The sequence below is a fragment of the Salvelinus namaycush genome, chromosome 16, assembly GCF_016432855.1.
Source record: "Salvelinus namaycush isolate Seneca chromosome 16, SaNama_1.0, whole genome shotgun sequence".
NCBI classification, from domain to species: domain Eukaryota; kingdom Metazoa; phylum Chordata; class Actinopteri; order Salmoniformes; family Salmonidae; genus Salvelinus; species Salvelinus namaycush.
This window is the reverse complement of record NC_052322.1, coordinates 38,185,635-38,329,813: the sequence shown is the minus strand read 5'-3', so window position 1 is coordinate 38,329,813 and position 144,179 is coordinate 38,185,635. Positions and strand designations below refer to the sequence as shown.

The following is a 144,179-nucleotide window of genomic DNA, read 5'->3' as shown; positions in this document are numbered from 1 at the left end:
ATACATTGAATTATAAGATAAATGATCTGTCTGTAAACAATTGTTGGAAAAATGACTTGTGTCATGCACCAAGTAGATGTCCTAACCGACTTGGCAAAATTATAGTTTGTTAACAAGAAATGTTGAAGTGGTTGAAATACAAGTTTTAATGACTCCAACTGTATTGTTGGTGTTGGTATAGACTGAATTTGGATGAATTACTGATATTGTTATTTATGTTGTTAACTAGATTAGTCCTGACATTTGTGATTGTTTTTCGTTTTTGATTATTTGTGTACTGGTCTGACATTTTTACTGCACTGTTAGGAGCTAGTAACACAAGCATTTCGCTGCACCCGCTATAAGATCTGCTAAACTGTGTATGCGACCAATAAACTTTGATTTGATTTATATTCTGTCTACTGCAGCAGCACCATTTCACCAAATCAAGTTCTGGGTACATTATATGTAAATGTATTGCCGAATAAAAGTGATTCTGATACTGATTCTGATCATACCTTACAATACAGTAGCATACAATACTATAACACTATTTTAATTTTGCCACAGGATTGGTAGTTAGTATTGAATAAATGAGTAAAAGTACCACAGCACTAAAGAAACCAGAGTAGATGGTAGTTAGTATTGAATAAATGAGTAAAAGTACCACAGCACTAAAGAAACCAGAGTAGATGGTAGTTAGTATTGAATAAATGAGTAAAAGTACCACAGCACTAAAGAAACCAGAGTAGATGGTGGTTAGATCATCAAGATAAGTTGGTAATACAGTGGCTTCTCCATTACGCCTAATATCTCACTCTGATTGGACCAAATCAAATAAAAAGGACCATAAGCTAAACTGCCTCCAGAGAATGAAAGCATCTTAACCACTGCGTACAGTATGATGTGCTCCTTCCAAATGAAAAAAAGTATTTTAATGGCATACTGTAGTATTCTTTCATCACAAATATTTTTGATTAGCCAAACTGGACAGAATCATTCAATAATGTTTACCCAACAGGTGGCTGAATGATGTGTTACAGCATAATTGATTTGATCTTTAAATAGTAAGCAGCTAATTACAGGTACAATGTAGGCCAGTTGCTCTGGCTGAGATACCCAATGGGAACTGAGGGTTTCTCAGAGAAATGTACCTCTACGTCATAACTATTGCCTGGAAAAGGAGTCAGATTTCGATGATATTGTACAGCTGGGACCTGTTTGAGTCCACATCTGCCATATCTGCATATATGGTTAGTAGGGTGTATCCATACATTTACTTACATGGCCATTAATACAGAACATTATCCAACATTTTGGATATCCTTGGACTTTAGCCAATAAATGCAGAATACAAGACATCTCAGGGAGACGGTTAGGATATCGTAATCATTACTTATCTATGGTTTGCTCAAATAACTGTGGAAGCTCAGAGACATGACGTGAATGAAATGCAATACTGACAAACTGTGGGATATTCTTAGGAGAGGAGTATCCTTGCGGAGAGAGAGAGAGATGAGAGAGAGGGATTTTTTTGAGCATGTCTAATTCCTACCTCCCCAGAGAGGTTTTCCATCAGGAAGGTCACTGTCTCCATTAGTGGCAACAGAACAGTCAGGAGGAACACTCACTCCTTACTGGCCACTTTTATACACTCTGATATCATCTCTACACACACTCGCTCCTTAATTAAAATACTTCCTTAGTTCCAACTCCAAAATTGACACCTTTGCAAATCTAATTATCATACACGTCATTGTAGGGATTACTTTTCCCTCATTGACTAACTGACGATCTGTCTCATACATGGCCTCATTGACCAACTGACTGTCTCTCTCATGCATGGCCTCATTGACTAACTGACTAATGTCTCTCTCATGCATGGCCTCACTGACTAATGTCTCTCTCATGCATGGCCTCATTGACTAACTGACGGTCTGTCTCATACATGGCCTCACTGACTAATGTCTCTCTCATGCATGGCCTTACTGACTAACTGACGGTCTGTCTCATACATGGCCTCACTGACTAACTGACTAATGTCTCTCTCATGCATAGCCTCATTGACTGACTAATTTCTGTCTCATGCATGGCCTCATTGACAACTGACTAATGTCTCTCTCATGCATGGTCTCATTGACTAACTGACTAATGTCTGTGTCATGCACGTCTCATTGACTAACTGTTTAGCGGTTAAGGGTATTAGGCCAGTAACTTAAAGGTTGCTGGTTTGAATCCCTGAGCTGACTAGATGAAAAATCTGTCGATGTGCTCTTGAGCAAGGCACTCAACCCTAGTTGCTCTGGAAAAGAGTAGCACAAAAATGTCAACGTTAGGATGGGTATCAGCAGTGTCATCTGACTAATGAATAATCCCCAGGAGCATGGTTAGACCCAGTATTAATGCTCTCCCTGGGCCAAAGTGTTCAGACAGAGTCTAGATTATGAATTTGTGCACTGACAACGCTATGCTTTAGCCTACAGAACCTGTTAAAATCCAGGTAGCCAAATTTAAAAGAGGCCAAGAAAAATAAATGAGTTAATTTTAAGGGCGGCATTCACCAGGTTGGGTCCCATACAGTTGTAGCAATGAGATAGACAGTAGACTCAGTCTTGTCATAATGACACAGTATGATACCAACATCACTGCAGGGATAACTGGTGCTGATGGGACAGTGAAAGTCCCTCATGTAGCTTAATGAACACTCTGCACTCTGAGGCCTTCAACTGAGTGTAGATTACTGTGTTGTGAATGACTGTCATCTCATAATAATCAGTGTGCTAAAGCTTCTACACAATGTCTCCCTTCCATGCCGACTTGGTAATTATTTCCAGATGTTACCTGAGTGGAAATGCCCAGTGTTCCCCAGCAGATCTCTTTTATACGTGTACAAGTTGGTGTGCGGTGGGAGGACATGTGGCATAGTCAAAATTCTGTGAAACTGAATCATGAAAATGTGTGTGTGTGTGTGTGTGTGGGGCGTGAGTGCCCATCTCCCACCATGTCCACTCTCCTTCTCCGAGGCCACACCCTCCTTCAATTGTCAGCACTTATTGTTGATAATGCTATTGATTGTCAATGTTCATTGTGATGGATATCCTGTTGTATGAGCATTAGTGCTTTAGATGATGTTGGAAAGAATCTTTGAGATGTTCTTATTTTATAACCTTTATTTAACCAGGCAAGTCAGTTAAGAACAAATTCTTATTTACAATGACGGCCTACCGGGAAACAGTGGTTTGTTCTGCGTTGTTCAGGGGCAAGGAGTTCGATTTTTACCTTGTCAGCTCGGGGATTCGATCTCGCAACCTTTCGGCTCTAACCACTAGGCTACCTGCCGCCCCATTTATTGATGATTGTATATGTGATCACATGGCTGCTTCACCACAATGGAAACACTTCACAGACTGTGTTATCCTCAATGATTTTACTCATGTGCATGTATGGATTTTTCAAGTTTTAAGTGTGCTTGTTTTTTTTTTAAATGGCCGAATTAATAAACTAAACTGCAGTACATAAGGAAAGCTTTCCATTCTGTCTTATCATTTCAATGTGTTTTGTTAATATTCAGTTTTTTTTTTAAAAACACAACCTTTATTTAACTAGGCAAGTCAGTTAAGAACAAATTCTTATTCACTATGACGGCCTAACCCGGCCAAACCCGGACGACGCTGGGCCAATTGTGCGCCGCCCTGTGGGACTCCCAATCACAGCCGATTGACAGCCTGGATTCGAACCAGGAACTGTAGTGACACCTCTTGCACCGAGATGTAGCGCCTTAGACCACTGCGCCACTCTGGAGCTCATTATTATTTATCAGAGGACCTCACAAAAGGCACATAGCAGCTGCACCCTCCTCCTGTCACAATAGGAACGTGTGGAGGGCTATGGAAATATCAATCCCTGCTAAAGCAACATGGGAAACATGCAAAAACAAATGTATTAAACTTAACATGCTCTTGAGAGATGTCCAAAATGATTTCAATCTACCTATTAGAAATGACTGTCATTCAATGCATAGTGCCTTCAGAAAGTATTCATACCCCTTGACTTATTTAACATTTTGTTGTTACAGCCTGAATTCAAAATCTACACACAATACCCCGTGATAACATGGTAAAAACATGTTTTAGAGATTTTTATTGACCATTAATTGAAAATGAAATACAGAAATATCTAATTTACATAGGAATTCACACCCCTGAGCCAACATTTCTGGGAGCACCTTTGGGCGCAACTACAGGTATGAGGCTTTCTGGGTACGTTTTTGGTCACCTGAATTGTTTAATATTTGCACATTAATCTTTAAAAAATTATTCAAGCTCTGTCAAGTTGGTTGTTGATCACTGCTAGACAGCCATTTTCAAATGTTGCCATAGATTTTCAAGTAGATTTAAGTCAGAACTCTAACTAGGCCACTCCGGTACATTCAATTTCTTCTTGGTAAGCAACTCCAGTGTAGATTTGTGTTTTAGGTTATTGTCCTGCTGAAAGGTGAATTCATCTTCTAGTGTCTGGTGAAAAGCAGACTGACCAGGTTTTCCTCTAGGATTTTCTTTTTTGCATGTGCTTAGGCTACATTTATTTTTTATCCTGAAAAACTCCCCAGTCCATTACGATTACAAGTATACCCATAACACTATGCTTGAAAATATGGAGAGTGGTACACAGTAATGTGTTGTGTTGGATTTGCCCCAAACATAACACTTTTTATTCAGGACAAAGAGTTAATTGCTTTGCCGCATTTTTTGCAGTATTACTTTAGTGCCTTGTTGCAAACAGGATGCATGTTTTAGAATATTTTTTATTCTGTACAGGCTTCCTTCTTTTCACTCTGTCAATTAGGTTAGTATTGTGGAGTAACTACAATATTGTTTATCCATCCTCAGTTTTCTCCTATCACAGCCAGTAAACTTTGTGACTGTTTTAATAAAGTCACTATTGGTCTCATGGTGAAATCCCTGAGTGGTTTCCTTCCTCTCCGGCAAATGAGTTAGACAGGACGCCTGTATCTTTCTAGTGACTGAGTTGATACACCATCCAAAGTGTAATTAATAACTTCACCATGCTCAAAGGGATATTCAATGTCTGCTTTTTTTGTGCCTTGTTGCAAACAGGATGCATGTTTTAGAATATTTTTTATTCTGTACAGGCTTCCTTCTTTTCACTCTGTCAATTAGGTTAGTATTGTGGAGTAACTACAATATTGTTTATCCATCCTCAGTTTTCTCCTATCACAGCCAGTAAACTTTGTGACTGTTTTAATAAAGTCACTATTGGTCTCATGGTGAAATCCCTGAGTGGTTTCCTTCCTCTCCGGCAAATGAGTTAGACAGGACGCCTGTATCTTTCTAGTGACTGAGTTGATACACCATCCAAAGTGTAATTAATAACTTCACCATGCTCAAAGGGATATTCAATGTCTGCTTTTTTTTTACCCATCTACCAATAGGTGCCCTTCTTTGCGAGACATTGGAAAACGTCCCATCCATTGTGGTTGAATCTGTGTTTTAAATTCACTGCTCGACTGAGGGACCTTACAGATGATTGCATGTGAGGGGTAAAGAGACGGGGTAGTAATTCAAAAAATCATGTTAAACACTATTATTGAACACAGAGTGAGTCCATGCAACTTACTATGCCCTGTTAAGCAAATGTTTACTCCTGAACTTATTTAGTCTTGCCATAACAAAGGGGTTGAATACGTATTGACTCAAGAGATTTTTGCTTTTCATTTTTGATTAACTTGTAAACATTTCTAAATACATAATTCCACTTTGACATTATGGGGTATTGTGTGTAGGCTTGTGACAACAAAATCTATATTTAATCCATTTTAAATTCAGGCTGTAACACAACAATGTAAAAAAAGTCAAGGGGTGTGAATACTTTCTGAAGGCACTGTATTAGGCCTAAACTACAAATCAAACATCTCATAATGTAATTACTGGGAGCTCATATTAATATTACATATGATTTACTAGCCCTGCCACAGTGATGACTTGAGAAACAGATAATATTATCTGAATGATCAGCAGTAATCTTAAAAGACTGGTGTTTTTTACATTTGAGATGGTGAGGATAGTCAAACTGGTCTCATAGACCATACATATAACATAGTATATGAAAATCCGCGACACTGAAATTAGTATGATATGTTATGTTTGGTATGGTGAAATAAGACAGGTTACTTAACTGCAAACACAAGTAGGGTGGTTGGTCGGGGGGGAATGGGTAGGTGTATATTTTCATCACAGACAACTTTAGCATTTTAGCTAATAAGCAACTTTGCAACTACTTAGCATGTTCGCTATCCCTAACCTAACTCCTAACCCTAACCTAACTCCTAACCCTAACCTTAAAGAGCCACTGAACACGCCGATTAGCATGTGTTTTTCTGTTGCTCAAAATAATTGTCTTGGAGGTGTGTTTCTTGACCAGTTTGGTTGTCCCTCATGAGACACTGTAGATGTGGAAACCTATTTCACTCCCCCAAAATTCCCAGAATTAATAAAAAAATGCAAGAAATCTGTAATTAATTTTGCTGTTTTTGCAGAGGATGTTTTAGTTGCGCAATTTTACATCTAACTAAGGTGTTTGGTGCAGTATTTCTCAAGTAAAAAAAAATGTGAGACGTGTTGTCTTATGTAAACAAAGTCAGGCTGCTAGGCAGGCCTGTCTCGCTGTCTATGCTATTGGATAGAGAGCAATAAACGCAGCTGTTCATCTCAAGTTAGTGGGCAAATGTACATCTTCAAATCAAAACCCAACCTTCATTTATCCGTTGTGACACACGGATGTTCCAAACTCCGTTTTAGATGAGACCCAAATGATCCTATTTACACTTTGTAGTCAAGTTTGACACTAGAATAACTGTTTCTGACTCATATCAATGCCACATTGGCCATTTTCAAAGGGATTCGTTGCTTTTTAAAGGCAGTCGCTCTTTAACCCCTAGCCTAGATAACGTTAGCCACCTAGCTAACATTAGCATTAGCCACAACAAATTGGAATTTGTAACATATAAAACATTAAGCAAATTTGGAACGTTGTAAGAATTGCAATTCGTAACATATTGTACTATTTCCAATCCGTAACATATCATACAAAATGGTTTATGGACATCCACAAATTAATACATACCATAAGAAATGTAACATATCATACTAATTGGAGTATCCCGGATTTTCATTTACTATGTTACGTCTAACCCCTAGTCCAGGTTGGGATAGTGCAGTGGGAAATGCCTGTAGAACATAATTTTTTGACATTGAACTACTTAACAAAACATTTAAAGGATAGATGATTCTGTAAGTATTCATTTGCTATTCCATGTCAAAATACTGTATTATTTTTATTTTACCTTTATTTAACTAGGCTTGTCAGTTAAGAACAAATTCTTATTTACAATGACGGCCTACCAAAAGGCAAAAGGCCTACTGCGGGGATGGGGGCTGGGATTAAAAATAAAAATAAATTCAATAAAAATGTAGGACAAAACACACATCACGACAAGAGAGACAACACAACACTACATAAAGAGAGACCTAAGACAACAACATAACATGACAGCAACACATGACAACAACATGGTAGCAACACAACACAAGCATAACATGGTAGCAGCACAAAAAAGGGTACAAACATTATTGGGCACAGACAACAGCACAAAGGGCAAGAAGGTAGAGACAACAATACATCACGCAAAGCGGCCACAACTGTCAGTAAGTGTCCATGATTTAGTCTTTGAATGAAGAGATTGAGATAAAACTGTCCAGTTTGAGTGTTTGTTGCAGCTCGTTCCAGTCACTAGCTGCAGCTAACTGAAAAGAGGACCGACCCAGGTGCTTTGGGGACCTTTAACAGAATGTGACTGGCAGAACGGGTGTTGTATGTGGAGGATGAGGGCTGCAGTAGATATCTCAGATAGGGGGGAGTGAGGCCTAAGAGGGTTTTATAAATAAGTATCAACCAGTGGGTCTTGCGACGGGTATACAGAGATGACCAGCTTACAGAAGAGTATAGAGGGCAGTGATGTGTCCAATAAGGAGCATTGGTGGCAAATATGATGGCCGAATGGTAAAGAACATCTAGCCGCTCGAGAGCACCCTTACCTGCCGTCTCCATAATCTAGCATGGGTAGGATGGTCATCTGAATCAGGGTTAGTTTGGCAGCTGAGGTGAAAGAGGAGCGATTACTTTAGCCTGCAGCTTTGATATGTGCTGAGAGAAGGACAGTGTACCATCTAGCCATACTCCCAAGTACTTGTATGAGGTGACTACCCCAAGCTCTAAACCATCAGAGGAAGTTATCACACCTGTGGGGAGAGGAATTCTTCTTACCAAACCACATGACCTTTGTTTTGGAGGTTTTCAGAACAAGGTTAAGGGAAGAGAAAGCTTGTTGGACACTAAGAAAGCTTTGTTGTAGAGTGTTTAACACAAAATCCGGGGAGGGGCCAGTTGAGTATAAGTATCATCTGCATATAAATGGATGAGAGAGCTTCCTACTTCCTGAGCTATGTTGTTGATGTATTATCCATCATCACTATCTTACTAGCATGACAGCAAATTGCATTCCTCTGCACTGAATGTAAGCTTCTTAATGAAATGGGATGCAAGGATACAAGGAAAGCAAAACTAATAAAGTAATGTGACACAAGTGTGTGTCTGGATTTTGATGTGTCCTTCACACAGTTGTGGTGCTCTGAGTCAGTGTACATCCTCATTTACCCAGCCTCCTCTTTCTCTCACCTCCACCCTGCCTCCACCCAGGATTACGTCTCCACTGCTTGCCTCATTGACTCCATTAGATTTCAATTATGTCTCCTGTAAGGAGAGAAAGGATGCTGTGTGGGGCATGAATAGAGCACGGGTGAGAGAGAGTGAGTCATGTAAAAAGATTGGTGGAGATAGAGGCAGAAATACATTATTAAAAGATTGGTGGCGATAGAGGCATGAATACATTACTAAAATATTGGTGGAGATAGAGGCAGAAATACATTACTAAAAAATTGGTGGAGATAGAGGCAGAAATACATTATTTATTCATAATGATGATTCTGTAATGATTTATAGATAGTGCCCATTAACAGAAGGTAATCTCTTTTTATTTCTGTCTATATTTCTTTGATACAGTTTTATACTCCGGACTGGAACATCAATGCAGGGGAATGGGGGAGCCAAGGCTGTTTGTCCTCTGGAGTGGGATCAGTGTGAGAAAAAGGCTGGGCTGTGAGAGTTATCTGTAGCTGTTCTCTCCCTCACCTCCTGCTTCTAAAGCCAATCTCTTTGTCTCCTGGGTCACATTGTGCGTATTGATGATTGGTGTCCTCTCTTAACCTCTCTCTCGTGGAAAAAAAAAAAGTTTCACTCTTTCCCATTCATTTTTAATGCTCAACGTTGGCAGATAATGTGTCCCAAAAGAGCTACATTCGGTTATGGATTATAAATTTAAGACCATTTTGTGCTATTACTATAAAGAATAGATGTAGTTGAGAAAAACAACAAACAACCTTAAAGCTAGGATCCTATGCTGCTATATCCATTTTTGGACTTGATTATATATATATATATATATATATATATACACACACGTTCAAATGTTTCGGTTCACTTAGAAATGTCCTTGTTTTTGAAAGAAAAGCACATTTTTTGTCCATTAAAATAACATCAAATTGATCAGAAATACAGTGTAGACATTGTTAATGTTGTAAATGACTATTGTAGCTGATTTTTAAAGGGAATATCTACATAGGTGTACAGATGCCCATTATGAGCAACCATCACTCCTGTGTTCCAATGACACGTTGTGTTAGCTAATCCAAGTTTATAATTTTAAAAGGCTAATTGATCATTTTAAAACCCTTTTGCAATGATGTTAGCACAGCTGAAAACTGTTGTTCTGATTAAAGAAGCAATAATACTGGCCTTCTTTAGACTAGTTCAGTATCGGGAACATCAGCATTTGTGGGTTCGATTACAGGCTTAAAATGGCCAGAAACAAAGACCTTTCTTCTGAAACTCGTCAGTCTATTCTTGTTCTGAGAAATTAAGGCTATTCCATGCGAGAAATTGCCAAGAAACTGAAGATCTCGTCCCTCAGCTTTTTACCAAAAAAAGAGGCAGGGGTGACTGCTTTGTTATTGTTTCAACTAAGGATTCTAGCTTACAATTTCTTTGATTAAGACTCAATTCAGAGATCACAAGAATAAAGTACCATCAACTGTATTGAATTGAATAGATTTTCCTTTCTGTTCTGTAATTCATTTGTCAATATAGATTCGTATGTGCATGAGAGTGAGTATAGTATTCTACCTCTTTGAATGCAAGACAGATAAGGTGCATCACTGAGTAAGTTGAAAACCTATTTAGTTCATGAAACATCCGATTTGATCAGTGACCAATAGAAACCAGAACAATTGCCCTGCTCTAATTGGACCATACTGCAATGCATCATGCAGAAGAGACTTGTAGGGCCAATTACATGATTGTTTGTGACAACTGTTTACAAAATGTTCTCTTTAAATGTATAAATAGATTCACGTACGTCTCAAACAGGTCAGTAGTACACTTCAAGTCCCCCCAGTTACCATACTTCCTTTCTGTGTATTTCTACAGTATTGTAGAGTAGGTAAGAACAAGGACTCGTCAGGACATTATTAGAAGGCAATATGATCATGTGCCATTCTGCTTCAATTAAATCAATTAGATCAAATTCCATCTATGCATCAATATCACAGCCATTCAGTGATAAAGGCTGTGCCCTGCTTTGCTGTGATATGTGTATCGGTTTCATACCCATGTCTGCCTGTGGCATGTCAACGTTTCTTAAGCATCAGGTAGCCCATGGATAATGGATTGAGCTGGGCACAACAACCTGGCTGGCACTGAAGCTATGGAACCTAATCTGCTAGAACCATGCTGCTGGCAGCGGCTGATACAGCAGACAGGTCTGGTGTTCATTCAGGCCAAATGGCCCTGTTGTATTGGCACAGAGGTGAACAGTCAGCCCAACCATTATCTCAACAAACAGTGGGTGATACTGGAGGCCCAAGCCCACAAAGACAGCCAGGTAGGAGTCAGGGTGTTAATGGAGGCCCAAGCCCACAAAGACAGCCAGGTGGGAGTCAGGGTGTTAATGGAGGCCCAAGCCCACAAAGACAGCCAGGCAGGAGTCAGGGTGATACTGGAGGCCAAAGCCCACAAAGACAGCCAGGCAGGAGTCAGGGTGATACTGGAGGCCAAAGCCCACAAAGACAGCCAGGCAGGAGTCAGGGTGATACTGGAGGCCCAAGCCCACAAAGACAACCAGGCAGGAGTCAGAGTGATACTGGAGGCCAAAGCCCACAAAGACAACCAGGCAGGAGTCAGGGTGATACTGGAGGCCCAAGCCCACAAAGAGCCATATAGGAGTCACATGTTATCATGATCTGTTGGTTTCAACATTTGAAGACGTAAAATATATTTTTTTTAACCTTTATTTATCTAGGCAAGTCAGTTAGGAACAAATTCTTATTTACAATGATGGCCGACACAGGCCAAACTCGGACAACGCTGGGCCAATTGTGCGCTGCCCTATGGAACTCCCAATTACGTCTGGTTGCGATACAGCCTGTGATATAACCTTCTCAATAACGTTGAGGTTATGGTCGACTGCCAGATAAAGATAACATGACAAGACAGAGTAAAGAGGCAGAGTAAAACACCTCTTATGTGGAGCACTCAACAAATAAGGAAGATTCATTTAATTTGCTCACTTTAATCCATTGTTCAGGATGAGTACAGGTGACTTACGATTCTCAGAGGAAGACGTCAGTTGGACGTCCAAACGTCAGTCACTTGTACTGATCCAGAACAATGGATTAAAGTGAGCAAATTAAATTAATCTGCCTTTTTTGTTGAGTGCTCCAACTCTTTTCTGCCTTGAATTAGTATTTTTGAAGTTTTTCATGGTAAGCCCTTTTGTTAGATTTTCGTCATTGTTGTTGAGCACCCCTCCTACCATTGTTCGTTTGCTGCAGCGCGATATATCTGAACTCACCACCAGAGAAGTGCTACTACTACTGCTCCTACCGGTGCTGGTGCTACTACTACTACTACTATTGGTGCTACTACTGCTGGTGCTACTACTACTACTACTACTACTACTACTACTACTACTACTACTACTACTACTACTACTACTGGTGCTACTACTACTACTACTACTACTACTATTGGTGCTACTACTGCTGGTGCTACTACTACTACTACTACTACTACTACTACTACTACTGGTGCTACTACTACTACTACTACTGGTGCTACTACTACTACTACTATTGGTGCTACTACTGCTGGTGCTACTACTACTACTACTATTGGTGCTACTACTACTACTACTACTGCTGGTGCTACTACTACTACTATTGGTGCTACTACTGCTGGTGCTACTACTACTACTACTACTACTACTACTGGTGCTACTACTACTACTACTACTACTGGTGCTACTACTGCTGGTGCTACTACTACTACTACTACTACTACTACTACTATTGGTGCTACTACTGCTGGTGCTACTACTACTACTACGACTACTACTACTGGTGCTACTACTACTACTACTACTTCTGCTGGTGCTACTACTACTACTACTACTACTACTATTGGTGCTACTACTACTACTGCTGGTGCTACTACTACTACTGCTGGTGCTACTACTACTACTGCTGGTGCTACTACTACTACTACTATTGGTGCTACTACTGCTGGTGCTACTACTACTACTACTATTACTGCTGGTGCTACTACTACTACTACTACTATTGGTGCTACTACTGCTGGTGCTACTACTACTACTACTACTACTACTACTACTACTACTACTACTGCTGGTGATACTACTACTGCTGGTGCTACTACTACTACTACTACTACTGGTGCTACTACTACTACTGCTGCTGGTGATACTACTACTACTACTACTACTGCTGGTGCTACTACTACTACTACTACTACTGCTGGTGCTACTACTACTACTATTGGTGCTACTACTACTGCTGGTGCTACTACTACTACTACTACTACTGCTGGTGCTACTACTACTACTGCTGCTGGTGATACTACTACTACTACTACTACTGGTGCTACTACTACTACTACTATTGGTGCTACTACTGCTGGTGCTACTACTACTACTGCTGGTGCTACTACTACTACTACTACTATTGGTGCTACTACTGCTGGTGCTACTACTACTACTACTACTACTGCTGGTGCTACTACTACTACTACTATTGGTGCTACTATTGCTGGTGCTACTACTAATACTACTACTACTATTGGTGCTACTACTGCTGGTGCTACTACTACTACTGCTGGTGCTACTACTATTGCAGCTGGTGCTACTACTACTACTGCTGGTGCTACTACTACTACTACTACTGCAGCTGGTGCTACTACTACTACTGCAGCTGGTGCTACTACTACTACTGCAGCTGGTGCTACTACTACTACTGCTGGTGCTACTACTACTACTACTGCAGCTGGTGCTACTACTACTACTACAGCTGGTGCTGGTGCTACTACTACTGCATTATAGATAGACTCCTGATGGTAAATTGAATGGACTGTTCCTACCAATATAATCACATCTCTAGTGCATCATAAGGCCCAGTTTACAAGCATGGCAGAGTAATGAAATGGACAGGTTGGAAAAGCCATCAGTGGACAGACAGACAGGGCACGTTTGCCCAGAGAAATGGACTATCCAGATTAATTAACTGTCCCGAGAGAACTATAAAGCAATGGTCATTACCAATGGTTCCTGCTAAAACAGGTCCTCTTTAAAATCCATAAAAATCCATCTTCTCATTTGACAATAAGGGCTATTTATTCCTAAGGGGACAAGAACACATGGGGAAACATCTAAGCCAACTAAAATAAAATTTGATGTAAAAACAAAAATTGAGGTTAGTCTAGTATTTTACTTGACCCTAGGCACAAATTAATCACATCAATTGTTGGGACAGGCATAGGCTGTTCGATCAGACAGTAGCTAAACAAAATGTATGACAAATGCTTTACACTCATTCAAAAATATATATTTTGAGTTTGTACAACATGAATAAGACATGTCCTACAGTATATAGTTCTTAACCCTGACCTTTAAAACAAGAGCTATTCTAACACTTGAGAGAAAAAAAATGTATCCTGATTATTCCATGGGCTCAGATAGTAGGGGGGGAAATCTTTCTCATCTCTTTTGGGATGTGAAAAGGTGATTGAGTGTATAATAAAACTCCAGGGAAGGTGTTTTCATTATCTCCAGACTACTACTGGAATGGGTCAAACAGCACAGAGAGATTTTTCGCAAACGATCATTTGACTCCTTTTTTCCCCCCCGATAAATGGTTTCTTCAAGAAAGACTGGATTTAAACCCTTCATTCTGAATGAGGAGATTCCCCACACACTCTCTGACAGCCTCCCACGCCGGATGGCCATGTGCGTGCACTGCCTCAATGACACACTGCACACCCACTCTGGAGGCCAAAAAAAAAAAAAACGCAGGCAGATTTCATTACACAGCCACTTAGAAGGAGAATCAATACAACCTTAGCAACATGTTACAGTGCTCTTCAAAACATCTCACATTGAAGGGCAGGAGATAGCAGCGTCTGCTGGTAGTAAGAGGGCACTGATGTAGGAAATGGTTGCATCACAGGTTTCCCCTCCCTGGCTGGTGTTGAAGGAAGCTGTGAGAGCTGGGATGATGCAGGGATGATGGCTGAGGAAAATGAAAGAAAATGAAAGAACTGAGAAAGGAGCCAATTTAAGATGGTATAGAAGGGCCTACTGCAAATGTCATCATAGATTGCTAGTGATAGCCTATGTGGTCAAACAAAACACACAAAAAAAGTTATGGATTATATGTAATATCTGAAATCAAAGACAATAGTCCCCTCCTGTACTCCCTGTTCACCCAAGACTGAGTGGCCAAGCAAGACTCCAACACCATCATTAAGTTTGTTGACGACACAACAGTGGTAGGCCTGATCACCGACAACAACGAAACAGCCTATAGGGAGGTGGTCAGAGACCTGGCAGTGTGGTGCTAAGACAACAACCTCTCCCTCAACGTGAGCAAGACAAAGGAGCTGATCATGTACTACAGGAATAGGAGGGACAAACACGCCCCCTTTCACATCGACGGAGCTGTAGTGGAGCGGGTCGAGAATTTCAAGTTCCTTGGTGTCCACATCACCAACAAACTATCATGGTCCAAACACACCAAGACAGTCGTGAAGAGGGGACAACAACACCTTTTCCCCCTCAGGAGACTGAACATACTTGGCATGGGTCACCAGATCTTTAAAAAGTTCTACAGCTGCACCATCGAGTGTATCCTGACCGGTTGCATCACCGCCTGGTATGGCAACTGCTCGGCATCCGACTGTAAGGCGCTACAGACGGCAGTGCGTACGGCCCAGTACATCACTGGGGCCAAGATTCCTGCCATCCAGCGCCTCTATATCAGCCGGTGTCAGAGGAAGGCCCAAAAAATGGTCAAAGACTCCAGTTACCCCAGTCATAGACTGTTCTCTCTGTTACCGCACAGCAAGCGGTAGCGGAGCGCCAAGTCAAGGTCCAAAAGGCTCCTTAACATCTTCTACTCCCTAGCCATAAGACTGCTGAACAATTAATCAAATGGCCACCCGGACTTGTTACATTGACACCCCCCCCCCCTCCCATTTGTTTTAACACCGCTGCTACTCTGTTTATAATCTATGGATAGTCACTTTACCCCTACCTATATGTACAAATTAACTCGACTAACCTGTACCCCTGCATATTGTCATGACTGTCCTGTGAGGATCCGAATAGGTCAGATCAGCTTCCCAATAAATAACTTCAGCCAGACCACCTCTCACCCTATAGAGGGGGGGGGGCTGGTGGGGGGTTGACAGTTGTAAATCAAGGATTAGAACTTTCAGCTATCTCCCTCTCCAAATTCACACAGGAATGTGCCTTTGTTTCACAGACGTTTTCCCGGGAAACTCTAACACGTTCTAAAGTGAATACTGGAACAATAATTCTAACATAGAATGTGGGGAATGGTCAGAGGCCATCTAAAGAATAATAATGTCATTTTGGTTGTTATTTTGTGATGTCATTAAAAATGTTAAAAGTCTCCATGTACAAAGTCTCCATCCTCTACGTTGCGTATGAAATATGAAAAATTATCAAAGTGTTTTTGTTAAGAGAGGGATGTGATCTTAGAAACTATAAGAGGAAATTATTTCTGTAACTTTGTACAAGTGAGTAGTCGCCACAAGTCTGACCTTGAGTAAGGTCAGAGAGCGTGTCAGCCTCACGAACCGCCCTTTTGAATGAACTGTATAAAACGGTGGGTTAAGAATTAACATATCAGATCAGAGAGGCATGTAGCTGCAGCTCACGTCCAAAGTGGTTCGAACTCTGAATATCAACACGAGGTAGAGACGATAACATCACCTCCCGGACAATCACTTGTACGGCTGATTAGCTGTCCTAAGTAAAGTATCTAGAAAAGCGAATTTAAGTGGGACCATCCACCACTCTTCAAACCATCATATTCTACTACTCTCATCCCCCCACTGAGAACCATCAATACGGCTGGCTAGCCTATCTTCGAATAATCATCTTCCAGAGCGAGTGGAAGCAGAGTCAGCTGAACTCTCTGCCATTGACAGTTTTTTCTATTGTCTCTTTTTGGTCCATTTAGATTTTTAATGTAGATTGTATACCATTTTTTTATTTTTTATTTTATTTTTTTAATGTTATGGTTAAAAATGTTAATGTTTTACTGTGTTTTGTTGTAGGCTCCTAAGTGGACCATAAGGTTAAAAACCAAACCAAATTAAGAAAACTAAACTAAAAAACTAAAAACTAAACTAAAAAACTAAGTAACTCCGCCAGAGTGTCTCTTTTGGGTCACTTTTGCCGGTCCCAAGCCCGGATAAAGGAGGAGGGTTGGAATTGTGACATTAAAAAAAAACAAGAATCGACAGAAGAAAGTTCATTTGTAGTTCTAAACATATTTAGGGTGTTTTTTACTCACTTTTTGTCTCTCCCACGACGTTAATCCTCTCTCCTACAGCGTCCATCACAATTACATGCACATGGCCAATTATGCAAATTAGGTGACTTCTAGCGACTTTTAGGACAGCCAATAGCTACTTTCCTTACTGAGGAGTTGGCAACACTGGCAGAGACGAACTACAAGTTGAACTCAGTGAGATATAGTCCTAAATTGACAGAGCAGTTTGTTTTGGCAATTTTACAGCTAGCTAGTTACTTCAGATGCTGATATTGACTTTGGTATTATTGTGTGTAGCTACAGTTGAAGTCGGAAGTTTACATACACCTTAGCCAAATACATTTAAACTCAGTTTTTCACAATTCCTGACATTTAATCCTTGAGAAATCCCCTGTCTTAGGTCAGTTAGGATCACCACTTTATTTTAAGAACGTGAAATGTCAGAATAATAGTAGAGAGAATGATTTATTAGGGCTTTGATTTCTTTCATCACATTCACAGTGGGTCAGAAGTTTACATACACTCAATTAGTATTTGGTAGCATTGCCTTTAAATTGTTTAACTTGGGTCAAACCTTTCAGGTAGCCTTCCACAAGCTTCCCACAATAAGTTGGTTGAACTTTGGCCCATTCCTCCTGACAGAACAGGTGTAACTGAGTCAGGTTTGTAGGCCTCCTTACTCGCACACACTTTTTCAGTTCTGCCCACAAATCTTCTATAGGATTGAGGTCAGGGCTTTGTGATGGCCACTCTAATACCTTGACTTTGTTGTCCTTAAGCCATTTTGCCACAACTTTGGAAGTATGCTTGGGGTCATTATCCATTTGGAAGACCCATTTGCAACCAAGCTTTAACTTCCTGACTGATGTCTTGAGATGTTGCTTCAATATATCCACATAATGTTCCTTCCTCATGATGCCATCTATTTTGTGAAGTGCACCAGTCCCTCCTGCAGCAAAGCACCCCTACAACATGATGCTGCCACCCCCGTGCTTCACAGTTGGGATGGTGTTCTTCGGCTTGCAAGCATCCCCCTTTTTCCTCCAAACATAACGATGGTCATTATGGCCAAACAGTTCTATTTTTCTTACATCAGACCAGAGGACATTTCTCCAAAAAGTACCACCTTTGTCCCCATGTGCAGTTGCAAACCGTAGTCTGTTTTTTCTATGGCGGTTTTGGAGGAGTGGCTTCTTTCTTGCTGAGCGGGCTTTCAGGTTATGTCGATATAGAACTCGTTTTACTGTGGATATAGATACTTTTGTTCCGGTTTCCTCCAGCATCTTCACAAGGTCCTTTGCTGTTGTTCTGGAATTGATTTGAACTTTTCAGACCAAAGTACGTTCATCTATAGGAGACAGAACACGTCTCCTTCCTGAGCGGTATGACGGCTGTGTGGTCCCATGGTGTTCATACTTGCGTACTATTGTTTGTACAGATGGACGTGGTACCTTCAAGTGTTTGGAAATTGCTCCCAAGGATGAACCAGACTTGTGGAGGTCTACAATTTTTTTCTGAGGTCTTGGCTGATTTATTTTCCCATGTCAAGCAAAGAGGCACAAATACATCCACAGGTACACCTCCAATTGACTCAGATTATGTCAATTAGCCTATCAGAGGCTTCTAAAGCCATGACATCATTTTCTGGAATTTTCCAAGCTTTTTAAAGGCACAGTCAACTTAGTGTATGTAAACTTCTGACACGACTGGAATTGTGATACAGTGAATTATAAATGAAATAATCTGTCTGTAAACAATTTTTGGAAAAATTACTTGTGTCATGCACGAAGTAGATGTCCTAACCGACTTGAAAAAACTATAGTTTGTTAACAATACATTTTTGGAGTGGTTGAAAAACGAGTTTTCATGACTCCAACCTAAGTATGTAAAACTCTGACTTCAACTGTATATACAGATGCCTTGGACTAAATAAAGTAATGTTACAGAGGGTATATACAGTATGAAAGTATAGCAATAAAAGGTATCAACTTTCATTAAGGCACATCATTGATACAACCTGCGAGACAAACCAACCTCCCAACAAGCTCAGGTTGTTGTGAGTTTGTTGTGACCTGACCTGAATGACCCGATAGGAAAGAACTAAGAGACCTGATATTTCAGACACCTGGGACAGCAACTCTACATCAATCAAAAGCTGCTGGTAATGGAGAAGTGTGTGTGTGTAACTGGATAAGTATATTAGAGAGCAATGAGCTTCACAAAGAAAGCTGATTATGCGTTACTAAGGAGTAGGTAAGCTATGCCTCCCAGTCTGCCAGGAGTGTCCCCTGGTTTGTTGGTTGGCATGCACCATTAAGGTTACATCTATAAATTACGAGTCGTACGCACTGTGTGGAAACACTGGACATAATGCAATGGGACACATGAGAACATAGCAGTAATTTACTAGTGTGTTTTTGACCTCTAAAATAAACTCAATGGCCAGTTTATTAGGTACCCCGTACACAAAAATGGTTCGCGCCTACAGACAGTGAGTCACGTGGCTTGCTATATAAAACAGGAAGACAGGCATCCAGTTACTGTTTGATTGAATGTTAGAATGGGCAAAACGAGTGATCTAAGCGATTTCGAGTGTGGTATGATCATCGGTGCCAGGTGCGTCGCTTCCAGTATCTCAGAAATGGCCAGCCTCCTGGGCTTTTCACACACGACAGTGCCTAGGGTTAACCGAGAACTGTGCAACAAAAAACCATCCAGTCAGCGGAAGTCCTGTGGGCGAAAACAGCTCGTTGATGAGAGAGGTCGAAGGAGAATGGCAAGAATCGCGCAAGCTAACAGGCGGACAAATAAAGGCACAGTACAACAGTGGTGTGCAAAACGGAATCTTGGAATGCACAACTCATCGGTTCCTGTCACGGATGGGCTACTGCAGCAGACGACCACACAGGGTTCCACTCCTATCAGATAAAAAACAGAAGAAGCGGCTCCAGTGGGCACGCAATCACCAACACTGGAAAATTGAGGTGTAGAAAAACATTGCCTGGTCCACCGAAGCTCGGTTCCTGTTGCATCATGCTGACGGCAGAGTCAGGATTTGGTGTAAGCAGCATGAGTCCATGGCATCATCCTGCCTGGTGTCAACGGTACAGGCTGGTGGCGGTGGTGTACTGATGTGGGGAATGTTTTCCTGGCACATGTTAGGTCCCTTGATACCAATTGAGCAACGTTGGAACACCACACCTTGTAGAATCCATGCCCCCAATAATTCAGGTTGTTCTGGATGTAAAGTGGGGTCTGACCCGGTACTAAGTAAACTGGCCACTGGGTGTATGTAGTTGCCTGGCTTCTACAACCATGAAGGCTATATGGGGGCTGACAGGGGCATTCACAACAACACTGCCAAGGATGCTTAAATAACCAAGTTTAGCCATTTGTTTGTAATGTGAGTAGCAAAGATCAGTTTCTCACAACACTGATACCAAGAGGATCCACCTGTCTGTACATAGCTAGCACATCAGCCATGTAAGTGTAAGAGAGCCATCCTATCACATCTCTAGTCCCCCAGAAAATTATTCCTGAGTGAACTCAGGCATCCCCTCGTAGTTCAGTGAATTATTGAATCTAAGTTAATGTCTTTTTGTAAATTCTTTCTCATGTTCATAATACCCAAGCGATGGACATCCATTTCCTCATAGTTGCTTGATTTGGTCCATTTTAGATTAGGCTACATCAGCTGAATGTACACATTCGCATACAATATGGCACTAATTCAATATGGAAGTAATCAACATACAAATGACTCTGCCTCCCTGATAAAACCTGCTTAAAATAATCTGACAACATTAAATATTAAGCAGTGAGTCGTAGCCACCACCAAAGCAGAGCTCTACTGCAATACAATATACGTGAGACGGGGAACTTCAGTTTATGCAGCAACGTGGATTCCTCATGACATATACTGTATCAAGCACAGTGCCAGTGAGAGAGGGACATCACTTTCCTCCAGTCCTGTCAGAGGATAAACGTTCATCATACTGCAGATGCTGTTATCCTGAACCCCCCCCCCCCCCCCCCCACACACACACACACACACACACACACACACACACACACACACACACACAGAGTCTCTCAGTGGCCTTATCGCCTGTCTCATCTCCAAGTCACAATAGCTTCAAACAGAAAGAAGTGAAGCTTGCTCAAGGTAACACAGTCACTTAGTTCCGTCTTCTGTCACCAGTCCTCGCTGTCACCCGTCCTCGCTGTCACCCGTCCTCGCTGTCACCCGTCCTCGCTGTCACCCGTCTTGTCATATTGAAGAAAAAACAAACACTGTGCTTTCATAAAATCTGATTTGGTTCTACTGTAAGCCTGTGTAAGTCAATGTCTGTCCTTTTACATGTTTGAACCACCCATGTAAGGAGGGGAGATACAAATACACCGGACCCCATATTATCCCCATGCCAGACTGGGGTTTGTTTCCTGGCATAGCATTTCAATAATAACTCTCTTCAGTCATCCCTCTCACCCACCCTCTTGAAATAAACATAAACAAATATCAAAAGGAGAAAGGATTGGGATTTCGTTCTCGTTTAAAAACAAAAACAATTACAAAATGTATGTGTTCGTTGCGTTCTGCATACCTATTGGCTACACGCGTGTCACGCCCCAAAAATACCTTTGTCCACTTTTCTTCAGGGACATTTCATTGGCACTCAGAGAGGGAGCTTAAATTGACACATTCTTACAAAAAGAGATCTGAGAAGACAAACACACACTCAATTAAGTGGTTCTCACAGAATCTATTTTTCTCCGTCGCCTGTTCCTTCTTGCTGTACTCCAGGCTGGACTCCACAGCTGTGTTGCAGAGATATTTTTGCAGTCTGCTGGAGTATGCAGGCACCCAAGCCCCAGCCTACGTGGAGAAACTGGGTTCTGCTCTGGGGGATTTAGCTAGAGAAGGCCTCAGAGGCATGGGACCTGATGGACGACTATCTGAAGAGCATGCAGATGCATCTAGGGATCAAAGTGCTCCTGCTGCAGGACACCAACAGCCTGAGGCTCAGCTCAGCACCCAGCTGACCAGGCTAAAGAACTCCATGCTACGAGACGGTCAGATGACCTCCTGCTTCCTCAAGCACTGAGTCAACTGCGCCGCCTTCCACTCCCAGATTCTAATTCACAAGGCTCGACTGGAGAAGGGTATAGGGGACAAAGCCAGGATGGCAGTGGACGTCCACCTGCGAGACCTTCACCCCCTCCTCGACAAGTATAAGGCCTACAAAACCTCCACCTTCTTCATGAACCCTAAGTCCTATATCTGTGGTGCGGGCGATGGAGGCTGTTTAGAGGACAAGTGGTGTTTACATTTTTCGATAAGCACAAAAAGCTTATTTCTCTCAAATGTTGTGCACAAATGTGTTTACATCCCTGTTAGTGAGCATTTTATCCTTTGCTAAGATAATCCATCCATCTTACAGGTGTGGCATATCAAGAATCTGATTAAACAGCATGGTCATTTCACAGGTACACCTTGTGCTGGGGAAAATAAAAGGACACTAAAATGTTCAGTTGTCACACAACACAATGCCACAGATGTCTCAACAACACAATGCCACAGATGTTTCAAGTTTTGAGGGAGCATGCAATTGGCATGCTGACTGCAGGAATGTCCACCAGAGCTGTTCATTTCTCTACAATAAGGCACCTCTGTCGTCATTTTAGAGAATTTGGAAGTACGTCCAACAGGCCTCACAACGGCAGACCACGTGTATGGGGTCGTGTGGGCGAGCGGTTTGCTGATGTCAGTGTTGTGAACAGAGTGCCCCATCATGGCAGGCATAAGCTTCGGACAATGAACATAATCGCATTTTATCACCTCCACTGATCCTCAAAAAGGGTGCGTGCTCAGCCCCCTCCTGTACGCACTGTTCACCCATGACTGTGTGGCCATGCACGCCTCCAACTCAATCATCAAGTTTGCAGACAACAGTAGTAGGCCTGATTACCAACAATGACGAGACAGCCTACAGGGAGGAGGTGAGAGCCCTGGGAGAGTGGTGACAGGAAAATAACATCTCACTCAACGTCAACAAAATGAGCTGATCATGGACTTCAGGAAACAGCAGAGGGAGCACGCCCCTATCCACATCGACGGAACAGCAGTGGAGAAGGTGGAAAGCTTCAAGTTCCTCGGCGCACACATCACTGACAATCTGAAATGGTCCACCCACACAGTGTGGTGAAGAAGGTGTAACAACAACCTCAGGAGGGTGAAGAAATTTGACTTGGCTCCTAAAACCCTCACAAACTTTTAGAGATGCACAATTGAGAGCATCCTGTCGGGCTGTATCACAGCCTGGTATGGCAACTGCACCACCTGCAACTGCAGGGCTCTCCAGCGGGTGGTGCGGTCTGCCCAACACATCACCCGGGGCAAACTACCTGCCCTCCAGGACACCTACAGCACCCGATGTAACAGGAAGGCCAAAAAGATCAAGGACAACATCCACCTGAGCCACTGCTTGTTCACCCCGCTATCATCCAGAAGGCGAGGTCAGTACAGGTGCATCAAAGCTGGGACCAAGAGACTGAAAAACAGCTTCTATCTCAAGGCCATCAGACTAAAAATGGCCATCACTAGCCGGCTTCCACGCGGTTACGCAATCCTGCACCTTAGAGGCTGCTGCCCCATATAGATAGACTTGGAATCACTGGACACTTTAATAATGTTTAAATAATGTTTACATACTGCTTTACTCATCTCATATGTATATACTGTATTCTATTCACTGTATTTTAGTCAATGTCACTCCGACATTGCTCAATCTAATATTTATATATTTCTTAATTCCATTCTTTTACTTTTAGATGTGTGAATTGTTAGATACTAGCTCCAACAGTGCAGTAGTAACACAAGCATTTCACTACACCCACAATAACATCTTCTAAATATGTGTATGTGACCAATAAAATTTCATTTGATTTGATTTGAATGCACAAAAACAGGTGAGGAGATCCTAAGGCCTATTGTGAGGCCCATTTTTTAAAGGTATCTGTGACCAACAGATGCATATCTGTATTCCCAGTCATGTGAAATCCATAGATTAGGGCCTAATAAATGTATTTCAATTGACTGATTATCATATGAACTGTAACTCATTCAAATCAATGAAATTGTTGCATTTATATTTTTGTTCAGTATATACACTACCAGTCAAATGTTTTAGGACACCTACTCATTCAAGGGTTTTTCTTTATTTTTACTATTATCTACATAATAGTGAAGACATCAAAACGATGAAATAACACATATGGAATCATGTAGTAACCAAAAAAGTGTTAAACAAATCAAAATATATTTTATTTTTGAGATTCTTCAAATAGCCACCCTTTTCCTTGATGACAGCTTTGCACACTCTTGGCATTCTCTCAACCAGCTTCATGAGGAATGCTTTTCCAACAGTCTTGAAGGAGTTCCCACATATGCTGAACAGTTGTTGGCTGCTTTCCCTTCACTCTACAGTCCGACTAATCTCAAACCATCTCAATTTGGTTGAGGTCGGGGGATTGTGGAGGCCAGGTCATCTGATGCAGCACTCCATCCCTCTCCTTCTTGGTCAAATAGCCCTTACACAGCCTGGAGGTTGTCATGGAAAATTACATAATAATCATGCAATCCCGTGTTTTACTGTTTAAAGAATTGTCTCTTGTTATATGCTAGTGTTTTTGCTAACCTGATACAAACGTGTCTTTGTGGGACTTAGCTATATGACTAAGATTCTTATGACTAAGTTCCGCTTGGGTGCGACATCCCGTGGGTTTACTATCTACAGAAAGTCACATGTATGGAAACTTGCAGAAAGGAGCACATTATAGTGTTTTGCTGTTGTGAATGCAGTTAGATGGTTGAGCCCTCGGGTTATCAACCTTGTGCTACCTTAAGTCTGCACAGACAACTAATGACTATCTAATGACTATCAACTAATGACTACACACTATCTGCTGACTGCCACGTATACAGAAAGGGGTTGTATTTCCTCTATAAAAGCAGAGACCCGGCTATGCTTGTTAAGTTTCAACTCTGAACCATTCTTGGTGATGGTTGATTTGCTTCATTTTGGAAAATCTTATAATAAAGTGTTGTTTGAAAGAATCTGCAGTCTCTCTTCCCTTTGATTAGATATTCCACAACAAGGTGTGTTGGGTCATTGTCCTGTTGAAAAACAAAATGATAGTCCCACTAAGCCCAAACCAGATGGGATGGCATATCGCTGCAGAATGCTGTGGTAGCCGTGCTGGTTAAGTGTGCCTTGAATTATAAATAAATCACAGACAGTGTCACCAGCAAAGCACCCCCAAGCCATAACACCTCCTCCTCCATGCTTTACGGTGGGAAATACACATGTGGAGATCATCCGTTCACCCACACCGTCTCACAAAGACACGGCGGTTGGAACCAAAAATCCCCAATTTGGACTCCAGACCAAATTTCCACTGGTCTGATGTCCATTGCCCATGTTCCTTGGCCCAAGCAAGTCTCTTCTTATTATTGGTGTCCATTAGTAGTGGTTTCCTTGCAGCAATTCAACCATGAAGGCCTGATTCACACAGTCTCCTCTGAACAGTTGATGTTGAGATTTGTCTGTTACTTGAACTCTGTGAAGCATTTATTTGGGCTGCAATTTCTGAGGCTGGTAACTCTAATGAACCTATCCAGCAGAGGTAACTCTGGGGCTTCCTTTCCTGTGGCGGTCCTCATGAGAGCCAGTTTCATCATAGCGCTTGAATGTTTTTGCGACTGCACTTGAAGAAACTTTCAAAGTCCTTGATATTTTCTGTATTGACTGAACTTCATGTATTAAAGTAATGATGGAGTGTCGTTTCGCTTTTCTTATTTGATTTGTTCTTGCCATAATATGGACTTGGTATTTTACTAAATAGGGCTATCTTCTGTATACCCCCCCTACCTTGGCTCAAACGCATTAAAAATTTACTTAAGGCACACATGTTAATTGAAATGAATTCGAGGTGACTACCTCATGAAGCTGGTTGAGAGAATGCCAAGAGTGTGCAAAGCTGTCAAGGCAACGGGTGACTATTTGAAGAATCTCAAATATAAAATATATTTTGATTTGTTTAACACTTTTTTGCTTACTACATGATTCCATGTGTTATTTCATAGTTTTGATGTCTTCACTATTACTCTACAATCTAGAAAATAGTACAAAGAAAAACCCTTGAATGAGTAGGTGTTCAAAACTTTGACTTGTACTGTATATATACACAGTATATATATTTATTTAACAGTGGAAAGCTGCATTTTGTACCATGTACTGCATATGATGGTATAGTCAATCTTACCATCACAGAGATGACAGCTATTGATTTAGTTTAAGTATCAACATGTCTTACTGTATAGTCCTTGTGGTTTCTCCCATCTTTTTGATAAGCTGTAATGTTCAGCTTTTATTTTGTATGGGGTGTGGGCTGGAGGGGAGGGTCAGCTGTTTGTGCTGGGAGGCTGTTCAAAACGTAACTGCTCATTTACAGTTGGCAACTACAGCCCTAACTGGCCCGATAAATGTGTTGCTGAGATGACAGAAGGACAATGTTGTTTGATGTTACATCTCTTTTCAAAAGGGAGGCAGTGAGGATAGACGAGAAGCACAAAATACACTGTGACAAAACAGACTGTGTTGTCTGCATGGCCCTACTTTATACATCCTATTCATAGATAAGATTTTAAAAAAGGTAAAAAAGAGGTATTGAATTCAAACACAGTAACATCAGTTGGCGCATTAATCTTGAAGTGGAAGCATAAAGCAGTTTCTCAAACTTTTTTGTGCCAGGGACCGGCAAGCATGGCCTTCTTCCATGGGACCGGCAAGGCATGGCCTTCTTCCGTGGGACCGGCAAGGCATGGCCTTCTTCCGTGGGACCGGCAAGGCATGGCCTTCTTCCGTGGGACCGGCAAGCATGGCCTTCTTCCGTGGGACCGGCAAGGCATGGCCTTCTTCCGTGGGACCGGCAAGCATGGCCTTCTTCCGTGGGACCGGCAAGCATGGCCTTCTTCCGTGGGACCGGCAAGGCATGGCCTTCTTCCGTGGGACCGGCAAGGCATGGCCTTCTTCCGTGGGACCGGCAAGGCATGGCCTTCTTCCGTGGGACCGCTTGGGTAAAAAATTGACAATTGCTTTTTTATTGAAAATTCACATTTTTCTATGCGTTTCTCTATGATATCTACTATCCTAACACAGAATTGCTTAAGATAGTAATAACATGGACCATCAAACAATTTGATTAGCTATTTTAGGATCACCTCGGGGTATCAGAAACAAATGTGTAAACCATTTTTGGGGGTAAAACTAGAGTTTGGCCTCCCTGCCATTATCTAAACAAATTCAAATAACATACAAACATAGGTCAAATCAGGTAGGACACATTTCAATTTGAAGGAATTATGGTTTGTAGTGAATGAAATGCATCAGAAAGTATTGGGAAGTTCAGGACAACAATCATGTAATTATTGTGTGTGTGTGTAGAAAATGCAATTTTCTAACAGTCCCTTCTAGCTTGTCCTGTGCGGCTTGTGAGCGTTAGTCGAGGGAAACAGAAGACACACACGTGTTCATGGGAGTCATAGCTCTCAGGAATTGTTAATAGCTGACAGCTAAAGTTAGAGCGACATTCGTAGGAAGAAAAAAGACACCGCTCTATCAACCGCTAAGCGGACATCGGAGGTTACTAACGTAACTGTGGTTCTATGAACTAAACATTCAGTGGATTTAGACGAACCGGTGCAATCAGTAGGACTTTTACATGAGGGATATGCCGCAGACCAACAGGCATTCCTCCACCGACCAGCGCCGGTCCACACACCTGGGTTTGAGAAAGGCTGATCTAATACACATTACCATTTCATGGAATTACTCACTATTGGGTGAACAGAGAACAACACAGGTTCAGAAGTAGCCCTGAGGTCAACATGAAGATATATTAACTGAAAAATTCAACGCTCAAGAGGAACACTTCATTCTATTGTTGAACCCACCACTGTATATCCACGTCAGTCCAATTACGAGAGTCAAGAGCGAGACGCCTCAGTGAATTGTGTTTAATTAAAAACAGATTAGAAAAGGTTGGTACCATGACACTACAATTAACCCCAACAACCAAATTGTGTCTATCTTTTCTAAATTAACTCAGTAAAACTTGTCTTCACCTTTCGATACTTCATTTTCCAGGGGGACATAAAATACAAGAAAAGCAATTAGTGTAACAAAATATATGCACTTTAGAGAATATGACATCAATAAAACAGTATATTACATATTCTAAAAAACATCTATAACCTCATGGTGGCTACACAACACATCAACTTTACATTGATTTATTCTCGGTCTCAAATCGCATTACTTAAACTGTCACTCAATTTGTAATCCAAACAGTGATTGGCGACAAAGCTAGCTAGTCTGTTTGCAAGTCACCGGGGAACCTTGCAAGGTGGGCAAAGGTTGGGTTGCTTCACAAGCCTGTCTGTCAATCATCACTAAATCCAGTGCACACGCTTAACAAATCAGGCACACTGCTAACAATTTATTCCATCTCACAACACTTATAGACATGTGTGCTACACATGTGTTCACAGGCCAGATGTCTACTTCAGCTTTAAGCGAATCTATGAATTATACATGATTTCGAGATTTGTTTGGAGGTCAGTGAAGAACTCAAAATCGATTGCACTTCCTGGTTCTATTTTGGAGTAGCGTATGTTTGGGTGCATTGCTTTATCCCCCTTTTAAGGCCAAACAGCTCTCTAACAAGTACGGCATCCATTATGTCGCCTGGGTATGCAATGCATCTCTATTTTTATGAGATTAGTACAACTACCCATTCTTTGTGTTTAAAAAATTATAATATTGTACTCGGTTCACCTCTATATTAATCTTCAATGGCCTCGCCTACTTCAGTGCTGCTAACTTTCTTCTGGCTCTCTTCCTGCATCCAATGTGTATACCATAAGATTGGTCTCAACCTCAGGCCCAGAGGAGTGAATTAAATTGCATGCACCTATGAGGGTAATTGCCAAAAGTGAGCCTCTGAAGGATAGAATTATCAGCGCTCAATAAATACACCGAACAAAAATATAACAACTCACCAATTTCAAAGATTTTACTGAATTACAGTCAGGGGTGAAAGTAGATGTAATTTCTTACCGATACTGGGCACGCTTAAAATAAAATAAAATACTACAAAAATGACAGGGTAGCCTACTCTGCTGACACTGGCAAACATATCAATAAAAACAATGTTGTCTGATCCATATAATCAGCCTAAGAAAAAGGGAGACAAATACAATATGACATCCATCTTACCTGGAGGAGGAAATTACTGACCCAATGATAACACACCTTGGCCCAATGGCACTGACCCAATGATAAAGACAGTGAATATGCACACTCACCGGGGATATGGCACATGTTCTCGGCTGGTGCCAATAAGACAGGCTACTGTTCACTTAATTTAGTTAAGAATTGTGCCATGCTAACTAAAAGACAGATTGGAGTCTTTTCATTGTCATCTCTTGACAGCAATAGTTATTTATTTTCCAAACAGTTTTTCCGCGATTGTATTTTTAAATATTGCAATATGCCTAGTGCACTGTGCACCCGCAATTTGATTAACGGAAAGAGACATCGGTTATAAAACACCTACATGTATTGTACTGACATTTTGCGATTGGCCTACACTTGTAGCCTGAATTGATGCATCCACTGTTGTCCAAGCGCACCTTGATCTCGGCCACTAATCTCCACCTTGACAAAATGTAAGTGTTCTCCTTAAACCACAACGCAATTTGGAGTGTATACAAACCGGTTTAATGTCAATTCGAAACATGTTCATGCTGCTTACATGCAATAATATTAAATAATGGCGTAATCGCAAATAGTTGTTGGTGCATGTTGTGTGATAGGCTCACGTTTTACCCGTACGGCAGTACCTGACCATATCGCCTTACTTTCACCCCTGGCTGCAGTTCAAATAAGGAAAGCGGTCAATTGAAATAAATTCATTAGGCCCTAAACTATGGATTTCACATGACTGGGAGAAAAGGTAGGGGCGTGGATCAGAAAACCTGTCAGTATCTGGTGTGACATCTCCTTCACATAGAGTTGATCAGGTTGTTGATTGTGGCCTGTGGAATGTTGTCCTACTCCTCTTCAATGGCTGTGCGAAGTTGCTGGATATTGCCGGGAACTGGAACAGCTGTCGTACACGTCGATCCAGAGCATCTCAAGCATGCTGATTGGGTGACATGTCTGGTGAGTATGCAGGCCATAGAAGAACTGGGACATTTTCAGCTTACAGGAATTGTGTACAGATCCTTGTGACATTGGGCCGTGCATTATCATGCTGACACATCAGGTGATGTCGGTGGATGAATGGAATAACAATGGGCCACAGGATCTCGTCACGGTATCTCTGTGCATTCAAATTGCCATCGATAAAATGCAATTGTGTTCGTTGTCCGTAGCTTATGCCTGCCCATACCATAACCCCACCATGGGACACTCTGTTCACAATGGTTGACATCAGCAAACCGCTTGCCCACACGATGCCATACATGCTGTCTGCCATCTGCCCAGTACAGTTGTGAAGAGCACACTTCTCCAGCGTGCCAGTGGCCATCGAAGTCGAGCATTTGCCCGCTGAAGTTGATTATGACGCCGAACTGCAGTCAGGACCATGGTTAGGATAACAAGCACGCAGATAAGATTCCCTGAGACGGTTCCTGACTGTTTGTGCTGAAATTCTTTGATTGTGCAAACCCACAGTTTCATCAGCTTTCCAAGTGGCTGGTCTCAGACGATCCCGCAGGTGAAGAAGCCGGATGTGGAGGTATGACAGAATTTAAAGTGCCTTAATTATAACAAAACTAATAATACATAATCATAATGTGTACCAGTAAGTAATATGCTGTTCAATTATCTTAATGTTGATTATACAATCTGTGTGCTCTATTGATGTCTGATCTGAGTTTGATAGGTTATACCTAGGACTTCCTATAGGGGCGCACATGGCTTCCCAGCTCACTCATTACAAGTGACTTGAAGCCAGATTTCTGTGTGATTTATTTATATATTTCCCTCTTTTAGGTATGAATGCAATTTTGAATGTATTTGTTAATGTCAGAATGTTACAGATGTTACTGTGTTATTTAGTCAGCAGCAAAGGTGTTTAAAACATTCAAATGTGTTATTTGTATGTCTAGACCACTTCAAAATTAGCCGTTTTGCTAGCTAGCTTGCTGCTCACTTGCACGAGGTGACTTCGTGTGATTTATTTATATATTTCCCCCTTTAAGGGGTATAACAGAGGTCCTGGGCTGGCGTGGTTACACGTGGTCTGTGGTTGTGAGGCCGGTTGGACATACTGCCAAATTCTCATGCCAATTGGATGCTCCCTCAACTAGAAACATTGTACTGCTTAATCAGCTTCTTGATATGTCACACCTGTCAGGTGGATGGATTATCTTGGCAGGGATGTAAACAAATTTGTGCACAAAATTTGCGAGAAATAATATTTTTGTGCGTATGGAAAATGTTCTTATTTCAAGTCATGAAACATGGGACCAGCACTTTACATTTTGCGTTCATATTTTTGTTCAGTATAGATGAATAATAGTAGTTGCTGTTTTCTGACTGAAGGCATAGGAGAGAAAATATGAGATATGCAAAAACATAACAAAAAATCAGCTAGCTTCAAGAAATAAGGGCTAGATTCAACTCGGAGCGCCGAAGATCCCCATTATAGACTGATTGAAAATAAAAGGGAATTTCCGATTGAGCCGACATACTGTATGCAGTGTTTAGCGTGACTGCAGTCTCCACAAACGCGGGAACATTGCGTTTAAATATTAAATCTTCCGCGCTCCGGATTGAATCTAGGCCTTAGTCTCACGTGTCTGATTCAGCATGTTAGTCTGCAATATGAACACTGCAGGTGTTTGAACTGAGATGTTAAGCTATATGGCAGGGAGACATGCTGTACCTCAGATTACTAGATCGTTCTGAAATTATAAAAACACCAAAAGGGATGAAACATGGAATATATTTTAGACATAAAAGGCCACTCTAAAATGTGCAGTTTTGTCACAACACAGTACCACAGATGGCTTGTTGTCAAATACACATTTCAAAATACGTTATTCTGCAAACTTTATCGGCAACTACAACAGCCTGCGGAGGTTGTGAAATATAAAACACGAGACTAACAAGCTTTTGAAAATATAGATTGCCTCCCGAGTGGCGCAGTGGTCTAAGGCACTGCATCGCATCACAGTTGCTAACTGAGCAGGCTGTTGTAGTTGCCGATACTCGATCGAGCAAAATAATGTATTATAATAATTGGTTGACTTTGGGAGTTTCAGTAAGCAACAATTCGATGCCTTCAATGCATTAGCCTACTATATTCCAATATTTTCATCATTCAGTGATATTTATTCCCACAGTAAATGTCCCGTGTGGCTCAGTTGGTAGAGCATGGCACCTGCAACGGCAAGGTCGTGGGTTCGATTCCCACGGGCTACCAGTACGGGAAAACGTTTTTTTAAATGTATCCACTCACTACTGTAAGTCGCTCTGCAAAAAGTTTGCAGAATAACGTATTTTGAAATTGCTAACTGAGCAACTAGAGATCCTGGTTCGAGTCCAGGCGGCGAGACCTATGGGGCGGCGCACAATTGGCCCAGCGTAGTCTGGGTTAGGGGAGGGTTTGGCCTGCAGGGATGTCCTTGTCCCATCGCCCTCTAGTGGCAGGCCGGGCGCATGCACGCTGACACGGTCGCCAGGTGAACAGTGTTTCCTCCGAGACATTGGTGTGGCTGGCTTCCGGGTGAAGTAGGTGTTGTGTCAAGAAGCAGTGTGGCTTGGTTGGGTTGTGTTTCGGAGGACCATGGCTCTCGATCTTCGCCTCTCCCAAGACTGTAACTACCAATTGGATATCATAAAAGCATGGGCTTACCTTACAAAATATCACTTTTTTTTTTTTAACATGACAGCAGTTTGATGTGGTGCAAATTGTTTGGGAAAAATATGAATTGTATTTTATACCGTTATATTTAATGATATTCTTAGCCTATTCTAAAATGCTGTATATGTGTGTTGATTGTGATCAGGGTAGCCTGGTGTGCCTTGCCTGTTTAAGGAACAAAATCACTATTGGTTTCATGTGCATGGCGCAGCCATTTAGAATATAGGCTGCACAGACCAATAACATAATTCCAACTCAAAATATGCCATTCTATTCTTTTGAAAACATATTTTATTAGTCTTATGTTTCTTAGGACCTGCCAAAAACGTATTTGTGATGGTGTACATTCAATTAATTTATTAAAATACTACTCCCACTCCTAATCTTGCCGGCATGTGCACGGGAGGTATAAAAGGCTTATCCCGGCAAGAACGTGGCAAAAAATTGGACTGTACGAATTGGGCTCTAAAAAACATTACCTGATTATTTTTTTTTTAAACAAGCAACATACCGTAAAGTCTGTCTGTAAATGGTGTGAGATGAAGAAGTTATCTTTCGTCTTTGTTGTGAGTGGAGGGGGAGGGGATTGGTGTCTGTGGAGTGAGAAGAGACCAAAAATACATAAAACGCTCATAAAAATGAACATTAAATAAAAACCTAGATTCTTGTGATACGGGCATTTGAAACATCGCGGCAAAAAATATATTTGAATATATCATTCATTTGATATATCACCCAGTCTTACTTGTACATAAGAGAAGACATTCTTGGGGGGGCTTCCAATGACCAATCTGTTTCGTTCTAAAACAAGTGTTCACGGAGTGCATACATTCTCAGATAAGGGAAACATGTCTCAAAGTATAAAAGGCTAACACAGGTAGGTATGCACGCTGTGTTAGACCACACTGTGTTATACCATCTGATCTGCCCAGCTACTGCTGTTCAGTCATGTTGAGAAGTCATTTAAAATAAGACATTTGCTAAGTGAGTCAAAGACAGGTGAAATAGAAGGCACAGCTTCACATGATCCATGTTTCCCTCATCCTGGCCATCCCTACAGAGCATGGGGCCAGTTCTTCTGACACACAGTAATGGCCAGGTATTGATGCCAGATAATAAATATTGGTGATGAGTTTCCTGTCCATGTTGAACTCAGTGAGCACACTGATGAGCTTTGTCAGAGTGAAGGAAGAGTTGAACAACTGACACTGTTGTTAGACCTCAGCCAGGGGGAGATGAGTTATCAAACAAATGTATCTGCTCATCACAGAGAATCCTCTGCTTCCTCATTTATTTGGAATCTAATATTTTCAGAAAATATCAAAGTGGAGTTAAGCCGGAATTTAATCTGCAAATCTAACCACACCTGGAGTCTTAATTGGGGATAGAGAAAGCAGCCAAAGTGACATTTTGAAAGCATGCCACAAAGCAGGCATCTAGCCAGTCTCTGTGGAGTTGGACATCATGTTCATGTTGACACCAGATGCTGAGCTGCCAAGGCCTCCTCCGTGCTTCTGCTGCAGTCACGGGACTTGTGCCTGGTGCAGAATAAAAGGAAACGAGCATAGAGCTCTAACTCAGTGAGTGGACACAGGGTGGTTTTGTCCATTCCCCAAGAAACAGTGGTGGTTTGGTCCAGTCCTCAACACTATGCATGTTATTGATTTAATTGTTTTTTTTACTACTGGCTTTAAGATACTCACACTTTCCCCAGACAAACTCAAACTGGACATTTCAGCATCTGGAATGTATGACGGACGTAAATCTTTTACAATAATTTTGGCTCCTATACAATACTTATTACTCTGAGTACAGTTAAATTACTACAGTTGATTTTTCATATATACAGGATTTATACAAACAAAAACAAGAGTTGTTGAGTTGAAAGTATAAAGAAATGAATACGAGTACAGGCAAAACAAAAGCTTAAGCTTCTGTATGAGTAAGCAGAATGTGTCTTGTTATTCGCAACATTAAACAATCTCTTGTAGTCGTGAACCAGTAAAGCACTGTGTCCTGGCATCCAGATATTGTTGCCTTCTGCCATTCTTCAGATCACACCAGAGTGGGGAGGCAGAGAGTGCAGACAGACAGAAGTCAGGTCACAATACCACAGAAAGAACCAAGACATGTTACAGTAAGTATATTCAGTAGTAAAGCAGTTTCAAGAGCACTAACCCCTTCCTACCCCCCTCTATCCCTCTCCTTTCATCTGTGTTCCCAGCCAGAGGTTCAGTCAGTCAATTAGGTAATGTCCTCTTGTTGGCCACAGAAACAGGTGATGAGAGAGTGCAGAGAGGAGGGAATTGTTCCAGTCTTTTAGCCCGTAGCTGAGCCAGCTCCAGGACTTGAGTCTTTACTTAAATGGACAATCTCCTGAGACAGAACTTCAAGGTCCTAAAAAAGACAAACAAAAATTGCTATTTTAATACCACAAAGCTGAGTAGCAAACCAAAACCTCTGCTCATTTCTGGCATTTTCATATCCAAAACTCTTTCATCATTCATCCTCGTTTATTCTGATGTACTGTAGCTACTGAAATACCAAATATCAGAGAGTTCATGCAAGGTGTTGGGAAACAACTGTAACATTGACAATTGTAGCATGGAGAGTATATAATATCAACCAAATCAACATTTCCTCCTGCCAGGGTGCAGGGGGGCCATTTAGCAGACAGACTCAGGTTCAGCTGCAATCTCCTACCAGAAAAAGCCAATGTCCCTTCCTCTGTGTGCTCACTCTAAAGCAAGAGCCATCAAATATTAACAGGGCTGTTTGTTTCTGGGCTGGTGGCTCCAACAGGCACTGAATATTCATGACTCGCTGCTTGCCGCTGCCCACAAAATCCAGAGAGGAGATGGGGGGGGGGGGGGGGGGGGGGGGGGGCAGCAGCCTGCCTTCCCACCTGCAGGTTTACCAGTATCGAGCGCAATCATCACGTCACCCTTTGTCATTCTGCACTTTGTGGGCTGCGACACGGCTTCATCATGCTCCAGCACACGATTAGGAGCCCATGGCTGAAAGGCTGCTTAGTAGCAGCGGTGAGGGAGGGACTGTGAGGGAGGGATGGGGAAGGAAGGAGGGACGGGGAAGGAGAGACAGGGAGGTGGAAGAGGAGAGGAATGAGGGTGGCCCTACATGGTTGCTCTCCCCTACAGCATTCTCTCATAAGTGTTTAATCAGATCAGGATTTTCTCATTTAATTTGGATAAAAGCAAACAGTTACGTTGCTGTTAACAAGTCTGGCACAACTAGCCACCAGCGATGGGCTGCTTATGTCAGAGCCTGCAGCCGCTTCTTCCACAACTAGCCACCAGCGTTGAGCTGCTTATGTCAGAGCCTGCAGCCGCTTCTTCCACAACTAGCCACCAGCGATGGGCTGCTTATGTCAGAGCCTGCAGCCGCTTCTTCCACAACTAGCCACCAGCGTTGGGCTGCTTATGTCAGAGCCCGCAGCCGCTTCTTCCACAACTAGCCACCAGCGTTGAGCTGCTTATGTCAGAGCCTGCAGCCGCTTCTTCCACAACTAGCCACCAGCGTTGAGCTGCTTATGTCAGAGCCTGCAGCCGCTTCTTCCACAACTAGCCACCAGCGTTGGGCTGCTTATGTCAGAGCCTGCAGCCGCTTCTTCCACAACTAGCCACCAGCGTTGAGCTGCTTATATCAGAGCCTGCAGCCGCTTCTTCCACAACTAGCCACCAGCGTTGAGCTGCTTATGTCAGAGCCTGCAGCCGCTTCTTCCACAACTAGCCACCAGCGTTGGGCTGCTTATGTCAGAGCCTGCAGCCGCTTCTTCCACAACTAGCCACCAGCGTTGAGCTGCTTATGTCAGAGCCTGCAGCCGCTTCTTCCACAACTAGCCACCAGCGTTGAGCTGCTTATGTCAGAGCCTGCAGCCGCTTCTTCCACAACTAGCCACCAGCGTTGAGCTGCTTATGTCAGAGCCTGCAGCCGCTTCTTCCACAACTAGCCACCAGCGTTGAGCTGCTTATGTCAGAGCCTGCAGCCGCTTCTTCCACAACTAGCCACCAGCTTTGGGCTGCTTATGTCAGAGCCTGCAGCCGCTTCTTCCACAAATAGCCACCAGCGTTGGGCTGCTTATGTCAGAGCCTGCAGCCGCTTCTTCCACAACTAGCCACCAGCGTTGAGCTGCTTATGTCAGAGCCTGCAGCCGCTTCTTCCACAACTAGCCACCAGCTTTGGGCTGCTTATGTCAGAGCCTGCAGCCGCTTCTTCCACAACTAGCCACCAGCGTTGAGCTGCTTATGTCAGAGCCTGCAGCCGCTTCTTCCACAACTAGCCACCAGCGTTGAGCTGCTTATGTCAGAGCCTGCAGCCGCTTCTTCCACAACTAGCCACCAGTGTTGAGCTGCTTATGTCAGAGCCTGCAGCCGCTTCTTCCACAACTAGCCACCAGCGTTGAGCTGCTTATGTCAGAGCCTGCAGCCGCTTCTTCCACAACTAGCCACCAGCGTTGAGCTGCTTATGTCAGAGCCTGCAGCCGCTTCTTCCACAACTAGCCACCAGCGTTGAGCTGCTTATATCAGAGCCTGCAGCCGCTTCTTCCACAACTAGCCACCAGCTTTGGGCTGCTTATGTCAGAGCCTGCAGCCGCTTCTTCCACAAATAGCCACCAGCGTTGGGCTGCTTATGTCAGAGCCTGCAGCCGCTTCTTCCACAACTAGCCACCAGCGTTGAGCTGCTTATGTCAGAGCCTGCAGCCGCTTCTTCCACAACTAGCCACCAGCTTTGGGCTGCTTATGTCAGAGCCTGCAGCCGCTTCTTCCACAACTAGCCACCAGCGTTGAGCTGCTTATGTCAGAGCCTGCAGCCGCTTCTTCCACAACTAGCCACCAGCGTTGAGCTGCTTATGTAAGAGCCAGCAGCCGATTGTTCCACAACTAGCCACATTTTTGGGGGAACTGTAATTGAGCTCTCTTCCCATCTGCATAAAACAAATGCGTGACGACGTTCCCAGAATATTTATCATGCATATTAAATGATCATATTTACGATGGAGAACATCAAAGGGGATCATTGGCTGTCTGTAAATCAAAGATCCAGAGGAGGACAACTACAACCGAATATCAGACTTGATTTATTTGTATGGACACACTGACAGCTATTCTAAGTTATCTAGAAAGTTAGCAGAGCCAGAGTGCCGGCAAGCCCTGTCCCAAATTTCTCAGGTGTCTTCCAAGCCAAGGTTAAAGCCGGTTGTTTGTGTAACCTACAACTCCCCGTGGGAGTTACACACCACACAGCCAAGAACCTAGACTGTCTCCAAGACCTACTACAGCACTACATCCCTCACTGTAGCTAACCAGCACACACACACACAGTATAAATATCAACAGAGAACTGTATCATTGATGCAACAATAAACAGGGTCAGTTACCACCCCCATCACCGATTAGTTCAGCACAGTTCCTCAAAAGGCCAGGAGAAATTTGATAGGTTCATGTTCTGAGGTAATAATCTGCATGATGATGGAAACACCACACTGTAATCCAATCAAACAAGAGACTGCACCACCATACCTTGCTTGGAGGAGACCCATTTCTATTCCTGCGTAGAAACCCATTTGAACATTAAGGCGGCGCTCCAACGCCTTGGCCTGTGATGAATAATAACCTCTATGGTGCACTAGTCTCAGGGCTGGATGGCAGCAGGCAGGCATGCCACCTACACATGCACACTGACTGACTACACACATCTCCCAAAGTCACACATTTGGCCCTCGGTATGGATCCCCACACATCAACTCATCTGCAGTGTAGCCCGCCTACCTTCTGCAGTGTAGCCCGCCTACCTTCTGCAGTGTAGCCCGCCTACCTTCTGCAGTGTAGCCCGCCTACCTTCTGCAGTGTAGCCCGCCTACCTTCTGCAGTGTAGCCCGCCTACCTTCTGCAGTGTAGCCCGCCTACCTTCTGCAGTGTAGCCCGCCTACCTTCTGCAGTGTAGCCCGCCTACCTTCTGCAGTGTAGCCCGCCTACCTTCTGCAGTGTAGCCCGCCTACCTTCTGCAGTGTAGCTTACAGTGCCGTGAAAAAGTATTTGCCCCCTTTTCTGATTTTCAAAATGTATGCATATTTTTAATACTGAATGTTTTTCAGATCTTCAACCAAAACCTAATATTAGATAAAGGGAACCTAAATTTTACAAATAACAAAAGTATACTTATTTTATTTATTTATTTAAAGTTATGTAACACTCAATTCCCCTGTGTGAAAAAGTAATTACCCCATTACACTCAATAACTGGTTGTGCCACCTTCAGCTAATGCTTTTTGCAGTTGTTGATCAGTCTGTCACATCACTGTGGAGGAATTTTGGCCCACTCTTGCATGAAGAACTTTAACTTATTGACATTTGTGGGTTTTCAAGCATGAACTGCTTGTTTCAAATGCTGCCACAACATATCAACTGGGATTAGGTCTGGACTTTGACTAGGCTATTCCAAAACTTCACATTTGTTAATATTTAACCATTTTCATGTTTTGGAATATTGTATTGCTGCGTTCAGTTTCAAAATGTTTTTATTTTTGTTGTTATTTGTAAACTCAGGTTCCCTTTATATAATATTAGGTTTTGGTTGAAGATCTGAAAACATTCAGTATCAAAAATGTGCAAAAATAGAGAAAATCAGAAAGGAGGCAAATAGTTTTTCACCGCAGTGTACCTCCTGTAGTGTGGCCCACCTCCTGTAGTGTGGCCCACCTCCTGTAGTGTGGCCTACCTTCTGTAGATGCATGTTCTTGGTCAGCTGTTCCTCCAGCATGTTCTGCAGCTTCTTGTTCATTTCCCGCAGGTTCTCGTCCCCAGGCTTCACCAGGTCCCTGAGCACAGAGCCCAAGCCATGACCATGTCCCCCCACCTGGCCCACGTGATGGGCAACCGCCGTTGCACCATGTGCACCATGTGCTGCAGGGGAGAGAAGGTACACGTTACTCAAAGGGACAATTCACAGCCATGCTTCATTGAACTAGAGCCAGCAGTTGTTCCTCGAGACCAACCCAGGAAATAACCTAGGGCCTTAGTTAAAACTGGCTTATAAATTATATCTAATGTACATTTAATTTGTCAGTGATAATGAACATTTTGTTATATTTAACAAGACATGTAATTCATTCAATGTGAATCAGTTGTAGTACATGTTGAGATCAATGATTCAAATGCAGCAGTATCACCCATCCATTAGCCTACATCTAATCACTTGATAACTTTATGCAGCAGTATCACCCATCCATTAGCCTACATCTAATCACTTGATAACTTTATGCAGCAGTATCACCCATCCATTAGCCTACATCTAATCACTTGATCACCCATCCATTAGCCTACATCTAATCACTTGATCACCCATCCATTAGCCTACATCTAATCACTTGATAACTTTATGCAGCAGTATCACCCATCCATTAGCCTACATCTAATCACTTGATAACTTTATGCAGCAGTATCACCCATCCATTAGCCTACATCTAATCACTTGATAACTTTATGCAGCAGTATCACCCATCCATTAGCCTACATCTAATCACTTGATAACTTTATGTAGCAGTATCACCCATCCATTAGCCTACATCTAATCACTTGATAACTTTATGCAGCAGTATCACCCATCCATTAGCCTACATCTAATCACTTGATCACCCATCCATTAGCCTACATCTAATCACTTGATCACCCATCCATTAGCCTACATCTAATCACTTGATCATTTTATGCAGCAGTATCACCCATCCATTAGCCTACATCTAATCACTTGATAACTTTATGCAGCAGTATCACCCATCCATTAGCCTACATCTAATCACTTGATAACTTTATGCAGCAGTATCACCCATCCATTAGCCTACATCTAATCACTTGATAACTTTATGCAGCAGTATCACCCATCCATTAGCCTACATCTAATCACTTGATCACCCATCCATTAGCCTACATCTAATCACTTGATCACCCATCCATTAGCCTACATCTAATCACTTGATAACTTTATGCAGCAGTATCACCCATCCATTAGCCTACATCTAATCACTTGATAACTTTATGCAGCAGTATCACCCATCCATTAGCCTACATCTAATCACTTGATAACTTTATGCAGCAGTATCACCCATCCATTAGCCTACATCTAATCACTTGATAACTTTATGCAGCAGTATCACCCATCCATTAGCCTACATCTAATCACTTGATCACCCATCCATTAGCCTACATCTAATCACTTGATCACCCATCCATTAGCCTACATCTAATCACTTGATCATTTTATGCAGCAGTATCACCCATCCATTAGCCTACATCTAATCACTTGATAACTTTATGCAGCAGTATCACCCATCCATTAGCCTACATCTAATCACTTGATAACTTTATGCAGCAGTATCACCCATCCATTAGCCTACATCTAATCACTTGATAACTTTATGCAGCAGTATCACCCATCCATTAGCCTACATCTAATCACTTGATCACCCATCCATTAGCCTACATCTAATCACTTGATCACCCATCCATTAGCCTACATCTAATCACTTGATAACTTTATGCAGCAGTATCACCCATCCATTAGCCTACATCTAATCACTTGATAATTTTATGCAGCAGTTCCATTACCATATGGTCTATAAGTTGATTCTAGTCAGTCTATTCTGGGAGGAGTATGCCCTGCTGGAGATCCCTGGTTAGGTACTTTAAACCCCTCAACAGTTAACTAAAGGGACTGAGCAGTTATCTGTCTGACTAATGAGATATTGTTCCTCACGTTCGATACCATTTGAAAAGACAACACTAGAGATGCTCTACAAGGCAGATATAGATCTATTTCCAAACAATGACAGTTGAGAAAAAATAGTGAACCTCCTGTGTGATAATGTGTTTAGGTCTTCTAGCATACTCATGGTAGGCTTAAAACACATATACTGTAAATACAAAAGTATGTGGACACCCCTTCAAAATGCTGGATCTGGCTATTTCAGCCACAGCCGTTTCTGTCAGGTGTATAAAATCGAGCACACAGCCATGCAATCTCCATAGACAAACATTGGCAGTAGAATGGCCTTACTGAAAAGTCCAGTGACTTTCAACGTGGCACTGTCATATCATGCCATCTTTCCAGTAAGTCAGTTGGTCAAATTTCTGCTCTGCTAGAGCTGCCCCGATCAACTAAGTGCTGTTCTTGTGAAGTGGAAAAGTTTAGGAACAACAACGGCTTGGTCGCAGAGTGGTAGACCACACACATCTGTCCTCGGTTGCAAGACTCACTTCCAAGTTCCAAACTGCCTCTGGAAGCAACGTCAGCACAATAACTGTTAGTCGAGAGCTTCATGAAATGTGTTTCGATGGCCGAGCAGCCGCACACACACAAGCCTAAGATCACCAAGCGCAATGCAAAGCATCAGCTGGAGTGGTGTAAAGCTCGCCAACATTGTACTCTGAAGCAGTGGAAACACGTTATCTCGAGTGATGACACGCTTCACGATCTTGCAGTTCGCTGGACGAATCTGGGTTTTGCGGATGCCAGGAGAACGCTACCTCCCTGAATGCATAGTGCCAAATGTAAAGTTTGGTGGAGGAGGAATAATGGTCTGGGGCTGTTCCTCATGGTTCGGCTAGGCACCTTACTTCCAGTGAAGGGAAATCTTAACGCTACAGGACACAATGACATTCTAGATAATAATGTAATTCCAACGTTGTGGCAACAGTTTGGGGAAGGCCATTTCCTGTTTCAGCATGACAATGCACCTGTGCACAAAACGAGGTCGACACAGAAATGCATTGTCGCGATTGGTATGGAAGAACTTGACTGGCCTGCACATAGCACTGACCTCAACCCCATCGAACACCTTTGGGATGAATTGGAACGCCGACTGCGAGCCAAGCCTACTTTTGGTCATGTAGAGTATGATTTTACGGTTCCTTTAAACTAGGACCTACAGTTGAAGTCGGAAGTTTACATACACCTTAGCCAAATACATTTAAACTCAGTTTTTCACAATTCCTGATATTTAATCCTAGTAAAAATTCCCTGTCCTAGGTCAGTTAGGATCACCACTTTAGTTTAATAATGTGAAATGTCAGAATAAATAGTAGAGAGTGATTTATTTCAGTTTTTATTTCTTTCATCACATTCCCAGTGGCTCAGAAGTTTACATACACTCAATTACTATTTGGTAGCATTGCCTTTAAAATTTTTTAACTTGGGTCAAACGTTTTGGGTAGCCTTCCACAAGATTCCCACAATAAGTTGGGTGAATTTTGGCCCATTCCTCCTGACAGAGCTGGTGTAACTGAGTCAGGTTTGTAGGCCTCCTTACTCGCACACGCTTTTTCAGTTATGCCCACAAATTCCCTATAGGATTGAGGTCAGGGCTTTGTGATGGCCACTCCAATACCTAAACTTTGTTGTCCTTAAGGCATTTTGCCACAACTTTGGAAGTATGCTTGGGTTCATTGTCCATTTGGAAGACCCATATGCGACAACCCAGCAGCAGGACCGCTACCTCCGCCTTTGTGCAAGGAGGAGCACTGCCAGAGCCCTGCAAAATGACCTCCAGCAGGCCACAAATGTGCATGTGTCTGCTCAAATGGTCAGAAACAGACTCCATGAGGGTGGTATGAGGGCCCGACTTCCACAGGTGGGGGTTGTGCTTACAGCCCAATACCGTGCAGGACGTTTGGCATTTGCCAGAGAACACCAAGATTGGCAAATTCGCCACTGGCGCCCTGTGCTCTTCACAGATGAAAGCAGGTTCACACTGAGCACATGAGCACATGTGACAGACGTGACAGAGTCTGGAGACGCCGTGGAGAACGTTCTGCTGCCTGCAACATCCTCCAGCATGACCGGTTTGGCGGTGGGTCAGTCATGGTGTGGGGGGGCATTTCTTTGTGGGGCCGCACAGCCCTCCATGTGCTCGCCAGAGGTAGCCTGACTGCCATTAGGTACCGAGATGAGATCCTCAGACCCCTTGTGAGACCATATGCTGACACATGCACATTTGTGGCCTGCTGGAGGTCATTTTGCAGGGCTCTGGCAGTGCTCCTCCTTGCACAAAGGCGGAGGTAGCGGTCCTGCTGCTGGGTTGTTGCCCTCCTACGGCCTCCTCCACGTCTCCTGATGTACTGGCCTGTCTCCTGGTAGCGCCTCCATGCTCTGGACACTACGCTGACAGACACAGCAAACCTTCTTGCCACAGCTCGCATTGATGTGCCATCCTGGATGAGCTGCACTACCTGAGCCACTTGTGTGGGTTGTAGACTCCGTCTCATGCTACCACTAGAGTGAGAGCACCGCCAGCATTCAAAAGTGACCAAAACATCAGCCAGGAAGCATAGGAACTGAGAAGTGGTCTGTGGTCACCACCTGCAGAATCACTCCTTTATTGGGGGTGTCTTGCTAATTGCCTATAATTTCCACCTTTTGTCTATTCCATTTGCACAACAGCATGTGAAATTTATTGTCAATCAGTGTTGCTTCCTAAGTGGACAGTTTGATTTCACAGAAGTGTGATTGACTTGGAGTTACATTGTGTTGTTTAAGTGTTCCCTTTCTTTTTTTGAGCAGTGTATATATTATGGAATTATGTTATAAGTATATATATATTTGTACGGATACAGCTTTAGAACAAAGTTCTACAGTATTAGTAAAAATGTGATCGATACACGTAGATGATCTTGTTGCTGTAGTGTTTGTAACACCCTGGTAGGTTGATTAATAACCTGAACCAGATTACAGGCACTGGTTACAGTGAGAAGCTTCCTCTTGAGCGGACAGCTTGATGAAAACCAGTCAATATTCAGGTCCCCAAGAAAGTAGACCTCTCTGTTGACATCACATACACTATCAAGCATTTCACATATCTTATTTAGATACTGACTGTTAGCACTCGGTGGCCTATAGCAACACCCCAAAAGAAGGCTTAGATGTGCCAAGTGAACCTGCAACCACAACACTTCAACACTTGACATAAGCTCTTCTCTAAGCATTAGCTATCAGAGATAAGACACAATACTGAAAAGAGCAAACAAAGCAAGAGACATTCAGCAGTTCATTAATCAATTGGTGTGCGTGCTGTGGGGTTGAAGCTACGAACCCATAGGCTTGGCCCTCTCAATAAGGTTTGTATCACAACTAAAGTGGCCAAATAACTTCTTAAAATTAAGCACATTAATCCGCTTTACAAGGGGTGTAGAGCCTAACTGGCATATATTAGCAGCGTGTGAGTTTCAAGTTTGGGGAAGACAATTTTCACCATATAAATGCACCTTTATAATAAAAGCATTACATGCATAATTGCATTTGCTGTCAATTTTTATAATGGTGTTTTCCGCTAATGGAACATTCACGCTTATAGTCTACTACCATGTGTGCATTGCTGCGCTTATAATGTGAAGAAATACCCTAATAGTTTAACCTAAATGTTCTGATCTGTTGTGTCAGCCACATTGCATAAAAAAGGTTTTTTGATGCTAGTGGTTGTATTAATTTGGGATCTATAGCTTCCCCAGACAATTTTTGGAATATTTATTGCACAGAATAGGTTGACTTTAGTACTATGGGGGATAGTAGATTGACATAGACTAGTGCTTTTGCTATTGGTTAAGCCTACTCATCTTGTTGGCTGATGAAAAGTAGATGTGGACAGTTCTTCCAATATCTTCAATATGCACCTCTGAATTGGATAAGGACGTGCACAGTTGCCACAGCCCTGGTCACAGCAGCTGTAACCCTAAACGCAGTAGGCTTTACTTAAAGATCATGACAGATCATGACAGATCATGACATTGACGACATTGACGTGATATTGTAACTGAACAAGCTTATGGCATGATTAATTGAGGACATGTTTTCTATTGGGGGAGTTGATGACATTGTCAGCTCCTTGTAGACACAAGGTCCCCTACTTGAAGGGTGCATAGTGCTCCGCTGGCCATGAAGTCAGCTCCCTGCTGAACTGTCACACTGTTATTAAGTGGGGTTCAACACGGGTCAAAAGTAGGGATCGTCTGAACAGCGTCGGGTCGCCAGCGTTGTAAAGGGTACATCCAATCAAGATCACTTTTCACAATCTGACACTTATAACATCAAGCCCACTGAGGAGATGCTAGGTTAACTTTCTCTAGACTAAATATGTGTGTGTGTGTGTGTGTGTGTGTGTGTGTGTGTGTGTGTGTGTGTGTGTGTGTGTGTGTGTGTGTGTGTGTGTGTGTGTGTGTGTGTGTGTGTGTGTGTGTACAGGGGCGCATGCAATTCATGTGTGACACTTTGGAAATGTGTATTTAATATTTTAGAAAAGGTTCATTTTAGTTCACCGTGTTTCCCGTGACAAATCAATATTGTGTTTCAGTACTGTAGCTGATAAAGGAAGAGCTATCTTAACAAGAAAAAGCTGCTCAGCAGAGTAAGTGACAACACATTGATAATGGAGACATTAGTTCCAACACTTAAAGGGATACTTTGGGATTTTGGCAATGAAGCCCTTTATCTACTTCCCCTGAGTCAGATGAACTCATGGATAACATTTTTATGTCTCTGCATCCAGTATGAAGTAAGTTAAGAGGTAGTTTTGCCAGCCGATGCTTAGCGCAACGACTAGAAGTCTATGGTATCTACTAGCATGCTAGCAGTTTTACATACTTCCAGTCATTGAGCTAATGCTAATGCTTTGGGGCGGCAGGTAGCCTAGTGGTTAGAGCATTGGGACAGTAACCGAAAAGGTGCTAGATTGAATCCCCGAGCTGACAAGGTATAAATCTGTCGTTCTGCCCCTGAACAAGGCAGTTAACCCACTGTCCCCCGATACGCCATCATTGTAAATAAGAATTTGCTCTGACTGACTTGCCTGGTTAAAGTTAAAAAATAAAAAAAAATAAAAAAAATGCTAGTTAGCAACATCCTTCAAACTGCATGCAGAGATATAGAAATGGTATCCATGAGTTCATCTGACTGAGGAAGTAGAAAAAGGGCTTCATTGCCAAAATCCTGAAGTACCCCTTTAAGGATTAGCCAACCTTTGGTAGGATTGCCTTGCTTTTATTGTTCCAGGCTATGCTTGACATTTTTGTCACCTGTGAAGACTGACAGTAAACACCACAAGTAGACTGCCTTTCATTGCTATAATACAGTACAAAAATGCTGCGCTCTTGACTTTAACAAGTCACCCTCATCTTCATGTGATTCTAGTAAGAAATGTACTTAATAGGAAAATAAATACAATAGAAATAGACATCAAAAAGCTATACTTGAATATAGCCTATATGTACTTTATCTCCAATCCCATCTTTCCTTCTAGTACTAGTGTGGGGATACTCGGTTGACTCAGATTTGATTTATTTAATTTAACTAGGCAAGTCAGTTAAGAACAAATTCTTATTTACAATGATGGCCTACCCCGGCCAAACCCTAACCCGGACGACGCTGGGCCAATTGTGCGCCGCCCTATGGGACTCCCAATCACAGACGGTTGTGATGTAGTGACGCCTCTAGCACTGAGATGCAGTGCCTTAGCCCGCTGCGCCACTCGGGAGCCAAATGCAGAGCAGACTGACATAACACAAAGTGACACAACATCTGCAACACCGACTCACTGATGCTGTAAGCCCGGCTTGAACCAGAGATGGAAGATAGACATTCTCACCTTCCTTTAACTAATGATACCTCCTGTTCAGAATCATCAAACACTGTTATTCTACTTTGCTCTGGTAAGGTTAGAATTCTACAAAACATTGATAAAACCACAAAGATCTCTAATAGGTAAGAATTGCTCTTTTCTTGAATCATAGAAACCTTCCAGGTCTTTTCCTCCCATAAGAGAGGTTTGCTGCAGAAGTGCACTGAGATGCCAACATGGCCGAACAGTCATGCTACTAGTCTCAGTGGTCCTGGTGCTACTGAACTGCAGAAGCAACACAGTGAGCCATGGCTGCCTGCCACCCCAGAGGCACTACAACTAACTGCAGCCCAGCCTGCTCTCAACTCCCACAGGATGAGAGTGGGCTAAGTGGAAACACTGCCAGGAGGTATACAGGCTAGATCTATAGAAACAATGAAGCCCTGCCTGTTGAAAGTGTACAGTGTTTTCAGAAAGTATCCACACCACTTGAGTTTTATCCTAAATGTGTTGTGTTAAAGCCTGAATTAAACATTTTGTCACTGGCCTTCACACAATACCCCAAGATGTCAAAAGGGAATTATGCTTTTCAAAATTATACAAATTAATTAAAAATGAAAATCTGAACTGTCTTGAGTCAATAAATATTCAACCCCTTTGTTATGGCAAACCGAAATAAGTTCAGGAGGACAATTTAACAAGTCACAGACTCTCTGTGTCCAATAATAGTTTTTAACATGATTTTTGAACGGCTACCTAATCTCTGTACCCCACATATACAATTACCTGTAAGGTCCCTCGGGCGAGCAGTGAATTTAAAACACAGATTCAACCAAAACCACAACGGTTTTCCAATGCCTGGCAAAGAAGGGCACCTCATTGGTAGATGGGTAAAACTGAGGATGGATCAACAACATTGTAGTTACACCACAATACTAACCTAATTGACATAGTGAAAAGGAGGAAGACTGTACAGAACAAAAATTATTCCAAAACATGCATCCTGTTTGCAACAAGGCACAAAAAAAAAAATCTGTCTCCTTTCCATCAGACTTTGGGAAATTAATAAACCTTTCAGCAGGACAATAACCTAAAACACAAGGCCAAATCTACACTGGAGTTGATTACCAAGAAGTCAGTGAATATTCCTGAGTGGCCGAGTTACAGTGTTGACCTAAATCTACTTGAAAATATTTGGTAAGACCTGAAAATGGTTGTCTAGCAATGATCAACAACCAATTTGACAGAGATTGAAGAATTAAACAAATTATAATGAGCAAATGTTGCACAATCCAGGTGTGAAAAGCTGTTAGAGGCTTACCCAGAAAGACTCACATCTGTAATCACTGCCAAAGGTGCTTCTAACATGTACTGACTCAGGGGTGTGAATACTTATGTAAATTAGATACTTCTGTATTTCCTTTTCAATACATTTACAAACATTTCTTAAAACATGTTTTCACTTTGTCATTATGGGGTATAGTGTGTAGATGGGCGAAGAAAACAACAATTTAATGAATTTTGAAATCCGGCTGTAACACTGCAAAATGTGGAATATGTCAAGGGGTATGAATACTTTCTGAAGGCTCTGTACGTGTCATTTCCTGTTACGGACGCACTACATTGCACATGTCATTTCCAGTGATAAATCATTCCTCTACAAGAGAGCAGATCTATACAATGTTCACTTATAACAACTTCATTATTAAAAAATGACTTTCTGTGTGGAGCAATCCCATGACAATGTTTCCATTAACAGGTTCAGAGAATAGAAATGAGGCTTTGTGAAAAAGAAAGGATGCAAAATCAACACGCTTCCCAAATTGATAAAGGACCTACTGTCATGTATCACATCCAATAAAACATCGACCTGTAAGCTGCTTCATTCTAGAAGGTCGGCCGTTTCTGGAGTTGTCCAAGCAGAACAAACAGTGTTGGATGAAAAGGTTAGGCAGTGACCTACGTCACGCAGCTGCAGCAGTGGTGTACAAGACGAGGGGGTTACAGACTGCAGCAGTATAAAACTTCTCTAGCAGGGAAGAGCACTTAACCAGGAGAGGAATCTAGTCTACGAATAAACTCCCTGTCCACACATGACTGCAGCGCAGACCTGACTGACTGCCCCATTAACCAACTCCCATAATCCCTAGTACACTCCATCTCTCTCTCGCTCCATCTCTCTCAATTCAATTCAAAGGGCATTATTGGCATGGGAAACATGTCTACATTGCCAAAGCAAGCGGAATAGATAAAAACAAAAGTGAAATAAACAATCAGAAATGAACAGTAAACATTACACTCACAAAAGTTTCAAAATAATAGAGACATTTCAAATGTTATATTATGGCTATTTGTAACATTTGTGCAAAGGGAAAATAAATAGACCAATAAATATAGGTTGTATTTACAATGGTGTTTGTTCTCTACTGGTTGCCCTTTTCTTGCTGCTGTGAAGGCACACTGTGGTTTTTCAACTAATAGATATGCAAGTTTATCAAAATTGGATTGGTTTAAAAAAAAATATATGGTGTGTCTAATCTGAGAGTGTAACTCTCTCTCTCGCTCTATCCATCGCTAAAGAAAAGGGCTGGAGGGAATAACTGCCGTTTTACGTGCTCCTTACCAAATGTTTTTTTTGCGTTGATTTTTTGCACATAATGTTTTCGCAATCATTTCCTATGACCTAAAAGAGCTTCTGGACATCAGAACACTGATCACTAACCTCGATTTGGATGAAGATTTCTACTTTAATGAGTCGGAGGCGAAGGACATACTACTCAGTTCGCTAGTGCGGCCAGACCAAGTGATGATTTGATACGATGTTGCACTTCACTAGCAAAAAGCTCAAGTCAAGACAGATCAAGACGGAGGCAGACAGGAGGAGTAGATAGATGAATGTGATTGAAAGAACCAACATTTTCATCAGGATATTTTCTACTGTTTTATTTGTTGGCTTAAGGCCTATGTATTTGACTTAGTTAACGATGGAAGTTCTAGGTCTACTGCTGCATCTCTATGTATTTGACTTAGTTAACGATGGAAGTTCTAGGCCTACTGCTGCATCTCTATGTATTTGACTTAGTTAACGATGGAAGTTCTAGGCCTACTGCTGCATCTCTATGTATTTTACTTAGTTAACGATGGAAGTTCTAGGTCTACTGCTGCATCTCTATGTATTTGACTTAGTTAACGATGGAAGTTCTAGGTCTACTGCTGCATCTCTACACTGTCGTTTCTTTACCATCCAGTAGATCACAGTGTATCAATGTGTCCATATGGCAGAGGCTAGTGCTCTTGGCATAGTTGAATTTAAACTTCTAGATTTTTATCATATTACTTTGGATTTCTTTGATGAACCATGTGACAATGACTTTGAGAAATGAAAACGATATTATTGATATTAAACTGTTCCAAGAAATGTTCTATATAAACAATAATCAGAACTGGCACACAGATCGGTAGAAATATTATGATAAACTGTAACCTTGCACAAACTTGAAACTCACGAGCTGCCTACGGTCTTTACTAATAAAACCATTACAACTATTGTGAAGGCGCAAGCACGTGAAGACATAGGAGGTCCGTGAAAAAACTTGCCCCCCTATGAAAATCAAAGGCCCATCTAACTGATTCATTCTGCCGCAGGGTCTTTACGGTCGTTATCAGTAGCCTAGTTGATTAGACTAAGAAATTGTCTTGTTTTCTTCCCATACAGTTTAGCTGTAGGCTGCTGCATAATTTCTGTGAAGAGTTCTTGCTTGTGTAAGTCGGGAGTGATGTGTTATCATGTTTGCTAAATAAATACCGGAGGACAGTGGAGCGGGGCACACTTTGCTAGATGACGCGCTTTGTGCCCAGCGCAACCTGCGATTACCGTGAATCTGATTGGTCAAGACACAGAACAGAATGCACAGAACCTGAAGCACTCCAATATAAAAGGACAGATAGTGTTACATAGTGTGCAAGATGACAAACAAATCTTGAGTCACGTGACTCGAGTCCGCATCTCTGATTAGCTGTATAGGGCCATAAGCAAACAAGAAAATGCTTAACAAGAAGCAGCGCTCCTAGTGGCCGGTGATTCTAATGCTGGAAATCTGAAATCAGTCTTACCTCATTTCTACCAGCATGTCACCTGTGCAAATAGAGCCCAAAAAAACCTCTAGATCACCTGTACGCCACACACAGAGACGCATACAAAGCTCTCCCTCACACAAATCTGACATTAACTCTATCTTCCTGATTCCAGCTTACAAGCAAATATTCATCTGATGGCATTGAGGAGTTTACCACATCAGTCACTGGCTTCATTAATAAGTGCATCGACGACGTCATCCCCACAGTGACCGTTCGTACATATCCCAACCAGAAGCCATGGATTAAAGGTTAGAGCTACCGCTTTCAAGGAGCGGGACACTAATCAAGACGCTTATAAGAAATCAGCGTCAATACAGGACCAAGATTGAATCCTGCTCTTCCGGCTCTGATGCTCGTCGGCTGTGGCAGGGCTTGCAAACTATCACGGATAAAAAAAAAAAAAAGGGAAAACCAGCCGCGACCTGCCCAGTGATGAGAACCTACCAGACAAGCTAAATGTCTTCTACGCTTGCGGTGAGGCAAGCAACACTGAACCATGCATGAGAGCACCAGCTGTTCCGGATGACTGATCACACTCTTCGTAGACGATGTAAGACCTTTAAAACCTGATGAGGATAGAGGGCGCTATTTACACTTTGGGGGAAAAACGTGCCCAGTTTAAACGGCCTCGTACTCTATTCTTGCTCGTACAATATGCATATTATTATTACTATTGGATAGAAAACACTCTCTAGTTTCTAAAACCGTTTGAATTTTGTCTGTGAGTAAAACAGAACTCATTTGGCAGCACACTTTCTGACCAGGAAGTGGAAAGTCTGAAAATTATGCTCTGTTCAAGGGCCTGCCTATAAATGGGCATGACACGTATGAGTATACATGCACGTCATACACCTTCCCCAGGATGTCAAGATGCAGTGAGAGAAGAAATGGAGTGATTATCTTGGTCTGAGATGGAATACGTCCTCTTGGAATGACGTGTCACCCATTTTATGTTTTCAGGAAGGCGCGAAGTTGGTCCTGGATTTGCCATCAGAATAGCTGTCGTTATAGGCGATTACTATCTCCGGCTTTGATTTTATTTGATACATGTGACCATATCATCGTAAAGTATGTTTTTTCAATATAGTTTTATTAGATTTTTGAAATGTATTCGGGACGTTAGGCGTGTTGCGTTGTGTGCCTTTGTTCAGAAAGGAGAGCTTCGCGCCACTTGGCCAGTGTGTTTGCTAAATCAGGAGGGAAAAACGATGTTCTAAATCCAAACAACGACTGTTCTGGACAAAGGACCCCTTGTCCAACATTCTGATGGAAGATCACCAAAAGTAGGACCCATTTTGTGATGCTATTTCATATATCTGTCGAACTGTATACTAGTAGTTTTGCGCCCATATTTTGGGCACTCTCTCGCTATAACGTAAGGTGGATGTCGTAATGAAGATATTTTTAGAATTCTAACACTGCGATTGCATTAAGAACTAGTGTTACTATCATTTCCTATACAACATGTATTTTTTTGTAATGTTTATGAATAGCTATTTGGTCAGAATAGGTGAGAGTCTAATAGAAATATCCGCACATTCTGGGAAAAAGAAGCTACATTAGCATAATGGATAACCACTGATTTCAGCTCTAAATATGCACATTTTCGAACAAAACATAAGTGTATGTATAACCTGATGTTATAGGACTGTCATCTGAGGAAGGTTTATGAAGGTTAGTGAAAATTGATATCTTTTGCTGGTTTATTCGCTATCGCTAACGTGCCTTGATGAATGAATGCGGTTGTGTGTAGGCTATTGTAGTAAGCTAATATAATGCTATATTGTGTTTTCGCTGTAAAACACTTAAAAAATCTGAAATATTGGCTGGATTCACAAGATGCTTGTCTTTCATTTCTGTACACGATGCATTTTTCAGAAATGTTTTATGATGAGTATTTAGGTATTCCACGTTGGTCTCTATAATTACTCTGGCTGCTTCGGTGCTATTTTTGACGGTAGCTGTGATGGTAGCTGCAATGTAAAACTGATTTATACCTCAAATATGCACATTTTTCGAACAAAACATAGATTTATTGTATAACATGTTATAAGACTGTCATCTGATGAAGTTGTTTCTTGGTTAGTTTGATTGGTTCTTGGTTAGTTAGGTTGGCTTTGTGCATGCTACCTGTGCTGTGAAAAATGTCTGTCCTTCTTTGTATTTGGTGGTGAGCTAACATAAATATACGTGCTGTTTTCGCTGTAAAACATTTTAAAAATCGGACATGTTGACTGGATTCACAAGATGTGTATCTTTCATTTGCTGTATTGGACTTGTTAATGTGTGAAAGTTAAATATTTCGAAAAAATATTTTTTGAATTTCGCGCTCTGCCTTTTCAGTGGAATGTGGGAGGAGTTCCGCTAGCGGAATGCTGGGGCTAGACAGGTTAAACAGGTCAACATTCAAAAGGCCGCGGTGCCAGACAGATTACCGGGACGTGTACTCCGAGCATGCGCTGACCAGCTGGCCAGTGAAGTGTCTTCACTCACATATTCAAACTCTCCCTGATATAGTCTGTAATACCTATATGTTTCAAGCAGACCACCATAGTCCCTGTGTCAAGAACGCCAAGTTAAATAACTATTACCCCGTAGCACTCACATCTAAAGCTATGAAGTGCTTTGAAAGGCTGGTCATGGCTCAAATCAACACCATCATCCCAGACCCATTCCAATTCGCACACTGCCACAACAGATCTACAGATGAAGCATTATCTATTGCACTCCACACAGACTTTTCCCCCTTGGACAAAAGGAACACCAACGTGAGAATGCTGTTCATTGACTACAGCTCAGAGTTCAACACCATAGTGCCCTCCAAGATCATCCCTTAGCTAAGGACCGTGAGATTAAACACCACCTTCTGCAACTGGATCCTGGACTTCCTGACAGGCCGCCCCCAGGTGGTAAGGGTATGCAACAGCACAGGTTGACCCTGTTTTGAAGGTTTGAGCACCTGGAGGACCTCCTCTGCCACTTTCACGTCATCATCAGACAAGGTGACGATGTCTTTGTTTTTTTCTGGGTCTTGTCTGTCAGTGCAGAGTATACAGCTGCTTGCTGCTCAAGATAGCTCTCCAACATGTCATAAGGGGAGTTCCATCTTGTTGTGACATGGTGTATGAGCTTGTGGGTCGGTAGCTGTAGCATTTCTTACTTGGTCTTAAGCACATGAGCAGCTGTTGTGCTTCGGTGGAAAAAGTAAACCACCTTCCTGATCCTCCCAAGGAGGCGGTCCATCTGGTTCACTGAGAGTTGGCTCCTGTCACTGACACACCAGGGTGATGACGCTTTAAATGTTTGGCCGTGCTCAATGTATTTCCATGATCATACGGCTTTCTTGTGGCACAATGCCTACACACCGTAATGGTGTTGTCCACCACCCTTCTTCCGTCATCATATTTGACAGGGAAACCAAAATGCTCCCATACATGAGACTTAAATGAAGCGGGAGGCTTTTCCAGTTCTTCAGCTCCTCCCCCAGCCATGGCTGTCACTGCTCTTTTTTCTTCTTTGCTTTTTGCAACGCGAGCATCCAGGATTGATTCGTTGGGATTCAACATGCCCCGTTCACGTGAACAATACACACAACTGCTTTTTTTAAATAATCAAAATCAACCTTCAGGTTTCAGAGTAAAACACAGCACACGTCTTGTCTTTATCTTTTCATTGCAACTCTGCATCGAGATTTAGGGAATTATTACTTTAAAAAGTAACAGCGGCAGTAAAACTGTATTTCACACTATGATGGTTAAACTTTGCGATTGATCCGCGGCTCACATGCGGGCCGAACCGTGGGGTTGATCCGTACGGATCAACTACGGTCCGTTAAACCACTAGTCAAATGCTACAAGTTCCTCAGTGTCCACATCACTGAGGAACTATCACGGTCCAAGCACACCAACAGAGGCACAACAATTACTTTTCCCCATCAGGAAGCTGAAAAGATTTGGCATGGGCCCTCAGATCCTCAAGAAGTTCTACAGCTTCACCATTGAGAGCATCTTGACTTGCTTTCCTAACCCTAACCCCTACCTACATGTACATATTACCTCAATTACGTCAACTGCCTTGTACCCCTGCACATTGACTCGGTACCGGTACTCCTTGTATATAGCCTGGTTACTGTTGTTTTATTGTTACCATTTCATTTTTGCAAATGTTTTTTACTTTTTAACTCTGCATTGTTGGGAGAGTAAGCATTTCACGGTAAAGTCTACACCTGTTGTATTCTACGCATGTGACAAATATGACTCTTTATCGCTTTCTAACAATCACAATTCAATTTATTGGCATGGGAAACATATGCCAAAGCAAGTGAAATATACAAAAAAACTAAATGGAAATGAGTAGAAATTAACAGTAAACATTGAAAAGTAAAAAAATAATAGGCATTTCAAATGTCATATTATTGACGATCTCCATCTGTCTCTCGCCCTCTGCCTCCATCGCTAGACCGCTGTCTAACACGTCAAGACATCTCTATTACACCAACTGATCACTCCTCAAAACTCTATTAAATACAGTGCCTTCAGAAAGTATTCATACCACTTCACTTATTCCACATTTTGTTATGTTACAGCATGAATACAAAATGTATTAAATTGTTTTTTCTCGCGCATCTACACACAATACAATACCCCATAATAAACATGCTATTAGAAATGTTTGCAAATGTATTAATAATCAAATACAGAACTCTTCACACCCCTGAGTATATACTTTGTAGAAGCGCCTTTGGCAGCGATTACAGCTGTGAGTCTTTCTGGGTAAGTCCCTAAGAGCTTTCCACACCTGGATTGTGCAACATTTGCCCATTATTCTGTTCAAAATACTCAAATTGGTTGTTGATCATTGCTAGATAACCATTTTCAGGTCTTGCCATAGATTTTCAAGTAGATTTAAGTCAAAACTAGCTCGGCCACTCAGTAAGATTCAGTCTTCTTTGGTCTTGTGTTTTAGGTTATTGTCCTGTTGAAAGATGAACTCATCTCCCAGTGTCTGGTGGAAAGCAGACTGAACCAGGTTCTCCCATAGCTCCATTCAGTCTCCTTTTTATCCTGAAAAACTCCCCAGTCCTTAATGATTACCAGCATACCCATAACATGATGCAGTCACCACTATGCTTGAAAATCTGGAGAGTGGTACTCAGTAATGTGTTGTATTTGCCCCAAACACAACGCTTTGTATTCAGGACAAAAAGTGAATTGCTTTTCCTAATTTCTTGCAGTATTACTTTAGTGCCTTGTCGCAAACAGGATGTACAGGCTTATCTTCTTTTCACTCTGTCAATTAGGTTAGTATTGTGGAGTAGCTACAATGTTGATCCATCCTCAGTTCTATCACAGCCATTAAACTCTAACTGTTTCAAAGTCCCAATGGCCTCATGCTGAATTCCCTGAGCGGTTTCCTTACTCTCCGGCAACTGAGTAAGGAAGGACGCCTGTATCTTTGTAGTGACTGAGTGTATTGATACACCATCCAAAGTGTAATTAATATACTTCACCATGCTCAAAGGGATATTCAATGTCTGTTGTTTTTTAGTTTTTTATCCATCTATCAACAGGTGCCATTCTTTGCCAGGCATTGGAAAACCTCCCTGGTCTTTGTCGTTGAATCTGTGTTTGAAAATCACTTCTCGACTGAGGGACCTTACAGATAATTGTATGTGTGGGTTACAGAGATGAGGCAGTCATTAAAAAATCATGTTAAACAATATTATTGTACACAGAGCGAGTCAATGCAACCTATGACTTGTTAAGTAAATGTTTTCTCCTGAACTTATTTAGGCTTGCCATAACAAAGGGGTTTATTACTTGAGATATTTCAGCTTTTCATTTTTGTCCGGGGGGAGCTGCTCTAGCGACTCCTTGTGGCGGGCCAGGCGCCTGCAGGATGACCTCGGTTGTCAGTTGAACAGTGTTTCCTACAACACATTGGTGCAGCTGGCTTCCGGGTTAAGAGGGTGGGAGTGAATACTTTACTGTAGAATCATCCACACAGTGTTAATGAGAGTTTGGGGCTCATTACCCAGCAACCACATCCACAAGCTGTGTAAGAATAAAATCACTAAGGAAAGTAGGTTGGAACAATTTCAAATTGATTAATTAAATAACTGTCAACATATACATTACATTACCTACAAGAACATGACGTGGTGCTACTTAGTTGCTGAAAGGACTATGTTACGATGCATGGTGCAGCAGAGCAGACAGACAGGCAGTGTGACCAGGTAGGCAGCCAGGCACTAACATTACTGGGTGCTCCTGTCCCGTTGTTGCCTGGCAGGCACTAACATTACTGGGTGCTCCTGTCCCGTTGTTGCCTAGCAGGCACTAACATTACTGGGTGCTCCTCCTGTCCCGTTGTTGCCTAGCAGGCACTAACATTACTGGGTGCTCCTCCTGTCCCGTTGTTGCCTAGCAGGCACTAACATTACTGGGTGCTCCTCCTGTCCCGTTGTTGCCTGGCAGGCACTAACATTACTGGGTGCTCCTGTCCCGTTGTTGCCTAGCAGGCACTAACATTACTGGGTGCTCCTCCTGTCCCATTGTTGCCTGGCAGGCACTAACATTACTGGGTGCTCCTGTCCCGTTGTTGCCTGGCAGGCACTAACATTACTGGGTGCTCCTGTCCCGTTGTTGCCTAGCAGGCACTAACATTACTGGGTGCTACTCCCGTCTCATCCTGTTGCTGCATGGCAGGCACTAACATTACTGGGTGCTACTCCCGTCCCATCCCGTTGCTACTCCCGGCCCATCCTGTTACTGCCTGGCAGGCACTAACATTACTGGGTGCTCCTGTCCCGTTGTTGCCTAGCAGGCACTAACATTACTGGGTGCTACTCCCGTCTCATCCTGTTGCTGCCTGGCAGGCACTAACATTACTGGGTGCTACTCCCGTCCCATCCCGTTGCTACTCCCGGCCCATCCTGTTACTGCCTGGCAGGCACTAACATTACTGGGTGCTACTCCCGTCCCATCCCGTTGCTACTCCCGGCCCATCCTGTTGCTGCCTGGCAGGCACTAACATTACTGGGTGCTACTCCCGTCCCATCCCGTTGCTACTCCCGGCCCATCCTGTTACTGCCTGGCAGGCACTAACATTACTGGGTGCTACTCCCGTCCCATCCCGTTGCTACTCCCGGCCCATCCTGTTGCTGCCTGGCAGGCACTAACATTACTGGGTGCTACTCCCGTCCCATCCCGTTGCTACTCCCGGCCCATCCTGTTGCTGCCTGGCAGGCACTAACATTACTGGGTGCTACTCCCGTCCCATCCCGTTGCTACTCCCGGCCCATCCTGTTACTGCATGGCAGGCACTAACATTACTGGGTGCTACTCCCGTCCCATCCCGTTGCTACTCCCGGCCCATCCTGTTGCTGCCTGGCAGGCACTAACATTACTGGGTGCTACTCCCGTCTCATCCCGTTGCTACTCCCGTCCCATCCCGTTGCGTCTCACCAGCAGGGCTGACCAGAGGGCTGAGCAGAGGGCTGAGCCTGCTGCTGCATTATTGAAGATGAGTGTTGGGTTCACTGAGGCATGTCTGCATCCTGAATCATTTACATCCTGCTAATGTCAGCTCTCATCTACCACCAACGCCTTACTGCCTGCCTTCTACAGGTTGGGACCCCATTCCTTTTCCCATGGCCTCTACAGCCTTCTCTGCTCTGTGGATCTGGCTGATGGTATGGGAGGGCAGGGTTTTTTACTAAATATATTTTTGTCCTGAATACAAAACGCTATGCCCCACCCGCACGCCTGTTGTTGTACCAAAAAAACATCTGCACTAACATTACAGCACAGCTGGCTGTAAATATGACCATTGTAAGATACGGTAGATCATTATAGGATCCAATTAATATCCGGTGTTGAGTATCAGCTTTTATATCTAGCAATAATACAATGTGTTTTTAAATGCATCTTTTGAATACTCTGTAGTGTCACTGCTCTAGCTACATTAAACAACATGCAAATAAGCCAAATCTCAAGTGAAAACCAAAATTCTCTCTTCAAAGACATCGGCTAAGAATGTTTTTTTCCCTCCACTTCACCCCGTTGTTTACGCAGTCTGACAAGTCCAGCGAACAGGAGACCTTCAACTTTCATAGCACCACAAAATTTACAATTGGAAGATGACGGCCTTAACAGAATCTAGCCTGGCATTACAATGTTAAATCAGTCAGTCATGAAATGAAAAACAGGAGGAGAGCACACAGAGGAGAGGAAGCCACATCTCATATGCGGGGGATGGAAAGTCCAACCCACTTCCTCTAAATGAGGATGACTATGTTAAATAATGACCTCTTATTGTTAAAACCAAGGTTGTTACAGGGCACAAGAGGTACAAAGGAACCTACCTCCACCACTCTGCAAACTGGAATCAGTGTGTGCTCGCGCGCGCACGCCAAGAACTGTTGAAAGATATTAAGTCCCTTGAGAGATGAGCACAGACTTCTTTATTAGGTCATATCAACCTCCACTCATCTCTGAGCTAGAAAAACAGCACTACTGACCATTGGACTTCTAGGCTCAATCCCGATAACCTCCTTTAGCCCTTCCCCTCCACTTTGCGTGATCCAGCATCAAGTCGGAGTGGTGCTGAAAATTCAACATTGAGAGGTAGTGCCTTTTTAGGCCTCTAGTTGGCCCTCCAAACGATGTGAATCGACATAGACTTCCTATCAAGTGGTTATCAAAACTCCCATAAAGCTCTATGACCCAAGGATCTAATGTTGCTTCAGGAAGATGGCTGACAAAAATACTTGAATGAAAGCAAATGTAAGTAATTATAACTTAATAACAAAGTGAAGATGGCGCTGTACTAGATGGCCGCCATTTGCTAGCTCCGACCAAACTTTGCTTTTGTTGTTTATTTTTACTTCATTTTTAAAAATGTATCCACTGTCATTTCTTACAACCGAGAATAACTTCTAACATCAGATTGGCAGTTACCTCAATTCTGGTTTTAACTTCAACTCATCTGTCCTGGGCTCTGTCTGTAATTCCAACTAAATTTTCAGGCTACCCAAGAGGAAATACCGACGTTACAGAGGCAAGAGAGGGGGGATCCTGGTGAGATTAAGGCAAAGGAAGAACCGGCAACCTCTTCCCTCCATTCTATTGGCCAATGTACAATCAGTTGATAATAAGATGGATGACCTCAGATCTGACATGACTCTCGAAACTGCAATATTCTCAGCTTTTCTGAAACATGCCTCAGACAATATATGGGACTTATTTTACTTCTTCCTGTCCTCTGCCGTAGCCTCAGGGTTGTCTGCGGTACCCCTATTCTTTAGCTATCCAACTCTATGGATTCTTCATTCACCATACCGACAGGACAGTGGAGTTGGGGAAATCGAGGGGGGAGGGGTTTGCTTCGTCAACAACTGGTGTGCTGACTCGAGCGAGGTTGAAGTGTTGACTAACTGTTCACCCGTCTTGGAATACCTTATGGTCAAATGCCAACCCTTTTACCTCCCGAGGCAGTTTTCAGCTGTTATTGTGACTGTTGTATACATTCCACCTCAGGACAAGAAACATAACAAGCTGGCATTAATCGAAATGTACGAGGCTATAACCAAGCAGAAAAACGTACATCCAGTGGCTGCTTTTCTGGTTGCCGGCGATTTTAATTCTGCTTCATTGAAAGGTGTGATGCCCAACTTCCATCAACACGTCTCCCTCGCCACTAGGGGCGATAAAGTCCTAGACTACCGTCAATTTACCCTCAAGCAAGCATACAAGGCTCTCCCTGGTCCGCCATTCGGCAAATCAGATCAGGTACTCCTGCTTCCTGTTTACAAGCACACACTCAAACAGGAATTACCCCTGACTCGCTTCGTTGAGAAATGGTCTCCAGAATCAGAGATTATGCTACAGGGCTGCTTTGCTAGCGCTAATTGGAATGTTTCGGGACTCCACCAATAACATCGACGAGCTAACCACCTCCGTCACTGGCTTCATTAGGAAATGCGATGCCTCTACTAGACAAACTCAATGCAATTTATGCACGCTTTGTCATTAACATAGTGTGAGGGCTGCCACCAACCCAGAAGATTTGGGTCCGAGCGAGATCACCCATTGGTTATGGCACACAACTCCATCATCTCAGACCCACTCCAATTTGCATACCAACAGATCCATAGACGACGCAATCTCAATTGCACTCCACACTGCCCTCACCCACCTAGATAAGAGGGTGTGTGCTTAGTCGCCTCTTGTACTCCCTGTTCACCCATGACTGCGTGGCAACGCACGACTCCAACACCATCATCAAGTTTGCTGACGACAAGACGCTGGTAGGCCTGATCACCAGTGACAATGACACAGCCTACAGGGAGGAGGTCAGAGACCTGGCAGTGTGGGGCTGGAACAACCTCTCCCTCAACGCTAGTAAGACCGAGGATCGTGAACTACAGGAAACTGAGGGGCGAGCACACCCCCATCCACATTGACAGGGTGGCAGTGGAGCGGGTCGAGAGCTTCAAGTTCCTCAGTGTCCAAATCACTAAGAACTTAAAATGGTCCACATGCAGTCATGAAGAAGGCGCGACAGCACCTCTTCCCACTCAGGAGGTTGAGAACGTTTGGCATGGGCATATCATTCCAAATAGAGTCCCCCTCTACATCACAATGGGATTTGATGAGTTCTAGCTTCTGTTGCTAGGACTGTTGCTAGAACTTGCAACATTCTGACTGGATTACGTAATGAACCAAAGCGTCAGTTGCAATGCAGGTTGCTTGGCTCTATTTTACCTTGTAGCAGTCACAAAGGGAGGAGGATGCGGGCAGTTCTAGTTCTATTTCACCGCAATAACGCCCGCTCAGTCCGCGCAAATAAATTACCTATGAATTTCTCTCCAAGGATGGTGTTTTTGATGGTACACATTGTTAAATAGGAATAAATAATTTAAGCTGTTTTTAGATTGACGTTGCTAGCTACGGTCCTTACATAGACAGAGCCTGGACTCCAACCAGGATCTCTAGTGGCACAGCTAGCACTGCAATGCAGTGCCTTAGACCACTGCGTCACTTGGGAGTACTATGAAGACACCACTGATTTGGACAAGAGGAGCAACATTCAGAGAAATTCACAATTCAGGGTAACGTTAAGCAATTAGATAACTGGACGGATTTAGCTATGTACAACCATTTTTCACAACCATTTTCCGTCTAACGTTAGCTAGTTGATAGCTATACACATAGTTCAGTGGAGGCTGCTGATAATGTCTGGAATGGAGTAAATGGAATGGTATCAAACACGTGGTGTCCATGTGGTTGATACCATTCAATTGACTCCATTCCAGCCATCATTATGAGCCGTCCTCCCATCAGCAGCCTCCAACGATAGTTATGTGTTTGTCATATTGAGGTGTCTAGCTAGAAGTTAAACCTGATCAGATCGAATCCCCGAGCTGACAAGGTACAAATGTTGTTCTGCCCCTGAACAAGGCAGTTAAACCCACTGTTCTTAGGCCGTCATTGAAAATAAGAATTTGTTCTTAACTGACTTGCCTAGTTAAATAAAGGTAAAATAAAATAAGAAATGGATAGGTGTAAACAATTATGGTAATTCCAAAGGCCCTTAACTAGGTGATGTGGACTGGAGTATTTCAACAACTCTTCTCTTCAACTTGTTAGGCAATCATATCTACATACGCGGAAAGGATGGCCAGCCACACAGGAGGGTGGTTTTTACTAAGGTCATCTTGAGTGACCGAAGTCATGAACGCTGGAATAAGGTATAACATACTTTCGGATCACTGAAACCCCACCTGATGTGGTGGAAGTTGTCGAACCAGATCAGAACACCTTCGAGTACTACCTTCAGGCACAGACTGAGTAGGATGTGAAGGTTTTTGACCAGGCAAAAATGATTATCCGCTGATAATTTATTTTCTGTCCCTGTAAGAAATGTATTTGTAATATGAACCATAATTGCATGTATTCCTGTCATCAATCAAGGTAGGACTGAACATGGACAAGGTGCAGGAGAAACAGAAGGAGAGCTACCAGAGCAGAATCAAGAAGGGGACGAAGTGCTACGACACCAGGGCATATTACTTGGCTTGGAAGAAGGATGAAAGTTAGACGAGACCTGGGAAACCTCACTGCTCTTTCGTTCCTAGCTGGGGTCACCATCTGTTAAAGTGAATATAAAAAATCTCATAACTATTTGCATTTGCACACAAAATAACCTGAAGCTAGTTTTAGTTTCCCTAACAGTGATATTTTTCTGTCTACCTAGGGTTACCTCTGTGGAAGCAGCTGGACGGTCGACCACTGGAAGCACTGGCCCCCGACACTTCAGTGAAGCCCAATATACAAAGTATGTTAAGCTTTGAATGACATTTGAGAAAGCAAGAAAAATGGTAGTTATGCTAAGCTTACAAAAATTTACCTCTCAATTTCTCTCTCCAAATGACTTTAGGACCATCGAATGTCCCGAGCCCCCCTGGAGGTATACCGTCCACCAGAAGCAGTGAGTTCGGATCAGTCTGATTCTCTGTGCTCTGAGTCGGAGGGGGACCAGCGTGAGGTAGACTATACCTTCCAAAAGTGTTGAAAAGTACATATCGCCCATTTATAACACTGCACTAATTCATCAAATTTTCTCCCAGTAAAGTGTAACCTGTGTGTTTGCTTGTTTACGTCTGTCTGCTACCCTGTTCCCTTTGGGTTCTGCCCAACACTCAGACGTGGATCCACCTGAGGTCCTCCATTACCAACCACCCTCCAACTTTTCATTACATCATTTACAACTGCTATTGTTATCATTATCTGCTAAGAAACTTTTATTGCTCCATCATACTGGGCACATAATATGTAAGATACACAGATGAACTAAAAACACTAGCACTGCAAACACTCATTTTCCCTCTTCTGAGACTGGCTGCCTGTTGAGAACAAGTGACAGGCAGAACCTCCCACCCACACAGCAACCACAACCACCTCTATATATTCCACACACCAGAATTCAGTATTTTATTCTATGATTGCCATCTGAGTGCACAAAAAATCTGTGAAAATAAATTAAATGCACAACTCTACCAAAAACGATTGAATTTTATGTATTAAAATCTTAAATATTGGCAGGTTGGTTTTCACAGCTGTTTCACAAGGTGTTCATTATTATACGTTGTAAGGTATCCTTTGGTGGTATTTATGTGTTCCACATTATTCATTGTTGTATCCTTGGACTTACAATAGATACATATATATTCAACTACAACGGTGTACTAATGAACTATGAATAAAAAAATCATAATAGAGGACTACTAAAATTATATTATTTCAGTGTAGATAAGGGAATGGCAGGTTCAAATAAAAACATGACAGCCAGACAAGCCAGTGTATGAATCAAACAGTTTTGCATATGAATGGAGTGGAAATTAGCTGACTTCCTGATCTGTAAGGTAAGTAACTTTAATGTGTCAAGCAGATTGCATGTTTTCTCTGCCATTTTCAAAACATAGCAATATGTAAGACATGGATTTTATGTTGTAATGTTAACAAGGTACCCAAAAGTAGTTTGAAATAATGTTTTATTTCATTAACTAAACTAAACCTGCTGGAACAGTGAAATTGACGCGGAAATCAGCCTCGTTTGCATAGCAATGATAAAAAGAACGTCATTTAGGCTGTAATGATCTCCAAAATTTGAATCCTTAGGTCATCCCACCGCTGATATAGCAACGGACGCTAATAGTTTATCGAATCCCATTGTGACGTAGAGGGGGGCATTATTTGGCATGGCAGGCCCTCAAATGGTTCTACAGCTGTACCATTGAGAGCATCTTGACTGGCTGCGTCACTGCTTGGTATGGCAAGAGCACTGCCGTCGATTGCATGGCGCTGCAGAGAGTGGTGCGGACAACCAAGTACCATCACTGGGGCCGAGCTCCTGGTCATCAAATCTGACACCAACAGGGTCCTGAACAGCTTATATCCCCATGCCATAAGACTGCTAAATAGCTAACTAAATGGCTACATGGACTATCTGAGTTGACCTTTGCATTTTATTTTTGGACTGCACACAGGGCCATACATACTACGCACACATACTCCAACACACATACAAACACTCCATCATTTGCTCTCACACACACATTTACACTGACTCTACACACACCCACTCACATACAATCATCATCAATCAGATGATCAATCATCAATCAGACACAAACACAGGCGTACACATGTAGACGGATTTTGTGTTGTAGATATGTGGTAGTAGAGTCGAGGGCACACAATGTGTTGTGATATCTGTTGTAATTGTATTGTAACGTGTTTAAAATTGTATAACTGCCTTCATTTTGCTGGACCCCAGGAAGAGTAGCTGCTGCCTTGGCAGGAACTAATGGGGATCCATAATAAATACAAATAGACGCAACGGAAAGACAATGTATTCCATTGAGCCCATTTCAGCCATTACCGGGGGTGTGTTTGCCAGGTCATTACAATCATTTCCACGGTCGTAGATTTAGCGGGGAAAAACAGCAGGCACGAGCAAGAAGAGTATGAAAGAGTCGCAAGAAGAGTATGAAAGAGTCGCAGGAGTAAAATGAAAGCAATCCATCCAGCGAGATTTAAATGACAAGAGGATTCTGCACCCCTCCATCAAAGGAAATCGACAGATCTTCAGGTGGGTGGGTCATGCGCGTTGCTAGCAGTACTACTCAATCTCCTTTTCCCTCTCGCTCTCTCTGAGATTCATTTAACTGGGTTATAGAAGAGGAGCACAGAAAGGATGCATCCGTCAAAGTTAAAAGTGAATTTGAATACTTCCAAGATTTGAGCTAAATATTCAAAGTTATAAGCAATAAATGTCAATGTGAAATGAGCTTTAAACACTGTAGCATTTTAGAACATGGTGTAGTGTAAACACATTTCTAAGTTCAGAAATCTTGCCATTGTCCTTGCATCTTTCACCTCATACCTGTACTGTCTCTACGCCATGATTAACTTAAAGACACATTTTCAACAAACAAGCTCTCTTTTCAGTATCATGTAACTAAGACTTGGCCTATATAAAAGTCTTAATAATTCAATCAATCATTGCAGTAGTTACAGTTAAGGGCACAACATCTACAAAGAAAACGATGAAAATATCCTCTTCAACATCGCCAACAGGAGGACCATTATGAAGATCAAGAAAAAACATCCAGGGTGAACGAGAGTTTTATTTGAGAGTGAACTACTTCAAATCTTTTTTGCTAGTGCTTTCCTAAAGGCATGCCCTGGAGTGTGCCCTCTGAGCCCTATCACCATGTTACAGACCTTCATGAAACTAAAGCCTGATGATATCATTGAGCTTGAGTGCCCGCACGCTCACAATAAGGACGGCATTCAGACAGAGACCCAAGTCTGAGCACTGATGACAAGTCCAGGTAGTGAAACTGGGTCAGTCTCTATTGAGCTTATGGTACGTTTTAAAGCCCATCTACATCAGTTTAACGTGAAATGTTGCTATGGTTGATGTTTTGGATCTGCGAAATATGCCATTTCGATTTGAATTTCTGAAACTGTCTTTACTACCTAGCCAATAACAACACCACAGCCAGCATACTTAGCATAACTTTATTATGTTTCACTGTGCTAATCATTCTAAAAAGTGCTTGAATTTCATTCTGAATAGATTTTCTTGTAAACTCTGCCAGTTTTATATGGTAATGGTGTTCCATTTACCACTCCACTCTACATAATGCCTCATGGACGTTAAATTAGCACGGATAATACTTCGAACGGAACTTGTGCTAATCTGGTCGAGGACAACAGCAGAACAGGGTGCAGAGGAATCTCAAATACACAGCCAGCCGAACCACCCAGACCTTATTAAAATACAAAATAAAATGATAAGCAGAGCCCACAGCTTATCATGGAGTTATTAGTTTGAACAAAGAGCTGTTTCAAGTGTATCTGAGCGCTCCAATAGTGGCAAATTTTAAATCGAATTACCGTAAAATGTTAAACGCCAAATCTCAAATAGCCGCCTGTCCCTTTAAATAGCCAAGCAATTGCAAACATTTCACAAAAATAAACGCGGCGTTTCAAATAAATGCCCTGTCTAAATTAATTATTTACGAAGTTAACATGAATTACCATGAATTGTTTGTTACATTAAATAATTCAGTAATGACAAAAAAATTATGCCATTTTAAATCACCAGTAAGAAACTGCTAGCCATTGGCTGCTAACAGCTGAGAACTGCTAGCTAACTGGAAATCATAACAATCAACTTCGGGAGTACAGACCCCTAGAAATCGGCCGATCACCCTCTAAGAACTGCTGAAAACGCACAGTCAAGGAAAATAATTATTCTGTCAAGGACATTGACTCTATTTAGAAAAAATAAAATATACTAAGACAAAATAAACGTGACAGTGTGTAAATGATAACACATATGAGCAGGAAATGAAGAAATTGCTGGAAGGGAATGCTGGAATTAAACAATTAACTATGCAAATGAGCAATAGCTGTGTGCATTAAGGAAATAGAAGCCTGGCTTAAATAGAAGCCTGTCTCTAAAAAGCATCTGTTGTGTTCAGTGATTTAAGCACATAAACTTCCGGGATATTAATTTAAGTTTTACGGAATTATAAATAGGAACGGAAAAACATTTAAGAGTGGATTATAAAAGGAAGACAGTAAGTCAGGTTCAAATGTAATAATATAATTGAATAAATCCCCCACCGTGAAGGAGCAGGATAGTGTCTATTTATGCAAGTAGTTAGAGAATAGTTTATTTAAGGTGAAATACAATTTCTACTTTTGCCCTCGAGACATGAAACAAGATGTACTGGAATAATCAACGGTCATAACCATAAACTCACGATTCAAAAAATAAATTGCACGAACAGCGAAAATACGCTGTTATTTCCTAGTTGGGCTACATTTCAGCAGACAAAATGAAAGTAAATCTTAACTGGCTTTAAAACTTACAAGGCCATTCGACAGACAAAATACTAAGCAAAATATGTAGGCATACAGTTAATTCGGAAAGTATTAAGACCCCTTCGAGTTTTTCGATTAATAGATTAAATAAAATAGATTAAATAAACAGACAAATCAACCAACACACAATACCCCATAATGACAAAGCGAAAACAGGTTTAGACATTTTTTTGCAAATGTATTAAATATAAAAAACAGAAATACCTTATTTATGTCAGTATTCAGTCCATTTGCTATGAGACTCGAAATTGAGCTCAGGTGCATCCCGTTTCCATTGATCATCCTTGAGATGTTTCTACAACTTGACTTGAGTCCACCTGTGGTCATTTCCATTGAATGGACATGGTTTGGAAAGGCACACACCTGTCTATATAAAGGTCCCACAGTTGACAGCACATGTCAGAGCAAGAACCAAGTCATGAGGTTGAAAAAATAGTTTGTATAGCGCCAAGACAGGAATGTGTCGAGGCACAGATCTGGGGAAGGGAACTAAAAAATGTCTGCAGCATTGAAGGTCCCCATGAACACAGTGGCCTCCATCCTTATTAAATGGAAGCAGTTTGGAACCACAAAGACTCTTCCTAGAGCTGGCCGCCCGGGCAAACTGAACAATGGGTTGAGAAGGGCCTTGATCAGGGAGGTGACCAAGAACCCGATGGTCATTCTGACAGAGCTCCAGAGTTCCTCTGTAGAGATGGGAGAACCTTCCAGAAGGACAAACATCTGTGTAGCATTCCACCAATCAGGCCTTTATGGTAGAGTGGCCAGACTGAAGCCACTCCTCAGTAAAAGGCACATGACAGCCTGCTTGGAGAACTCTTAGACCATGAGAAACAAGATTCTCTGATCTGATGAAACAAAGATTGAACTCTTTAGCCTGAATACCAAGCATCACCTCTGGAGGAATCAGGATCAAGGGAATGATGAAGAACAGAGAGGTCACTGATGAAAATCTGCTACAGAGCGCTCAGGACCTCAGACTGGGGCGAACGTTCACCTTCCAACAGGACAACGACCCTTAGCACACAGCCAAGACAATGCAGGAGTGGCTTCGGGAGAAGTCTCTGAATGTCCTTGAGTGGCCCAGCCAGAGCCCGGACTTGAACCCGATCGAACATCTCTGAAGAGACCTGAAAATAGCTGTGCAGCAACGCTCCCCATCCAACCTGACAGAACTTGAGAGGATCTGCAGAGAAGAATTAGAGAAACTCCACCAAATACAGGTGTGCCAAGCTTGTAGCGTCATACCCAAGAAGACTCAAAGCTGTAATCGCTGCCAAAGGTTTCTAAAAACCTGTTTTTGCTTTGTCATTATGGGGTAGTGTATAGATTGATGAGGGGGAAAAAACACATTTTAACCCATTTTAGAATAAGACTAATAAAATGTGGAAAAAGTCAAGGGGTCTGAATACTTTCCGGATGCACTGTACTTAAAGTAGCTACAAATATTAAAATTTCTTGAAAAAGAACGGTACTGAAAAAGCATCCTGTGGCTATTTCTAAATACCCCGGTATACAGTATATACGGTATATCGCCCAAGCTCAGAACGTTACCTATCCTGCTGTCCATGACATAGGTCTCGATGATAGCACTTTTCTTACAGATGTCATCAGCCATGGAGGAGCAGCTGACCTCTAGGTGTTTCACCTGCAAGCACAGTAGATAGACATATTAGATGCACCAGAACCACAGGAATACATACATACTGTATACAAAGCACCCGTCAGAGCTACCAGCATGTACCAAGTCCATCAATCATCTCTCACACAGAGCAGGCAGGCAGTGTAAATATATAATATGATCTCGGGAAAATGGCTGCAAAACAGCCAGGCCAAGGCACGAAAACAGCAAAGCACGAAAACAAGCAGAAGCAATAGGTTCCCGTTCAGTGCAGCTACAGACATATTCTGGTGCATTTCAAAGTGATTTAAAATCACCAGTAAAAGATGCTATCACAATTTCATTGGGAAATAAATAAATTCTAGTGGTCCAAAAATAAGGATTCATCACTGCCGCAGACTCATAAATTGCAGAGAGGAACATTAACCTTATTCCACAACTTTCTTTCATGTCATCTCATTCCACAATCATGGGCATTAATATGGAGTTGGTCCTCCCTTCGCTGCTGTAACAGCCTCCACTCTTCTGGGAAGGCTTTCCACTAGATGTTAGAACATTGCTGCGGGGACTTTTAGCATTTAGCCACAAGAGCGTTAGTGAGGTCGGGCACTGATATAGCGCAATTAGGCCTGGCTCGCAGTCGGCGTTCCAATTCATCCCAAAGATGTTCGATGGGGTTGAGGTCAGGGCTTAGTGCAGGCCAGTCAAATTCTTACACACCAACCTCGACAAACCATTTCTGTATGGAGCTCGCTTTGTGCACGGGGGCTTTGTAAAGCTGAAACAGGAAAGAGCCTTCCCCAAACTGTTGCCAAACAGTTGGAAGCACAGAATCGTCTAGAATGTCATTGTATGATGTAGCGTTAAGATATCCCTTCACTGGAACTAAAGGGCCTAGCCCGAACCACGAAAAACAGCCCCAGACCATTATTCCTCCTTCAACAAACTGTACATTTGGCACTATGCATTCAGAAAGGTAGAGTTCTCCTGGCATCCACTAAACCTAGATTCGTCCGTCGGACTGCCAGATGGTGAAGTGTGATTCAACACTCCAGAGAACGCGTTTCAGCACTCTGCAGTCCCGTTCTGTGAGCTTGTGTGGCCTACCACTTCGGGCTGAGCCGTTGTTGCTTCTAGACATTTCCACTTCACAATAACAGCACTTACAGTTGACTGGGGCAGCTCTAGTAGAGCAGAAATAGGATGAACTGACTTGTTGGAAAGATGGCATACCTATGACAGTGCCACATTGAAAGTCACTGAGCTCTTCAGTAAGGCCATTCTACTGCCAGTGTTAGTCTATGGAGATTGCATGGCGGTGTGCCCGATTTTATACCCGTCGTGTGTGGCTGAATTAGCCAAAACCACAAATTTAAAGGAATGTCCACATCATTTTGGCCATGTAGTGTGTATATATAGATAGTAGTATGGTATATTATACGGATTATAGTAGAGTAGTATAATAGTATATTATAACCTGGGTGGATCGAGCCCTGAATGCTGATTGGCTGACAGCCATCGTATATCAGACCGTATACAATGGGTATGATAAAACATGTATTTTTACTGCTCCAACTACATTGGTAACCAGTTTATAATAGTAATAAAGCACTTTAGGGGTTTGTGATATATGGCCAATATACCACAGCTAAGTGCTGTGTCCAGGCACTCCGCTTGGTGTCGTGCATAAGAACAGACCTTAGCCGTGGTATATTGGCCATAGCCCACACCTCCTTGAGCCTTTGCTGCTTATGTATACACTAGTATTATATTATAACTAAGTATGAATAGCATAGAGATTATACCTTCTCCTCCAACATCCACTTCTCCTGCTGCACCCCAGCCAGCCTCTGGAACAGCTCCCCAACCTCATCATCAGACAGGTCAGCAGGCCGCTGGGACTGGGGGCTGCCGCTGGCGGACTGAGGACACACAGGACCAGACAGCACTGTTACACCTTCCCTACATTAACTTAGAGACAAAGTCAGACAGAGCGAGAAGCTATTTTGTGCAATCCGTTTATTATACTTCTCTCTCTATCAGTGACTGGGAGCTTGACAAGTCTAATGGTACAAGCTTATCTCTGTATTATACACACAGAATTGGACTCCTTATTTGATCTGTACAGTGGAAACAATTGGAGAATTCTAAATTGTATGGTTTAGAGATTTTTTTCTCTCCATCTTTCCCTTTCCTTAACAAACCACATCCCTGGCAGAGAAACATTACAGGACATGTATTTATTCAAAGGATTCTAATTATAGTATCCACAGTTTTTATAAAGCTATTCATAGCAGAGGAGCACATAAACATGAAATGCACGTGAGCTCCCTGTTGAGCTGCCTGTCATGACTGTGGTTGCTGAAAGTTCAGCCTCTCATCTCTGGCTCAGCGCGTACTGTTTGTACTCTGGGCAGTTACCAATGCAATGTAAGAGGTACTGTGTTGCTGCAGACAACATCATTGGTTCTCTTTGTGGTTCCTTACATCAAAACATTTCTCATTATTCTATGTGTGGATTATGCAGTTTCATAACTCTTTTCCACCTCATTTGTACTCTTTACTGTCAAACATCGATCTCGTCAATACTCTGCGTACCATTGCTTTCACGAACTACATTGTATGTGCCTTGGCCAGTTCTGTGGACCCGTGTGCAGACTTGGTTTCCTGTCTCTAGCCGACTAGTGTAGTGTACTTTGTTGGTGCTTTGATGACTGGTGTAGCGTACAGCACCTTATTGGTACTCTGTGCTGACTGGTGTAGTGTACAGTACCGTGTTGATGCTCTGTGCTGACTGGTGTAGTGTACAGTACCGTGTTGGTGCTCTGTGCTGACTGGTGTAGTGTACAGTACCGTGTTGGTACTCTGTGCTGACTGGTGTAGTCTACAGTACCGTGTTGGTACTCTGTGCTGACTGGTGTAGTGTACAGTACCTTGTTGGTACTCTGTGCTGACTGGTGTAGTGTACAGTACCTTGTTGGTACTCTGTGCTGACTGGTGTAGTCTACAGTACCGTGTTGGTACTCTGTGCTGACTGGTGTAGTGTACAGTACCTTGTTGGTACTCTGTGCTGACTGGTGTAGTGTACAGTACCGTGTTGGTACTCTGTGCTGACTGGTGTAGTCTACAGTACCTTGTTGGTGCTCTGTGCTGACTGGTGTAGTGTACAGTACCTTGTTGATGCTCTGTGCTGACTGGTGTAGTGTACAGTACCTTGTTGATGCTCTGTGCTGACTGGTGTAGTGTACAGTACCTTGTTGGTACTCTGTGCTGACTGGTGTAGTGTACAGTACCTTGTTGATGCTCTGTGCTGACTGGTGTAGTCTACAGTACCTTGTTGATGCTCTGTGCTGACTGGTGTAGTGTACAGTACCTTGTTGGTGCTCTGTGCTGACTGGTGTAGTGTACAGTACCGTGTTGGTGCTCTGTGCTGACTGGTGTAGTGTACAGTACCGTGTTGGTACTCTGTGCTGACTGGTGTAGTGTACAGTACCTTGTTGATGCTCTGTGCTGACTGGTGTAGTGTACAGTACCTTGTTGATGCTCTGTGCTGACTGGTGTAGTCTACAGTACCGTGTTGGTACTCTGTGCTGACTGGTGTAGTGTACAGTACCTTGTTGATGCTCTGTGCTGACTGGTGTAGTGTACAGTACCGTGTTGGTACTCTGTGCTGACTGGTGTAGTCTACAGTACCGTGTTGGTGCTCTGTGCTGACTGGTGTAGTGTACAGTACCGTGTTGGTACTCTGTGCTGACTGGTGTAGTGTACAGTACCTTGTTGATGCTCTGTGCTGACTGGTGTAGTGTACAGTACCTTGTTGATGCTCTGTGCTGACTGGTGTAGTCTACAGTACCGTGTTGGTACTCTGTGCTGACTGGTGTAGTGTACAGTACCTTGTTGATGCTCTGTGCTGACTGGTGTAGTGTACAGTACCTTGTTGATGCTCTGTGCTGACTGGTGTAGTGTACAGTACCGTGTTGGTACTCTGTGCTGACTGGTGTAGTGTACAGTACCTTGTTGATGCTCTGTGCTGACTGGTGTAGTGTACAGTACCTTGTTGATGCTCTGTGCTGACTGGTGTAGTGTACAGTACCGTGTTGGTGCTCTGTGCTGACTGGTGTAGTCTACAGTACCGTGTTGATGCTCTGTGCTGACTGGTGTAGTGTACAGTACCTTGTTGATGCTCTGTGCTGACTGGTGTAGTCTACAGTACCTTGTTGGTGCTCTGTGCTGACTGGTGTAGTGTACAGTACCTTGTTGGTACTCTGTGCTGACTGGTGTAGTCTACAGTACCTTGTTGGTGCTCTGTGCTGACTGGTGTAGTGTACAGTACCTTGTTGATGCTCTGTGCTGACTGGTGTAGTCTACAGTACCGTGTTGGTGCTCTGTGCTGACTGGTGTAGTGTACAGTACCTTGTTGGTACTCTGTGCTGACTGGTGTAGTGTACAGTACCTTGTTGGTACTCTGTGCTGACTGGTGTAGTCTACAGTACCGTGTTGGTGCTCTGTGCTGACTGGTGTAGTGTACAGTACCTTGTTGGTACTCTGTGCTGACTGGTGTAGTGTACAGTACCTTGTTGGTACTCTGTGCTGACTGGTGTAGTGTACAGTACCGTGTTGGTGCTCTGTGCTGACTGGTGTAGTGTACAGTACCTTGTTGATGCTCTGTGCTGACTGGTGTAGTGTACAGTACCTTGTTGATGCTCTGTGCTGACTGGTGTAGTGTACAGTACCGTGTTGGTGCTCTGTGCTGACTGGTGTAGTGTACAGTACCTTGTTGATGCTCTGTGCTGACTGGTGTAGTCTACAGTACCTTGTTGATGCTCTGTGCTGACTGGTGTAGTCTACAGTACTGTGTTGGTGCTCTGTGCTGACTGGTGTAGTCTACAGTACCGTGTTGGTACTCTGTGCTGACTGGTGTAGTGTACAGTACCTTGTTGATGCTCTGTGCTGACTGGTGTAGTCTACAGTACCGTGTTGGTACTCTGTGCTGACTGGTGTAGTGTACAGTACCTTGTTGATGCTCTGTGCTGACTGGTGTAGTGTACAGTACCTTGTTGATGCTCTGTGCTGACTGGTGTAGTGTACAGTACCTTGTTGATGCTCTGTGCTGACTGGTGTAGTCTACAGTACCGTGTTGGTGCTCTGTGCTGACTGGTGTAGTGTACAGTACCTTGTTGGTACTCTGTGCTGACTGGTGTAGTGTACAGTACCGTGTTGGTGCTCTGTGCTGACTGGTGTAGTGTACAGTACCTTGTTGGTACTCTGTGCTGACTGGTGTAGTGTACAGTACCGTGTTGGTGCTCTGTGCTGACTGGTGTAGTGTACAGTACCGTGTTGGTACTCTGTGCTGACTGGTGTAGTGTACAGTACCTTGTTGATGCTCTGTGCTGACTGGTGTAGTGTACAGTACCTTGTTGATGCTCTGTGCTGACTGGTGTAGTGTACAGTACCTTGTTGATGCTCTGTGCTGACTGGTGTAGTCTACAGTACCGTGTTGGTGCTCTGTGCTGACTGGTGTAGTCTACAGTACCGTGTTGATGCTCTGTGCTGACTGGTGTAGTCTACAGTACCGTGTTGGTGCTCTGTGCTGACTGGTGTAGTGTACAGTACCTTGTTGGTGCTCTGTGCTGACTGGTGTAGTGTACAGTACCGTGTTGGTACTCTGTGCTGACTGGTGTAGTGTACAGTACCTTGTTGGTGCTCTGTGCTGACTGGTGTAGTGTACAGTACCGTGTTGGTGCTCTGTGCTGACTGGTGTAGTGTACAGTACCTTGTTGATGCTCTGTGCTGACTGGTGTAGTGTACAGTACCTTGTTGATGCTCTGTGCTGACTGGTGTAGTGTACAGTACCGTGTTGGTGCTCTGTGCTGACTGGTGTAGTGTACAGTACCTTGTTGATGCTCTGTGCTGACTGGTGTAGTCTACAGTACCTTGTTGGTGCTCTGTGCTGACTGGTGTAGTGTACAGTACCGTGTTGATGCTCTGTGCTGACTGGTGTAGTGTACAGTACCTTGTTGATGCTCTGTGATGTGGCTCCCTCCTTCATGATCTCCCCGTAGCTGAAGGACGAGACACTGCTGCTATCTCCCCTCTGCTGCTTAGGACTAGGAGAGCTGATCTCTGACAACACCAGCTCCTCCAGGCCTGGAAACACACACAAACACTCTCTCAATGGGGGAGTCTTACTGAGGAATTACAGCTGAAGTCATTATTTCTAAGTGGGGAAAAAAGTAGTCACTGTTCAGTCATCAAACACCGTTTGACATTTTTTGACGTGGATAATATTCCCTTTCAGGACAAAGCAAGGGCACACTGCTGACCATTTCAACCCGCTTACGTATGGCTGGCTTTCATAAGCTGCATTACTGTCCTCCCAACTGTAACTACAGAACATCGTCTACCACCAACATCCATTATGTAGCTTGGATAAGGAAACAAACACAGTAATTAAGTTAGGACCCAGTGCATTGTGCATAGAGGGAAGCCTCAGTCCGTAGGCACTTATGGATTTCCCATAGAAAACTAATGGCTGCTGTGGGAAGAACTTCTTGGCAGGCGTATATACAGTTGAAATCGGAAGTTTACATACACTTAGGCTGGAGTCATTAAAACTCGTTTTTCAACCACTCCACAAATTTCTTGTTAATAAACTATTAGTTTTGGAAAGTCGGTTAGGACATCTACTTTGTGCATGACACAAGTAATTTTCCCAACAATTGTTTACAGATAGATTATTTAACTTATTATTCACCGTATCACAATTCTAGTGGGTCAGAAGTTTACATACACTAAGTTGACTGTGTCTTTAAAAAGCTTGGAAAAATCCAGAAAATGATGTCATGGCTTTAGAAGCTTTTGATAGGCTAATTGACATCATTTAAGTCAATTGGAGGTGTACCTCTGGATGTATTTCAAGGCCTACCTTCAAACTCAGTGCCTCTTTGCTTGACATCATGGGAAAATCAAAAGAAATCAGCCAAGACCTCAAAAAAATTGTAGACCTCCACAAGTCTGGTTCATCCTTGGGATCAATTTCCAAACGCCTGAAGGTACCACGTCCATCTGTACAAACAATAGTACACAAGTATAAACACCATGGGACCACGCAGCCATCATACCGCTCAGGAAGGAGACGCGTTCTGTCTCCTAGAGATGAACGTACTTTGGTGCGAAAAGTGCAAATCAATCCCAGAACAACAGCAAAGGACCTTGTGAAGATGCTGGAGGAAACAGGTACAAAAGTATCTATATCCACAGTAAAATTAGTCCTATATCGACATAACCTGAAAGGCCGCTAAGCAAGGAAGAAGCCACTGCTCCAAAACCACCATAAAAAGCCAGACTACGGTTTGCAACTGCACATGGAGACAAAGATCGTACTTTTTGGAGAAATGTCCTCTGGTCTGATGAAACAAAAATAGAACTGTTTGGCCATAATGACCATCGTTATGTTTGGAGGAAAAAGGGGGAGGCTTGCAAGCCGAAGAACACCATCCCAACCATGAAGCACGGGGGTGGCAGCATGTTGTAGGGGTGCTTTGCTGCAGGAGGGACAGGTGCACTTCACAAAATTAGATGGCGTTGGGAGGAAAATGATGTGGATATATTGAAGCAACATCTCAAGACATCAGTCAGGAAGTTAAAGCTTGGTTGCAAATGGGTCTTCCAAATGGAGAATGACCCCAAGCATACTTCCAAAGTTGTAGCAAAATGGCTTAAGGACAACAAAGTCAAGGTATTGGAGTGGCCATCACAGAGCCCTGACCTCAAACCTATAGAACATTTGTGGGCAGAACTGAAAAGGCGTGTGCGAGCAAGGAGGCCTACAAACCTGACTCAGTTACACCAGCTCTGTCAGGAGGAATGGGCCAAAATTCACCCAACTTATTGTGGGAAGCTTGTGGAAGGCTACCTGAAAGGTTTGACCCAAGTTAAACAATTTAAAGGCAATGCTACCAAATACTAATTGAGTGTATGTAAACTTCTGACACACTGAGAATGTGATCAAAAAAAATAAAAGCTGAAATAAATCATTCTCTCTACTACTATTCTGACATTTCACATTCTTAAAATAAAGTGGTGAACCTAACTGCCCTAAGACAAGGAATTTTTTACTAGGATTAAATGTCAGGAATTGTGAAAAACTGAGTTTAAATGTATTTGGCTAAGGTATATGTAAACTTCCGACTTCAACTGTATGTAGGTATCTACTAACTTAAGACCCTTCTGGACTGGTGTAGGGTACAGTACCCTTCTGGACAGAGATAACTCTCCCTACTTTAAAAATGTCTGATTCTCAACTTTCTGTAGAGAAACCATTAAACATTTATGACCACCTAGTAAATTATACATGGCCCAAAAGAGGATTGCCCTGGCATCACCAACAACCTACGGAGAGGAAGTAAGAGTTGCATTGCTCTGTGGCACATTTTAAGAGGGAGCGCAACATAAAATATTAAGATATCTTAATTTCATTGACAGTGTTTGGGGTGAGGTGGGGGGTGAAGGGTCTGTCCCCACAGGAGTAAATGTTTTTCATATACCACACTTTACTGAGAAAAACACAGGTACTGCAGTGGTTGTTTTTCTGTTTCTAATCTTTGGGTGCCACGTGTTCACTTGCTTTGTAAAAACAACAGCTACATTCAGAAGGTGACATCATGTTAATGGAGAGGGTGTGGCATAAACCACTAAATATTTCCTCATCACTAGCTCTACATATCAATATAACGTTCAACAATCAGCTGCTCACCCACATATTTAGAAACACAAGTGTCTCTAGATGCTAAGGGACAATAACCCCGTTGGTTCCAAGCCATTACCATTCCTAAACATATTTTACTTCTTCAATGTCTCGAACAATTCACACTCTCAGTTATAGATGCTGTATGATATTGGTGAACAATGCACCTCTTTTTACCTCATTATTCCCTGCCTGTAGCAAACCACACTGCGGACATCAAGGTTGTCATCTCTGCACTCACTTCCCTGCGCTAAATGTTTCATGTCTGTGATGATGTAACATACGCTGCATCACAGTTCAGGGCATGAAAGGATGTCCTTTAAACCCAGTCAACCCCCCCCCCCCCAAACACCAACGCATATATCACATGTAGCTTAAGTGCCATCAGAAATTATTCCCACCCCTTGACTTAATATACATTCTTGTGTTACAGCCCGAATTCAAAATGGATTGATGTATATTTTATGTCATCCATTTACACACAATACCCCATAATGACAACGTGAAAACGTGTTTTTAGAAATGTTTCAAATTTCACATTTATTGAAAACAGAAATAATGCATTTACACAAGTATTCACAAGCCTGAGTCAGTACATTGTAGCAGCAATATTTCTGGGAAACTCTATAACCAATAAGAGTCTAAACCCCGTCTAAGCCAGGGTCACTGAATAACAGATAATAACAGATAAAACAGGAAGTTTATTCTGAAGTGTCTGTCCTATATCTGAGAGATAAATGTATGTAAACATTTGTTATATACAGTACAAGTCAAAAGTTTGGTCACACCTACTCATTCACAGGTTTTTATTTTTACTATTTTTTTTTTTTTTTTACATTGTAGAATAATAGTGAAGACATCATAACTATGAAATAACAGATATGGAATCATGTAGTAACCAAAAAAAGTGTTAAAATATTAAATGTATTTTAATTTGTTTAGATTCTTCAAAGTAGCCACCCTTTGCCTTGATGACAGCTTTGCACACTCTTGGCATTCTCTCAACCAGCTTCACGAGGTAGTCACCTGGAATGCATTTAAATTAACAGGTCTGCCTTGTTAAAAGTTAATTTGTGGAATTTCTTTCCTTCTTAATGCGTTTGAGCCAATCAGTTGTGTTGTGACAAGGTAGGGTTGGTATACAGAAAATAGCCCTATTTGGTAAAAGACCAAGTCCATATTATGGCAAGAACAGCTCAAATAAGCAAAGAGAAATTACAGTCCATCATTACTTTAAGATGTGAAGGTCAGTCAATTTGGAAAATGTCAAGAAATGTCCCAGTTTCTTCAAGTGCAGTTGCAAAAACCATCAAGCGTAATGATGAAACTGGCTCTCATGAGGACCGCCACAGGAAAGGAAGACCCAGAGTTACCTCTGCTGCAGAGGATAGGTTCATTAGAGTTACCAGCCTCAGAAATTGCAGCCCAAATAAATGCTTCAGAGTTCAAGTAAGACACATCTCAACATCAACTGTTCAGAAGAGACAGTGTGAATCAGTGGAAATCTGTTCTTTGGTCTGAAGAGTCCAAATTTTTGGTTCCAACCGCTGTGTCTTTGTGAGACGCAGAGTAGGTGAACGGATGATCTCCGCATGTGTGGTTCCCACCGTGAAGCATGGAGGTGGTGTGATGGTGCTTTGCTGGTGACACAAAAACATAGCAGACAAAACAGGCAGACAAAAAATCCAAATTGTATCCGTAAAGTTCATAGAAACATGTCAAACGATGTTTATATTCAATCCTCAGGTTGTTTTTAGCCTAAATAATCGATAATATTTCAACCGGACAATAACGTCGTCAATATAAAAGGTAAACAAGAATGGCACTCTCTCGGTCGTGCGCATGAAAAAGCTCTGTGACACTTTTTGTCTGCTATGTTCTCAAATTTATTTAGCATTCAAGGCAGTTTGAATCATGTCTGTGAGTATAACAGAACTTATTTAGCAGGCGAAACCCCGAGGACAAACCATTCAGATTTTTTTTGTTTTTGAGATGACTCTTTTTTCAATGGGTTTTCATTGGGAATCCAGATTTGTAATTGACCTTCTTGCAGTTCCTACCACTTCCACTGGATGTCAACAGTCTTTAGAAATTGGTTGAGGTTTTTTCCTTTGTGTAATGAAGAAGTACGGCGATCCAGAACGAGGGTAACTTGAAGTGTACTGTTAGAGGCGCGTGACCAGAAAGCTAGCTACAGTTTGTTTTAATCCTGTATTGAACACAGATCATCCCGTCTTCAATTTTATCGATTATTTACGTTAAAAAAATACCCAAAGTTGTATTACAAAAGTAGTTTGAAATGTTTTGGCAAAGTATACAGGTAACTTTTGAGATATTTTGTAGTCACGTTGCACAAGTTGGAACCGGTGTTTTTCTGGATCAAACACGCCAAATAAATGGACATTTTGGATATATATCGACGGAATTAATCGAACAAAAGGACCATTTGTGATGTTTATGGGACATATTGGAGTGCCAACAACAGAAGCTCGTCAAAGGTAAGGCATGAATTATATTTTTATTTCTGCGTTGTGTCGCGCCTGCAGGGTTGAAATATGCTTCTCTCTCTGTTTACTATGGTGCTATCCTCAGATAATAGCATTGTTTGCTTTCGCCGAAAAGCCTATTTGAAATCTGACATGTTGGCTGGATTCACAACAAGTGTAGCTTTAATTTGGTGTATTGCATGTGTGATTTCATGAAAGTTAGATTTTTATAGTAATTTATTTGAATTTGGCACTGTGCATTTTTACTGGCTTTTGGCTAAGTCCCACATATCCCAGAGAAGTTAAAATAGTGTCTGTGAGTTGAACAGAACTGATTTGGCATGCAAAAACCTGAGAAAAATCCATTCGGGAAGTAGTTTGTGGTTTTGTAGTTTTCTATTCAATGCCATTACAGTATCCATTGACTTAGGACTCAAACTGCAGTTCCTATGCCTTCCACTAGATGTCAACAGTCTTTAGAAATTGTTTCAGGCTTGTATTCTGAAAAATGAGGAAGTAAGAGCAGTCTGAATGAGTGGACCCTAAAGTCTCACAGAGCTTTTTCATGCGCACGACCGAGAGAGTGCCATTCTTGTTTACCTTTTATATTGACGACGTTATTGTCCGGTTGAAATATTATCGATTATTTAGGCTAAAAACAACCTGAGGATTGAATATAAACATCGTTTGACATGTTTCTATGAACTTTACGGATACAATTTGGATTTTTTGTCTGCCTGTTTTGACTGCGTTTGAGCCTGTGGATTACTGAAGAAAACGCGAACAAAACGGAGGTTTTTGGATATAAAGAGACTTTATCGAACAAAAGGAACATTTATTGAGTAAATGAATGTCTGCTGAGTGCAACCATATGAAGATCAAAGGTAAGAGATTAATTTTATCTCCATTTCTGACTTGTGTAACTCTTCTACTTGGCTGGTTACTGTTTGTAATGATTTGTCTGCTGGGCTATGTTCTCAAATAATCATAAGGTATGCTTTCGCCGTAAAGCATTTTTTAAATCTAACACCGTGGTTGGATTCACAAGAAGTTCATCTTTAAACCTATGTAAAATATGTTTTGTTTTCTGAATTTTTACAATGAGTATTTCTGTATTTGAATTTGGCGCCCAGCAGTTTCACTGGCTGTTGAAGAGGTGGGACGCTAACGTCTCAGGTACCCAAGAGAGGTTAACACTTTTTTGGTTACTACATGATTCCATATGCGTTATATCAAAGTTTTGATGTCTTCACTATTATTCTACAATGTAGAACATAGTACAAATAAAGAAAAACCCTTGAATGAGTAGGTGTGTCCAAAGTTTTGACTGGTAGTGTGTGTGTGTGTGTGTGTGTGTGTGTGTGTATCTCAGTTGAAGTCGGAAGTTTACATACACCTTAGCCAAATACATTTAAACTCAGTTTCACAATTCCTGACATTTAATCCTAGTAAAAATTCCCTGTCCTAAGTCAGTTAGGATCACCACTTTATTTTAAGAATGTGAAATGTCAGAATAATAGTAGAGAGAACGATTTATTTCAGCTTTTATTTATATCATCACATTCCCCGTGGGTCAGAAGTTTACATACACTCAATTAGTATTTGGTAGCATTGCCTTTAAATTGTTTAACTCGGGTCAAACGTTTTGGGTAGCTTTCCACAAGCTTCCCACAATAAGCTGGGTGAATTTTGGCCCATTCCTCCTGACAGAGCTGGTGTAACTGAGTCAGGTTTGTAGGCCTCCTTGCGCGCACAAGTTATGCCCACAAATGTTCTATGGGATTGAGGTCAGAGCTCTGTGATGGCCACTCCAATACCTTGACTTTGTTGTCCTTTAAGCAATTTTGCCACAACTTTGGAAGTATGCTTAGCGTCATTGTCCATTTGGAAGACCCATTTGCGACCAAGCTTTAACTTCCTGACTGATGTCTTGAGATTTTTCGTCAATATTTCCACATAAGTTTCCTCCGTCATGATGCCATCTATTTTGTGAAGTGCACCTGTCCCTCCTGCAGCAAAGCACCCCCAAAACATGATGCTGCCAACCCCGTGCTTCACGGTTGGGTTGGTGTTCTTCGGCCTCCAAGCCTCCCCCTTTTTCCTCCAAACATAACAATGGTCATTATGGCCAAGCAGTTACATTTTTGTTTCATCAGACCACAGGACATTTCTCCAAAAAGTACGATCTTTGTCACCATGTGCAGTTGCAAACCGTATTCTGGCTTTTTAATGGCAGTTTTGGAGCAGTGGCTTCTTCCTTGCTGAGCGGCCTTTCAGGTTATGTCGATATAGGACTAGTTTTACTGTGGATATAGATACTTTTGTACCGGTTTCCTCCAGCATCTTTCTTCACAAGGTCCTTTGCTGTTGTTCTGGGATTGCTTTGCACTTTTCGCACCAAAGTACGTTCATCTCTAGGAGACAGAACGCGTCTCCTTCCTGAGCGGTATGACGGCTGCATGGTCCAATGGTGTTAATACTTGTGTACTATTGTTTGTACAGATGGACGTGGTACCTTCAGGCGTTTGGAAATTGCTCCCAACGATTAACCAGACTTGTGGAGGTCTACAATTTTTTTTCTGAGGTCTTGACTGATTTCTTTTGATTTTCCCATGATGTCAAGCAAAGAGGCACTGAGTTTGAAGGTAGAAATACATCCACAGGTACACCTCCAATTGACTCAAATGATGCAAATTAGCCCGTCAGAAGCTTCTAAAGCCATGACATAATTGTATGGAATGTTCCAAGCTGTTTAAAGGCACAGTCAACTTAGTGTATGTAAACTTCTGACGCACTGGAATTGTGATACAGTGCATTATAAGTTTAATAATCTGACTGTAAACAATTGTTGGAAAAATTGCTTCAACTGTGTGTGTATATATATATATATATATATATCACAGATATTTCCTGAGCTTTCTATTATCTTCTAGATATAGGACAAAGTTCAAAACCTTGTTTCTTGTGATTTACTTTTTCACTTTCTTTTTTGCCATTTATGAATGTGTTATTCAATGTGTTTCTATGGGATATAGTAGTAAAGGCCAAATGTAATAATTTATCAAATCATTTATGTATTTTTTTTATAGCTAAAGGGCTCCTAAAATTCTAAACCCAATAGCTAAATGATCCATAGTATGACCATCTTCAAACAATTCCATATATCAGCTTAGAACCCCCACAACAGCGTAGACTTTTAAGAACGATTACAAGCATACCCATAACATGATGCAGCCACCACTATGCTTTAAAATATGGAGAGTGGCACTCAGTAATGTGTTGAAATGCATTTGCCCCAAACATAACACTTTGTTTTCAGGACAAATTGTTCATTGTTTTGCCACGTTTTGGAGTATTACTTTAGTGCCTTGTCTCAAACAGGATGTACAGGCTTCCTTCTTTTCACTCTGTCATTTAGGTTAGTATTGTGGAGTAGCTACAATGTTGTTGATCCATCCTCAGTTTTCTCCTATCACAGCCATTAAATTCTAACGGTTTTAAAGTCACCATTGGCCTCATTGTGAAATCCCTAAGCAGTTTCCTTCCTCTCCGGCAACTGAGTTAGGAAGGACGCCTGTATCTTTCTAGTGACTGAGTGTATTGATACACCATCCAAAGTGTAATTAATAACTTCACCATGCTCAAAGGGATATTCAATGTCTGCTTTTTTATTTTTTACCCATCTACCAATTGGTGCCCTTTTTGCAAGACATTGGATAACCACTCCGGTCTTTGTGGTTGAATCTGTGTTTGAAATTCACTGCTCGACTAATTTATTTAGTCTGGCCATAACAAAGGGGTTGAATACTTATTGACTCAAGATTTTAGCTTTACATTTTTTATTAATTTGTAAAAATGTCAAAGAACATAATTCCATTTTGACATCATGGGGTATTGTGTGTAGGTCAGTGACCCAAAAAAAGAATTGTGTGTTTTATTCAGGCTGTAACACAACAAAATTTGGAGAAAGTCAAGGGGTTTGAATACTTTGATGGCATTGCATAACATCATATAGTGGTATATATAGACTTTTGCCTGATGACATGAAATGTGTGTAGGTCAATCAGGTTGTCTCCTCTCACCTGTCCTGGTCTTAGTGTTGGTGAGGATCTCCTGTAGCCGCTCCTGGAGTTTATCAGCTCTCTTCCTCTCCAGCTGTAGCTGCCTCTTCAAGTCTTTCAGCTACAAACAACATCACAAAGCCCTTGAGAGGAGAGTACACTACTTCATTTAAAAAACACTGCAGCATGTTTTTTCTCACTCTATGCATAGACAACAGCATACGACTCAGGGAGAGGCAAAGGTCATCTTAGACAGGCGTCTGATTAAGACAAAGAAAACAATCAAATAAGATTAACCATCCTACCCTGAAAACTATTTAGATTGTGGCTGGGAAAAGGAGCTACAGAAAGCTCTTACGACTCCTATGCCTTACAACCCCTACGCCTCAGGCAAGCTTGCAATTATCTGCAGAAAAAATACTTATCAAGGCAGGCAGGCATCTGATGAGTGGTTACAAAGGGATCCTGAGTGGCACAGTGGTCTAAGTCACTGCTTCGCAGTGCTGGAGGCATCACTACAGACCCAGGTTCGATCCCGGGCTGTATCACAACCGGCCGTGATCGGGAGTCCCATAGGGCGGCACACAATTTGCCCAGCGTCGTCCGGGTTAGGGGAGGGTTTGTATTGTAAATAGGAATTTGTTCTTAACTGACTTGCCTAGTAAGTTTAAAGAAAACTTTAAAAAACGTACATATCGAAAAGGCTGTGTGAGTTGTCTGCCTACCTGCCACCTGTAAGTTATAATTTAAATTTCCACTCTGTACTAAATGGAAGGGGACTGACTCATCAGTTTCAGAAGTTAGTGGTGAGTGAGAGAGAGAGAGAGGCAGCGAGGAGAGAGAGAGAGAGAGAGAGAGAGAGAGAGGCAGCGAGGAGAGAGAGAGAGAGAGGCAGCGAGGAGAGAGAGAGAGAGAGAGAGAGGCAGCGAGGAGAGAGAGAGAGAGAGAGAGCGGCAGCGAGGAGAGAGAGAGAGAGAGAGAGAGCGGCAGCGAGGAGAGAGAGAGAGAGAGAGAGCGGCAGCGAGGAGAGAGAGAGAGAGAGAGGCAGCGAGGAGAGAGAGAGAGAGAGAGGCAGCGAGGAGAGAGAGAGAGAGAGGCAGCGAGGAGAGAGAGAGAGAGAGAGGCAGCGAGGAGAGAGAGAGAGAGAGGCAGCGAGGAGAGAGAGAGAGAGAGAGGCAGCGAGGAGAGAGAGAGAGAGGCAGCGAGGAGAGAGAGAGAGAGAGGCAGCGAGGAGAGAGAGAGGCAGCGAGGAGAGAGAGGCAGCGAGGAGAGAGAGAGAGAGAGGCAGCGAGGAGAGAGAGAGGCAGCGAGGAGAGTGTTCCACTTACTGCTGAACTACCTTTCTTCTCCAGGATCCGCTGGCCATCTACCGTGTCTTTAATCTCCTGTACACCACAAAGACAGGGAGAGGCTCTAATGAGAACCATTACATGACCACACAGCCTTATTATACAGCTTCTAAACTCAGCAAAAAAAGAAATGTCCTCTCACTGTCAACTGCGTTTATTTTCAGCAAACTTAACATGTGTAAATATTTGTATGAACATAACAAGATTCAACAACAGACAAGTTCCACAGACACGTGACTAACAGAAATGGAATAATGTGTCCCTGAACAAAGGGGGTCAAAATCAAAATGAACAGTTAGTATCTGGTGCGGCCACCGGCTGCATTAAGTACTGCAGCGCATCTCCTCAGATTTGCCAGTTCTTGCTGTGAGATGTTAGCTCACTCATCCACCAAGGCACCTGAAAGTTCCCAGACATTTCTGGGGGGAATGGCCCTAGCCCTCACCCTCCGATCCAACAGGTCCCAGACGTGCTCAATGGGATTGAGATCCGGGCTCTTCGCTGGCCATGGCAGAACACTGACATTCCTGTCATGCAGGAAATCACGCACAGAACGAGCAGTATGGCTGGTGGCATTGTAATGCTGGAGGGTCACGTCAGGATGAGACTGCAGGAAGGGTACCACATGAGGGAGGAGGATGTCTTCCCTGTAACGCACAGCGTTGAGATCGCCTGCAATGACAACAAGCTCAGTCCGATGATGCTGTGACACACCGCCCCAGACCATGATGGACCCTCCACCTCCAAATCGTTCCCGCTCCAGAGTACAGGCCTCGGTATAACGCTCATTCCGTCGACGATAAACGTGAATCCGACCATCACCCCTGGCGAGACAAAACCACGACAGTGAAGAGCACTTTTTGCCAGTCCTGTCTGGTCCAGTGACGGTGGGTTTGTGTCCGTAGGTGACGTTGTTGCTGGTGATGTCTGGTGAGGACCTGCCTTACAACAGGCCTACAAGCCCTCAGTCCAGCCTCTCTCAGCCTATTGCAGACAGTCTGAGCACTGATGGAGGGATTGTGCGTTCCTGGTGTAACTCGGGCAGTTGTTGTTGCCATCCTGTGCCTGTCCCGCAGGTGTGATGTTCGGATGTACCGATCCTGTGCAGCTGTTGTTACACGTGGTCTGCCACTGCGAGGACAAATCAGCTGTCCGTCCTGTCTTCCTGTAGCGCTGTCTTAGGCGTCTCACAGTACTGACATTTCAATTTATTGCCTCCTTGCAGCATGCCTATGGCACGTTCACGCAGATGAGCAGGGACCCTGGGCATCTTTCTTTTTTCAGAGTCAGTAGAAAGGCCTCTTTAGTGTCCTAAGTTTTCATAACTGTGACCTTAATTGCCTACCGTCTGTAAGCTGTTAGTGTCTTAACGACCATTCCACAGGTGCATGTTCGATAATTGTTTAGACCCTTTACAATGAAGATCTGTGAAGTTAGTTGGATTTTTACAAATTATCTTTGAAAGACAGGGTCCTGAAAAAGGGAGGTTTCTTTTTTTGCTGAGTTTATGTGTACATGTACGGAACATTTCAAACTGTACTTTCCTCTGAAAATTTGATAAAAAAATAACTATAATGGTAGTTTCTACTAACTACAAAAAGGGTTAGTTTACCTGTTTCAGTTTTCCAATGGTTTCAATGTGCACATCCCTTTCCTTCTCTACTTCTGTCAACTGCAGGTTCACACCATCTATATCAGATGCCTTTCCCTGAATGAGAAACACAAAGAATACGTATTCAGTTTCAGTTACTTTCACAGATCCGATCTGAGAATCACACAATTTGAATCCGTTTCAACATAAGGTTACTAGTCACACCATGCTAATGGAATATCTACAGTGATGACAAGATTAACACAACAGTTCCATTCAGAATTAACTTCATGATACTAACAGGATTTTAATTGAAACAGTAGGGGTTCAATTTCAAACAAGCATATCACCAAACCTACCTGCCCAATTAGAGTTAGACATAGAAGAGAAACACACTCTATAAGTAACACTTTTAATTGCTAAATAAGTTCAATAAACATCAGGTACTCAGCAGACGAGAATAGCAATGTGAGGAGTCATAGCTTCATCTACCTGAACGAAGTCCACGTACACTTCCAGTGAGTATAGTATGTCCCTGGGTCAACTAGTGTTGTCACGATACCAGAATTTTCACTTCGATACTGATAGCAGGTTTAGTATCACGATACTCATTATGATACTCCATGCCACAACAAAGAAAAGGTGTATAACCAAAGTCATAGAATGGCACTTGATACAGAAAGAAACTATGTTCAATCGTTGGGCATCTTTAGGATTCAATGTTATTACATTTGAAAAATTGTACGTCCGGTTTATTTTTTACAGCCATGTATGCATTAATTAATAAATCATACAATCAATATGACTTTGTTTTTACCAATCTAACTACAAAACATAAATGGTAATCATTTATTTGAATGGTACTGTAAATCTCTATTGATAAACTGGGTAAATAACAATATAGCCTAGGTCTATTTAAAATACAGGTGAATGCAAATTATTCAATAGGAGTATGTGCATGCTTTGAGTTATTGAGCTTGTAAAATCTGATTTCATGGGGCTACAGATGGCAAACAATCCCTCCCATTTAGGAGTTATTTTATTGGCAACTGCTAGGAGAAAATATTCTATTGTACCGATCAATAACATCTCCATGGAAGAAGCCATCTCTTTTATAAAAGTCTTAAAGTACTGACATCATTCGCGAGCCTGAACGTGGCTGTGGAATGTGTCTTTGTGGCTATGGAATCTAGAGAAAACAGGAAGGGAGACGAGGGATCAGGGCCGGATTACCAAACGGGGACATGCTCCGGCCTTCAGCGGGGCCCCAGATAGCATATGATAGCAAAACGTGTAGGATTCCAGGAAATTAGCTTTAAAAAACTGCCAAAAGATTTCTTAGTCTTTCAACAAAATGGGTAGAAATGGCATTATAAAACTGCATGTTTCACAGGGCTGAGCTTGCTTTATGCTGGTTTGCATCGTGCAGTCCTGCCCTATGCAACTGTAGGCCTAATTAAACATGTACTCACAGTCTATATCAGCTATTATGTTGATTGATTCATTCCAGTTAATCATTTTGGATTGAAAAAGTCTAGGCAGTCTAGTCAGTTTGAAGATAAAACTAATTTGATCCCATTCACATTTTCTCAAAAACAAATGGGCTATGAATACATAACGTTACCACTGCGTTTACCCTGGCCAGAGGGACAGAGTGAATAGTAGGTTAGACCATGCAGCTGCTGTTGCTGTTTGTTTCTTTGCAATACAGCACGTTAGATCACTAGTGTTTAGGCTGCTACATTTATGGAAGAGTTTTTGCTTGTGTCCGTCTGGAGTGGTGTGATCACAATCGCTAAATAAAGACCTGAGGAAAGTGGAGAGCACGCACCTTAAGATTAATGCATTGTTCCATGAACCTGATTGGTCAAGAGCCCGCAGCAGCACTCCAATGTGAAGAACAGAGAAATTGTGCTCGAGTTCAAAACTCCTGAAGCAAATCAGCCTAAAAAAAATCTCACTTTGCCCCTCTAACGCTTTGTGTCAATCTATTTATTAAACTAAATCAAAAGTTGATTGAAAAGTGCTGTGGCAATGCATCCTCACCACAGACTTGATACTCTCAATCACGTGAGACATTTAACAGAAGTACCGAGCGTAACAACAATTCTAGTAACAAACAGTTTTTTTTCTCTCCTCTCACATACAGTAACAAAGTTTCGGTATACCGTGCAACACTAGGGCCAACTGCAGTGAACAAAGCCTACACACACTCCCAGTCAGTATTCCCCTAGGCCCGGAGGAAAGTGTCTGAGTGTGTTGCTGTGTACACCACCCTGCCGTGTCTGAGAAGAGGAAAACAAGGCAAACAACCTTCAGTTGGAGAGAGTGTTCTTCCTGCAGCTTCTCCGTGCTCTCCTGGTGCTCCAGACAGCTCTTCTCCATGCTCTCCTAAACACAGAGAGGAACAACACATCACCTAATCATCAGCACACATGTATTTTTAGAATTCTTTAAAAAGGCTAAACTACGACACATATGTAAAGTCATTAATCACAGTAAATGCTAGAAAACAAATAAATCTGAGCAGAAATAAGTAAGAAGCACTACTGACACCTTGTGGTCAGTGTTCCCGAGACGCCCCGTGGCCAGTGTTCCCGTGACGCCCCGTGGCCAGTGTTCCCGTGACGCCCCGTGGCCAGTGTTCCCGTGACGCCCCGTGGCCAGTGTTCCCGTGACGCCCCGTGGCCAGTGTTCCCGTGACGCCCCGTGGCCAGTGTTCCCGTGACGCCCCGTGGCCAGTGTTCCCGTGACGCCCCGTGGTCAGAGTTCCCGTGACGCCCCGTGGCCAGAGTTCCCGTGACGCCCCGTGGCCAGTGTTCCCGAGACGCCCCGTGGCCAGTGTTCCCGAGACGCCCCGTGGCCAGTGTTCCCGAGACGCCCCGTGGCCAGTGTTCCCGAGACGCCCCGTGGCCAGTGTTCCCGTGACGCCCCGTGGTCAGAGTTCCCGTGACGCCCCGTGGTCAGAGTTCCCGTGACGCCCCGTGGTCAGTGTTCCCGTGACGCCCCGTGGTCAGTGTTCCCGTGACGCCCCGTGGTCAGTGTTCCCGTGACGCCCCGTGGTCAGTGTTCCCGTGACGCCCCGTGGTCAGTGTTCCCGTGACGCCACGTGGTCAGTGTTCCCGTGACGCCACGTGGTCAGTGTTCCCGTGACGCCACGTGGTCAGTGTTCCCGTGACGCCACGTGGTCAGTGTTCCCGTGACGCCACGAGGTCAGTGTTCCCGTGATGCCACGTGGTCAGAGTTACCGTGAAAGGCATTACTCCGGGCAGTGAAGAGCGCCTCAAACTGCCAGTATTGATCACTCATTAACCTCATCTCCAACAGCATTTCTGTGTGTTCATGTACAAGCTTTAAAGTGTACAACACAGCATAACTACACTACATATTCCAGTAAGTACTGGAATATTCTAGTGAATAAATCAATGTGAAAGTGAAGTTGGTCGTGTACCTCAGCATCTTTGAGTCTGCGTTCGAACCAGCCCTTAGTGTCCTCCATGGACTGGACCTGGGCTTGTAGCTCCTCCACACACTGCTGCAGACCCTCCAGCTCCTTATTGCGAGCCTAGAGGTCAAAGGTCACATTAATACACAAGCAGAGCACCTTCTCATGTTCTCTCCCTTCTCGTTGGCTCTGTGGCCCTGAATCTAAATGTGTCCCCCCCTTCACCTTCTCGTCTCGGAGCTGTGAGCGGATCCCCTCCTCTGTGCGGTTCTTGTCCTCGTGGAGACCCCTCAGCTCCTTCTCGTAGCGCGCCCGCACCCCCAGCACCTCCTTCTCATGCTGCAGACGCACGTCGCTCAGCTCCTCCTTGTGCCGGGACTTCTCTGTGATTATCTCCATGGCCAGTTCATCCAGCATGGCCTTCCGCTTGTCAGCTGTCTGCAGGGGGAGGGAGACGGGAGGATATCTCTGACATTTATTGTAATGATAGATGAACAATAACATTCACACTCATCCAGCACTGATTCACTCTTTCTTAAACAAACCATGAGTCTTTGAATCATAATCCTGAATTCATATAAATTTGACTCAAAGATAACTCTGTGATAAGTCCAAGACTGGCACATATGCTAATTGAAGCTGTGCTGTCCATTTATGGCCTGTGACCCCGTGGGCAGAAGGAGTGGAGCTTGAGAGAGGTCAAATCAGCACTCCCACCTTCACTGGCATACAGTAATGCCAATTACTACAGTGCCATGTGTGTACCCCTCCAGCACGCATCTCTGTTCACTGTGTGTGTGTGTGTGTGTGTGTGTGTCACAGATAGCCCACCTTTTTAGCCTCCTCCAGCTCTTGCTGTAATCGGTCTTTCCATTGGTCCAATTCAGTCAGCTGTTCCAACAGTCTGCTGTTGGCACGGTTCACCTCCTACAGAGAGAAAAAGACAGCTAAAGAGAGGATAAAAATACATTTGCAACGCCCATCTTTTTCCTCCTTGACCTACAATAGAAGCACTTTATCAAAGTACTAACCACTGTAAAAGTAAGGTTTATTTCAGTGGTTATCGGAGTATGCATGCATTAGGACAATGTGAGGGTCACACAAACCTGTAGCTGAGAGTTAAGGTCATCTCTCTGTGCCAGGAAGCTCTCCTGCTCTGTCCGTCTCTGCTGCAGCTCAACGTTCAGAGCCATGTTTTGGTCACGCAAAAGGTTCATCTCCTGAGTCTTCACTGTCTGAATCTAATGACAACGCCCACCCACTAGTTAGGACACACTGAGCTTCACAATGGAACAACATTTGATTACGTTTTACAAAGGTATTTCTAGACTTTGTTTAATGAAACAAAGTGGATCAAATGGGTCAGAAGTGGAGAAAGTGAGACATGAAAAGCAGATGAGCAGAAGTTGAACGTCTTCAGATTAAGCTTTGTAGGAAAAACAACAAACCGTTAGTATTATTGTAAGTAGCAGCAATTCATGTCTGAACTATTGAAATAATCACCATCCGTCAGTATGTGAAAAACATCTTTACCTCCCTGACTTTAATCACAACAACTCAACTTGTCATAATAGTGATGCATCATGGGTAATGGCTGGTGAGTGGTGACAGTGGTAGAGTGAATAGTGATGAGGTTCCGTGGGGGTCCTGGCAGGGCGGGGGTCAGAATACTATACCTGTTCCAGAGCGACTAGGTTAGTCCTGAGAGCATCGTTCTCAGTCAGGATACCTTCCACCTGCTCCTGACTCACAGCACTCTGACACGCTATCTGCACCACAGCACCACACACGGGGTAAACACAAGGGGGGGCCACCCAGGACAGCCATGGAGGGAAGAGAGGACAGACGGAGGAAAAAGACAACGAGGTGGCGATTGGCAGCACAACAATATGGATTGAAAGAGAAGGGGAAAAGACGGGTTAGATTAATAGGATGGATCATCAACGAGGGTTGGCTGAAATTACCAGAAGAGGATCAGTAAGGCACGGACAACAGAATGAAAAACAAGAAGGACTAATGAGGTAAAGAAACAAAGAAAGAACGGTGACAGAAGCCAGATCAGAAAGAGAACGTCTGCATGACTTGCCAAAATGACTTGAAATAAAAAAGTATTTGCATATTGTAAAGAGAAAACAAAAAGAGAAGACAACAGCAGACCCAAAATCCTTATCTTATTGTTGTCTATTCAAAGCAGCGTTTGAGTTAATTAAGACGTGTGACATCACAGAGGACATACGTGCCAGTCGTGCTGCCAGCCAGGCAGGCAGGGTCCAGTGAAATTCATTGAGAGATCTAGGCCTTATTTAGTGGAAAAACAGACTGGTCCCTAATGAAGTGCACCAGGCTCACAAAGACTCCTCACTGCTCTCTTCCAGACAACCTCTTCACACTGAGACTAATCTGTAATTATTTAGGGTGATCCTCGATCTGTCTTTTCATTAACCGTCAATTAAACGTCTCGACTAAGATCATTTGACCGTTTTGGAATATCCATTATAAAATAAAAAGACATATAAACTCAGCAGAAAGAGAAACGTCCTTCACTGTCAACTGCGTTTATTTTCAGCAAACTTAACGTGTAAATATTTGTATGAACATAAGATTCAACAACTGAGACATAAACTGAACAAGTTCCACAGACATGTGACTAACAGAAATGGAATAATGTGTCCCTGAATAAAAGGGGGGTCAAAATCAAAAGTAACAGTCAGTATCTGGTGTGGCCACCAGCGGCATTAAGTAGTGCAGTGCATCTCCTCCTCGTGGACTGCACCAGATTTGCCAGTTCTTGCTGTGAGATGTTACCCCACTCGTCCACCAAGGCACCTACAAGTTCCTGGACATTTCTGGGGGGAATGGCCCGAGCCTTCACCCTCCGATCCACGCTGTCTTAGGCGTCTCACAGTACGAACATAGCAATTTATTGCCCTGGCCACATCTGTAGTCCTCATGCCTCCTTGCAGCATGCCCAAGGCACGTTCACGCAGATGAGCAGGGACCCTGGGCATCTTTCTTTTGGTGTTTTTCAGAGTCAGTAGAAAGGCCTCTTTAGTGTCCTAAGTTTTCATAACTGTGACCTTAATTGCCTACCGTCTGTAAGCTGTTAGTGTCTTAACGACCGTTCCACAGGTGCATGTTCATTAATTGTTTATGGTTCATTGAACAAGCATGGGAAACAGTGCTTAAATCCTTTACAATGAAGATCTGTGAAGTTATTTAGATTTTTACAAATTATCTTTGAAAGACAGGGTCCTGAAAAAGGATCTTTTTTTGCTGAGTTTAGTTCAACTAAAGTTGAGAGAATATGTGAATAAGGTTTGCATGTCAGATGCCTTAATTGTTTTGAAACAAATATTTCCATATTACAGGAAATGAAAAAGCTCTACATTATACTACCTACAGTACGGGTATCATACTCTACTTCCATTTACGACCTACAGTACAGTAACAAAGTATTTTGCCCCTTTCTGATTTTCACTATTTTTGCATTTTTTAATACTGAATGTCATCAGATGTTCAACCAAAATCTAATATTAGATAAAGCGAACCTTAGTTTACAAATAACAAAAATATATATTTTTATTTAATTAACAAAGTTATGCAACACACAATTCCCCTGTGTGAAAAAGTAATTGCCCCCTTACACTTGTTGATCAGTCTCACGTCGCTGTGGAGGAATTTTGGCCCATTCTTCCATGCAGAACTGCTTTAACTCAGCGACATTTGTGGGTTTTCATGTATGAACTGGTCGTTTCAAGTAGAGGTCGACTGATTATGATTTTTCAACGCCGATACCAATTATTGGAGGACCAAAAAAAGCAGTTACCGATTAATCTGACGATTTTTATATATATATTTGTAATAATGACAATTACAACAATACTGAATGAACAATGAACACTTTTATTTTAACTTAATATAATACATCAAAAAATTCAATTTAGTCTCAAATGAATAATGAAACATGTTCAATTTGGTTTAAAGAATGCAAAAACACAGTGTTGGAGAAGAAAGTAAAAGTGCAATATGTGCCATGTTAAAAAGCTAACGTTTAAGTTCCTTGCTCAGAACAGGAGAACATATGAAAGATGGTGGTTCCTTTTAACATGAGTCTTCAATATTCCCAGGTAAGAAGTTTTAGCTTGTAGTTATTATAGGACTATTTCTCTCTATACCATTTTGTATTTCATATACCTTTGACTATTGGATGTTCTAATAGGTACTTTAGTATTGCCAGCCTAATCTCGGGAGTTGATAGGCTTGAAGTCATAAACAGCGCTGTGCTTAAAGCACAGCGAAGAGCTGCTGGCAAATGCAGGAAAGTGCTGTTTGAATGAATGCTTACGAGCCTGCTGCTGCCTACCACCACTCAGTCAGACTGCTCTATCAAATCATAGACTTAATTATAATAACACACAGAAATACGAGCCTTAGGTCATTAATATGGTCAAATCCGGAAACTATCATTTCGAAAACAAAACGTTTTTTCTTTCAGTGAAATACGGAACCGTTCCGTCTTTTTATCTAACGGGTGGCATCCATAAGTCTAAATATTGCTGTTACATTGCACAACCTTCAATGTTATGTCATAATTATGGAAAATAATGGAAAATTAGTTCGCAATGAGCCAGGTGGCCCAAACTGTTGCATATACCCTGACTCTGCGTGCAATGAACGCAAGAGAAGTGACACAATTTCAACTGGTTAATATTGCCTGCTAACATGAATTTCTTTTAACTTAATATGCAGGTTTAAAAAAATATACTTCTGTGTATTGATTTTAAGAAAGGCATTGATGTTTATGTGCTTTTGTTAAATAATCCCCCGTTTGGCAAAGTTGGCTATCTTTGTTAGGAAGAAATAGTCTTCACACAGTTCGCAACGAGCCAGGTGGCCCAAACTGCTGCATATACCCTGACTCTGTTGCACAGAACGCAAGATAAGTGACACAATTTCCCTAGTTAAAAGAAATGTTAGCATGCAATATTAACTAAATATGCAGGTTTAAAAATATATACTTGTGTATTGATTTTAAGAAAGGCGTTGATGTTTATGGTTAGGTACACATTGGTGCAACGACAGTGCTTTTTTCGCGAATGCGCTTGTTAAATCACCCGTTTGGCGAAGTAGGCTGTGACTCAATGATAAATTAACAGGCACCACATCGATTATATGCAACGCAGGACAAGCTAAATAAACTAGTAATATCATCAACTATATGTAGTTAACTAGTGATTATGTTAAGATTGATCTTTTTTTATAAGATAAGTTTAATGCTAGCTAGCACCTTACCTTGGCTCCTTGCTGCACTCGTATAACAGGTAGTCACAGCCTGCCACGCAGTCTCCTCGTGGAGTGCAATGTAATCGGCCATGATTGGTGTCCAAAAATGCAAATTACCGATTGTTATGAAAACTTGAAATCGGCCCTAATTAAAATCGGCAATTCCGATTAAATCGGTCAACCTCTAGTTTCAAGTCCTGATTAGGTCTGGACTTTGACATTCCAAAACTTCAAATGTTTAGATTTTTTTTTGACATTTTCATGTAGACTTTTCACACAGGGGCATTGGGTGTTGCATAACTTTGTTTATGAAATAATTATGTAATTGTGTTATTTGTTCACTCAGGTTCCTTTTATCTAATATTAGGTTTTGGTTGAAGATCTGATAACATTCAGTATTAAAAAAAAAATGCAAAAGTTGAGAAAATTAGAAAGGGGGCAAATCCTATTTAACAGCATTAAAAACGATGTAGAGCAAACGGTTAATAGGTTTGAGTTTTAACTGATCTCTAACTGGTGTAGAACTAACTAATGCTCCTTGTTTCACCTGATCTTTGACTGGTGTAGAACTAACTGATAGGCCTTGTTATACCTGATCTCTGAGTGCGTGTAGAACTGATACTCCTCATTTTACTTGATCTCTGAGTGGTGTAGAAATAACTGATACTCTGTTTTACCTGATCTCTGACTGGTGTAGAACTGATACTCATTGTATTACCTGATCTCTGAGTGGTGTAGAACTAATTGATACCCCTCCATTTACCTGATCTTTGAGTGGTGCAGAACTAACTAATGCTCCTTGTTTTACCTGATCTCTGAGTGGTGTAGAAATAACTGATACTCTTTGTTTTACCTGATCTCTGACTGGTGTAGAACTGATACTCATTGTATTACCTGATCTTTGAGTGGTGTAGAACTAACTAATGCTCCGTTTTACCTGATCTCTGAGTGTGTGTAGAACTAAGTCATGCTCCTTCTGCCGGCTCTGTAGCTGCTCCTTCATCTCTCCAACACTCTAAAAAAAAACACAGGCAGCAAGAGTCAGCTTCAGATTCCTACTAGATTCTGTCACAGGCTGTCAATCATTTTAGGATATGGGTCTAGTGCATACCTACTACAACCCAGAAATCTGTTGTGAAGTTAATAAGGAGTATGTATTGTCATAATACAACAATATGAGTACTTCAGGTACAATACACCAATCATAAACAATATATTGAGATTGATCTCATAACAGGACAGGCAACATGGGGATGTGTGACCTGGTTGGCTGACAGCAGATCTCCCTGTAACTTCTGGATGCGGATTTTCAATGACTTCAGCTCCTCCTCCTTCCTCTGTTGAATCTCATCGATTTTGGTCCTGGTGCAGAAATAATGTATTTTAATCAAATGGCATCTGGCATTTTTTTTTGTTACATAAAAAAAAAGTACCTCCACCTTCAGAAGCTTGGTGAAAGTGAAAAACAAATTGAATCTTTATGCATGCCCTTACCTGCTGTCATTATAAAGGACTTCTTTTTCAGCTTGCGAACGCAGAAAGCTATAATACAAATCATAAAAAGGCAGTGAGAAAACTGCTCCACCATGAAACCCCCCAGTAGAGGAGATATAAGAGAGACTCCCCGAGTGGGCGGCCAGGGCTCTGCCGGTGTGAAAAGAGCCCGTAAGGGGAGATTTGGGCAGACGTCTTTGCAGATACAGCAGATGATAGTGACTGCTGGCAAAACAAGTTGAGGTTCAGTCTCATTACTCCCGACTGCTGACTGTCCACGGAGCCGGTGCCTAGTGTCGCATTGCTATACTGAGCCTGAGACGGCTGCCCAATGATGGCAGAGAAATAGCACTATAACAGGACAAGACCCAGGGGCTTATCATTACTGTCATACTCTGATGTAGTTCATCACAGCTGAGCCAAGGAAACTCAAATACCTTCATCCACATTGGCAAGGAAATACAATCCATCTATCATGAAATTGTCTTTTAATGCTCTTTAAGTTTTACTTTGTGTAGAACAGAAGAAATGCCTTCATAACACTTGCAAGGTAAATAGAATCTTACCTGTCTTGTTTTTTCTTTAATTTATCAGAGAGCTAGAAAGCAACACATGGACCAAATCAGTTTTCCATTACATGTAGGGGCCTAGATGCTAACACACTACAGCCTGATCTATACAATGAAGAACACATCTGATCTTATAGTTAGTTACCTTTGCTATTTCTTCTTGAAGTTGAGTGATGTCTGCCTGTTTGGATGACTGGAGGAGAGAAATTAAATATCTAAGTACTTAGATGAAGAGACATAGAAATAGCCAACAAATTGTTGTCTGTCCTTAATTGTGCGTTAGGGAAAGTCTGTCCACAGCGTATCGTATTTACACAAACCCACATACACTCAATTAGCCTAGTAAATGGAGGAGGCAGTTAGTGACCATATTTTTTTTATGTATACTCAGATACAGAGCTGCATATCTTACTGCTTCACTTTGAGGCACTAGGGCAAGTAACATAAAAACTGAAGAAAAAAACAAATAACAAAACGTATAAATGTTTCTTAGCCGAGATAGCAATTATCACAAAAATCAGAAATTGTTTCTAGGAGAAATGGCCAATTAGTAAAGCATCACCCTGGGTCGTTAGCACCTAACCTAGGGTTGTGGGATGGGTTGCTAGCACCTAACCTAGGGTTGTGGGATGGGTCGTTAGCACCTAACCTAGGGTTGTGGGATGGGTTGCTAGCACCTAACCTAGGGTTGTGGGATGGGTCGTTAGCACCTAACCTAGGGTTGTGGGATGGGTTACTAGCACATAACCTAGGGTTGTGGGATGGGTCGTTAGCACCTAACCTAGGGTTGTGGGATGGGTCGTTAGCACCTAACCTAGGGTTGTGGGATGGGTCGTTAGCACCTAACCTAGGGTTGTGGGATGGGTTGCTAGCACCTAACCTAGGGTTGTGGGATGGGTTACTAGCACATAACCTAGGGTTGTGGGATGGGTCGTTAGCACCTAACCTAGGGTTGTGGGATGGGTCGTTAGCACCTAACCTAGGGTTGTGGGATGGGTCGTTAGCACCTAACCTAGGGTTGTGGGATGGGTCGTTAGCACCTAACCTAGGGTTGTGGGATGGGTTGCTAGCACCTAACCTAGGGTTGTGGGATGGGTTACTAGCACATAACCTAGGGTTGTGGGATGGGTCGTTAGCACCTGACCTAGGGTTGTGGATGGGTCGTTAGCACCTAACCTAGGGTTGTGGGATGGGTTGCTAGCACATAACTTAGGGTTGTAGGGTGGGTCATTAGCACCTGACCTAGGGTTGTGGGATGGGTTACTAGCACATAACCTAGGGTTGTGGATGGGTCGTTAGCACCTGACCTAGGGTTGTAAAATGGGTTATAAATTACCTCTAGTGCATGGAGCTGCTCCTTCAGTAGGCGCTTCTCCTCCACCTCAGTGTGCAGCTGCAGCTCCACCTCTGGCCCAAAGCATTGCGTTATTGGATTTGGACACAGTGCTGACCACCTAAGAGCATCCTGTTTCATAACTAGCCCGGGGGTCCTCAGTGCAGGTCCTGCAGGGCACGCAGGTAGTCCAGCTCAGTCTTAAATCACAGTACCCCAACTCACATGGTCATCACTTTCTGGGCAAGTGGCAAAGTCATAACCCCTGTCTATTTCTACAATGCATCTTCTTAACTGATTTGGAACCTAATATTAACCTTAACCACACTGCTAACCTTATGCCTAACCCTAACCTAGAGGTGAAAGAAACGCACACCTATTTAGGCGAGGTGCTGGCTAGCGGAGTAGAACACTTAAAAAACAAAAAGGAGAGCCGCACACTCTAGGAGCTCAGATGCAAAAATATTTATGTCCAACGTTTCGACAGACAAGCTGTCTTCATCAGGGTATAATGACAAACACTGCGGGATGACTCATTAATATAGTGTCAAAAGACACACACAGGCGTCTGTAATCATGGCCAGGTGTGGCCTGATATCATTGGTTAATTCTCATATATTAAAATAGCATACAAAAAACAAATGGATAGTGTACGATCATAGATACAATTTGGCTACATAAGCCTACATACATTTACAATAGCAAAATCACAATAATCACAAGAATGGCTTCAGATCAAAGTCTACGTTGAGACCGAAGGAGCAAGGGTCTTTAAATTAAAGATTCAGGCAGCCTCTCGTTTTAACAATAAATTGTCGAGGTCACCCCCTCTCCTAGGGAGGATGACATGTTCGATGCCAATATAACGTAGAGACGAAATCGAGTGGTTTTCTTCCAAAAAGTGGGCCGCAACTGGGTAAGTCCAGTTTTTGCACCTAATGGTGCTACGATACGTACTTTTAATTCGCGCTTTGTTTTACCCACATCATTTTTACCACAAGGTCAAGTTATAAGATAAATAACTGCCTTAGTGGAGCACGTGATAACACCTTTGATTGGGATCTGTTTCCCTGTTTGGGGGTGTTTGAAGGATCTACATTTATAAATCACCTTTGATTGGGATCTGTTTCCCTGTTTGGGGGTGTTTGAAGGATCTACATTTATAAATCACCTTTGATTGGGATCTGTTTCCCTGTTTGGGGGTGTTTGAAGGATCTACATTTATAAGAGCCATTACATTTGTAGTCTCCATCCAGTAGGGGCGCAAATAGACGCTGTGCAGGGATATCTTGGGGTGGTAAATCAGAGCTTACCAATTGATCTCTGAGGTTTTTGCCCCGCGAGAATACGACCAAGGGAAGATCCGAAAACACATTACAGATACTATCATCGGATCTTAGAATGTGCCAATGTTTGTGAACGATTCCCTTAATTTGTTCAGAGCACTTTGAATAGCAGGTAGTTAGAATGCAAGAATGCTTATTTTTGTTTTGTTTTGAATTTTCTCAATGGCAGTATTAAATCTGACCATATTTGTACCCCCTCTCCTTGAATTTTCTTTGAGTCTTGGCCATATTTCTGTCGAAATCTGATTGTTTTTTATAAATTATTTTGATTCGACAGAATTGGCTGTAGGGCAAACTATTTTTCAAGGGAAGTGGGTGACAACTATCAGCCCTCAACAAACTGTTACGATCAGTAGGTTTCCTGTAAAGATCAGTGTATAGAACATTATTTTCACACAAGATCAGAAGATCAAGAAAACTGATTTGACGTGTATCAGATTGCATAGTAAATCTCAGATGCTCAGAACAGGAGTTAAGAAAAGCATGGAACACCTGGAGCTGTTTTGCATCACCCCTCCACAGAACAAAAATATCATCAATATACCGTTTCCAAATAATGATGTTAGGCAAGAAAACATTTTTGAGAGGATTGAAAAGACTGTTTCTCCATGTAACCCACATACAAATTAGCATAGTTAGGAGCCATGGGGGATCCCATAGCAGTACCCTTCGTCTGAATAAAGAAATCATTTAGAAACATGAAGTAGTTGTGTGTGAGTACTATTTCAGCCAATGTTATAATGCATTCACTGGAAGGTAGTTCATTAGGGTCACATTGCAGAAGAAAATGTTCCATAGCTTCAATACCGCCATCGTGTGGAAAATTTGTGAATAACGACTCAACATCAAAAGTAACTAACAAAGTATTATCAGGGAGAATATCAAGAGATTCAATAATAGAGATCATACTGCTGGTGTCCTTTACAAAGGAGGGGAGCTGTTCTGTGAGTGGTCTAATAAATAAATAACTGCATCAATGCCCGCTACAATAGGGCGCCCTGGAGGTTTTGTAATATTCTTGTGTAATTTCGGCAAAGTATAAAAAAAATGGCAATTTTAGGGTGTTGAAAAGCCAAAAAGTAGTGTTATTTTTTGGTTATCTGACCAGAACTTAAATAACCATCTAGGACAGTAAAGATCGTGTTCTGAAATTGGGCAGTGGGGTCACTTCTGAGTTTCTTGTAAAAGGTTAACCACACTGCTAACCTTGTGCCTAACCCTAACCACACTGCTAACTTTATGCCTAACCTTAACCACACTGCTAACCTTGTGCCTAACCCTAACCACACTCCTAACCTTAACCACACTGCTAACCTTGTGCCTAACCCTAACCACACTCCTAACCTTAACCACACTGCTAACCTTGTGCCTAACCCTAACCACACTGCTAACTTTATGCCTAACCTTAACCACACTGCTAACCTTGTGCCTAACCCTAACCACACTCCTAACCTTAACCACACTGCTAACCTTGTGCCTAACCCTAACCACACTCCTAACCTTAACCACACTGCTAACCTTGTGCCTAACCCTAACCACACTGCTAACTTTATGCCTAACCTTAACCACACTGCTAACCTTGTGCCTAACCCTAACCACACTGCTAACTTTATGCCTAACCTTAACCACACTGCTAACCTTGTGCCTAACCCTAACCACACTGCTAACTTTATGCCTAACCTTAACCACACTGCTAACCTTGTGCCTAACCTTAACCACACTGCTAACTTTATGCCTAACCTTAACCACACTGCTAACCTTGTGCCTAACCCTAACCACACTGCTAACCTTGTGCCTAACCCTAACCACACTGCTAACTTTATGCCTAACCTTAACCACACTGCTAACCTTGTGCCTAACCTTAACCACACTGCTAACCTTGTGCCTAACCTTAACCACACTGCTAACTTTATGCCTAACCTTAACCACACTGCTAACTTTATGCCTAACCTTAACCACACTGCTAACCTTATGCCTAACCTTAACCACACTGCTAACCTTATGCCTAACCTTAACCACACTGCTAACCTTGTGCCTAACCTTAACCACACTGCTAACCTTGTGCCTAACCTTAACCACACTGCTAACTTTATGCCTAACCTTAACCACACTGCTAACCTTGTGCCTAACCTTAACCACACTGCTAACCTTGTGCCTAACCTTAACCACACTGCTAACTTTATGCCTAACCTTAACCACACTGCTAACCTTGTGCCTAACCTTAACCACACTGCTAACCTTGTGCCTAACCTTAACCACACTGCTAACCTTGTGCCTAACCTTAACCACACTGCTAACCTTGTGCCTAACCTTAACCACACTGCTAACCTTGTGCCTAACCTTTGTGCCTAACCTTAACCACACTGCTAACTTTATGCCTAACCTTAACCACACTGCTAACTTTATGCCTAACCTTAACCACACTGCTAACCTTGTGCCTAACCTTAACCACACTGCTAACCTTGTGCCTAACCTTAACCACACTGCTAACCTTGTGCCTAACCTTAACCACACTGCTAACCTTGTGCCTAACCTTAACCACACTGCTAACCTTGTGCCTAACCTTAACCACACTGCTAACCTTGTGCCTAACCTTAACCACACTGCTAACCTTGTGCCTAACCTTAACCACACTGCTAACCTTGTGCCTAACCCTAACCACACTGCTAACTTTATGCCTAACCTTAACCACACTGCTAACATTGTGCCTAACCTTAACCACACTGCTAACCTTGTGCCTAACCTTAACCACACTGCTAACTTTATGCCTAACCTTAACCACACTGCTAACCTTGTGCCTAACCTTAACCACACTGCTAACCTTGTGCCTAACCTTAACCACACTGCTAACCTTGTGCCTAACCCTAACCACACTGCTAACTTTATGCCTAACCTTAACCACACTGCTAACCTTGTGCCTAACCCTAACCACACTGCTAACTTTATGCCTAACCTTAACCACACTGCTAACATTGTGCCTAACCTTAACCACACTGCTAACCTTGTGCCTAACCTTAACCACACTGCTAACCTTGTGCCTAACCTTAACCACACTGCTAACTTTATGCCTAACCTTAACCACACTGCTAACCTTGTGCCTAACCTTAACCACACTGCTAACCTTGTGCCTAACCCTAACCACACTGCTAACTTTATGCCTAACCTTAACCACACTGCTAACTTTATGCCTAACCTTAAGCACACTGCTAACCTTGTGCCTAACCTTAACCACACTGCTAACCTTGTGCCTAACCCTAACCACACTGCTAACTTTATGCCTAACCTTAACCACACTGCTAACCTTGTGCCTAACCTTAACCACACTGCTAACCTTGTGCCTAACCTTAACCACACTGCTAACCTTGTGCCTAACCTTAACCACACTGCTAACCTTGTGCCTAACCACACTGCTAACTTTATGCCTAACCCTAACCACACTGCTAACCTTGTGCCTAACCTTAACCACACTGCTAACCTTGTGCCTAACCTTAACCACACTGCTAACATTGTGCCTAACCCTAAATTAAGATAAAAAACAGTGAATTTTGTTTTCAAACATTTTTACAATTTATCCAGTTTTGACTTTGCCACTTGCCCATCTAGTGGGAACCCAGTCACACACTCCTGACTGTTCTCTGACATGCTGTAAACAAAAGCTAGATGCCTGCTGGACACATGCCCCACAGAGCCTGCATTGGGGAACAGTGAACTGGACTATGTCCTATCAGATTGGAAGGAAACCAGCAGTTAAATTATTTAAGCAACATTTGGTGCTGGGTAGAGGTCGACCGATTAATCAGAATAATTAGGGCTGATTTCAAGTTTTCATAACAATTGGTAATTGGCATGTTTGTACACCGATTATGACCGATTACATTGCAATCCACGAGGAGAATTAAACTTATCTTATTATAAACAATCTTCACATAATCACTAGTTAACTACACATGGTTGATGATATTACTAGTTTAACTAGCTTGTCCTGCGCTGCATATAATCAATGTGGTGTCTGAAATTGTGTCACTTCTCTTGCGTTCAGTGTAAGCAGAGTCTGGGTATGTGCAGCAGTTTGGGTCACCTGGCTCGTTGCGTTCAGTGTAAGCAGAGTCTGGGTATGTGCAGCAGTTTGGGTCGCCTGGCTCGTTGCGAACTGCGTGAAGACCATTTCTTCCTAACAAAGACCGTAATTAATTTGCCAGAATTGTACATAATTATGACATAACATTGAAGGTTGTGCAATGTAACAGCAATATTTAGACTTATGGATGCCACCCGTTCGAAAAAAGACGGAACGGTTCCGTATTTCACTGAAAGAATAAACGTTTTGTTTTCGAAATGATAGTTTCCGGATTTGACCATATTAATGACCTAAGGCTTGTATTTCTGTGTGTTTATTATATTATAATTAAGTCTATGATTTGATATTTGATAGAGCAGTCTGACTGAGAGGTGGTAGGCAGCAGCAGGCTCGTAAGCATTCACTCAAACAGCACTTTACTCCGTTTGCCAGCAGCTTTTCGCAATGCTTCAAGCACAGCGCTGTTTATGACTTCAAGCCTATCAACTCCCGAGATTAGGCTGGCAATACTAAAGTACCTATTAGAACATCCAATAGTCAAAGTTATATGAAATACAAATGGTATTATAGGACTATTTATTTCTATAACTACAACCTAAAACTTCTTACCTGGGAATATTGAAGCCTCATGTTAAAAGGAACCACCAGCTTTCATATGTTCTCATGTTCTGAGCAAGGAACTTAAACGTTAGCTTTTTAACATGGCACATATTGCACTTTTACTTTCTTCTCCAACACTGTGTTTTTGCATTATTTAAACCAAATTGAACATGTTTCATTATTTATTTGAGACTAAATTGATTTCATTTATGTATTATATTAAGTTAAAATAAAAGTGTTCATTGTTCATTCAGTATTGTTGTAATTGTCATTATTACAAATATATATATCTTTTTTTTTTTTAAATCGGTATCGGCTTTTTTTGGTCCTCCAATAATCGGTATCCGTATTGAAAAATCATAATCGGTCGACCTCTAGTGCTGGGAGTCAACATTGTTAACAAAGATGTCAATTAATTAAGTCAATCACTCTTGTAAAGTATCACAACAACCAAGGGGGAAAGATTCAACTTTATTATTGCTCTACTAGGCTTTCCAGACTATTTCTGAAGATATATTCTCCATAAGAAAGACTCAACTCACCGCTTAGCTCAGTCACTCGCTGTTCCAGTTTGGCACACTTTGCCTCCGCCTGAAAAAAAACAAAAGGAAATTAATTTAAGGACAACTCAACACAATGCCATACTGTATACATAATTCAAAACCGTAATCTAAATATGGGGTCGTTTGTCAAATAATCTTGTAATTAAATAACAAATACACATAAAACCAAACTCCATGTATAATGCAAAGGCTTGATCTAAATAGGGGCTGATTCATGTGTTGAAATACGCCAGTTTGCGTTCCATACTGTAACGGATTAATATGATGTAGAAACATACAGGTACATCATAATGGACAAAATAAACAGAGCCTTTTGTATGTTGAATAGAGCAACCAGCTCAATAATGAACAACACCGACCGGTGTGTACATTTATGTATGCCTGATACAACAGTGGAAGTAAATCTGAGGTTATTTTCAAAATGGCAGTTCCTTTGAAAAATGTGTTTATGATGTCACCTGTTCCAGTCTGTCATTGGTTCTGGCTGCAGAGTCCTCCCTGCTCTCACTGACGTCAGAGTGCAACCGGACACCGTTGGTGTCAGCCGGGCCGTCTGTCGCTGAGGTTTTGGTTTCACTGACCTCCGCTCCCCTCGGGCTCTTTATCTCACTCTCATGGCGCTCCTGAAGGGCTGAGGGGAAAACACAGTGTTGTAAATAGGGTTAGTAGAGATTTTTTTTTTTTACTGATGATGTGTTGCCATTACCAGATACATCTCATCTAAGAAATGCCTTTGAAAATGTTGATTTTCTACAACGATAACCAACATAAGCATACCCGTCATCTTTTTCTGAAGGGCAGCATTCTCTGCCTGGAGGCGCAGTAACTCTCCATCCACAGAGATAGAGATGGGACCGGAGGATTCAGCCTGCAGCCCCTTGCAATCCTTTAGCTCTTTGATTTCATGTTGTAGCTCCTCTATCTGAGTACATAACTAAACAGGGGAATGCAATAAATGTAAAATATTTCTGTAATATAATCATGAAATGTGATCAGGAAGGTGGGGCCTTTATGTTATACAAGCTAGACATAGGATAGGCCTAAATCACATCTTAATTTACAAGGACATTCCCCTCTTCTGAACCATTGGCATGTGCGGGAGCAGGGGACATCCAGTACCTTGGACAGCTCCTGCATCAGGGTGCTGTTTTGCAGTCTGAAGTCGTCCTCTTGGCTGTGCAGCTTGCCTTGCAGCATCTCGTTCTCGCTGAGTAAGGCATCCACCTCCTGAGCGCACACACCAGACAATCAACCAATCCATGTAAACAGAAAGTAGGCACTCTCACACAGGATGACGACTTTATCATCCCCACATTTCTAGATTGTTGTCGTGTTTTTTGTGAGAGTACTCAATGTACTTTGCTGATTAGAAAGAATGGTGAATAAGTTGGAGGACATTGCTCTACTTCGATATCATACTTTGATACATTTCCAAATGATCTAAAATACTCCGGGGAAAGGTTAAATATGCATATTTAAACAGCAGAGGGGGCTGTTGACTGCATTAATATAACATGAATTATAAATCAGGCTCATATACATCATATACCTATGCTACAGTCACTGAAAATGTGGAAGAACCTAATGAGTAAATGTAAGAAATGAAGTTAACAGACAAAAGGAGTGTGTCCTATGTTCTCTACCTGTACTTGGGAATAATCTCTTTGACTTCATTGAGGTAGTCTCTCTATCCATTAAGTTTTACTTGTCACATGCACAAGTAGAGTGATATGCTTAACTTGCAAGCCCTACCCAACAGCGCAGTATTCAATATAAAAAAAACTAATAGAACTAAAGAAATTAAACAAAAGAGAGCAAGATATATATATATAGGGTTAGTGCCAGTACCAACTTTAAAATGTGCAGGGATTACAGGATTTTTTGAGGAAGATACAGTATGTACATGTGGGCAGGAATTAGCAGAAAGTGACTGGTAGTAGGATAAATCATTATAATAATAGTAAACAGTATGGCAGCAGCATAAAGACGTCCGCATGTTTCCCATCTCAAAAAGTTAGCGCATATATTATGACATTTTGTGATGTTTTTGGTCTTGGGCAAGGTTTTTTCCCAGCTGTTCGTGCACACGTAATTATTTCTCGAGCCAAGCCGAAGTCAGTAGCCGAAGTCTATGCCCCTTCATCGGTGATTGGTCAAAAGTCGGGATTCTTCAATGAAGTGTTTGTTATCATTCAACGAGAGATTAATGGTTTTCATGCTCATTCTTTTTTTCACCAAACAACATCTTAGTTAGATGTCACATTGCGCGACTAAGACCTCCTCGACAAAAAACTAACTTTAAAATGTAACTTTTATTTAACTAGGCAAGTCAGTTAAGAACAAATTCTTATTTACAACGACGGCCTACTGGGGAACAGTGGGTTAACTGCCTTGTTCAGGAGCAGAACAACAGATTTACTTTGTCAGCTCGGGGATTCAATCCACTTTTCCTCGTTTTTGAAGTGAAGGTCTTTAAAGGAGACGTGAGCATACACGTCCGGATGGCCAACGGCTAAGCGTCAGCCAAACCGAAGCATGCAGAAGACTTAAGTGTTGGGTGGGTTTGTGCATGGTGGTGAGCGTGTAACATTGTCAGTGTAGGCGTGATAGGTGGACATACATGTAAACAGTGCTGAAAGTGACTGGTAGGAGAAATATAAATAATTTTCTAAATCAAAAACACATTCTATTGGTTACATGCGCCGAATACAACAGATGTAGATTTTACCATGAAATGTTTACTTACGAGCCCACTCCCAACAATGCAGAGTTAAAAAGTAAGAAAAATAGTAACACAATGAAATAACAATAACGAAGTTATATACAAGGAGTACCAGTACCGATTAAATGTGCCGGGGTACGAGGTAATTGAGGTAACACAGTATGTACATGTAGGTAAGGGTAAAAGTAACTAGGCAATCAGGACATACAGTTGAAGTCGGAAGTTTACATACACCTTAGCAAAATACATTTAAACTCAGTTTTTCACAATTCCTGACATTTAGTAAAAATCCCCTGTTTTAGGTCAGTTAGGATCACCACTTTGTTTTAAGAATGTGAAATGTCAGAATAATAGTAGAGAGAATGATTTATTTCAGCTTTTATTTATATCATCACATTCCCCGTGGGTCAGAAGTTCACATACACTCAATTAGTATTTGGTAGCATTGCCTTTAAATTGTTTAACTTGGGTCAAATGTTTTGGGTAGCCTTCCACAAGATTCCCACAATAAGTTGGGTGAATTTTGGCCCATTCCTCCTGACAGAGCTGGTGTAACAGTCAGGTTTGTAGGCCTCCTTGCTCGCACACGCTTTTTCAGTTCTGCCCACAAATGTTCTATAGGTTTGAGGTCAGGGCTCTGTGATGGCCACTCCAATAGCTTGACTTTGTTGTCCTTAAGCCATTTTGCCACAACTTGGAAGTATGCTTGGGGTCATTGTCCATTTAGAAGACCCATTTGCGACCAAGCTTTAACTTCCTGACAGATGTCTTGAGATGTTGCTTCAATATATCCACATAATTTTCCTCCCTCATGATACCATCTATTTTGTGAAGTGCACCTGTCCCTCCTGCAGCAAAGCACCCCCACAACATGCTGCCACCCTTGTGCTTCACGGTTGGGATGGTGTTCTTCGGCTTGCAAGTGTCCCCTTTTTCCTCCAAACATAACGATGGTCATTATGGCCAAAAAGTTATATTTTTGTTACATCAGACCAGAGGACATTTCTCCAAAAAGTACAATCTTTGTCCCCATGTGCAGTTGCAAACCGTAGTCTGGCTTTTTATGGCGGTTTTGCCGCAGTGGCTTCTTCCTTGCTGAGCGGCCTTTCAGGTTATGTCATTAGAGGACTCGTTTTAATGTGGATATAGAGACTTTTGTACCTGTTTCCTCCAGCATCTTCACAAGGTCCTTTGCTGTTGTTCTGGGATTGATTTGCACTTTTCGCACCAAAGACCGTTCATCTCTAGGAGACAGAATGCATCTCCTTCCTGAGCGGTATGATGGCTGCGTGGTCCCATGGTGTTTATACTTGCGTACTATTGTTTGTACATATGGACGTGGTACCTTCAGGTGTTTGGAAATTACTCCCAGGGATGAACCAGACTTGTGGAGGTTACAATTTTTTTTCCTGAGGTCTTGGCTGATTTCTTTTGATTTTCCCATGATGTCAAGCAAAGAGGCACTGAGTTTGAAGGTAGGCCTTGAAATACATCCACAGGTACACCTCCAATTGACTAAAATTATGTCAATTAGCCTATCAGAAGTTTATAAAGCCATGACATCATTTTCTAGAATTTTCCAAGCTGTTTAAAGGCACAGTAAACTTCTGACCCACTGGAATTGTGATACAGTGAAATATAAGTTAAATAATCTGTCTGTAAACAATTGTTGGAAAAATTACTTGTGTCATGCAAAGTAGATGTCCTAACCGACTTGCCAAAATTATAGTTTGTTAACAAGAAAATTGTGGAGTGGTTGAAAAACTAGTTTTAATGACTCCAACCTAAGTGTATGTAAAATTCCGACTTCAACTGTATAATAAACAGAGTAGCAGAAGCATATGTTAAAAGTGAGAAAGTATGTGTGGGTGTCGGAGTGTCAATGTAGTATGTGTGATTGTGTGGCTAGAGTCTAGTGAGTGTGCCTCGAGCCAGTGCAAAAAAAATACAATAAAAAAGTATATGATAATATATACACATGTAAACAGGAGTAATAGCTATTATGGCATATAACATGTATAGCAAGCTAATGTTCATACTATCTTGTCATGATCATTTTAGACAGCTTTGAAATATGTTTATAGGATGCAAGTAACCCACCTGAGCTTTCTTGCTTTTATTCAGAGCCTGAAGATAAAACAAAAAGCTAATCAGAATAGAATCACAAACAAAGGTACATTTTATTCTGTCTCAAACATGATGCCTTGAGTTTCAGTGCATTGAACTCCACAGCCATATTATCACGGTTTTAATCAAAATGTAGATTAGCTTGCTATACCTTCTGTGCTTTGATGTAATCCTTCTCCAAGGTCACAGTCTTCAGATGAACAGAATTCAGCTCTGGAATTAAAATCAACACTAAAATATTGAATATCCCCAGAGCCTAGTATTTTCTTTTCAATCACTGAGACATAACTAACCCATTTTGAAGTTAGATAAAGTGCATCACATGGGTTACTACACACATCACACACTTGCATTAAGAGGGAGACTAAATCTGAAGTCCATCCTGGAGTTGCATTGCAATGTTCTTTTCATTTTAGCAGTAAATATTGATCCCAGTTCAAGGGCACCAACTGAGCTCCAGAACATATTTATATTACGAGCTGCTGCTCCTTACCAGTTGTGTTCTTCCGCAGGTCATCAGAAAGTTGGTAGTTCTGTGTCCTCAGCTCTAAAAGCTGAGCCTGGAAAACAACAAAAAGGTTATAGAAGGAGGGGATGACATTGCACCAAAACACGTAAAAGCCTTTGACCAGTTAGCCTTGTCAGAGCTAGAACGGCACATAGGCTTCTGCCCTATCTCCTGTTTATGTAGGGTGAGGCAGCCTAATGTACAAGTATACCCCCTGGACAGGACGCTAGTCTGTAGCAGGGCCTTACCCCCAGTCCATCTTCTTAATTTTGAGTGCCAAGCAGAGAGGCATCAGGTCCCATGTTTTGAGTCTTTGGTAAGGGACACTAATCACAAGGTCACGGAGTTGGTTTAAGCCTGTATAAAGGGTCAACTTAATTAAACATTAAAACATCTGACTGTACACATAATCTGATTCAGGTGACTTCAGATGAACAAGCAATGCATTATCTAGGCTAGCTAGCTATGGGCACTATCTGGTTTGGAAAACTGAACACACCCATTATAATAAACAGTGAATGGCGTCCAGTCCCTAAAAGCTGCGAGCAGGCATTAGGCTAACGTTGAATGACCAAACCCGTGACCCATAATAAGTCTTGGAAAGCTATCAGTTACGCGAAATTAACTAGCTAGTTAACGTTATAGTTTTCACCGAATGTATTTATAAAAGTTGTAACAAAAACAGCACACAACTATCAGACACGGATGTTTGAAATCAATAGCTAACAGGAAGATAACTTTGCCATTAATAAGATATTGTCATGAAGATTAATGAAGACCAGAGTATGTCATTTCAAGCTAACTAGCTAGCCTAGCCATTTAAGCTAGTTAACGGTTAACTCGCAAACCAGCTAACGTTGGTTATTTGAACATAAAGCAAACTATTGGGATTACCACATTTGCATGTTTGTATAGAATACTAAAACGATATGACCAACTGCCTGTTGCTTTTGGAATAGCAATGACTGCTGACACTATCAACATAGCTAGCCACATCCCTGGGTTGCAATGTTGGCCTAGCTAGTAAGGGGAGTTACCACGCATGCTTTACCGTTCCGTAATTTAGCTCTGGACAGGTTGACAGAAAATCCAATTTTCAGAAAATACTCTGAAGGTGACAACAAATTTGAAACAACGGGCATTAAAAATGGACAGCTGTCAACCTAGCTACCTGCATCCGATGGAACTCCTCCTCTGACAGTGCCTGCGCCATCTTCACTCAAGCAGCTAGGAAGGACTCTGCTATTAGCAGAGGTCCTGTGTGATAGAAGAGCCCGTGGGAATAGGCTTTACTTTCATGCCATTCTGCATATCCTTATGGAAAACACGACGTAGTTGTATATAGAAATGTAAATGTATCGGACGCCTTGGCTTTTAGATGAGGGAGGGAGTGCACTATCACCATTTTCCCTAATCTAAACATTACTCCATAGCTGGGTATTGTCGTTGCAATAATCACACCTGTCCGGTAGTTGGAGTCCTGGGAGTCCAGATCCATAACGCCATTTTATAAACTGGGTGGTTTGAGCCCTGAATTCTGATTGGCTGAAAGCCATGGCCGTATAACAGGGTATGACAAACATTTAGTTTTACTGCTCTAATTAAGTTGGTAACCAGTTTATAATAGCAATAAGGCTCCCGGGGGGTTTGTGATGTATGGCCAATATACCACGGCTAAGGGCTGCGTCCAGGCACTCTGCATTGCATAAGAACAGCCCTTAGCCGTGGTATATTGGCCATCTACCACACCTCCTCCAGACTTATTGCATAAGTGACACACAATGGAGGTGCCTCTAGCACTGAATTACCACGTGATTGTAAACTGTGAGCTTATTAGTCCATTTGAAGTAATTGTTTGTTCGCTGTGATTGGTTGTAGGTGTTATGATACTGATGGTTTGTTGAGACTAATTGTTTGTATGGTTGTGGCTAGTGGATGGCTACCAGTACAGCTCCATCTAGTAGTGGCTTCGGGGATAATAGTTGTTGCCAACTGTAGCTTTAAAAAAAAATGTAACCAGGCAAGTCAGTTAAGAACAAATTCTTATTTACAATTGTGCGCAGCCCTATGGGACTCCAAATCACGGACAGGTGTGATATAGCCTGGATTCGAACCAATTATCACATGCTGCTAAGTAAAGTCATGTCTGTCCGTAGCTGGGTTAGGTTTAGCTAAAATGCTGCAGTTGTCAACAAACCATCAGTATCACCGCACAAGTATGACGAGAATGCACCTCCACCTATTATTTACTATGGCTGTGCGTTTTCCAGAGGCAGAGGGGAAATGTTGCACAGCGATTGTGTTTGAACCAAAATTTCAGTGTCACAGTTGAGTTGACAATCCTTTTTGCAGTCTCTGTTTTGAGTGTATGCCTAACTGGTGGCTGTGTGAATTTGGAGACAGATATGCTAGCCATTTTCTTTTTATCATTGCGTCTGAAAAAATAAATCCACGGGTTGTTGAGGAGGCATGTTCTGATGGAACCGTTACAGTTTCAATAAACCATGCATCGATATGCCGCCCTTCTCCTATACGAAGTGTAGGCTATAGCAGTAGAATAAACACCCATATAATACAGACATAGTAAAATCACTGAAGTTTCCTGGCGGTCAGTTGTCTGCACGTTGGTTTCATCTGCTCAGAATACTAGCCGAGCACACCCTGGAATACAACAAAAATAGGCTGATCCTCATCTCTGACGTGTTTACTAATCTATGGACAATGTAAATAACCACATAGGATATATTTTTTAGAAAGTGTCAGGCTAATTAATATCCCTGAGAATATTATCAGGCTGCAAGTTTTAGGACTCCCTATTAGTCTAAATGTGATTCATGCATTGATAGCCTGCTTGATAACTTTATAATAACACATTATTTAACTGTACAACTAACGTAAAATAATAGAGCTTTTGGAAATGCGTTGAATGCCTTTTGAAGATGCTTTGAATATTCTTGTTGGCAAAGAATAAATATGCTATACATAATATGCTATACATTTTTCCATCTGTTGTAATAGTAGTGTATGGGAGTTTATGTGAAAGTTCCTCCCCTGTTTTGACGCCAATAAATAAGCCAGTAGCTTTCAATGCGGAAATGTACATGACTTGCCTCACAGTGACAATGACATAAGGAACGTTCCAAGAGGTACACGCGGAACCTAGGCTAATCATCGCACTAGAGATTGGTGCGGCAAGGCGCTCTGCGTTTGTTTAGAATTGTTGTATTGATATAGTGGCCGCCCACTGCCTGCCATTTAAAAAGTTAAATTGACATCCCTAGCCGCCGCACGGATGGAGCACCTATCGAGGTTCGTAGGTCAGATGTCCTTGATAGATGACAGCAGAGCAGAGGGCATCATCTCATCGGAGTATAGTGTAAGTGAAAATCACCATACCTGTATATCAATTCAAATCAACTGTTATTGGTCACATACACATGGTATATTCTCAGGTTATAATTAATTCCCATAGAAAGACAATAAGACCAGGTAATATTTTCAGATGGAAAAAAAAAAGTATGATTTAAGGCACAGCACTTCATGGGACTTTCACATTGCAATTGTATTAATCTATTGATTGCACATAACTGGTTGAAGAATGGCTAAAGATTGTGTGTACGCTGTGCATGATGTACAACATCACAGGCTGCACATCATACACTGGTCCAGTTGTAGATAGGGGTAGTAAACCTGAGAGGTATGATGATTAAACAAAGGAAAAGTAGGCTACTGAATTGTTTGTTTGAATGTTAAATCTGCAAATCATGTTGGCTACTTGCTTTCTGTATAGTATAATACAATGCATGTTGTAACTTGTTTTCTGTATAGTATAATACAATGCATGTTGTAACTTGTTTTCTGTATAGTATAATACAATGCATGTTGTAACTTGAATGCAGTTAACGAAAACCTTCTTTCAAATCAGTGGCATCTCTCTTTAAAGCACATACAGAAGTGAACCTTGGTTATTTTGTTTTGTTTTGACATTACACTGAACTGAATAGCAAAATTTGCAGAAGTATATTTTGTTAAACTACTGTAGGCTATTGCTCTTCCTACATGTGAACCTCTGTAAGTGTTAAGATACAGTAGGTAGGCTAGTCCTTTTTTTCCTAATTTAGCTTCCAAAGTTCAAAAGTAAGTTATTTATTAACACTGAGGCCACTATGGGAAACATTTCCTTGTTGCAGCTAGTAGACTGTTGCGTAAGATTATTTATTGACAATGTTCCATTGTGAGGGGTGCCAGTGCTTTTACATGCCAGCGTCAGATTGTTTTCAATAAACATGATTCTGTTGACTGTTTGTATGTTGAATTAATGACAGTAATGATCGAAATAGTAATACATGTGAACTATTTTCTAACCAGCCTCATTCAAATCAAATTGTATTTGTCACATGCGCCGAATACAACAGGTGTAGACCTTACAGTGAAATGCTTACTTACAAGCCCTTAACCAACAATGCAGTTTTAAGTAGAAAAATAAATAAATAAAAGTAACTAATAATTATAATTCAAGAGCAGCAGTAAAATAACAATAGCAAGGCTATGTACAGGGGGTACCGGTACAGAGTCAATGTGCGGGGAACCGGTTAGTTGAGGTAATTGAGGTAATATGTACATGTAGGTAGAGTTGTTAAAGTGACTTGGCATAGACAATAACAGAGAGTAGCAGTAGCGTAAAAGAGGGGGGCAATGCAAATAGTCTGGGTGGCCATTTGATTAGATGTTCAGGAGTCTTATGGCTTGGGGGTAGAAGCTGTTTAGAAGCCTCTTGGACCTAGACTTGGCGCTTCAGTACAGCTTGCCGTGCTGTAGCGGAGAGAACAGTTTATGACTAGGGTGGCCGGAGTCTTTGACAATTTTTAGGGCCTTCCTCTGACACCGCCTGGTGTAGATGTCCTGGATGGCAGGAAGCTTGGCCCCAGTGATGTACTGGGCCGTATGCACTACCCTCTGTAGTGCCTTGCGGTCGGAGGCCGAGTAGTTGCCATACCAGGCAGTGATGCAACTCGTCAGGATGCTCTCGATTGTGCAGCTGTAGAACCTTTTGAGATCTGAGGACCCATGCCAAATCTTTTCAGTCTCCTGAGGGGGAAAATATTTTTGTTGTGCCCTCTTCATGACTGTCTTGGTGTGCTTGGACCATGTTAGTTTGTTGGAGACTAAGAGACTAAGAATGTGCAAAGTGAGAAATGGTGGTAATGTAATAATGTAATTATGTCTATATTATGGCATGAAGAAAGCTGTGATATTGTATCAGTATTACTTCCGTCCCTATCTTCACCTCAATCTGGTCTTGAACTAGGGACCCTATGAACACAGCTATTGCCTCCCACGGAGCATCGTTACCTGTCGCTCGACAAAAGCCGCAGTGCAAGGGAATCAACTAGTTCAAGGTCTCAGCGCTAGTGACGTCAGCGATTGAACTGCCACTAGCGCACACAGCTAACTAGCTAGCCATTTCACAGCGGTTACACTATCACATGCAGGGCCTTCAGAAAGTATTCACACTCCTTGATTTTTTACACATTTTGTTGTGTTACAGCCTGAATTTAAAATGGATTACATTTCTAAATGTTTACAAATTAATTGAAACTGAAAAGCTGAAATCTCGTGAGTCAATAAGTATTGAACCCCTTTGTTATGGCAAGCCTAAATAAGTTCAGGAGTAAAAATGTGCTTAACAAGTCGCATAATAAGTTGCATGGACTCACTCTGTGTGCAATAATAGTGTTTAACATGATTTTTGAATTACTACCTCATCTCTGTATGCCACGCATACAATTATCTGTATTCTGTAAGGTCCCTCAGTCAAGCTGTCACGTTCTGACCTTAGTTCCTTTTTTATGTCTTTATTTTAGTGTGGTCAGAGCGTGAGTTGGGGTGGGCATTCTATGTTGTTTTTCTATGTTTTGTTCTGCTGTTCTATTTCTATGTATTTGGCCTAGTATGGTTCTCAATCAGAGGCAGGTGTCAGTCGTTGTCTCTGATTGGGAGCCATATTTAGGTAGCCTGTTTTCCTTTGTGTTTTGTGGGTGGTTGTTTCCTGTGTCCATGTTTAGTTGCCTGTGAGCACTACATTGGCTTCACGTTTCGTTTGATGTTTATTGTTTTGTTGGAGAATTCTTATATTAAATAAGTATGTACGCTCACAACACTGCGCCTTGGTCCACTCCTTTAAATGGCCGTTACAGAACCACCCACCAACCAAGGACCAAGCAGCGTGGTAAACGGCAGCAGCGAGTTCTGGACTCCTGGACATGGGAGGAGATTCTGGACGGAAAGGGACCCTGGGCACAGGCTGGGGAATATCGCCGCCCCAAGGCAGAGCTGGAGGCAGCGAAAGCTGAGCAGCGTTGGTATGAGGAGGCAGCACGGCAGCGCGGCTGGGATGAGAGGCAGCCCCAAAACTTTCTTGGGGGGGGGGGGGGCACACGGGGATTGTGGTTAAGTCAGGTAGGAGACCTGAGCCAACTCCCCGTGCTTTCCGTGGAGAGAGGTGGTTCGGGCAGGCACCATGTTATGCGGAGAAGCGCACGATGTCCCCGGTGCGCTACATTGCCGCTCCTCGTATCGGCCGGGCTAGAGTGGGCATCGAGCCAGGTGCGATGAAACCTGCTCAGCGCATCTGGTCTCCAGTGCGTCTCCTCGGTCCGTGTTATATGGCACCAGCCCTACGCACTGTGTCTCCCGTGGGTCTGCACAGCCCAGTGCGTCCTGTGCCTGCGCCCCGCAAGTGCCGGGCTAAAATTAACATCCAGCCAGGACGGGTTGTTCAGGCCCTTAGTTCGAGACCTCCAGTGCGCCTCCACGGACCGGTCTATCCTGTGCCTCCTCCAAGGACCAGGCCTCCAGTAGATCTCTCCAGCCTGGTAAGTACTGTGCCTGTTCTAAGAACCAAGTCTCCTGTGTGTTCCTCCAGTCCGGATACTCCAGAGCCTCCCTCCAGTCCGGACCCTCCAGAGCCGCCCGTCTGTCCTGAGCCGCCTGAGCCGCCCGTCTGTCCTGAGCCGCCTGAGCCGCCCGTCTGTCCTGAGCCGCCCGAGTCGCCCGTCTGTCCTGAGCCGCCCGTCTGTCCTGAGCCGCCTGAGCCGCCCGTCTGTCCTGAGCCGCCCGTCTGTCCTGAGCCGCCCGTCTGTCCTGAGCCGCCTGAGCCGCCCGTCTGTCCTGAGCCGCCTGAGCCGCCCGTCTGTCCTGAGCCGCCTGAGCCGCCAGTCTGTCCTGATCCGCCTGAGCCGCCCGTCTGTCCTGAGCCGCCTGAGCCGCCCTTCAGTCAGGAGCCGCCTGAGCCGCCCGTCAGTCAGGAGCCGCCTGAGCCGCCCGTCAGTCAGGAGCCGCCTGAGCCGCCCGTCAGTCAGGAGCCGCCTGAGCCGCCCGCCAGTCAGGAGCCGCCAGAGTCTCCCTCCAGTCCGGATCCGCCAGAGTCTCCCTCCAGTCCGGATCCGCCAGAGTCTCCCTCCAGTCCGGAGGCGCCCGTCAGTCCAGAGGCGCCCTCTACTAGGGTCTCCAATCCGGGGTCGGTGGCGAGGGTCGCCGCTCCTAAGGTGTCACAGAAGTGGGCCGAGACTATGGTGGAGTGGGGTCCTCGTCCCGCTCCAGAGCCACCACCGCGGTAAATTTTTGCAGCCGGAGTCCGCACCTTTGGGGGGGGTACTGTCACGTTCTGACCTTAGTTCCTTTTTTATGTCTTTATTTTAGTGTGGTCAGAGCGTGAGTTGGGGTGGGCATTCTATGTTGTTTTTCTATGTTTTGTTCTGTTCTATTTCTATGTGTTTGGCCTAGTATGGTTCTCAATCAGAGGCAGGTGTCAGTCGTTGTCTCTGATTGGGAGCCATTTTTCCTTTGTAGCCTGTTTTCCTTTGTGTTTTGTGGGTGGTTGTTTCCTGTGTCTGTGTTTGCACCATACGGGACTGTTTCGATTTTCGTTTGTTCATTCACTTTGTTATTTTGTATTTTTGTAGTGTTCAGTTTTATATATTAAAATGGACACTTACCACGCTGCACATTGGTCCGATATCTCTTACTCCTCGTCAGAAGAAGAGGAGAGTCGTTACACAAGCAGTGAATTTCAAACACAGATTCAACCACAAAGACCAGCGAGGTTTTCCAATGCCTTGCAAAGGGCACCTATTGGTAATAATAAAATAAAATAATAATAATATCCCTTTGAGCATGGTGAAGTTATGAATTACACTTTGGATGGTATATCAATACACCCAGTCACTACAAAGATACAGGTGTCCTTCCTATCTCAGTTGCCGGAGAGGAAGGAAACCACTCAGGGATTTCACCCCAATGGTGACTTTAAAACAGTCACAGAGTTTAATGACTGTGATAGGAGAAAACTAAGGATGGATCAACAACATTGTAGTTACTCCACAGTACTAACCTAATTTACAGAGTGAAAATAAGGAAGCTTGTACAGAATAAAAATATTCCAAAACGTGCATCCTGTTTGCAACAAGGCACTAAAGTACGGCTCTTCAACCGTGTTCCTGGAGAGCTACTGTCCTGTAGGTTTTAACTTTAACCCTAATTTAGCCCACCTGATTATGATATTTATCTTCAACTGGGGTTGGAGTGAAAACCTACGGGAGGGTAGATCTCCAGGAACAGGGTTGTAAAACACTAAAGTAATACACAGGGTTGCAAAACACTAAAACACTAAAGTAATATTGCAAAACATTTGGCAAAACAATTACGTTTTTTTCCTGAATACAAAGTGTTATGTTTTGGGCAAATCAAATACAACACATTACTGAGTACCACTTTTCATATTTTCAAGCATCATGTTATGGGTATGCTTGTAATCGTTAAGGACTGGGAAGTTTTTCAGGATTTAAAAAAAACATATTGGAGCTAAACACAGGCAAAATTCTAGAGGAAAACGTGATTCAGTCTGCTTTCCACCAGACACTGGGAGATGAATTCACCCTTCAGCAGGACAATAACCTAAAGGACAAGTCCAAATATTCACTGGATTTGCTTACCAAGAGGATATTGAATGTTCCTGAGTGGCCTAGTTACAGTTTTAACAAAAATCGGCTTGAAAATCTATGGCAAGACTTGAAAATGGCTGTCTAGCAGTGATCAACAACCAACTTGACAGAGCTTGAAAAAAATGTACAAGAATAATGTGCAAATATTGTAAGATCCTGGTGTATAAAGCTCTTAGAGGCTTACCCAGAAAGACTCACAGCTGGAATCGCTGTCTACATAATTACAGTTTCACATTCATGAAAGTTGCCCCCAACCTCATCTCAGCTTCGATGTTTCTTTGTGTTTGTAGAATATCCGTGATCGGACTTCCATCATCAAGAAAGATCTTGGCCTTACGACGAAAGCCGGGGCACTGAAGGACAATGTAAAGAAGAATCGTTACAAAGACATTTTACCATGTAAGCACAATGATGGAGACATAAAAAATGTTAGTGGTTTTTACTCTAATTGAAAATTAGATTATTGCTTAATATTAAACTTATCTGAACAAAACCTCATATTTTTATATAGATGACCAGACCCGTGTTCCCCTAACTCTACTGACGAATGACAATGATTCTGACTATATCAACGCCAGCTTCATTAAAGTACAGTATTGCCTTCTCTCATTCGGTAAGTCCTATTGCATTTCATTCTGCTCTGTCTGAAGCTGATTATTCTGCTATATCTCATCTGTCCTCTAGGGTGCAACAGAGACCAGAAAATACATAGCGACCCAAGGACCTCTGAGGCACACTTTGGTTGACTTCTGGCAAATGATTTGGCAGTATGATGTAAAGGTAAGGAAGATTGTATTCAGCTTTCCTATAAATGTAGTACAGCTTGTACAGTAGCTCTGTTACACAGATGAAGAATGGGAAAATTGTCTCCAAATCTAATGTTGCCTCTATTCCTATCCCTGTTTTAGGTTATAATCATGGCTTGCAGAGAAATTGAAATGGGAAAGGTAAATGCCCTTTTAGTCACATTTTAATAAAAAAAGGTACAGTGGAAGTGTGAACATATTATTGTACTGTATAATTTATCAACTTTGGTGCTTGTGTCCTCTTGACTCATAATGTTGTTGTTTCTTTCACTGTCTTTTCTTTTTTAGAAAAAGTGTGAGCGCTATTGGACAACTGTCAAGGAAACAACCCCCTTTGGTCCCTTTATTGTCTCAAATGTAAGTTTTTGTCGATTTATCTTCATTATATTGTATACTGTGAAGATACACAGACCACACAACTTTCAGTTGATTCAGATGTATCTTCTTAGTTGTATTACTATTCAGGAGTAGTCCCAGACAGACGGGTTGCCTCCCACAATGTTACCAATATTCCAGCATGCACAGAGTGCTGTCCCACTAGGCACAGATGTCAATTTAACGTATATTTCACATTGGTTAAGTGACATATCATTGAAATTATTCAACCAGTGTTTGCCTAGTGGGGTTGTTTTATAGTCTGGGTTTTCCGAGAATATTCATGAAGACTTCCCTTTTTACCCAACATCCTCCACAGATGATGTGTCAGTTCCTGTGCACTATGTTTACTCAGTTTGGTTATTTCATGGCATATTGACCCACATGTTGTTGTCTGCATGAAATCACAGGCACCTGTTTCAGGAAACACTAGAACATTTTTAATTGAAATGTTATCATGTTTTTTCAGCTTGAGGAATCCAACCCAAATGAAGAAGTAGTCTTAAGGACTCTGACTGTGAGATATCATAATGTAAGTGTCCAACTGTGAAAAGGGTATTATTTTGTGTTGTTTTCCATCAGCAGCACTAGTCAAAGAATTATTCAATATCGTAGAAAAATTAATCAGTGTTATTTTCCAACAACCATTATCCACATTGGATAATCTCACATTATTTGTTGGTATCCAGGAAGTTGAATGAGCGGGAGCCAGTGAAGTCATATGCAAACCATGTTTTCTGTTTGTCTAGGAAACACGGACTATCTCTCAATTCCAATACACAGCTTGGCCTGATCATGACATTCCATACACAGCTGGTGGTATTTTAGAAATGATGGATATGGCTCGCAAAGCCCAGGGAAACAACACTAGCCCTGTTCTCATCCACTGCAGGTCTGTTTGTCCCCTATACATGACATACAGCACAGCCCCTATGATTACTGTCTGCACAGTGGACTTGTTGTGCTCCGAGAGGAAATTGTCGTGCTCAGAGACAGACTATGATCCATATTCCCATTAAAATTCCTCAATGCATATCATTCAATATTGTTTATCACAAGGCCACATGTACTCCTCGAGCTCCATGCGTTTTAATGATGCCATTTAGATGGGCTCCTGAGTGGCGCAGAGGTCTAAGGCACTGCATCTCAATGCCAGGGGCATCACTACATACCCTACATACCCATGGTTCAATCCCGGGGTGTATCACTACCGGATGTTATTGGGAGTCCCATGGGGCGGCGCACAATTGGCCCAGCATCGTCTCGGTTTGGCCTGGGTAGGCCGTCATTGTATTTAAGAATTTGTTCTGAACTGACTTGCCTAGTTAAATAAAGATAAATTGAGATATGTTAAAAATTCAGGACCTGATGGGGTCTACCGTGTCATATCCAGACTTGTGTTCATGTTGTGGACTTCTCTGGTAATGTTTGAGTACTACTATCAGAGACTGAATGGAGCAGACCATGTCATGTATTTGGTTGTGTTTTGTATTTTCAGTGCTGGTTGTGGAAGAACAGGGGTGATTTGTGCCCTGGATTATGTTCATGATCTTCTTGTGACAAAGGTATTACTTATGTTCACTGCATTACATTGATGGCATCATTTAGGGAATTGGTTTTACAATACCTTTGTAGACTGCAACTAAAAACAATAATACTTGTAAAAAAAAAATACTTCAAAAAGAATATTGGTGGGTATGAGTGTTTTGACTAATGCTTCTCATATTTCTCCACCAGCAAATCAAAGGAGATTTCAGTATCATGAAGATTGTAGTGGAACTAAGGAGACAGAGGCCATCAGCTGTTCAGACAAAGGTATTTTATTATCAGACAGAATTACATATGAGAAATTGTGTTTATTTTCTGCAGGGTATTATATATCATGCAATAAATACTGTAATTCTCTCCTGTGGAAATTATGTCTTCAATCATCTTTTTTCCATCCTTCCAACCAGGAGCAGTATCAGTTTGTGTTTTCTGCCGTGGCTTACATGTTTGAGAAGGCTTTACGGTCACCTGAGAACAACTACCAGAATCTCACCAAGGTAAGACAGAAACAGTTATCAGGTTTTTCTAATTGCTATCTCCAACCGACAGATGTCAGCCTTTTTCTAAAGTCAAAATACAACACAGTATTCAACACATGCCGTACTAGCATTCATGTTCAAGCAAGCTTTACTAGAACAATAAGACATGAGAGGGCATGTAGTATTATGGGGATTATTGGCACGTCTGTGTTGCGGTCAGGCAGCCCAATTCAGATCTTTTACCCGGTCAGATCAGATCTTTTGCCAGTAATTGGGCAGAGGTACAAGGCAAAGCTGACAGAATATGTCAGTTTGTCTGTTATTAAAAATAGAAACTAATAAAGGCCCTGTCTTTTCCTTGTGTCATCCATTTAATCTGATCATATTATACTTCCGTCTGATATTTCAATGTGATGAGTGGAGTAAAACTAACATAAAAAATGTTACGCAGGAAACCAGCCATCCCGCTTCCTCCCTATGCAAATATTGTCACATAGAAGATGATTGTTCACACATTTTCATACAGAGCCTGAACTTTAGAGACACAGTCCTATACCTCTCTGGTCCTAAACGGCTTTTTTTGTTGTTAATAGAGCAACCAACCTCTCTATGATGACGTTGAGTCTGTGAAGACCTCTCCACCGATAACATCAGCCATCGCTCAGCCACTTGAAAAAAGGTAGGAGCAAGTATTCTTTCTTTGTTCAGCCTGATGTGTGATGTGCATCGACATACACACATTAACAACAGTTTCTGACTTTAATAAGCAGCCTGAGATAATGGTATACCACAGTAAGGTGCTCCGATACATTTTGACTTTCAGTTTGAGAGAGAGAGAGAGAGAGAGAGAGAGAGAGAGAGAGAGAGAGAGAGAGAGAGAGAGAGAGAGAGAGAGAGAGAGAGAGAGAGAGAGAGAGAGAGAGAGAGAGAGAGAGAGAGAGAGAGAGAGAGAGAGAGAGAGAGAGAGAGAGAGAGAGAGAGAGAGAGAGAGAGAGAGAGAGAGAGAGAGAGAGAGAGAGAGAGAGAGAGAGAGAGAGAGAGAGAGAGAGAGAGAGAGAGAGTTAGGGAGCTTCCTGTTTTGTACATCTATTTCAGTTGGCTGTACAACAGGGTTTTGTGTTTGTTGGGTGTGTAGTTTTAGTGAACATAAGCTTATCAATACCAAGTCATTTATTAATATTTTGCACTATGTAACTGTTGTGGTCAAATGTACACTACCGTTCCAAAGTTTGAGGTCACTTAGAAATGTCCTTGTTTTGAAAGAAAAGCTCATTTTTTTATCCATTAAAATCACATCAAATTGATCAGAAATACAGTGTAGACATTGTTTATGTTGTAAATTACTATTGTAGCTGGAAACGGCAGATTTTTTATGGAATATCTTAATAGGCGTACAGAGGCCCATTATCAGCAACCATATATTTCAAGTGGTTTAGTACAATGATTCAATGACACAATACTTGCTTGTTTTGTCACAGAAACTGAAATTAGGCTAGTTTTAGCAACCAGGAAATGGCTGAGCAATTTCTGCATAGTGCACCTTTAGTATTGCTAAATGTACTGTATATTCAAATACAGTGTTGTCGTACACGTTGAAGATCTTGAAGTGAAAGGGACTTTAAGCCAGTTATTGTTAGTTACATTTTACAGAACTTTAGGGAAACATGATGCGTGAATCAGAAGGATTTAACCATTCCTGTACAACAACAATATTCATCATGCTGCAGAGGAAGTGACACACTGGGCTGTTAACCATCACTTTCACATCCTCTTTCCTCCCTCCCATATGTTCAACTGTTACCAAGAACCCGTCAGCTCGTATCACAGGCTTAAACACAAATTATCTATATCTCTGTAAACATGGTCAAAGAGTCAGTAGGAAATCACTATTGTAACATTTACATTTTTAATCAATCTTAATTTCTATACCAATATACTAATGGTAAAAATCCACTGTGGAAGCCCCAGAAAGAAAACAGACTAGATAATGAAAATTCAGTCATATGTATAATAGTTATGGCCATCTAGTGTGTAGAGCAGAAACAATAAGGCCACATTTGTACTTTTTGCTTCTCACTGTTGATGGAATTGTGGATGTCTACTCCTCTTTAGAAATTCTAGTGTGCAGCCCAGAGCGCCTCAACTGTACCAGCAGAATATGGATGACACCTATGCTGTGGTCAACAAGTCCAAACAGCTTCCGTCACCAGCCTCTTCCTCAGCTCCTCCGGCCGCTCTCCATCACTATGACAACGCAGAGCTCGGCACCCTGAAATGCCCCGCCACTGCCCTCTACAGCACGGTCAAGCCCAAGAGCAGGTGTCCTCCAGCCAATCCACCTCCAGCGGCCTCACCCATATATGACACAGCTAGACCAGCCAATCACAGGCTAGCTGAGGACGCTTTAGGGAAGGAACAGAGTGGCTATGAACAGGTCACAGGTGAGAGCATTTTAGGGAGACCAATGTGAGGCCAGCTCTGATTTTGTTTTAGTCATTATGCCCTGCAAAAAATATCCAGTCTTTTAGAAGATCATTGTAATCTAGATCTAGTAACATCAGTCCAATACTGTGAAACTGGGGAAATTGTGTAATGTTTATTTACGAGGGCGTACACTGTAATTTTAAGTAATAAATCAATGTGAAAAGTAATTTGAGTTCTACATTGACCACAAAGGAGCAATATTCGTTTTCCATCTTCATTTAGTTTCTTGCCAGTAACAATTCCTTGACAGCCATATTGAGCTGTTTATGTGGAAAATGTTTTACTGATTCTTACTGTTTGCTTTTCTCTAGCTGAGCGTCATTCCTCGATGGACGATGACTATGAATATGTCTCAAATCCCATCAAAGACCTGACCAACAGCTGTACTCCTGGTAGCATGGGTAAATATCTGCTTGTGTTTGTGATACTGTTATCCAATGCCATTTACTGTTACTATCCCATGCCATTATAGCTACCCAATGTAATATCAATTTCCTCAGAATCTCATGATAATTGTGACTGGATGCCAAAACAAGGCTATGTAAACTGTTAGATGTACTTGCAGGTGCCTTCAACTAATCCCAAACACATTTCTCAACTGTCCCTCAGGGTTCAACTGTCGTATTAAGAAACCCAAAGGGCCCCGGGATACCCCGGCAGAGTGGAGTCATGTGGAGAGATGATACAGCAGCCATATACCAGGCCTGGAAAACAGTCTATTCAACGTTTTACATGTTTTAGAAGCAGTGGGAATGGGCTCTTTCATAGAGGTTTTTAACTTGCTGTGAACACCTCTATGTGATCAGAAAAATCTTTCTTTTGTAACCCGTTTGAGTTGGTATATTTTTCAGATCTTTTGTACCACTTCTTTATTTATTGTGATTGATATTACTGATGAAAATAAATACATTTTATGAAACATCTTTCCATTCTGAGACAGGTATTGTTTTTGGATACTACACAGGTTTTGGATCCTAACCTAAGGTTCTTCAGCTGTCCCCATAGGAGAAGCCTTTAAAGAACCATTTTTGGTTCCAGGTAGAACCCTTTCCACAGAGGAACCCTGAAGGATTCCACCTGTAACCAGAAATTATTATTCAAAGGGTTCTCCTATGTGGACAGTTGAAGAACCCTTTTGGAACTCTTTTTTCTAAGAGTGTATTTACCAAATTCAAGTTCAAAGTGGTGCTATGGTGTGACGGCACTAACCAACAGGGGGCACTATAGTAACATGGGATAATGAGCTTTTCAATATTAACGAAACAGGTATTGTAAAATGTTTTTTTTCACAGGTATTTATTTGTTGTCTACTCATTTCTGGTGACAAGGACTTACAATAAAGACAACAATTTCTTCAAGGTTCTTTGAAATACATCTTTGTATTAGGCCTGCTTACTTACCACAGTCAATGCAGCATACATGTAGATTCAACAAATGTTCTGGTGATCACATTAAAAACAATGTGCTTTACTTGAAAGCACTTTGCTGAACATTCTGTACTGGAAATACCAGCTTTGAAGATTGACCTCTGACTTCTGTGGCTATGCTGATATTGTGTTTCAGTCACGGAAATCAATCGAAACACAACTTCTTACACTCTGAAATGAACATCTGTGACAAGATACCAAGCTGATACTCTGTCTGTCAAAAGCGACAAAAAAAACAGAGAGAAGTCTCTATGGAGATTAAGTCAGCAATGCACTTAAATATCTAACGTTATAGCTATGTTTTTGTTTACCTTTATTTAACTAGGCAAGTCAGTTAAAGAACAAATTCTTATTTACAACGACGGCCTACACCAGCCAAACCCGGACGATGCTGGACCAATTGTGCGCCGCCCTATGGGACTCACGGCCGGTTGTGATCCAATCACGGCCGGTTGTGATACAGCCTGGATTCAAACCAGGGTGTCTGTAGTGACACCTCTAGCACTAAGATGCAGTGCCTTAGACCGCTGCACCACTCAGGAGTTTAAATGTGTGGTCCTATGTCATGTTCCTATAGAAAGTTGCCCATAAGAACATTTTCTTTTACCGCAGCCGTGGAGACCCAACGCTGGGACGGGCGTGTGTGATAGACACTTGAGGGGGTGTTGCTAATGGCCACTCTGTGTTCTAGTTGGCAGTGCATGTGGGATGTCAAGGGTTTAAACTCGGCTGGATGGCTAATCCCATTCAACAGATGCTAATGTGAAAAGACAATCTAATGACCTGTACCATGGCTTCTCAACCCAAGCCTCCAGCTATCTCATAGCAACACTTCACCCAGATTTAGCCACCACAACACACACAAACACAAACACACACACACACACATGTTCACAAATGCATTTTCACACACACACACACACACACACACACACACACACACACACACACACACACACACACACACACACACACACACACACACACACACACACACACAAACATACACACACTTACACACACACACACACACACACACACACACACACACACACACACACACACACACACACACACACACACACAAACATACACAAACATACACACACTTACACACACACACACACACACACACACACACACACACACACACACACACACACACACACACACACACACACACACACACACACACACACACACATTAAAATGCACTAAAGCAAATCAATATTTTGACCTTTTTTCATGATTATTTGCTGCTGTGTCTGATCAATAGAAACCTTACCTTATCTTATTATAAACACATGAAAATGAATCAGAACAAAATGAGCCTCTACAAATTATAGTAACTGTCATACTGAGTGGGACGTATTTAATACATCAGACTAAGAAAAGTAGATACAGATGTAGGATCTTAATTTGATCCCTCTTTTGTTGCTGAGTATTTTCCTGCACCAAAATGCAGATGAGCTTTGTGATTTACATACATTCACTGAAAACCCACACTAACACATGGATTAACAGTATTTAACTTTTTATGTAGCCTATACTTTTGGCCAGCTAATAGCCTTACCACCGATCAAGCAACATTATGGACTAAACGTTCAAGTCCATTTGCTACAAGATTGTTTTGCTGTGACGATATAGGTCATATTAAGATCCTACATATGTATCTGGATAGCATTACATTAAAATGTCACAAGTTTTTTTGTATTTTTTAACTATTTAGAATGGTTGTTTCAGAAGTTTGTTAATGTTTCCGGAGTGTACAACATAGAGAAAGTGTAAATACCGCCCTCTTAGGACACAATTGTTTCTCGTTATGACCAAGTTAACTAAAACTGTTAACAATAGTCTGTGGCCATTGTGTTAACTCCAGACATATTAGGATAGGCACTTGGAAATTGATCCTGATCTGTTTAGTCTTTTTACGAGCAAAAAAGTATTGATTAGTCGATACCTTGCATCTGATTTCATTTCCCATCTGTTTTCTTACTGAAATTACCATTCATTACATTCAGACAAATACATTTTACAGTAGGACCTTTGCTATCTTTCAGATCAAATATCAAGGAAAGAAATCCATATATGAATAAAGAAAATAAACATTCTGTGTGAAATGAGTGTAAGGGAATTGGAGAGGGAGGGTTAAGATTCCAACATGAGCCCAGGCCTTAGTGACTAGGTGTGTTGGTATTGAGTGAATAGGGCAAGTTTTGGATGTATCTTGCTCTGAGCTGCAGAGGGTTAGAGCCAGAAGAAGTGAAGTAGGGGGATGCAGGGGTGAAAGGGAGTTAGTTTGGACCGGTGTCAAAAGGTCTGTAAGACAGGAGGGAGAGAGGGGAAGAGGCTGGTTTCAATTAAAGACCTGGCAGGACTGGACGCTCAGTGGTTTGACTCTGGTGAAAAGAGGCGAAAGTTCAATAGCTGTAATGTAATCCACATAATTACATGTATTATTTATTTTACATTATGACACTTCCAAACCAACAGAAAGTCCACTGGATTACGCCATAGCGATGGAATGTGCTGTGAGTGACAGTGCACCTTTAAGGATTGCCAGGATCTGGGCATTCTGTAGCTTTCTCAGAATAACTCAGAGATAAAACATTGTCCAAGAAATGAAACATGTTTATAAAGAGTAAACACAGAAGATAAATATTTGGTAATTGGCAACAGTATGCTTCTTTATTTTGTTCATCTAACATGTGCAGTGTAGCATCACTCAGCTCCACAGTATTTTCATTTGAAGACGACTAAACAAACACCTCTTTTTGAACAAGTATGCTAGGCCTCCCTTCCTGTTGTCTCCGTGTTCACTGACTCACTCCTCTGTCTCAATGTTTTCCTGTCTCAGGGCCTTTGTCAGTTCCCCCTTGCCTTCAAACTGTAATCTGAAATGTGTCACCATCCCTGGATGTGTTTTTTCATTATTCAATTAATATGGGATTAAGCAAAAGCCAAGGAGTAACTGACTTCTCTCCTCTTCAGTTTGAGAATGCCTGTGAGTTGGCCTCTCTGGGGCAAAGAGCTGGTGTGTAGGAGGTTTGGGAATGTACTTTGATTACAGCAAAGGATGCTGGTAGAGCAGGCAGGACCTGTGGTTACAGTGGATTATACTCTCGCTGAAATGTATACATACTGTGCTCTGCCCTGCCTCACTCCCCCATCTCTCTCTCTCTCTCTCTCTCTCTCTCTCTCTCTCTCTCTCTCTCTCTCTCTCAATCTCTCTCTCTGATATCTTTCTCTCTCTGTCCATCATTCTCTCTCTTCAACCACAAAGTACAGCTCTTTCTGTAGCTGAAGCAGAGGGGTGGCACAGAGAGCTGGAACAGGGTGAGTGTGCTGCGTGGCAGTGGCTTTGTGGATGCAGCTCCAAGTCTTGGGCTGTTGGCTCAACGAGTGGAAAGGAGACCACAGGCATGAATTGGATTTCAAGTGGAAAGGCCTGTGTATTAGTGAACGACAGCTGCTTGCCAAATTGCCACTCACTTAACCATCCCTGATACCAGCCATTACCTACTGTCCAATACCTATGACATGACGCCCTGAGCATAGACAATCTTTATTGAACGATCACCATACATAGGTATGAGTGGGTTGCAAAATTCCCTGGTTTCCCAGCAATCCTGGTTGGAGATTTCTAGATTTCCTGCTTATTCCCTTCTTATTCTGGGGATCCTCCAACCGGGATTTCAGAAAAAACAGGGAATTTTGCAATCCTATGTATGACCATACATTTTATACCTCCATTATGATCTCTATAGCAACAATACATCTGTGTTTTCTGCATCAACAATACTCCATTTGTTGAGCCGTTGTTTATCGTTGGCTCTAGCCTATTAGCATTCCCAATATCACTGTATAAGATACTGCTGTATTTACTGTAGATCCCAGGTGATTGATGGCACCTTAACTGGGGAGGACGGCTCATAATAATGGCTGGAACAGAATAAATGGAATGCTATCGGAACACATCAAAGACGTGGTTTCCATGTTTGATACCATTCCATTAACGCAATTCCAGCCATTATTATGAGCCGTCCTCCCCTTAGCAGCCTCCTGTGCTGTAGATTCTTTTGGCATCTCGGGTTATGAGTTTGACTCAATATATTGCCACAAGAAATGTATTGTCAATCGAGTAGCAAAACGCATGGATAACTTAGAGTTTAGTGCGAACTGAAAAGTAATCCCCCCCCCCGGAATATCCAACAAACTGGAATAGTGGGAATAGTGCTGTTGGGACACAGCTCAAATAATTGTTGCTTAGCAACTGTTTCAGCTCTACTTCAACGTTTTCTTGATTTTTTTTTGCAATAAGATTTAAACTTTAGTGAACTGCAGTGATATGGTGAGTTATGAGACACAGTGCATTACGCTTGTATTTATTTTTTTACTGTGCATCGTCACACTTGATAAGTGTTCTCTCGTGTTACATTTTAAGTTCGCGTTTGAGATCAGTTGTTTTCCATTACAAACTCAGGCAAACAAACACAATCGAAAAGAAAATGAGCACATAAACCACTGCAGGAAAGGCCCCAAAAATATGCCTGTACGATGATACAGGACTACTGGCTTGGTTTTAACGAGACCTTTCATGAGATACAGGCTCAACCAGTCAAATTGTTCCCTCTCCACCTCGCTGTGGTTTGGGGAGGAGGAGGGTGCTCTCTGTGGTCTGGACCCTCTAAACTACACACATGATTTCACTAACAGCTGTAGTAGGCTTATTGAGGCCAGATGTGAGGCTCATGGGACTGAAGCTGCAGCGCTGGGGAAAGAGCAGCCTGAGGACAGGCCTAAGCACTCAGAAGTCAATAGAGAGGGGCATTGTCATGCATGCTGCAACCCTTTTTATGGTGACTTGAGCAAATTAACAGGGAGTAAGCATCAATTTACACGTAGATTCCTCCGTAATAGTAAAATGTTTTGTTTGCCAAGTCTCTCTCTCTCTCTCTCTCTCTCTCTCTCTCTCTCTCTCTCTCTCTCTCTGTGTGTGTGTGTGTGTGTGTGTGTGTGTGTGTGTGTGTGTGTGTGTGTGTGTGTGTGTGTGTGTGTGTGTGTGTGTGCGTGCGTGCGTGCGTGCGTGCGTGCGTGCGTGCGTGTGTGCACGTGTGTGTGTGTGCGTGCTTGTCATGAACATTTCCAACTTGACTTGTTTTACAAAGAAAAACAACAGGGGAATGCTAATTTCTGTTTGATCCCTGGAAATGCCCATTAACCATTTTGGATGTAAAAATATGATGTGAGAGTTGAACTCGGCAGAGCAGTTTGGAACTCTCTTTCTTATTGGTCTATTAACTAATTTACTGCCTGGTGACGTCAGGCAGGCCAAAACTCCAGGCAAAAATTTCAGGCAGTCTTTTCAAACAGCTCTTACACTAACAGATCTGACACTAATTTTCACAATTTCACAGCATTATTCCAACATCATAGAGTGAAAATATAAAACACAGGGCCTTTAAGACATGTCTTCAAAACAGCAATGTCTCAAGACATGTCTCAAGACGTTTTGAGACACAGGTGATGGCTGGGTATGTAGGTTGGCTTCTGTACCAGCATAATGCTTTAAAATTATATTCTAGTACAGCTGAAGGTTTTGGCAAAGACAGAGAAGAGCTGAGGATGTCTGTTTCACTCAGTGACCATTTTTATATTGATTAAATAATCCAAACACATTCTGTCAGCACAAGAAGAATGTTTGTTGTCTTACCCTGGAGACATTTGACTATCTGCTATGACTAAGTGTGCAAAGCTGTCATCAAGGCAAAGGGTGGCTACTTGGAAGAATCTAAAATTTTTAAATATATTTTGATTTGTTTAACACATTTTTGGTTACTACATGATTCCATATGTGTTATTTCATAGTTTTGATGTCTTCACTATTATTCTACAATGTAGAAAATAGTAAAAATAAAGAAAAACCCTTGAATGAGTAGGTGTGTCCAAACTTTTGACTGGTACTGTATATATGAACTAATTTGTTTGATTTTTGCACTCCTATAGCCACTGGGGGGCAGTAGTGGCTTCTATGGGGTAGAGTGCAGTTTCAACCACATCACTCAAACAGAGGCAGCCTCTCAGGCTGACTGACTGACTACAACACAGGCTAATGTTTAACATTGGCCATCATGTTAACAGCCTCTGAAATTGACGTCATAATTTCTAATTTCAAAGGCTGAATTGAACATATTAATGGGCGCTTAAATTATTTATAGATATTGAGGTTAATGAAGTTTAAATGCAGCAATCATAACAATATACACTATATTTACAAAAGTATGTGGACACCCCTTCAAATGAGTGGATTCAGCTATTTCAGCCACACCTGTTGCTGACAGGTGTATAAGACTGAGCACACACCCATGCAATCTCCATAGACAAACATTGGCAGTAGAATGGCCTTACTGAAGAGCTCAGTGACTTTCAACGTGACACCGTCATAGGATACTACCTTTCCAAGAAGTCAGTTCGTAAAATTTCTGCCCTGCTAGAGCTGCCCCGGTCAACTGTAAGTGCTGTTATTGTGAAGTAGGAGCAACAACAGCTCAGCCACAAAGTGGTAGGCCACACAAGCTCACAGAGCGGGACCACCGATTGTTGAAGCGCATAGCAGCTCCAAACTGCCTCTGGAAGCAACGGCAGCACAATAACTGTTTGTCGGGCGCTTCATGAAATGGGTTTCCATGGCCGAGCAGCCGCAAACAAGCCTAAGTTCACCATGCACAATGCCAAGCGTCGGCTGGAGTGGTGTAAAGCTCACCGCCATTGAACTCTGTAGCAGTTGAAACGCGTTCTCTGGCGTGATGAATCACACTTCACGATCTTTGCAGTCTGACGGACGAATCTGGCTTTAGCGGATGCCAGGAGAACGCTGTTGTCCACAGACTTTTGGTCATTTAGTGTATCTGTGTGTAACACTCACGACATGTGTGTCTCTAATACACCCTGGCTCCACTCCAACCCCATGAGAAGGCAGGACCCATAGGGGATTACTGCTTCTGAACTGCACGCTCGTGAAATTGCCTGAGTCTAATAATGTACAGTATGCAATCTAATTAATAAGGATCCTTCCAGGGAGAACCTGACATCATCACAAATGACAGACTCCACCTAGAGGCTATTTCATTCTATTCTAAATGGTAAATGAATATTACAGAACTGGACTGAGACCATATCCGGCACTATAAAGACCTTGTACCGTAGCCCTGTATGGAAAATACCTCCCAATATCATTCTGCTTTCCATTTTTTTGTGACTGACATGTTATCGTTGTCCCATGATGATAGTACTGCCCGCTTTGTAGACTGATATAAGAATATTCATTTTTGAATTGCTTAGATCTTTGGAACCACAACAATTAGGATTGCAAAATTTCTGAAGCATACAATAAATTCCCTGGTCATTTAATAAAAGTTTTAAAAAATTGCAACCATAATTCTAGTAGTTCCAACCCATCTTGGAAGAACACCCGGCAGCAAATATGATTGGAGGGTGGCTCCAGTAAAGATGCTGGGGTCCCTGTGATGAGGGTTGTGTTTTTCAAAGGAAACCATATGGTCGTTTCATCTACACCAGGGGGTTCATGGTCCTGTATTTCCTCTGCTCACATCTCCCAGCCTTCGGCAGGGGCCCGTCCTCCGAAAGCACAGTGTGGTCGAGGAACTTAGGAGGAACTTCTGTCTTCCTCAAGTGGCTTCAATTAGAGACAGTCACAATTACAGAGGGAGGGAGTACAAGTGGTCAAACCTGCCAAGCTCAAACTCCAACTGGATTACAGGGACAGGGACATGGAGGCTACCACAGCGAGCTAGGCTACTTGGTGATTCCTAACCCACCCAACCAAGGGTTATTTTAGGAACTCTCCGGTTTCTGTGTCTGGACTGATCTAATTTCACTCCGTTCAACCCAATGACTGTGATTCAACCTCTTCAGACTAGAATACCATACTGCCGTAGGATGCTAATGTTTGTTTCTTATGGTTTCACTTCCAAGGCCCCATGAAGGCCCATATATGTTGATAAATACAAATGCTTTCAACACTATTAATTTATACCACAACAAAGAGCACTATAGTTTGTGGTGATTTGTATTCTGCTTTAGCTGGATTGTCTTTACTGCACTGGGGGATTGCAAGTGTCATTCCTCCTAAACTGGCTATTACTTGACACATGATTTGAATAAGTGTATTGCTTTGCTGCTTGCTGGTGGATGGCATGAAACCACATAACTGGTGAATGACAGACATCGTTGGTAGATTATAACTCCCAATAAGGTGCACATTGAAGCTTTAGAATAAGTTAATATTGAATGTCTTATATATTTACACTGTTCAGAGCAAACGCTAGTCTAAAGTAATTTTATATTTCAGTTTTCTCCATGTACTGTATTTCTGCATGTTTACAATACAGTGAACAGCTTGTTTACAGTGACCTAAGACACTGTTTTGATATTGTCCCCAAGCGATCCTGTCTCTTGTCTTTGAAATGTCTGTTTTTACAATATCAAACTACATATCCGTTAATATTGTGTTTTTATATTGAGGAATAAACATTAGGTTTATGAAATTGTAACCTACTTATTTTTGTCTTAAGAACATCTATGACTTCTCAGGTTATGACTTCAAGGAACTCTCTGTTCTTCATTAAAATAAATATGTCAATCATATTAGCAATTCTTTTTTTACTCCGAATAGTAGCAGATCTATAACGTTAATTCAGATCTCTTGGAACGGGAAGATGTGCGGTTTATACACGTTTATAACTGTTTTATTGCATGTTTTAATAACAAAGTAACGATTATGTCCACCTGAGGGAGTTTAGATTTTAAATAAATTCTGCAACATATTTACCTTTCACATTTTTCTCTTCCTTATTTTGTATCAAACATCTCTATCCGCCTTGAAAATCCAGCCTTCTCCCTAACATCTGGGTTTGGTAGAAAAATACTCGATTATGGGCGAGCCTGTCCCAACTACTATTAGGGTATATTTAAGCACATGCCAAATGTGATCATATATAATCATAATTCAAAGACACCAAAAGTGAATACAAAACTGTATTGTAATTAAATCCATGTAATAATTAATTAGTAACTTAATGTAGCAGTTATATTTGATCTTAATCTATGGTTTAGTGAGCAATAATGAGTTTGAATCCCCTTGTTGAAAGTGGTACGTTCCATAAAGGGATAGCTACCCAGCCTTGCTCATCCAGGACAAAATAAGACCGTTCCTAATGTGTGGAGTGCCATGAGATTCAAGCGGTGAGTGCTCTGTTGGTTTACTTCGAGGATTTTGCGCAGAATTATAACTAATTAACAAATAATTATAGGCCTATATGGTAACCGCGGGAAAAAGAACTGCACGTGGTTGTGGATGTAACTGTTGCACTTTAAATACAGGTAGGTCCACGAGCCTGTGTTTTGTTACTGATCTCATTTTACGATGCTGCTGAAACATAGTGGCTAGCGTTTGAATCCGAAGCATGCTTTTTAAACCATGACTGGGCTTTATAAGACTTTTAAAACATCATGCAGTTTGTATACTGAAAGTGGCGATAACATATTCATAAGCAATAGTCAGTAGGACAGCATGCTTTAGTTGTATAATGCTTTTAGAAAGGATGCGTGAGGTCTTTGGCTGGATATGTAAGCAGCATAGTGTGATGCGAGGAGCTGCCGCCGCTCCTTTCAGAACAAAGCCAAAGGGGCGTTAAAAACATTAGTTATCTGATGGAAAAACAGATCCATTTGCCTTGTGATCATTTCATTTAACATGTGAACGCCCTGGTCCTCATACATAGTTCCTTTTTTTTTTTTTTTTACCAAACGAAACGTTAATTATATTCCTCCATGTGCATCTATCTGATAACATCATGGATATTTTCCTAGAGTTTATTAAACCAAAACACAGACAGTAGACTATCATGTAGGTTAATTGTCAACATTAACGTTTATCTTGGCAGATGAATGTTATCAAATTGACTAAAATAGTCTTCCAAGCAGGACCTAATGTTACCAATTGGATTACTCTGGCTGCTTCACGAACAGGGTGTATTCGGCTCCGGGTTGTTTTCACATATAGGCTACCGTCTGACACATCTGTAACAGCTCCGGTGAAATATCGTCACGTGACCTCACGTTTTTATCAGAAAAATATCCATATGAATTAGAAACATATTCCATTCTGTGAATAATTGTCATTTAATAGTATACCCATTGCTTGTGATGTCCTTCTCAATAATTAAGACAACGGATTTCTTCATAATGCAATTTCAAATCACGTAGCCTATTTCATCCCTATGGAGTATTGATGGTTTCATAAGGGAGGAAACTGCAGGTTTCCTATACACAATGTGTATATTCACAACAATGAAAATTATAGCCAAAGTTGGCAACAATGATGTTTAAATAATAGGTTAAAGGGAGATTGCATTTAACACAGGGTCAACACATGGGCAGCCCTGCACATGTGTCACAAAACATCTGTCTCTTGTCTGATGTCTGGTTGTCTTTTTTGTTATCATGGCAGCGTAATGCCCGTTTCCAGGTTAATCACGATAGTTAGAGATTATTAGGGAAATAAACTAATGTAGGGACCACCTTTCACCCTCACTTAACCCTCCCCCATATGAATGAGGGATTTAGCCAATCCCCACAGGTTAAAGCACTAACAGCTGCAGCTACAACATTCATGAATGGGAAAATTGGTGGTGAAAAAAAAGCTATGGAACCCCTAATACACTAAATTGCATACATCAAAACCTATTGTCTCAGCTATATCAGAGAGCAGATATGGCCAGCCAGGTCAGGCATGGGATCTTGAAATCACAGAAGCAAGATTCCACCCTGTATTTGTCATTGTATAAGCTTACAAAGGGGCATTAGAGTTTCATGATATCATTGGCTGAGTAAGTGTCCAGGCTTAGTTAGTCAGGGACAGTCATAGACATTGGTAATCACTGAGCAATAGATTCTGTCTACAAGCCGTTTCTCAGTTTTATGTCATTCTCTCCATTGTCTGCTGCCGCTCTGCCATGGAGGTAACACACTTAGCTTTTATCTTTAATGACATCTTTCTGTCATTTTTTTCTCGGCAGGTGATTTCTGTCCCCCTCTTCCCAAAGGTAATGGGGGAGGTTTTTAATGGATACACCCTCCAGACGAGGTTACATATGATAGGTTACATGTAGAGTAGAAACACATTGAACGACCAAATGTGTTATAGCCACACTCACAATTTAACCTTTATTGTTAAATAAAGGTTAAAACATGTTTTATTATAATGTGAACACCATGTGTTGAGGCTCATGCTCACAGTAAGCTTTATCTTGGCAATTCTAATGGATAAAGTAATGGTACCCATTCATTAATTGTCTGACCAAATACCAAAGCGAACATCCCAATGGGAACACTCTGGTTTTCCATACCACTATCTGTGGCTGTGCAATGGAATATCCATTCCATACCCATGTTGTACCTTAGCTCAATTTGTGGTACTGTTTAATAAGCTGTGTAATAAGCTAGTTTCCCTTAAGTTATGTGAGTGGTCTTTGGAGATCGGTTTGCAACGCCAGGAGAGTTGGTTCGATTCCCGGGAACACCCATACTCTTTTGGATAAAAGTGTCTGCTAAATGGCATATATTATTATTTATTAATTATGGACAACATTGGGCCAGTGTCTCAGCCAGGATGCCTGTTCTCATGTCTGGTGTAACAGTGGGAGAACAGAGGGAACTGCTGACCCTGGAATCATACAGAATGATAAACAGGACTAAAATAACAGGCAGAGGAAACAATCACATGACACTTAGACTTCCTCTTTCCTCCTCTGTGATGGACGTAGCACCATTGAGATAGAACCGTTCCAGAGCTTCACGGAAGCCAAAACCCAGAAAAGTCTGATTTAGATGTATTCATGTTGAATGTATGCCAAGGCTAGGTACAGACTCAGATCTAGTCTTTAGTTTGGGTGGGTGTTTTATCAATTCACCACATACTGTAAGTGCTAATGTACTTATTCTTAAAATAGATGCAAGCTCTATTCATCCCAAAACATTTACATTTTTACGGCAAAAATATAACTTAATTATGAAAGGAAACATCTTGGTGTTCATGCCCCATCTGCAGTAGTTTACTGTATGGAGTAAGAGGCAACATACCATTATGTGAACTAATGACAGTTGAGTCGGGGTGAGAGCCTTTGAAATGAAACTTTCAAATATTCTTGGTTTTGGTCATCTGTACCCATGAGTGGACAGAATCTTCAATAGGAAACAGAGCAATTCTTTTTTTTAATCAAGTGCTGTTGACCCTCATTAGAGAAGTACTGGTGACAAGAGAGTGGTGTTTTCAGAGTCCTTGATTAGGTGAAATGGTGATTGCCCTGATTGCTTCTTTGTGTTCACGTTTCACAGACACTCGACAGACTCTTTCCATTCCTAACGGTTTATCTAAAAACATGGCCCCCTCTCATCTCCTCTTTTAAAGGAGATTGTGTTTGATGACAGTCAGCAGCAACTAGTCAGTATTTGGGGGACCGAGTAGCGCAGTGGTCTAAGGCGTCACTACAGACCCGGGTTAGATCCCGGGCTGTATCAAAACCGGCCGCGATCGGGAGTCCCATAGGGCGGCCCAGCGCCGTCCGGGTTAAGGCAGGGTTTGGCCGGGGTAAGCCGTCATTGTAAAAAATAATTTGTTCTTACCTGACTAGCCTAGATAAATAAAGGTTAAATAAATAAAAACTTTTTTTAAAGGATTATTCTGATGTTCTCATCCCCTCCATCTTTCATTTGATCCAACTACACTAGCAGCTAGTTGTTAATGTACATAATGGTGTAATGGAGAAAGTGAGGAGTTGGGCTGAGGCTTGGAATTGCATAACCTGAATGTGCTTGTTAATTTTTTATTAAGTAATCAGAAGATTGCCAATTAATATTGGGTGTGTGATCTGTCCCGTAATGGTTTAGATGTCACGACCCAAACAAAGCCATTGGTAGGTATTGAGTAATAGCCTAGTGAAGCTATCGCTTATTACATATCGCATCACATACCCTAGGCTATCCTCCACACTAGTAAGTCTTCAACTAAACCTTATCTCTGTCAAATGAGCTTGCTCTTGGGTGGTTAGGGGTTGCACTATATACGCGTACATGGACACGCATGCACGCACACATACGCACACACACACACACACACACACACATACACATACACATACACATACACACTCCCTCTCTCTCTCTCTCTCTCTCTCTCTCTCTCTCTACTGTAAAGATTATTGAAAGAACTTGAGCCTGTAAAACCTGTAATTATTCCCACTGTTCGGGCAGGGAGGTCTTATTTCCCGCTGAGGTTTCAAATGTTATTTACAGTTGTTATTTAAGTCGATCATTAGAGTCTGCTTTTTTAATTCAGCTGCAGCACCATCTCTGCTTTAGAATTCTGAGATTCCAGGTCAACATTTTCTGCTGAGGAATTCAGCTTTTACTGGCACCAGTCAGTGCTCTTCTCTCTTCTGTGGTAATGAAATCATTGTGACTGCTGCTCAATAGTATTCCACAAGTCAGGAAATGTACTACAATACAGCATTGTATTGCAATGGGCAATGACTGGGGGGTTTGCGCTGAATTTAAAGGCGGCAAGTGTCCTCGCCTATTCTATTTCAGACCATTATGAGGGCTTTTTGGAGTCACAGACGTGTAAGGGAAGGGTGCACACGCCAGCTTCAGAGTTGCTGTTGCTCGGTTTACTTTTCCTATCAATCCCTCAGCATTTTCACAGCCGATTGAAACATTCTACCATTTGTTCTGAAATTTAAAACAGATTTATCAAACAGCGGCTGCTAATGAGAACGTGTTGCGTTGATCTTTGCAGCCGTAATGATTCTATCCATTTGAGGTATTCATGAAGCATATTTCATTGTCATGAGTGGATGAAAGAAAGAAAAGCATGGGGAAATCTCTCTTTTCACACCAGACTATCACTGTCATTCTTGTCCAAGTTTATCCATTTAGACCTGTGAGCACAACTGAGTCATTTTCTCAATAAGGGTAATCAGTTTTGATAAAAGTGCTATTTTGGCATGCATGCATTTGCGAAACAAAGGATTTGATATTCCCAACCGTTATTGAATGTGGCATAAAAATGCATTAAAGGAGAGTACTGCCAGTAAAACTAAACTATATAATAAAACAAAATAACCGATGAGATGGATGATTGGATTTGTGATGAGTTCCGTGTTTCCCTGCTCTCTCTGTGACTACTACGTGAAGACTCATAATCAGTGAGGTCAGAGACAACCTGACAAAGATACTTTTGTTATTACTGAAACTCACCAAACACTGTGGACACACTAAATGAGTTGACGGGCAGAATATCAAGCACCCCTCACGCAGAGAACAAGTAGTGCTTAGTAAGAGCTAGAGGTGTTGTCCATCTCTGTCTGTCTCTGACTGTCTGTCTCTGACTGACTGTCTCTGTCTGACTGTCTCTGTCTGACTTTCTCTGTCTGTCTGTCTCTGTTTGTTTGTCTCTGTCTGACTGTCTCTGTCTGACTGTCTCTGTCTGACTGTCTCTGTCTGACTGTCTCTGTCTGTCTGTCTCTGTTTGTTTGTCTCTGTTTGTTTGTCTCTGTCTGACTGTCTCTGTCTGTCTGTCTCTGTCTGACTGTCTCTGTCTGACTGTCTCTGACTGACTGTCTCGGTCTGACTGTCTCTGTCTGACTGTCTCTGTCTGTCTGTCTCTGTTTGTTTGTCTCTGTTTGTTTGTCTCTGTCTGACTGTCTCTGTCTGACTTTCTCTGTCTGGCTGTCTCTGTCTGACTGTCTCTGTCTGACTGTCTCTGTCTGTCTCTGTCTGTCTGTCTGTCTCTGTCTGACTGTCTCTGTCTGACTTTCTCTGTCTGTCTGTCTGTCTCTGTTTGTTTGTCTCTGTCTGACTGTCTCTGTCTGACTTTCTCTGTCTGTCTGTCTCTGTCTGTCTGTCTCTGTCTGACTTTGTCTGTCTGTCTGTCTCTGTCTGTCTGTCTGTCTCTGTCTGACTTTCTCTGTCTGTCTGTCTCTGTCTGTCTGTCTCTGTCTGACTTTCTCTGTCTGACTTTCTCTGTCAGTCTGTCTCTGTTTGTTTGTCTCTGTCTGACTTTCTCTGTCTGACTTTCTCTGCCTGACTTTCTCTGTCTGTCTGTCTCTGTTTGTTTGTCTCTGTCTGACTGTCTCTGTCTGACTTTCTCTGTCTGTCTGTCTCTGTTTGTTTGTCTCTGTCTGACTGTCTCTGTCTGACTGTCTCTGTCTGTCTGTCTCTGTTGACTGTCCCTGTCTGTCTGTCTCTGTTTGTCTGTCTCTGTCTGACTGTCTCTGTCTGTCTCTGTCTGACTGTCTC

The 144,179-nt window shown here is 42.2% G+C and overlaps 3 protein-coding genes across 5 annotated transcripts in view; 2 read left to right on the top strand and 1 right to left on the bottom strand.

Moving 5' to 3' along the window:
- Window positions 1-33,305: 33,305 nt before the first annotated feature.
- gripap1 (GRIP1 associated protein 1) lies at window positions 33,306-114,130 on the bottom strand. Of its 2 annotated transcripts, XM_039011215.1 has the most exons (28): window positions 113,852-114,130; window positions 112,666-112,732; window positions 112,324-112,385; window positions 112,146-112,172; window positions 108,443-108,550; window positions 108,101-108,257; window positions 107,782-107,954; window positions 107,303-107,351; window positions 100,740-100,810; window positions 99,549-99,596; window positions 99,401-99,432; window positions 98,835-98,882; window positions 98,603-98,702; window positions 98,278-98,355; window positions 93,734-93,826; window positions 93,164-93,298; window positions 92,889-92,984; window positions 92,283-92,495; window positions 92,064-92,177; window positions 90,926-91,003; window positions 88,634-88,729; window positions 87,001-87,057; window positions 85,694-85,793; window positions 76,393-76,526; window positions 72,185-72,301; window positions 70,313-70,406; window positions 39,776-39,960; window positions 33,306-35,435 (listed from the first exon to the last, which is right to left on the bottom strand). In XM_039011215.1, the coding sequence occupies exons 1-28, from the start codon at window positions 113,891-113,893 to the stop codon at window positions 35,358-35,360; spliced, it is 2,652 nt and encodes an 883-aa protein (XP_038867143.1). In that variant the 5' UTR covers window positions 113,894-114,130; the 3' UTR covers window positions 33,306-35,357. The 2 variants fall into 2 exon arrangements, with proteins under 2 accessions (XP_038867143.1, XP_038867142.1); XM_039011214.1 differs by lacking the exon at window positions 93,734-93,826 and having other exon boundaries at window positions 100,740-100,906.
- A 1,661-nt stretch (window positions 114,131-115,791) lies between these two features.
- Window positions 115,792-128,706, top strand: ptpn18 (protein tyrosine phosphatase non-receptor type 18). Of its 2 annotated transcripts, XM_039010200.1 has the most exons (15): window positions 115,792-116,056; window positions 121,973-122,081; window positions 122,194-122,270; window positions 122,367-122,462; window positions 122,591-122,629; window positions 122,777-122,845; window positions 123,333-123,395; window positions 123,613-123,755; window positions 124,362-124,428; window positions 124,601-124,678; window positions 124,819-124,908; window positions 125,484-125,569; window positions 127,003-127,331; window positions 127,686-127,775; window positions 127,984-128,704. In XM_039010200.1, the coding sequence occupies exons 1-15, from the start codon at window positions 115,973-115,975 to the stop codon at window positions 128,055-128,057; spliced, it is 1,494 nt and encodes a 497-aa protein (XP_038866128.1). In that variant the 5' UTR covers window positions 115,792-115,972; the 3' UTR covers window positions 128,058-128,704. The 2 variants fall into 2 exon arrangements, with proteins under 2 accessions (XP_038866128.1, XP_038866130.1); XM_039010202.1 differs by lacking the exon at window positions 122,194-122,270 and having other exon boundaries at window positions 121,973-122,110; window positions 127,984-128,706.
- Window positions 128,707-138,038: 9,332 nt separating this feature from the next.
- The window catches only part of LOC120061418 (plexin A3-like), a 169,897-nt gene continuing 163,756 nt past the window's right edge, over window positions 138,039-144,179 (top strand). Inside the window, exon 1 of the mRNA XM_039011213.1 lies at window positions 138,039-138,203. The gene's annotated coding sequence lies outside the window, so the exon portion shown is untranslated. The remainder of the gene's footprint in view (window positions 138,204-144,179) is intronic.

Bases quoted from the DNA above. Each gene is read 5' to 3' on its own strand.
- gripap1 (XM_039011214.1), bottom strand. From the start codon at position 113,893: ATGGCGCAGGCACTGTCAGAGGAGGAGTTCCATCGGATGCAG. The intron at 92,496-92,888 runs GTGGGCTATCTG...CTCCCCCTGCAG, and splicing joins AGCTGGAGGAGGCTAAAAAG to ACAGCTGACAAGCGGAAGGC. The intron at 88,730-90,925 runs GTTGTTTGCCTT...TTTCTCATTCAG, and splicing joins AACACTCTCTCCAACTGAAG to GGAAAGGCATCTGATATAGA.
- ptpn18 (XM_039010200.1), top strand. From the start codon at position 115,973: ATGGAGCACCTATCGAGGTTCGTAGGTCAGATGTCCTTGATAGATGAC. The intron at 124,679-124,818 runs GTATTTTATTAT...CCTTCCAACCAG, and splicing joins CATCAGCTGTTCAGACAAAG to GAGCAGTATCAGTTTGTGTT. The intron at 125,570-127,002 runs GTAGGAGCAAGT...ACTCCTCTTTAG, and splicing joins GCTCAGCCACTTGAAAAAAG to AAATTCTAGTGTGCAGCCCA.